The sequence below is a fragment of the Mastigoproctus giganteus genome, chromosome 14 (assembly GCF_048544385.1).
Source record: "Mastigoproctus giganteus isolate SK-2022 chromosome 14, ASM4854438v1, whole genome shotgun sequence".
In the NCBI taxonomy this organism is placed as follows: Eukaryota; Metazoa; Arthropoda; class Arachnida; order Uropygi; family Thelyphonidae; genus Mastigoproctus; species Mastigoproctus giganteus.
Window position 1 is genome coordinate 103,180,672 of NC_143588.1, and position 113,431 is coordinate 103,294,102.

At 36.7% G+C, this 113,431-nt stretch overlaps 2 protein-coding genes across 2 annotated transcripts; one reads left to right on the forward strand and one right to left on the reverse strand.

Annotated features, from left to right (window-relative positions):
• Positions 1-27,805: 27,805 nt before the first annotated feature.
• LOC150075461 (KRAB domain-containing protein 2-like) lies at positions 27,806-28,366 on the reverse strand. Its single transcript, XM_090388496.1, has one exon. The coding sequence runs from the start codon at positions 28,364-28,366 to the stop codon at positions 27,806-27,808; it is 561 nt and encodes a 186-aa protein (XP_090244622.1).
• Positions 28,367-38,608: 10,242 nt separating this feature from the next.
• On the forward strand, positions 38,609-102,870 carry LOC150075462 (solute carrier family 35 member D2-like protein). Its single transcript, XM_090388687.1, has 12 exons — positions 38,609-39,040; positions 41,744-41,777; positions 45,507-45,593; positions 55,340-55,407; positions 58,840-58,911; positions 63,803-63,871; positions 67,979-68,081; positions 70,986-71,078; positions 72,071-72,217; positions 88,945-89,027; positions 89,748-89,870; positions 102,738-102,870. The coding sequence occupies exons 1-11, from the start codon at positions 38,835-38,837 to the stop codon at positions 89,854-89,856; spliced, it is 1,071 nt and encodes a 356-aa protein (XP_090244813.1). The 5' UTR covers positions 38,609-38,834; the 3' UTR covers positions 89,857-89,870; positions 102,738-102,870.
• Positions 102,871-113,431: the final 10,561 nt, after the last annotated feature.

The window sequence follows — 113,431 nt, forward strand, 5'->3', positions numbered from 1 at the left end:
TAAAGTAAATGGTATTCAGCTACCAATGACATATTTAGGAGCTAAAGTGAAAAAGTTCTCTGCTGCTGTTATTCGTGTTTCTAAGTCTGACTGGGGTTTATCCCGCAAGACTCTCTCATTATATTATAAGGCAGTATTTCTCTCCATGACAACATATGTTGTCAACTCTGTACAAAGATCAATGCTTCTCAGCATGTTGAGAGTGTGTAGGACCGTATCTACTGCAGAAATTCAGGTGTTGGCCGGGTCTATTCCTTTGGTCTTGTTCCTGATACATCGAGTACTATGTTATCGTATTAAGAAGAAGATTCTCGCTACGTTTCATAACATTGCAATTGATACTCAGGCGGATATTAAAAGGGAAAAGAAGCGGTTTATAAATGAGATAATTAACCTATGGCAAACGAGATAGGACACTGTAACTGCGAGAAGGGTGACAAATTTATTTCTTCCTAAGGTGACGTTTCCCCTAGATAAAAGGGTAGCTGAATGGTTTACGCCTGGGTTGGAGTTGTTATGTATAATAACAAGCCATGGCTCATTGCCTGAGAAACTATTTTCTCTAGGATTAAAAAATACTGAATTGTGTTTTTGTGGAGCCAAGGAAAATTGTTTTCACATTTTGTGTGAATGTAATATTTATGATAGTGCGCTATCAATAACTAGTGATCTCCTGGTGAATGTGATTCCTGGACAGGCGTTTCATCTCTTGATGGAACGAGATAAACTTCAGCCGTTACAAACCTTTGCTAAAGCTGCATTTGATCTAAGAGTTTAACTCCACAGTTTAATTCCACAGTTTAAGAGTTTAATTCCACAGTTTAACTTTGGATAATTAACTGTAATTAACGTGGTGTTTGTAGTTACAATTGGCGAGTTTTTTTATTTATTTTATTTTATTATTATTATTTATTTATTTATTTTTATTTTATTATTATTATTATTTTTAACTCTGGGGCGGGTCCCCAGAGTTGTTTTTTTTTTTTATTTTGTCTCATAAACTGAGACCTAAGGCGTCCCATCTAGTGGAACTGGCCCACCTTCCCGTGGTATGGACGAGTATCTGGAAGCAGCCTTCCTGGCAATGCTCATATCTACTTCTTGCCATGGTGACTCATTTCGTGCCATAGTTAACTGGATGTTTCATGACCATTTATTAAAATCCAGCTTCTGATGTTCTGCTGGACATGCGTTATTGTTAGGATGGCTCCTAGAACTAACGTTCTAGGAGCCTTCCTAACAATAACACATGTCCACCTGTCTTGAACTCCATGTAATATACAGGGTGTTTCAGTTAAACGTTTCAGAACTTCTAAGAGGGGTAGGGTACATCCTGACAACTCGAAATCATATAGCAATGTGGGGTCGGAAATGCTTTCCTGAAGCGGTGTTGTACACAGAAGCACCATAAAGAAAAGAGACCGTAAGTGAGAAATCGTTTTAATAATACATGAAAAGAAGCAAAAGGTACATGGATTAAAGTAAGTGTTCGAAGTTTCTTCCACGGGCTACAATGCACGCCTCACATCTCCGACGCATGGACATCCGAACATTCTGGAATACTCCAGGCGAATTTCGAATTTCTTGAACAAGAACGCCAAGTTAGTAGGATGGATGATTACACGAACGCAGAGTTAGCCGATATGCATTTGACGTACGGGGCTGCAAATTGTAGTGGGCCAGCCGCACAGCGTTTGTACGCGAAACGATATCCGACGAGGCGTATTCCCAGTCATAATTTCTTTGCAAGACTGCACCAGAGGTTAGCTGAGAGAGGTTCATTTGAAAGAGCTGACAGGGACAGGGTAAGAACAGCAGACTCCAGCCGTCGAACAGAATATGCTGCAGCATGTACAGGGGAATCCAAGAACGAGTACACGAAGTCTAGCAAACGCAGTCGGGGTTTCCCATTGCAGCGTCTGGAGGATTCTCCGAGAACAAGACATGCATCCGTTTCACGTGCAGCGTGTCCAGACACAGCAACCGGAGGATTATGCACCTCGTATTGCTTTCGCACAGTGGTACCTTGGAAAATATGCTACAAATCCCTTTTTTCCTGCTGAAGTGTTGTTTTCCGATGAGGCATCCTTCACAAGAGAAGGAATTTTCAACACGCATAACGACCATATCTGGGCGGTCGAGAACCCGCATGCAATACGACGTCGTGCAGCACAGATTCGATTTTCGGTCAATGTATGGGCCGGTATTATGGGAGATCACCTCATCGGACCTTACCTGTTACCGTGTCGTCTAACCGGACCTATCTACTTGATCTTTCTGCAGCAAGTATTGCCACAACTTTTGAGAGATGAACAGATTTCTGCATCGACGCAACAGACAATGTGGTTCCAACACGATGGAGCCCCTGCCCATTATAGCGGAGATGTTCGTAACTACCTGGATGTCACATTTGGTCAACAGTGGATCGGACGTGGTGGTCCCGTGCGTTGGCCTGCTCGGTCACCCGACCTATCATGTCTTGATTTTTATTTCTGGGGTCATATGAAATCGCTAGTTTATGACACCCCTGTTGACAATGCTGAGGAGCTGGTTGCAAGAATCGCAGTAGCTGCCGAAGAAATTCGAAATTCGCCTGGAGTATTCCAGAATGTTCGGATGTCCATGCGTCGGAGATGTGAGGCGTGCATTGTAGCCCGTGGAAGAAACTTCGAACACTTACTTTAATCCATGTACCTTTTGCTTCTTTTCATGTATTATTAAAAACGATTTCTCACTTACGGTCTCTTTTCTTTATGGTGCTTCTGTGTACAACACCGCTTCAGGAAAGCATTTCCGACCCCACATTGCTATATGATTTCGAGTTGTCAGGATGTACCCTACCCCTCTTAGAAGTTCTGAAACGTTTAACTGAAACACCCTGTATAAAGGCCTTTCCTACAGATTAAGGCATTCAATTTCAACTCGAGAGAAAAACTCGCATCTGGTACGGACTGGCAAACAGCTGGCAAACTCGTTGGGAGACCAGTACTACAGGACAGGTCACACACTCATTTATCTCTCAAGTCACATTTGCAACAAAGGAAAATGTAAACTGCTGGTTCTCTCCATATCAACGATGATTTATAAAATTAATAAATAAACGCTGATTTATGCTCTTGTGGTGAAAAAGAAACATGGTCTCATATCACTGCAAGAATTACTCCTATTCAAGAAACAGTTTACGTAATTTGGTGATAGGTTATTTTGAAGGAAATGAATCAGTTTTTATTGAAAATGCTGCATACTTCCAAAGATTCTCTACTTCAAACCAATTCTCTACTGAAGTTTTCAGCAAACGGAAATTACTACTTCCTGGTACTTCTACAATACAAATTCTAGGTACAATCACAAGATCATCTTCTGGACCTTGAAATCTCAACTACTTCACTATATTATTATGATGCTCATATCTACTTCTTGCCATGGTGACTCTTATTTCGTGCCATAGTTAACTGGATGTTTCATGACTAAGCATGGCCATTTATTAAATTCCAGCTTCTGATGTTCTCTTAGAGCTTGGATAACTTTCTACTGATGACCTTAAATGTTGAATTTTGAATGGCTACTTCATTTGGCCCTATCAATCTATGGATGTGTTTCACTCCTTAGTCTGATTACCAGCTTATTTTGACGATGTCCAAAATCCTGGGAGTTTGTTTTCTTTAATTACTGGAATACTGTGTTCAAGTATGGAGACCGCACCTAAAGAAAGACATCGAGCTTCTTGAAAGGGTGCAAAAGACGGGTAACTCGCCTGGTGAGATCGGCAAAAGGGCGTCCTTATGAAGAAAGACTTCGAATATGTGGGTTGCAGAGTTTGGAAACTAGACACCTTAGAGGAGATTTGATTGAGGTGTTTAAGGCTCTGAGAGGCATCAGTAAAATGAATGAGGACAAAATTTTCAAGATTATAAATGATGCTAGAACTAGGGGACATAAATTCAAGTTACGGGGTGAAATGTTTAGATTGGACTGCAGGAAGTTTTATTTTAGCCAGCGAGTTATAAATTACTGGAATACGTTGCCTTCATGGATGGTAGAGGCCGACAGTTTGGGGAAATTCAAAGGTCATCTGGATAGTACTTTCGGGTAAGGGAAGCGCATAGGATGATAGGTTTAATTTCATTTTTTTGTATTAATTATCATTATTTAGTTATTTATTTATTTTTTATCTTTTTTTTTTTTTTTTTTTGTGGCTGGTGCAGCATAAGCCATAGGCTTTCTTGCACCATGCCGCCGTTACTAATACTATTGTATATACATTTTTTTTTTTTTTTGCTGGTGCCCTTCGTCTTAGCGGCTATGGGTGCGAGATTTCTGCTGGCACCCACTGTTATCTACCTCCAGTGGGTGCGGGTTTTCGCCCATTAGGGCAAATGACAGTGATTGTAGTACCTGAGGTCTCGAGGCCTCATTTTAGGAAGGATGTAGATTTACTTGAGCGTGTACAGAGAAGGGCAACAAGATTGGTGAGGGGAATGAAGGGATCCTCTTACCAAGCGAGGCTTAAGTTCTGCAAATTGCAGTGGCTGGAGACTAGGCACCTGCGCGGTGATCTGATTGAGGTATATAAGGCCTTGAATGGGTTGAGCACGCTGAATTCTGATGGGATCCTTCCACTTGTTCAGATTACGAACCTAAGGGGGCATAAATTCAAATTAAGAAGAGACAGATGTAGAATAGATGTGCGGAAATTTGCCTTTAGCCAGCGGATGGTTAATTGCTGGAACAAACTTCCATCTGTCGTTGTGGAAGTTGATAGGTTGAATAAATTTAAGGAGGAACTGGACAGGCATTTGGAAGGAATGGTGTGATTTTTTTTTTTTTTTTTTTTTTTGGCTGATGCTGCATAAGCTCATACATTTGCTTTCTTGCATCACATGCCACTACTACTACTACTACTACTACTACTACCACGTTTCAAGCTTAGTTGTGGCCTACCTTCTCATGATGTAGATGGACACTGGGCAGGCTTTCCAGTTGATAGCCTTTCTTGACTTCTAAGTGGCCAGGAACACACACGCACACTGCACAAACATAACACCACACACACATTTCTTGACTTTTACAGAAATCTGTATTCATCACGGTCTATCAAGGCGGATTTGAACTGGAGCCGCTGAATATAAGATACTATACATGTCTACCTATCCATTGTGGCTGATCAGGTATCCCCTTCATGCTTACTGTCTTCCTGGATGGCATAGGTGTATTCTAGCAGGATAATGCTCCCTACCACATTGCTGGTATTGTTCGAATGTAGTTCGCTGAACAGAAAGTGACTTTCAGGTATTTGCTACCTTGACCACCGAATTCGTCGGATATGAATCCCATAGAACACTTTTAGGATTACTGGGATCGACAGATCTAACGTTTGGATCCTCCTCTACAGACTGTCGCAGATCTGCAGGACGTAATCCAGGCGACGTGATTCAGCATATCTTCTGCAACGTTCAGAGGCCTTATAGAGTCCATGCCTCGCCGTGTGGCAGAGGTACTGGTGGCAAGAGGAAGACATACCTAATATTATGTAGGTGGTTATAATGTTTTGACTGAACAGTGTATAACGTATCAAAGATGTAGAATCTAGGGATCATCCATTGTTAGGGCACCATTGATTTACTGAATTGGGTATCTGACGCCCAAGGCACGTGTCCAAAAGCCCTTCTTTTTTCATTTTCTTCTAGGCGTAACCCCCCCTCCCCCCATTGAGAATTAAGTTTCGTGGAAGCAGTTCCAGGTTTAGAAACCTTTCCATTTTGGTCTACGAACGTCTAGATCAGCATGAACCAGAATTTCTTGGAGACGCTTGATAAATTTTCATGTTTGTCCCAGGCTTTCCATTGATATACATGTGAATCTTTCCCTAGATACAAACTTCTTCGTGGATCATTGTTTTTATAATTTTATGATTGATTATTCTTGTGCTTGTTTCTAGAAGGAGCGAGCACAAGAATTAGAATTACAGAAAATTAGATCAATACGTCTAGAATTACAAGAATTCTAGAAGTATTGATCTAATTTCATGAAAATGTAGATTTGCTTACATTGGAAGTCGAATACGTCACTTTCCTGGAATATCAAAGTATTCGTCTGAAATAATGGATATCACACCTAAAATCATTGACATCGAAATGTCCGATACGAGTTAAGTGTGTTGAATTCCTGTTTTCACTAATTCTGTAAATCTGAAATGTCACGTGCCCATGATAATAATATGCGATTATTCTTGTTTCTTAATTGGTTAATGATGTTATTATGATATTGACTGGTTCTTGCGAATTTCAGTGTTTTTTTTTTTTTTTTTTTTAATTATAAGTGTATAACAGTGCTTCTCAAACTGTTGTTGTTATTGCTGCTATTGGGTTTTAGCAGCGTTAGTGACTAAGGCCGTATTACTCTGTGTATACTATATGTAAATTGCGTGTGTTGTGTGGTCAATTTTCTGTTTGTTGGACGAAAAACTCAAGTTTCCTGGATAAAAAGCCCTAATACCCTCGCCTGAGGCCGACTAACCCAGCCACGTTGTGAAAAAGGCCCATAAAAATTACTCTGGTCTTGAAACCAACTAACTCAGCCATCTTGCGAAAAAGCGCCCATAAAATTTCCTCGCATCATTAAAAGGACCTGGGCATTTTCCATCCAATGTGAGGAGGCCAATGATTATATCACTGTGTTGCCTGCAAGGACCTTAGCAAATATCGCATGACATTTTGGTAACATTCCTTGTTAAATGCTTCTGACATTTAAATCAAGCAATTTTATGTTCACAACTTGTAACTTCCTCATACTATACTCCAACAGTGGGTATCTGCAGTTCCAAACGCACCCTGGTGTCACTTTTTGAAACTTCCTTTCGGTTTCTCATGACTAGACTGACTTAAATTTAATTTCCCAGCAATCCATGGTTTGCCATCTATAGGTTTGCATTTCATTAATAATGTGTAAAGAGGATGCGAAAAAGTATCTTGGCGAGCATCCTCCCATTATATGATTTATGTAGAGGGATCGCTGAAGAGATTACTGCACGTTTAACTTTGCCAGGTATTGTGCTGCCATCTGAAGGTGAAAGAGGATATTGTGAAAATCTCCTTATCGTTCATTATCGAAAAATATGATTCTAATTAAAACTACATTGATATTATTTACACTCTTGTTTTTCGAGTGTAACATATCATTTTAGGGGTGAATTTAGGCATAAAAAGAAGCCATGGTTTAGGGGCTTCTGTATGGATGGAAGCTACCTCTTTCCTTTTTTTTTTTTTTTTTTGAAGATAAAAATGCATTATTACATGTTTTGGTTTAGGGTTTCATCATGACTAAATCTGGTCCTGAGTTGCAGTAATATAATTAATCATTAATAACTGATTGCATTATTTAATCTAGTAAAATAATTTAAATGATAGTTAACATATAAATTTAACAGTTATAGTAATTATTTAATATTATTAAATTAATGTTCTTTATTTGTTTAATTGTTATTGATTTTTCAATAGCAATTAAACATGTGATAAGTTTCCGATGTGCTTTTTCTCTTATTTTTATTTTAGAGAAAATAAAAAAAAAAAAAAACGATTTTGTACAACTAATAAAATATTTATTTTACACCAACATATCATCGTTAAGATATAAAATACGCATCATTTTGTTCAAGTAATGCTTATTTTCGTAATATTCTCTGATAATAAATGAAGATAATCGTTGGTAAATATATATTATGTTCAAAAATGAAGAAAAATAAATAGAAAACAGAGATAAAATGGAGTAACAGGTGGGCTTCGAGATATATTGATGATCAAATTTCTGTGCTTATCTATCCTTCTTTCTTTCTCTCTCTCTGTCTCTCTCTCTCTCTCTCCATTTCTCAATTAGTTTGCATCTCACCTTGACATAGCCACCTGGATGACGTCATCAAGTGCTTGTAAAATGATGCCATTCTACCTCTAAAACACGTGACGCCGGGCCACAGCCGGGATCGTGTTACTTAACTTTGTACACGGTGACCGTCTGTTTTGTGCATTACTGGTCATTTGAAGTTAAGGATAAATTGGATACCTTGTTTAGCTCTCATTAGTTAACTCTGTACTAACTACTAGTACTTTAAAGTACTAGTAGTTTGCATTCGTTTAATTCTGTGGCCTTCACTACATCGTCATGGATGAAGAGAATCCATGCAGAGGATGTCCAATGAAGCAATATCGCAGTCGTTGCATGCGGTGTAATAATGATTATCTTCGTCAATCAGTTAATGTGTACAGAAGAGGGAAAAAAAGACAAAAATATATGTTGGAAAATGAGAGAAAAACCTTCGATATTTAGAGTAAAATTTATTTGATTTAAATACGTTTTTTTTTTTTTTTTATATATATATATATTTTTCAAATTCCAAAAGATTTAGCGATTTGGCTCATTGCCAAAGCGTGAAAAATGCTACCAAACGAACTTTTCTTATTTTTATTTTTTTTTTAATTTGTTTATCCATGTTTAAAAAATAAAATTCTAAAAAAAAAAAAGACAGAAACATACGTAGGAAAATGAACAAAATGAGAGAAAAATCTCTAATATTTAGAGCAGAATTTATTTGATTTAAATACGTTTGTTGGTTTATTTTTTTCAAATTCCAAATGATTTAGCCGTTTGGCTCATTGCCAAATCGTGAAATATGCTACCAAACGAATTTTTTTTGTTTATTCATGTTTTTTTTTAATTTGTTTACCATGTTTGAAAAAAAAAAAATTCTAAAAAAAGGCAAAAATATACGTAGGAAAATGAACAAAATGTGAAAAAAAATTTCGATGAAACCTTCGAGTATAATTTATTTGATTTAAATCCGTTTGTCGGTTTTTTTTTTTTTTTTTCAAATTCCAAACGTTTTAGCGATTTGGCTCATTGCCAAAGCGTGAAAAAAAAATACTACCAAACGAACTTTTTTGGATTTGTTTATCCTTGGTTTTTTAAATATGTTTATCCATGTTTATTTAAATTTGTTTATCGACGTTTTTTAATCTGTTTATCCATGTTTTTTAATCTCTTTATCTATGTTTTTTTTTTAAATTTGTTTATCAATTTTTGTCTCCAGATTAAATAATCTGGAGACAACGAAGAATGCGGTACCATTCCTACACCAAAAGATAAAAGGACACTTACGGTGGAGGTCATGTTCTCGTGTGGGACGGAATAACGATCAACGGCCGTGCCCCTCTTCATGTTTTTGAATAGTGTACTGTAACTGCGCAGAGATACCGAGAACAGATCCTCGAACCCTATGTGCGACTTTTTTGGGGGTGTTAGTGGCCCAGCTTTTCTTTCCATGCACGAAAACGCCATTGCATATAGAGCTCAAGTGGTGGAGGAATATCTTGAAACTGAAGATATCCAATGACTGCCGTGGCCAGCACGATCCGCTGACTTAAATCCGATTGAACATGGGTAGAACGCCCTAGGGCGTCGCATTGCACGCCGACAGCCAACTCCTCGGTCACTTGGTGAGCTAAGGTCTGCGCTGGTGGAAGAATGGGATTTGTTGCCACAGAATCTTATAGATACATTTATATCGAGTATAGTTCATGGGTGCCAGGCCTGTTTAGCCGTTGGAGGGAATCATACGCCCGACTGATATTTGCACATTATTATATGAATATAAAAATTATGAGCCAGTGCAAAACATAATAGTGAAATCTCCCTCCACACCTTTCTAAATCACATTTTTCTTTCTTTTTTTTTTTTTTTTTTTTAACCAAAATACATTTTGAATACCTGAAAATGAATTTCTAAAATATCACAAATGTCTGAGTATCAAAATTTTGGTGGCCATTAAAAAAATAGAATGATTTTGCAAGAATAAATTATATAATGTTCATGATCCATGAAAATCTCAGTGAGAGATAAACTATAACTTTGTTTTTCTTCAGTTACTTGCATAGGTGGTAGATGACTTTCATCAACCGGTGAAATACCACCACTTTGCTTATTGGAGGCTTGAAGTGGTGAAACCCATGTTTAGTCTCTAGAGCAAAGTTTCCGGCATCCCCCTACCCCCATATTTCTCCTTCAACCCATGCACGGTACAAAGTACTATAGGTTTTGATACCTTTCGTGGGGTTTTCATAAAAAAAATAAATAAAAAAAAATAACAGCACATATCAGGCTTTCTTTTTCACTTGCCCGGATCTCCAAAGCAGTAGCTCTCCTACGATTGGCTTCCAAGTATATATCTCTATTAAAAAGTCCTGTTGCCAGTGGAATGTTATCTCTTCCTGGACGAATTTTTGCCTTAAGAACTGCATAAACGGAAGTATAGAAGGCACTGAATTGTAATGGAGACAATGTATTGTGCCATTTCTCTTGCACCGATATAGCACTCGATCTGTATATGGAGGTACTCTTCTCTTCACAGTATCCAATGAAGTTGTCCCTGTATTAAACTTATATGATGATCCAAATAATGTGTCCTTCCTGGAAGCCATGAAAAGCTAAACCATCTTCCATGACTTGATGAAGCTGATCGTACCTTAAAAGCAAATGAAATGATGGAAGATCATTTATTTTCTCTTCCACATGATAATATTACAGGCCTTTCCGGAACAAGCCTGAGATTCAAGTCACCACACCAAAAAGCAAGATTAAACCTTTCTGTTACCAAATTTTGGGAAGGTCAATTATGCTGCGTATTAAGCCTTTCACGAAGTTTTCTTCATGAACTGAAGAAAACCAAATAAGGTCTCGTCTAAGAAAAATTGCTAAACATAGAACTCCTAATGATGTTGAGTAGAATAAAACATGGGAGGGTTCCAATGTTGTCTGCATGCGGACTTCCCGTTCTCTCCTATCTTGAATTCCTTCTTGAACTCCAATAGCATAAATATCTAGAAGGTAGTCAACCCTTTCAGGAAGGAGAAAATCGAAGGGAAGATAATTTATCAGGATATGAATGAGTGTGTGGGAGAACATTTGCTTTTGGACTGTCATCATTACTTGTTACACAATATTTTGGAAGAGTAACACATGCATCACTTTTATTAATGGACGGTAGAGAAAATTTTCTGTGTAATGGCAAAGTTACTGAGCATGAACTTATATGATTATTGGAGAAATCCTTTTCTTCACTCAGTTTTGAAGCGGAGCTTGCTTTTCCAAACTGCTTTATCAAATTCTTTGTAACCTGTGGTCTATTGCGAAAATAAGCACGCTTCTCCTCTGCACCCATAGTTGTTGGCACACCAAGGTTATTAGTCTTAGCACTAGTCCTTACACTTCCAAAGTTTGGTTGAATATCAAGACCCATGCTGCTTTTATTCATCTTTCCAAATTTTCATCCACAGTCAAGATTCAGCTGAATAATATGAAAAAAAAAAAAAAAAAAAAAAACATATAGGCACATGAAACATGGACAGCAGCACTTCCATGACTTCAGAACATTATGTGACCATATTTTTGAGCATCTTGTATCGACTCCTGTAATGGGACCTTTTTAGTAATTTTTATACAACCCCTATGAATGTCCCTTATACCTGTCCGAAGTTTCTCGCTGTCTCCTTTTCATCGTTATTCTGTGGTACATCACCACACAAATTTTGTCCCGCTTCATCGCAAGCTGCACGAGTTACCTCACGTTTTCTACGTGTTCTGTTAATTTTGTCAATCAGTGTATATTACGTATCAAATTGTTTCGCGTTTAGCTTACATAATTATTTATTTGTATAATTAAAAAAGACTCGCAAATTTTTAATTTATCGGATTCTGGATTTATGAGATTCTCATAAATTTTGCGTTTTTTTTAATTTTTTTTTTTTTTTAATACGAAGTGTGAGATATGAATATTCGGCCAGCTATTTTTCTCTCTGTCTTTGTATAGGTTGTTGAAATATTCAAAAAGTTACTGATTTTTGAATTTCTACTGTAATTAGTGTAATGTATAATGTAATGGGTATAATATATAATAATAAAGAATAAATTTAATAAATAATACACACAGTTTTACTGTTTTTTTTATTTTATTTTATAAACAGATACGAAATATATTTGCTTGGAGTGAGATCGGAATTTAAAAAAGTTAGGCCAAGGTGTAGTCTGACTTTTTCTTTTCCCTAGAAGAAGAAATATTTTCCTTTTTTTTTTCCTTTTTTTTTTATCTTCCAGCATGTCTTGTCAGTTCGTTGCTAAGATACTATTAAGTAATACTAGACGAACTTATAACGCGTCCCTGGTGTGGTCCTCGCAGCTGGCACTGTGGTGTTATCTCCGATACGGTTATATTTGGAGCATCCAATCGATAAGATAGTAGAAAAACAATTCTTCGTGTGATTTCGTCTAACACGCCTACTGGAAATATCGACGTTCTTCTTTTGTTTTGGGAAAGTTTGTGAATCGGTGCTATATCCGTGATAGTTTTGATGGTCTGTTTTTTTTTTGTTTTTTGTTCGCAAATTCTAGTTTGATGTCTCATCCAGACAATGCAATAGAAAGAGAAAGAAAAATCGCTCCATAATTGTATATACACGCCCTTATATTTTCCATAAATTGTTCAGAGATAATCGCAAAAAAGTTTTGTTTTCTTTGGATGAAAATATTTTCTTTTCGTTCGCCTTTTTTATGTTTGTGGAAATTGAAACACCCTTCGATCCCTATCCGCCTACTCCAAATGTAGTGCCAATAGAACAGTAAATGGACGATTTCTCAAGGGGTTGTGCTTATAATTTCAGTGCTACTTTTGTGAAATGTTTGAAAGTTTAAACGCAAAATTTTAAATACAAATAAAAATGGCGTTAGAGGCAGACAAAACAATGGACTGCGAGAATGCAGTTGTCTACTAATCATGTTCTCCTACACACGATGTCATTTACAATGTTAATATCGGTGATTATGACATATTTCCAGTCGCTATTCGACAGATCCTTCCCGTTCTGATGTTCCTGTACCAGTCAGGCATCACAATCTACAAGAACGGCGATTTGCTGTGTTGAGTAACCATCTTTTGACATCCCAATGATTCAATCCCTTCCAGAGTCCGTTATACGTTTTCATCATACGTCAGAGCTGTAGAATTCATGTTATTGGATTCTGTTTCCGGTCAGCCTAACATACTAATCGTTTACGCCCATATACGTCACAGTTATGTAATGCAAAATTTCGGAAAAATCCATCCACTCCTAGTTGAAGTAAAAGGAATGATAAATTAAAGCAGGTACATACTTAGGTCGAAGTTCGATGCGACCATATTTCCATGTCGACACTCAGTTGCTTTCGATCAGATGACTGGATTTCTGCACACTTGGAAACTTAGTTTTATCAGTCATGTGTATAAAAATGGCTGGTAAAGGAGGACTATGTTGTCTTTACATAGTCCTCCTTAGAAAAAAAAAGGGTTGTCTCATGTCCTTTTAAACTACAGAACAATTTTAGCTGCTAATGAACTTGAGGATGAGCAGAAATTTCAATCGTATGTCTATAGAAAATTTTCCAGAATTCGAAAAGTGAGTGCGCATATATAGAAACTGAAACTACTTCAGGCAGTGTGAAGTCAGTGAAAAGTCATAGATGAGAAAAGGTTAGTTCTGTGAGTTTTGGAGTTGGACAGCGAATGAATGTTGGCTGGTTGAGGAAATTCAGACTGGTTTTAAAGTTAATTGAGTGAATGAATTGATCCACATTAGAGATGTGTGATCTTGAATAGAAATCTAGTTTCTCTGACTGGAAGGTGGAATGCAATGTGCTATCATCAGAAAATTATGGACAGGAATTCTAGTCAATGGTCTGTAATATACAAAAGGAAAAGAACTGAACCTTTGGAAACACTGGCATTAGTTGAGAAGTTAAAATACAGAGCCATTACTAACATCATCCGCAGCGATCGATCAGAGGATATCCAATTAGCATATCCTCTGATTGATCTATTGGATAATAAGGTCCCGTCCTATTATCCAATAGGATGGGACATTGATATGTCACTAGTGGATCAATACTGACGTAATTCTTATTGGTACTCATTGCTCAAATAGTAGGTTTCAAGATCATGTAAGATTTGGCTTTTGATAAAATTCTCCATAACTTTGGAAAGAGATGAGCTACGTGCAATGGTACCGAAGGAAGGGATGTGCTATCCTTTTTAGGAATTTGTCACCGCTTATGGCTGGACGTGCGCAAATTTATATGCTGATGGAAAAACTCCAGTGGAACAAGTGTTAAAAGGAGACACAAAACAGTTGTATACTGGGATGCACAAATTTTGAGAACAATTGGAGAAATTACATCAGGACCTGGAGTTTTCTTGGCATCAAAGTTGTTCAGAATTCTGACATCCTTCTGCCGGAAGGCCACGGTAGGTGTTGAGTGGAATATGCTGAGTATGGTAGAAAGCGATTTGCGAAGTTCTGGATACAAGAGTTAGAAGAAAAGCATAATAAGTCAGCATTATCTTATACATATATGTTTTGTGTGTCACTTGGGCATACTAATTATAGCAACTGTAATAATTCCATTTTCCTGAAACCTCTGAACGGGTAAAAAAGTGACAGTGGTGTTTGGTAAAGACATCGAGTAGGGAATAAATCTGTGCTCATAGTTTTCAGTGAGAAAAAAGTACATATATTAATGTTACAAACCTCCATAATTCAGACTCAGAAGTATTAGCTGTTGAAAATCAACCGCTGAAAATCATAGAAACCTTACCCCACTATGAGATTGGCGACCTGATAATCTAACACAGCACACACACACACATAGTATTGATTCCCTCAGTGTCTGAGGGAACGTGATATCATTCTTGTTTCAATATATCTGCCACTTTTGATACGGTCAAAGGTAAAGGATTGGCAACCAGATACCACTCTCAACAAAATCCCGTAAATTCTCTATAGAGGTGAGATTAGGCAAGGCATTGCTCTAATTCTACAGGCACGATTTGGACTTTTCGCAAGGATAACTCTCCCACTAGTCCAACCTCGAGACTGATGCTACCTACAGAAATAAAAATTATCAGTATTGATGCAATAAGATTAAAGAAATTTAGTATTAAAAGGTCACAGAAAGAGCTTTATAAACATTAATACTGAGAAGACATGAGTGATAGATCAATACAGTAATTATCAGGGGACTACAACTGTCACATATCCAGGACATAGCGTTTCTTACATCCAAGCCAGTGCTGAAGGATTTTTAGTGTTAATAATAAAATTATGGATTTAGAAACAGCAGAGGCAAGGATTGTGGTTGTAATGCAAGGAGTGTAATTTTGCCAAAATAATTTAGATATATAAAATAGTATAATTCTATAGATAAAATAATTCAATTATTTTAAGTAGGTTAAACGCCTTAAATGTATACTGTGAAAAGTGAGAGGGCGTTGTAGGTATATATGCATATTACAAAAAATTAATGGTAATGAAGGCAAGAATAGAGTCAAGGAAAATATTGCAAACATATATTATAGAGACCATAGTCTACAGTATACTGCCAAAAAATAAAACTTTGTAAAAAAGTATCCTCCTTCTCTGGGAGGACACTTTCTACAAGCCATTAGCCGATATCAGATGAGAGGAGTGGGGGTTTCCTTCTCGTTACCCCCAGTTTTTCAGTCTGCACAACGTGCATCCAAACCGGAACACACTTTTACAGAAATTGATAAATGAGGAAACATGAGGTTTGGGGATATGGCTGCTCATTTCATACGGGCTATACTCACTCAAGGTATTCATTCTCTAAATCAAAAGAAATCAAAAGAAAGTCTGGCCCAGTTGCTCTTGCAAAAGTCAAACATAAACATCAGTTATATCATCTCCATACCTTGCAGCTATAAAAGTTTCTTACTGAAATAAATGGCGATATCTACCACCATTGACAGTGATTCTAGCCCATATCCCATTTCCATGATGTTAGCAGGGTCGAATCTAGTTTCCCGTTCTCCAACTGAAAAGTGCGTGGTGAATCCCATTGAAGATAGTAACTTGATTCATCACAAAAAGCGTCATGATCCATTTCTCCTGAGTTCATAGTGCGCAGATAGTGTTAGGGGACAGGTAGGGTCGGATTTAAACTTGTGGCCCTAAGCTATAACATGCATGAGGCCCTTCTCTCTTACAGTTCACCTGTGACAATATTAAAAAAGGATTTTTTTAAGATAAAGCGAGGTCCCTTGTAATGTGAAGCCCTAAGCTGTAGCTTGTTTAGCTTTAAGTAAATCTGAACATGGAGACAGACCCCTCCGGTCGTTTCCCACATCTGCGCCATATGAACTCTGTGGGGACAAACAGTATCACTGTGAAAACCAGAAAGTGTTGTGTATTGTATATTACATATTGTGTTGTGTTCTGTCTTTTGGCCGGAGGGGCCCAGTGGGACCCCACGTTGCCCGCACACACCGCTAGGAGTTAGCCAAGCTGTCTATAATTCTCTGGCTGGTCTCTGCCATGGTCACCTGAGCTTCCTGGGAAAGAGACAGGATGTACTGAAGAAGAGAATGAAGGAAAGGGGGTATAGTTAGAGCGATGGAAGATGTAATGGAAGTATCCTCCGCAGGTTGGATGGGATTTCTCCCACCTAGGCTGAAAACGGAAGAAGAGGGCACTCGAGAGGATGGGAAAGACAGTCACGTATTAAGGGATACAGGTGAGATCGTCAGGTGGATTGGAAAGGTGGTCCTACCCTAAGTTAGAGTTTGAAAATCCTATCCTGGAGTCAACGGGAAACTACTGGGGCTTCAGTAGCCATGCTGTCGGTACCAATTCAAATGGGTTTTTTGTGTATGTGGGGGACAGCCTTCGTGGGTAGCACCGTTGATACAATCGCCTTCCACTCCACTTCAGGTGGATAAGACCTTAGTTCGAATCCCGTCGATGATGTGAGGAATTTTTATGGACCTTATTCACAACATGGCTGAGTTAGTTAGTCTCAGGCGATGATAACATGGTTTTTTCCCATGGAAACTCGGGTTTTCCGTCCAGCAAACAGGCAAATCGACCACAGAACACACGCAATTTACACACATAATATATACGGCGCAATATGGCCGAAGTTCTTAATGTGTCTAAAATAACCCTTTTGTATGGGACTAAGGGAACACAAGCAGTTACTCTCCGCCTCAAAGAATTGTCCAAATTATATTTTCACAGTGAAGACTCTTAAAACCGACTAGCGAAAAACGGGAAATACAGTAGTTCAAAAAATAGAATGTTTTCATTTGGTTATCCTATTTGCATGCTGTAACAGGTTCTACTTTAAAGCAAGGTTGTAGTTTGCCGATCACGGGAAATAGGAATAGAGTTTACCTCCCGTCGATTATTTTGGGTTTTTGCTAAATGACAAAAAATACATGATCAGATTATGTGTTCGACTTTACGAGATCAGCGAGGTTCGACTTCGTACGTGACGAATCTTTGTTTATAGTTTTATTTGTATTTACAATAGGTTGGCTATTACGTATTAGTGGTGATTTTTTGTAATTGCTGGGACGTGCGTCATTGTTTTGCTTTCATACAATGTTTTATTTATGACATTGGGAAAGGTGTTTGTTGATGTTCAGAGTTCTGTTTGCTTGAAACTTATGTGCAGGGTGAGAAACATTATTCTTATGGAAAATTGGCATATCAGTTCAATCAGCGCTTAGGTTCTACAAATCAGCTATCCAAACAAATCGATTTTTTGAATTGATCAAACCTGAAATAGTTCTAATCAGTGTTCCACTGTAACCAAAATATGCCACTTAAAATAGGCGCATGTTGCTTAAAACAGTGAGATCTCTGATTTTTCCTTGCACGGAAACACCTGTGTATGAGTATATCAACATCCCCATGTACGAGTATATTAACATCCCCATGTACGAGTATGTAGGTGGTAGATGACTTTCATCAACTGGTGATATACCACCACTTTGCTTATTGGAGACTTGAAGCGGTGAAACCCATGTTTAGTCTCTAGAGAAAAGTTTCCGGCATCCCCCTACCCCCATACTTCTCCTTCAACCCATGCACGGTACTAAGTACTATAGGTTTTGATACCTTTCGTGTTTGGGGTTTTCATTAAAAAAATATTAACATCCCCATGTACGAGTATATTAACATCCACCTACATGACATACAATAACTGCCATCACATATATTTTTTTCAGCAAGACATTCTTAAGTAGATGTACCTGTATTTCATTTTGTTTCGACACTGCCCTGCTTTTCAATTTCTATTTTAAGTATGGCGTCATCACTCTGACAGTCGTTTTTATGGTGCTGCCCTTTCATCAGGTGGTTGGCAAACGCTAATGCAGTCAAGCACAAAGAAACATCTTTGATATAAAGCTGCAGTATAAAAGATGACAGGTGGTATTAAAAATATAAACTCTAAAATAAAATGCACTGCTTAGCTATTTTATTAGAACAATCGAGATTTCGACTATATGCAACAATCTATGCTGTTGCAGTTATAGTAGAGTTTTAGGAGCATCAGAGACTAAGGCCATATTGCTTCGTGTATATTGTCTGTAAATTGTGTATGTCCAGTGGTCAATTTGCTGTTTGCTTGACGAAAAACCCGAGTTTCCGCGAGAGAAAACCATGCTACCCTCTCCTGAGACCGACTTTTTTATGGGCCTTTTTTCACAACGTGACTGAAAAAGACCCATTAAAATCCTCACATCATCGACGGGACTCGAACTCAGGTCTTTTCCACCCAGTGTGGGGAGGACGGCAATCCTACAAACTGTGCTATCCACGAGGACAACAATATGCAAAAATATGCATGATGAGACTAGTCCTGAAGTGCCCAGATCAGTTCTCCGACAGTAGGGAACGGTAAGGATATTACTGACTTCCAAAGAGTTACTCTCAAAATAAGTGCAACCATCCATCTTCAAATTGATGGAAGAGTGATTTGATGAGCACAAGGAGACTACAAATCCTGCCCTGACTAACCCACTCCTCGAATATTCAATCCCATTGAGCAGCTGTGAGACGAACTGGACAGGTGTCTTCGTTAGCATAATCCGCTGTCCATATTGCTCCAGGAATTCAGGGCAGTTTTGTTATATGAATGGTCAAGTATTGATCGTGTTACTTTTCAACATTTTGAAATACGGGACTGTTGAGTCCACACCACATTGTATCAGCATAGAGATTTGGGCCACCTGTGGATTAACACGCCATTAGCTCATGGTCCTAATAATGTGAGCATTTGGATACCTCCAAATCCTTTCGGCTAAATCCATTACTGACTTTCGAAATTTTGTCTAAAATGGGAAAATATAAAAGATTAAAATTATGTTCTATGAGTCGACTGACCTGCATACTTTAAACTTTATAGAAGAAATTAGAAAATATAAATAAAAAAAAAATAATATACAGTAGTTAATATAAGAATTAACTTTATTCTTAACTGCATGCGTATTATGTTTATTCTTCACATCTCCTTTTGACATTACTGAATTTTTTTGACATATTTAGAGAAAATAATCCAATATACAGTGGTGTGCAAAAGTATGGAGTACCAAGTACCGTTTAGCTATAGATTGTACTGTATAACAATATAATAAAAGTTAGCTGATCGAAGGATTATTATACTTTTATATTTAAACACTTATCTTTATCCGCGATCTTACCCACGAGTTTTGCATTTACAAATATATTTCATATAATAATTTATGGTCACTATTAAACTGAAGGATCTTTCGTACTCAAATAGCAAAATCGCACCCTACCGAGTATAACTTAAATTACTGCATTAGTATGCTGCTCATTTCTGTAGCAAAACTTTGGACTATTCCTAGAAATGTTTGGAGTGGCATATGATGCAAGAAAGCAAGTTTATACAGCATCAGCGAAAAAAAAAAAAAAAAAACCTTCCCATTTCACTTATCCATTCGCTCCAAAAGTTTGTTCAGTTCTTCAATCTCTTTAAGCTATCAACTTCCACAAGAGATGAAAGTTTGTTCCAGCAGTCAAGCCCCGTTGGCTAAAGACAAATTTCCGCAAATCTATTCTACAAATGTCTCTCCTCAATTTGAATTTATATCCTCTGAATTGCGTAATCTGAGCAGGAGAATGAATCCCATCAGCATTGAGCTTGTTCAAGACATTCAGAGAATTCTACACCTCAGTCACATCATCTTGCAGGTGCCTAGTCTCCAGCCGCTGCAATTTGCAGAATTTAAGCCTTTCATGATATTAGTACCCCTTCGTTCCCCTCACCAATCTTGTTGTCCTTCTCTGTACACGCTCGAGCAATTCTACATCCTTCCTAAAATGAGGCCTCCAGACGTGTACGCAATACTCAAGGTGTGGCCTGAACATTGCCTTGTACAAGGGGATAATCATCTTCTTATCCCTGCTAACAAACTTTCTGTATATCATTGACAAGACCCCATGAAAACTTCATATCTGACTGCACAATTATCTCCAGATCTTTTTCATTCTCCACTTCCCTGAGTGTAGTACCACACAGTTGGTACGTTTCTCTTGAGTCACTGTGGAGCCGGCATCTCCCGCCTGGAGTTGTCGGCCATGACAATAGTGAGGTCGTCTGCGTAAGCTATTAATGTTGTTGATTGGCAGGTCTTATTTAACCAGGTGTCGAAAAGAAGGTTCCAACATAGTGGGCCCAAGGACTGAACCTTGTGGGCATCCCCTTGTGATTTTCCTTCTGATTTCCTGAACATCGCTCCGAACCATCACCGTCACAGACGCAAGGTCACAGAAGTAATCAGAAAGCAAGGAGAAAAGCGGAGCAGAAATGGCGGCTTCCCTGAACCTCGCGAGGGCACTCTGCCCCCAGAGTGTGTCAAAGGCCCTCACAAAGTCCACGAAGATGGCTAGGAGGTACTTGCTGTTAGAGTTATCTCTTGTGGCAGTCAATTTTGACATGGCGTCTTCTGTGCTGGGCCCGAGGGTTAATCGTACTGCTTTGATGAGTATAGGCCTTTTGTTTTATAGGTGTGAATCAGTCTGGCCTCAATGACCTTTTCCAGCCGATGACCGGCAGGAAGGCGATCGGACAGTATGAGGTAGGGTCTTTCTCAAGTTTTTCCGGACTTTTCAGGATGTTTTTGAGGTTTGCCAGCTTCCAGGTCCTGGGGAAGGTGCCAGAAAGGAGGCAAGAGTTGAGGGCACTTTGGATCGCGCAGGGGGCCACTTTCCTCACCCGACACCCTCTTCAGGACCTCCACCTCCAAGACATTATGCCTCCGGGCATTTCCCATTCTTCATACTACCTATGGCTTGGCCTATTTCCTCCAAGGTGAATGGCAGTTCCCCTGAGGGTCCTTGATATGCTCTGTTTTGTTGTCTCATTTCTTTTTGGTGTGAGGTCTCTTCATGTTCCAGGTCTTGATAGGTGATCGTATCCAGGATCACATTGATGGTTTCTGTCCAGTCATTTATGGATGTATTTCCCTGGACGTCCATGGTAGTGTAGACGTCACAGTGCGTAGCACATGGATGACTGGACCCAGGGTATCCCAGCAGAACATCGCCCAAAGCATGACACCGCCGCCACTGGTTTGTTTTCGTCCCACGGTGCATCCAGGTGCCATCACTTCCCCCGGTAAACAACCCACACGTACCCGGCCGTCCACATGGTGCAACAGGAAACGTGATTCATCGGACCAGACGACCTTCTTCCAATCATCCAAGGTCCAGTTTAGATGCTCGTGTGCCCATTGTAGGCGCTGCCGATGGTGAACCTCAGTTAGCATGGGCATTTGGAGCGGCCTGTGGCTATGCAGCCCCATTTTCAGCAGAGTTCGATGTACTGTGTTGTGACATATTCTCCCGTCACCAGCATTCCAATTACCGAGGTGCTGGGACAAAAAAAAATTATTATTTTAGGGTTACCCGTAATTAAATACATTAACCCTTATTTGTGTCTGTAAATTGCGTATGTTCTATGGTTGATTTGCCTGTTTTGCTGGACGAAAAAACCCCAGTTACTGGGGAGAAAAACCTTGCTATCTACGCCTGAGACCAATTAACTCAGCCACGGAGTGAAAAAGCCCATTAAAGTTCCTCGCGTCATCGACGGGATTCGAACCCAGGCCTTTTCCACCCGGTGTGGGGAGGACGGTGACGATACCACTGTGCTATCCGCGCAGACACCGAGGAGCTGGGACACAGTCGGCTTACTGTTACCACCTACCATCCGGGAGAGCCTTCGCTCACCTCGAGCATAGATGAACTGTGGTCGTCCAACACCTCGCCGGCGGTTCGTGGATCTTCCTCCTCGAACCACTTTCGGTAGGTACTAACCACGGCTGACCTTGAGCATCCCACCAGCCATGCCATTTGGGACCTGCTCTGACCCAGTCGTCTGGCCATTACAATTTGGCCTTTGTCAAACTTGTTTAAGTCCGCTGCCTTTCCCATCTGGTCATTTGGCCGTTGTACCCCTAATGGGACCCAACGTTGCCCACATTCCGCCCCATGGAGGCAGACCAGATACACCAGTATTATAGTTATTTACTCTGGCAGGTCCATGATATGGGTTACAATGGTCGTGCAGCTGTTCAGAAGCCACTGATCACCTAAAAAAATGCTAGACGCCGATTTCCATGTGTAAGGTGCGCCAATCCTGGACTGTAGAGCAGTGGAAAACAGTCCTATGGACAGACGAGTCGAGGTTCGCACTCTACCAGTCTGATGGCCGTTCCTGAGTGTGGCGAATGCCAGGAGGAAACAGTTCCTTCCTGATTGTATCCTCCCAACAATGAAGTTTGGTGCAGGCAGTGTCATGGTATGGGGCTCCTTTCATGGTTTGGCTTGGGCCCATTAGTCGTTATCAACAAAACAATGAATGCTGTGCAATACCAGAACAGCCTGGACAATTATGCATTTCCAACATTATGGCAGTACTTCGGGGAAGGCCCATGTATCAGCAAGACAACGCGCCATGCCATCTGCTCGGGTCTTAACAGATTAGTTTGAGGACATGGGTGTGGATGAATTGGAAGCCCAGAGTCCTGAACTGAATCCTCTCGAGCATCTTTGGGATGTTTTGGATCGTCGGAGGATTGTATACGTGCACGTCGAGATCGCCCAAAGAACAAGCCCGAACTGGTGGCTGCGTTAAAAGCCGAGTGGAGGAACATATCACCTGACATTTATAAAAAGCTGGTTGAGAGTATGTCGCGAAGATTGAAGGCCGTCATAACAGCAAAAGTTTTCAGCACAAAATATTAAATAACACAATAAAAGCCCTTTTTTTGTTTAAAAGCAGGCGTCCAGATATTAATGGTAGGGCAGTGTATGTGTCAGTGTACTCGTACTGTCTGTAAATTGTATATTTTGAGATGGTTCTTTTTGAAACACCTATGATTTCCTTTGTTTGCTCAGTTGGCTCCTGTTCTAGTAATAACGTCTTTCTGAAAACTGAAAGATCAGCTGTGTTTTCCGGGCCCTCATTGGCTAAGAAGGCGCTGGAAAGCATGCTGTGTTTATTTGATGGCAAGGAACTTGCTGCCTTCTGGACCTGACATTTGCATACCGTATGTTTAATTATCAGTTTGCCCACTGGGCTAGCCGGGTGGGTAAAGTGCCTGCCTGGCAACCCAAAGGTCGCGGTTTCGAATCCCGCACCGGGCTTGTATCAAAGTACTGCAAAAACCTTGGGAGGTGCATTATGGCCACAGAAACCGATGCGCCAACAACTACCAAAAAAAAAAAAAATATATCAGTTTACGCCAGTTGCAAAAGATTTCTAACTTTTTGGGTATTGAGTATAGGAAGAATTTTTTTCCGGCATTTTTTTTTTTTTTGAATGAAATATGATATAAAAATCTAAGCGCCGAAACAAAGTAGTTTCAGAATCAAATCGATGATTGAAAACACTTATCAGTTCAATCAGTCTTCCAGTATGTGCAAGAAAGATGTTTCTTGACTGAATGGACCCGCAACTGTTTTTAGGACGCCACATGGCACCAGGAACTCTGAATATGTCCAGACTTCTAGTGCTAGTGCTAGTGCTTGCATGTGGGAAGTGTTTCCTTGGCAGGGTAGGGTGTCCTCTCATCATCCTTGCTCTCATCAGGTATACCTCAGTATTTTTGTAGACCACTTCTTCCTGTATTTCCGTCACAGTCTGGAAGACTACCAGAGAACACTCGCACTTTACAGACATATTATTATATACACCGCAATATGGCCAGAGTTACTGATGGGCTTAAAAAAAAATTAACACAAACGCATACATACACACGCACTTGACTTAACGAAAACTCGAGCTTCTGTCCACCAAATAGACAAACCTCATGGTCTTATTTCCGTTGGTGCTTAACACATTAGCTGCAAGCCAGTGTTTAATTTCCTTTCTGCTTTGTTGGTGTACTGCGACAGTGGACAGAAAAAACAAAGGATTCATAATGATGATGGTGATTTAACCTTTTTGTCTCCATGGGTTACGCTTGGAATTTTAATGAGAGCCTACGGATCCATTTGTAACGATGCATCAGAGAGCGACAGTAGCTGCTGAGGAATTTAACAAGAGCGTATAGCTACAGAATAGGCTAATAGAGGAACACCTGTGTCAACCTGTGTTACGATGATAGCAACTGTAGGATCAATTATCGTCGCTGTTAAAAGAGGGCATGTAATAATAATACCTAATAATACATTTTAGGCCGATGTAATACTACGTGTATGTATTATTAAGCATTGGCATCTGGTATGGATGACTTCTCCGTCCACAAAGTGTGGAAGTGACTTGGGTTTCCAGTTTGAATGTTCATTGGCTTTCTTAATTGCCTGCCCTTGCTGGAACCAGTGTGATTATACGAGGGGTGTTTGAAAAGTTCGTGGCTTGATTGTGAAAGGGTAATGGTACAGTGTTAAAAATTTCTGTACTTAATGTCTAATACTTCAAATAGTGACCCAGCAAGTTTCATGCAGCTTCAATGACGATTTTGTTTAATTACAGGTCCTGAAGTCAACAAAGTTGTGTGAATGAGGAACGATGGACAAAATCAGTCATCGTGCAATAATCCAATATTTTGGAAAAAAAGGGACTAACGCCAAAAGCAATTCGTGAGGGTAAGGTTTCAACACCATATCCTCATGAATGAAATAAATGACGAATGATTGGAATGTCATCAAATACTTCTGTTGTCAAGCTATTCAACAACAACATAAAAGGGTTCTAGTTCAGAGGATTATAAACATTGTATATCTTTGAAGAGCCTGGTGATCCTTGGGCGTAACAAGCTATTCTTATTGAAGAATTTTTTGCTTGTTTGTTCTGTCATAATATTTTCTGAGCATTCTTTATATATTTAACATGATTTTGTCCCCTGCAGCAGGTTAAGAAGCACTAAGAACTGCTTGAAATAAATGTTCTAGAATGGCTGCGCAGTTCCCCCAATCAATCTGAACTCCATCGAGAATGTATTAAGATCCTACGAGGACTGTTTGAAATGTTCATCGCTTGACTATAAAAGGGAAGTGGTACTGTTAAAAATTGCTGTACTCAATGTGTACTCAATCTTCATATAATAATCCACCAAGTTTCATGAAGTTTCGCTAAGGCGTTCTTTTAATTACAAGACCTGAAATTAACAAAGCTGTGTGAATGAGAAAAGATAGACAAAATCATCCAACCGTGCAGTCATCCAGTATTTGGGGGGGGGACTAACGCTAAATGCAATTCATGAGTATATGATTACAACGCTGGGGGAAGATGCCTCTTCCTATTCCATGGTTAAGAAGTGCGCAGCAGAATTTAAACGAATAAGGGAAAGCCTGTAAGATGATCCACGCTCTGGAAAACCTGCATCGTCTATCAATCCAGAAGTTGTTGAGAGTGGCATGATCTGGTGATGACTGATCGACGAATGACAGTGCATTATATTGCCTTGCCAACATCTTGGGTATCTTCTCTGAATGTGCGTGCCATATACTAACAGTGGTTCTCGTTATAAAAGAGTCAGCACGATGGGTTCCAAAGTTCTTGATAGCAGATGAAAAACGCACATGACTTGTCAAGTCAAGTGAACGTTTGCATCGTTTTAAAGCAGATTATAGCAAATTTCTTTGCAAGGTTTCTGACTATGGATGCGATGTGGTCCATCACATGCAGCCAGAGACAAAGCAGCAGTCCAAACAGTGGAAGTACAGCTCTTTTCCCTCCACTGAAAAGGAAGCTAAGTCGATGGCATCAGTATTTTTGGGATGCTGATGGAGTGTTCCAAGCAGACACTGTATATGTAGTGGCGGACAAAAAAAATGCTTCACTTGTGAATTTTGCAAATAATGTGTTTTGCACTGCATTGTGGGTTGCAGACATGTTCGAAATCCATTTGTTAGATGGGATATACACTGATGTTCAAAGAAAGTGCATCACCTCTTAAAATTGTAATTGTCGTCCGAAAACCGTAAGTATATGGCAGTATTTCTTATCTTATCAGATTGCATCAGATAAGATTGACACGCGTGGGTGATGACGTAATATTGCATCAGCTATTACTTTCAGCTATATAAGCACGCTCTGCAAGAGTTGCAGCCATTCCTTGCTTGTAGCAGGATGGCGAGTTACGTGCAGTTGACGCCACGAAGAAAGAGTGCTATTTTTGCTTTACGTAAGGAAGGATGTTCTTCCCGTCATATTGCTTATAGAATGTCTTGTAATCATAGTGCATAGTGTGCATAGCCTGCATAGCGTTAGGGTCAGGCGTCACCTGTGATTTCTCACTCTGCATCATATGTACGCTGTGAAGAAATACAGTACTACTGTAAATGCCAGAAACGTGTTGTCTGTTGTATGTGACATATTGCGTTAGGTTCTGTTGGGTGTCTTGGCATTTGGCCGCAGGGCCCCTGGTGAGACCCCACGTTGCTCGCACACACCGCTAGGAGGTAGCCAGGCTGCCCTTTATTCTCTGCCTGGTCTCCGCCAGGGGAACTTTACAGTCTGTGTTATGCAGTCAGGATGGTATGCCTCCGATTTTCGTCTTCTGACATATCGCTTCCCGTCCGAGCCATGCAGGTTGAATTTGTCTGCGCGTAGCACAGTGGTATCGTCACCGTCCTCCCCACACTAGGTGGAAAAGGTCCATGTTCGAATCCCGTCGATGACGCGAGGAACTTGAATGGGTTTTTTTTTCACTCCAGGGCTGAGTTAGTCGGTCTCAGGCGTAGACAGCAAGGTTTTTCGTCCAGCAAAATAGACAAATCGACCATAGAACACACGCAATTAACAGACATAAGACACACAGCACGGCAGATGAATTTAATTATTCCAGTGGCCTAAAAATAATAGTTTGGGTTTTTTTTTTTTTTTTTTGCATGTTGAATTTCGATTCGTCACAAAAGATGACGATGTCCCATTGCTCTTTTGTGCATAAAACATCATCTCTCTCTACTGCGAACCTGGCCAAGATATCACTCCAACAATAGATTATCTATTGTTGGAGAGGATGTAAATTGTCGCGCTCCAACCTGGTACAGCCTGACCACTGATCGTTCTGGGTGCCACAATGGGCTGCTTCTTGAAGATTTCCTGGCCGCTTCTCCCTTCCTGGTTCTGAACAAGCCCAATAACCTGCCTACCTATTCCAGCACTCTGTGTTAATACACAATAGATATCTCCATAGCCATACGATCCATTTCCAGCAAAATTTCTGGGTGTCAGGTCAATGAGGCCTGCCAGATCAGATCACAGAGCTATTACTTTTCAACTCACAGGATCCATTGATCCAACTCCACCAGCTCACTACAATATTATTCGCTATGCCATTAACAAGGTCAGTTGGGAAATCTTTTGCTCCACACTGCAGACCATGATCCAGGACCACAACTTTTATCTTCCAGCACTGGACCCAACCAACATCAAAAGCTCACAACAGATATCATCATCCAGGCCTGCAAATGTTTTCTAGTTCTTCTTCTTTTAAATTAACAACTTCTTTGGGAAGCCATGAGGTTTTGAGGCCAATTTTAATGGGAGAACCAAACATAGCTTTATAGGGACTGCATTTAATTCCTTGGTGATATGCTCTATTTTTCATTAATTGAACAAATCGTAATCCTTCACTCCAGTTGCGTGTTTCATTAGTTTCTAGCCACGTACTCAATACATTCACTATGTCCTGGTTTGCACGTTCGACAGAACCTTGACTCTGGCTGTGCCGAGGTTTACCATTTACGATTTTGAGTTCTTCCCAAGAAGAACATAATTCTTCGATAACTTTATTCGCGAATTCGCGACCGTTATCGCTTTGAAGGATAGAAGGAGCTCCAAAAATAGTAAATATATCCAATAAAACATAAGCAACTTCTTCAGCACGTTTGCTTTTTAAGGGACGCAATTGTACAAATTTTGTTAGGTGGTCTTGATATACAAGAATAAATCTGTATCCCTTGTCTTGCTGACTTTGCATGTCAATCAAGTCTACCTGACACGTACTATTCATTTCGTTAAACTCCATTGGCTTAAACACTAAGACTTTTTTTAGGAACTTTACTTTTCTTCTGACAAGGCTCACATAAGTTTAAATATACCATTACAGACTCAGCGGTTATATTTTTATACTTTTTTTTGAATTTCGTTCATCATCCGATTTCTTCCCCCATGGCCAATAGCTATATGAATATTATGTATTGTATCAAAAATTTCCTCATTGCAGACATAATATTTTATGCTTTGGTTATTTTCTTGAACAGGGCAAATCAATTTATTACAATCACCTACTTTAATTATATCATAGAGCTTGAGTCTTTGGTAATCTGCTGGAATTTTCCCTGTGGTTTTCAATTTTAGTGCAAAAATGTCATTCATCAGCTGTATATATTTTTCTTTCTTAATAAAACCGTTGTTACTGCATTTTGTTTCTATTACTTTCGTTAAATTTGCAGTAAAACTTTCTTTCATTCTTTCAATGGTATCCATAACCGTTACAATTTTGCATACCACAAAAATTTTCATTACATGTTCATTTCTAATTGTTTTTCAAAGAAAACTTACATATGGACATAAACTAAATACGTTTAACTTTATCTATAAGTATAACGTTGCATTAAACGGTAAGAATGCAGACTCAGTGGTGGTTCTAGTTCAGCTGCACTAACTAAATGCTGATGTGTTGTTTTTTGTTGCACCAAACGGTAGAAATGTAGTAGTAGTAGTAGTGGCATGTGATGCAAGAAACCAAGTGTATGAGCTTATGCAGCATCAGCCAAAAAAAAAATAATAATAATAAATAAATAAAAAAAAATCACACCATTCCCTCCAAATGCCTGTCCAGTTCCTCCTTAAATTTATTCAACCTCTCAATTTCCACAACGACAGATGGAAGTTTGTTCCAGCAATTAACCACCCGCTGGCCAAAGGCACATTTCCGCACATCTATTCTACATCTGTCTTTTCTTAATTTGAATTTATGGCCCCTTAGGTTCGTAATCTGAACAAGTGGAAGGATCCCATCAGAATTCAGCGTGCTCAACCCATTCAAGGCCTTATACACCTCAATCAGATCACCGCGCAGGTGCTTAGTCTCCAGGCACTGCAATTTTCAGAACTTAAGCCTCTCTTGGTAAGAGGATCCCTTCATTGCCCTCACCAATCTTGTTGCCCTTCTCTGTACACGCTCAAGCAAATCTACATCCTTCCTAAAATGAGGCCTCCAGACCTGTTCGCAGTACTCAAGGCGTAGCCTGACCATTGCCTTATACAGAGGGACAATCATCTCCTTTTCCCTGCTAGCAAAATTCCTATATATCATTGACAAAACCCCATGACCTGCCCAGGCAGCCTGTCTGCTTGCTCAGAAAACTTCATATCTGACTGCACAATTACTCCCAGGTCTTGTTCAGTTTCTACCACCTTAAATGTAGTACCACACATTTGGTACTTTTCTCTCGGGTTACTTATACCCATATGCACTACTTTGCATTTGTCAAGGTTAAACTTCAGCTGCCACTTCTTAGCCCATCTGCCCAAATTATCTAGATGCTGTTGCAGTAGCACACTGCCATTAACAACCCTGCAACCTTTGTATCATCTGCAAACTTCGACATTAAAGCCTGATATACCTTCATCAATATCATTGATAAATATATAAAACAACAGTGGACCCAACACCGAACCCTGTGGAACTCCACTAATAACATTAGTCCACGAAGAGCAGCACCCATTGATTACCACCCTCTGTCTTCTCCCATTTAACCATCCTTTTATCCATTGTAGCAACTTACCCTTAATACCATTCTGCTCCAATTTGTACAATAGTCTTCCATGCGCAACAGTGTCAAAAGCTTTCCTGAAATCCAAATATATGATATCAAAATTATTTTTTGCATCCAGTTCCTTGGTGTAACCACATCATAATAACCAATCAAATTTGTCAGACAAGACTTTCCCTTAACAAACCCATGCTGGGTCTGAATTATTGCTGCAGTCTTGTCTAGATGATCCTGCAATGCATCTTTAACCAGTGACTCCACTATTTTACCCGGAACAGAAGTTAAACTAACCGGTCTGTAATTACTCGTGTCACCCTTCGATCCCCTTTGTGAATTGGGGATACATTTGCACATCTCCAGTCCGAGGGAACCTCCCCTGAGTCCAAGGATGCTCTCATAATTATGGCTAAGGGTTTGCTTAGTTGCTTTGCCGCCTCCTTTAATATAACTGGATAGATCCCATCCACCCCAGGTGCTTTTCTTATGTTTAACTTCAACAATTTCTCCTCCACTTTGCTCTCAGTTATTACAAAATCATTAAGTATCCTGCTACAATTTGATAACCTTCTGCCATTTTCAAACCTTAATAATTCCTCATGTGTGAATGTAGATGCAAAATACTCATTCAATTTGTTTGCTATCTATCAACAGTCGAACCATCGATGTCAAGTGGACCAATCAGATTCGTCCCCTTCCGTTTAGAGTTTATATAAGTAAAGAAATCATTGCTGTTTTTCTTAGCATCTTTTGCCAAGGATTTCTCGTAATCTGCCTTCGCCTGCCTAACCTCCTTTGTGACCTGATTACAGACTAGCTTATATCTGCCATAGGCTTCTAAGTCGCTTGATACTTTATATGCATCCCATGCATTTTTCTTCTCTGTTACGAGTCTCATTAATTCATTTGATAACCATTTAGGCCTAAACCTTGAACAATATTTCTTAATAGGTATGAAACTTTTAGTAGCATCCACGATTAATTCCTTGAATGCTTCCCACTTAGAATTTACTGTTGGTAACATCGTCAGTTGATCTCACTGTACAGAATTTAAAAACTGTCTGAGACCACTGTACTCACCTTTACGGAAGCAAAAACCCTTTCCTTTACACCTGATGGTAATTAAATCTTTAAGTAAATCCCACATCAGTACACTGTGATCCCTGCCACCTAGTGGTTCCTTTATCTGCAAATTCTTAATACACGAATGATCACTGCTGATAACCAGATCAAGAGGAGTATTACTCTCTCTGGTTGCCTCTCGAACATGCTGCTGTAGAAAACAATCATCCAATAAATCCACAAAAGTCTGACTAGTGTGTGAGTGACCAACCCACAAGTTCCAGTCAATATCTAGGAAGTTAAAATCCCCATTATGAGACATTCTGATTTACTAGCCTACTCTATTTCTCTGTACAATTGTTCATTGTACTCATTCGAGTCATTAGGCCTATAATACACTTCTAATCTTATTTTTGCTTTTACAGTGCTTATGTCACACCAAACTGACTGAACATTGCAATGGTCATCTATATCAACTGGATGCACTTCTTTTGATTTTATGTTTTTCTTAATTAACAGCATAACACCTCCTCCCTTCCTATCCTGTCTATCCTTTCTGTACACATTGTACTCCACAAATTCCAGTTCTGCATTCCTTATATCTGGGTGACACCACGTCTCTGCTGTCCCAACAATATCCGCCTTTGATGTCTTGAGCAACACTTTAAATTCATCAAATTTATTTACTATACTTGTAGCATTGGTATACATGCAAGCATACATGCACCTATTCCTATTCCTATTTACCCTAACACATCCCATATACCTACCTCTTTCACGATGACTGCCATCCGTCCCTGAAACCACCAACACCCCTCGCTCCAGGTCGCTACTTATTATAATAGAAGTTGTGCAAGAATCACCTTCACCCCTGCCTGCGGCTACTGTTAAACTATTAGTCATTGTATACCCCCAAGCTAGCAATTTTTCCGACCCACCTAACGCTGCCTCGATAGCATCTGCAAATTTTCTTGCACCCTTTCTATTTAAATGTATCCCATCTCTGTAGAAGCAGTCTCTCCTGTTAACAAGTACAGACCAGGCTGAAAAAAATTCTACCAATTGAGCCTTGCACAATCTTTCCAGGGCCGAATTGATCGACAAGGCTGTCATCATATACTCCCTCCTATCGTGTCTGGGCAGAATTGCAGACACTTTCAGATTCAACCCTAATTCACGGCTTTTGTTCAACAGTGACCTGTACTTGTTAAGTAATTCTGCCGGTCTCCTACTCTTAATATCATTAGTGCCAACATGTACAACTATATCACCTTTTGTGCCCTTGAAAGATGATATCCGCTCTACAACGTCATCAACTTTTTCTCCTGGCAGACATACCCTGGTCCTGTTCCACCTATCCTTTTTACAAAGATGTTCCCCGTTTCCCTGACCATAGAGTCACCAAGAACTACTAGTTCCTGTGGGACCAGCGCATTCTGCCTTGGGGGTTGCCACAGTTCTCGTTCAGCCCAACAGCTCTGCACTAACTAAATGGCGTTATATTATAGGTTTTAGAAGCGGCTAGTCGGCTCGACAGTGCGCAGAAGCACTTCCCTTCATTTCATTCATGATTTCTCTGTTCTATTTGTCAAATACACCAGCGAGCGCTGGAGAATATGTAAAATACCGTTTTTTTAATAAATTGCTCTATATTTATCAAATTCTCCAATATTATTGACGATTATACATATTAACCGGTAATTATTCATAATCACCGGATTAATCAAATTTACCGTAACATATATACTGTATATTCCAGTAATATCCCGACATCCATCCATGGATGGGGAAACAGGTTCTGTGCATGCAGCACGTCACAGAACCTTCTATAAATATGCACACTGGCTTCAAACAGACAACTGAAAAAGTGGTGAGCATGCAAGATGACACGTTCAACAGAATTACCTCAACATTCAACAGAAGTGATCACCTCAACGAATGCTAGACGCCGATCAACATGGTGTAAGGAGCACGAATCCTGGACTGTAGAGCTGGGTAAATCAGTCCTATGGACAGACGAGTCGAGGTTCGCATTCTACCAGTCTGATAGCCGTTTCTGGGTTTGGCGAATGCCAGAGGAACATGTCCTTCTTGATTGTATTCGCTCAACAATGAAGTTTGGTGGAGACAGGTTCATGGTATGGGGCTCCTTTCATGGTTTGGCTTCTGCCCATTAGTCGTTATCGACAAAACCATGAATGCTTTGCAATACTTGATGAACGTCGTGGCGAGATCCAATATTCCTTACATTTCGAGGGTACAGCTCTAAAACGGTATTCGCAGGCTGGCCACTAGTTAGTACACCGGACTGAACCTATTGGTAACTCTCTAGGAAGCTTCCGGATCAGCTAGTGTATAATCTTGCTACCTCTACTCTGCCAGATAGTGACTGGAGGGAGTCCGAGTAGTGTGTATGTGGGGAGCATTGTCGAGGCCACGTTATGTCAAGGATCTGGGTACATTCTTACCACGTGTACGCCATATCCAAAAATTTCATTACTTCATACAGTATGTCCCACCCACTTTTTCTTACTATTGAATACACCATGAATTGTCAAACTAATAGAGCAAGCTTATCTGCGAAAAGATCTAAACCTCCCAAGGACTTCCTAATTCATTTCACAAATATACGTGATCTCAATTCTAATCTCAACGATGTCCATTTCCACTTGCAGTCTGCCAAACCCCATGTACTTTTTCTGACAGAATCTCAGTTATCGGTTGATTCAACTACTGTTCATCTCAGATGCCCAAACTATTCGCTGTATGATTCCTTTCGCCTCAAAGGTGGTACTTGTGCATATGTCCGTTCTGATATTCCCTGTCAGAGACTTGGCAATTTGGAATCTCCTCTCTTTGATCTTCTCTGGCTTAAAATCTCTCTACCTCATTGTGTCAAATCATCTGTTGTCTCTACCGTTCTCCCAACTCCACTAATCACTTGGAGCTCTTTGACTTCCTCTCTTTGCAACTTGACTTTCTCCAGTCCAACTTTCCTAACAGTGAGGTAATTTTCCTTGGTGATTTTAATGTTCACAACTCCAGCTGGCTTCCGTTTTCTAGTCACACCGACCCAGCTGGTCGAGATGCTGAGGTTTTTGCAATTACTAATGACCTAGCACAGATTGTTCATTTACCTACAAGAATACCGGACAATCCTAATCATACAGCCAATACGCTTGATCTTTTTCTCACAAACAACCCTTCTAAGTACACGGTCGAAGTGAGAGGTCCTTTAGGCACTTCAGATCACAACTTGGTGATTGTCTCGTCTCCAATGGAACCTTTATCTCATGGCTATTCCCAACCTCGTGTTGTTTGGCATTACAAGAATGCAAAATGGGATGACCTGCGAAACTTCTTTTCTTCTTTTCCTTGGTCGGATTACTGTTTCAAAAGTTCTGATGTCAACGTTTGCTCAGATCATGTCAGTGAAATTATTCTTGCAGGAATGGAATCCTATATCACACACTCCACTTTAAAATCTCGTCCCTTATCTAAACCTTGGTTTTCCAATAAATGTTCTAAGGCTGTTAAAGAGAAGAATGTTGCATATCGTAATTGGCTTGTTTCTAATTCTTCAGTTTAATTTTCTGCCTACATCAAAGCTCGCAACAATTGTAAAGCAGTTATTAATCAGTCCAAACTAGAGTTTGAACAGGCTAAGAGTAGAAAACGTGCTTCTTGCCCTAATGGTAGCCGAGCATTCTGATCTCTTGCCAAAGCTATTGGCCGCAACTTTTGCCCATCTCTGCTCCCACCTCTGTCCAAACCAGATGGTTCTGTTGTCACTTCAGCCAAGGATAAAGCTGACCTGCTAGCATCCCATTTTTCTTCCAGCTTATGTATTAATGATCTTGGTAAAACACCTCCCACCATTCCCAACAGGCTCCATTCAATGCCTCCAGTGGTCTTCCGTCAAAAGGATATCAGGAGGATTCTGATGAATCTTGATGCTAAGAAAGCTCCAGGTCCTGATGGTATTTCTCCACTTGTTCTCAAAACCTGTGCTCCTGAACTTACTCCTATTCTTTGTCGCCTTTTTTCACTTTCTTATTCCAAAGGTGTTTTTCCTTCTGCTTGGAAATTTGCTCATATCCAGCCAGTTCCTAAAAAGGGTGACAAATCCCTCCCATCCAATTATCGTCCCATTGCAATTACTTCTACTCTTTCTAAAGTAATGGAGAAATCAATTAACCGCCAACGCTTAAACTACCTAGAAACTTTCCGTGTGATCAACGATCGCCAGTATGGATTCCGTCAGTGTCGATCCACTGGTGATATTCTGGCTTATGTTACCCATTTATGGACTAATTCAATGGAAAGGTTCGGTGAAACCCAAGTAGTTGCTCTTGACATCTCAAAGGCTTTCGATCGTGTTTGGCATAAAGGTCTTCTAAACAAGCTTCCATCTTATGGTTTGCCAACTGTTTTTAGTAATTGGTTATCCAGTTTTCTCTCTGATCGCTCACTGAGGGTGATGGTAGATGGCTCTCTGTCTTCTAACTTCTCCACTAATGCCGGTGTCCCCCAAGGTTCAGTTCTTTCCCCCACTCTTTTCCTTTTGTACATCAATGACCTTCTTCCATTGACTGGAAATCCTATCCATAGTTTTGCCGATGATAGCACATTGTATTCAACTTTCCATTTTGACAAACCTTGTCCTGCTCAATCAGCTTCAACTTCTCGAAAATCTGCTACCAATTCCTTATATGCCGATCTTCAGTGGGGCAAAGACAACTTAGTTGATTTCAACCCTTCTAAAACTCAGTCTTGTCTTATATCTCGCAAAAAGGATTCTTCTGCTCCTATGCTTATCTTTAGTGACACTCCGATTTCTAGGCAAAATGATATATCTCTTTTGGGGATTACCCTGACTTCTAATTTCTCTTGGCACAAGCACATTACAAATATTGCTTCCTCTGCATCTAAAAAACTTGGTTTTCTCTTTCGCTCTTGGCGTTACTTTTCTTCCAAACAGCTGCTCACTCTGTATAAATCGCAAATCCGCCCTGCCATGGAATATTGTTCCCACATCTGGAGTGGTGCCCCCAAAACCTCTCTCTCAGGCTTCTTGATTCCATTCAGAAGAGGGCAGTTAGGTTAATTAATGATTCATATCTAACAGAGTCTCTCCACTCGCTTTCTCATAGACGTACTGTTTCTGCTACATGCCTCTTCTACAGATACTTCCATGGGCACTGTTCTTCTGAATTGGCTTCTATAATTCCCGCTCTCTCTTTCAAAACAGTCCAAACACGCGCCGCCACCAGCCAACATCCATTTTCTGTCCAACTTCAAATCCACAGAACCAACTTTTCATCTTCCTCATTTATTCATTCAACTGCCGTTTTCTGGAACAACCTTCCTTCATACGTATTTCCTGAAAATTACAATCTACAGAAGTTCAAGTCCAGTGTCAACAAATATCTTCTTTCGTCTTCTTAATCTCCAACCCAAACACGGTACTAAGTACTATAGGTTCTAATACCTCTCGTTTTTGGAGTTCACATAAAAAAAAATAAAAAAAATACTAGGACAACCTACACAATTATGCACTTCCAACATTATGACAATACTTCGGGGAAGGCCCATATCCGTATCAGCAAGACAACTGGGCATGCCATACTGCTCGGGTCGTAACAGAGTGGTTTGAGGACATGGGTGTGGAAAAGTTTGATTGGCCAGCCCAGAGTCCTGAACTGAACCCTATCGAGCATCTTTGGGATGATTGGATCGTCGGGTACGTGCATGTCGAGATCGCCCAAAGAACAAGGCCGAACTGGTGGCTGCGTTAAAGTCCGAGTGGAGGAACATATCACCTGACATTTATAAAATGCTGGTTGAGAGTATTCCGCAAAGGTTGAAGACCATCATAAAAGCAAAAGGTTTCAGCACAAAATATTAAATGACACAATAAAATCCTTTTTTTGTCTAAAGGCAGGTGTCGGTATATTAATGGTGGGGCAGTATACATATACACTCTGCTGCCACTTTATTAGGTACACCCCTGCTGTGCACACAACTGGTTTGTCCCACAACGTTGCAAGTAACATGACCACAGTTGTGGATATAAATGCAGCAGAAGAACCTTTCTATTATCAGTTAAGGGTACAAACCATAGCAACAATGGGGAAAAGGAATGATCTAACAGACTTCGTACGTGGCTTTGTAGTAGGTGCAAGACGTGCTGGACGAAGTATCTCTGAAACGGCAGTTCTCCTGAACTTTTCATGCACCACAGTTTCAAGGGTGTATCAATAATGGTGCAACAAACAGAAAAGATCCTCTCAATGGCACTCCTCTGGAAGAAAATCGCTTGTTGATGAGAGAGGTCAGAGGAGAATGGTTAGAATTTTGAAAGCAAAGCAAACAGACGGCCACAATGTCGCACATCACGTCAGAATACAACCTTGGTGCGCAGAAGAAAATATTGCAACGGACCACTAGTAGTACTTTGTCGCGAATGGGCTATAACAGCCGACGGCCGCATCACGTACCTTTGTTACCAATGAAGAACAAGAGAGCACGCCTCCTGTGGGCACAGCAACACCAGCACTGGACTATCGAGGATTGGAAAACAGTTGTTTGGTCTGACGAGTCGAAGTTCCTGGTGCATCATGTTGATGAAAAGCTCAGAATTTGGCGAAAACAACATGAATCCATGGACCCGTCATGTCTGACGACAACTGTGCAAGGTGGTGGTGGGGGCAGTGTTATGGTGCGGGGATTGTTTTCTTGGCACAAGTTGGGTCCATTGATACCCATAGATTCTCGTCTGAATGTCACATTGTACCTAAACATCGTTGTTGACCAAGTGCATCCGTTCATGTTGACAGTTTATTCTCAGTCAGGTGGTTACTTCCAGCAAGATAATGCGCCTGTGAACAAAGCCCGAATCACATTTGAATGGTGACAATGTGATTCGATCTTTGAACGTGACAATGACTTTTCTTTGTTGCAGTGGCCCGCTCAGTCACGGATCTCAATCCCATTGAACATCTTTGGGATGAGCTGGAAAGGGCTGTTCGCTGCAGGCCTACACCTCCGTCGAATCTCAAGGAACTGGGCGACACACTCATGTCTGCATAGTACACCATTCCTGCACACCGTTTTCAGCATCTTGTTCAATCCATGCCTAGACGAATTCAGGCTGTTTTGAAGGCTAAAGGAGGCTCAACGCCCTACTAGGTAGGTGTACCTAATAAAGTGGTAGCACAGTGTATATACAGTATATGTGTGTGATTGAAAATCGATTAGCCGAACTTTGGATATTCCCCCCTTGTCAAATTCCAATTAATTCTAATTATCGAATCTTGTTATTCTAAGAGTTAATATTTCATATCCGCTAGGTGGCGTTAAAGTATGCATATTTTGTACATGAGTAAAAATATCTGTAGTGTTTGGTAAATGTGTACTTGTGTTCAATAGTTAATTATGCTTGTACGTATTCGTGAAGTAGATAGAAGGTCTCTTCCGTTACGGGATGACATTGACGATGCGCATTGGCAAAGATAAAAAATATAGGTGTAGGCCATTTAGAAGATAGTAGAGGGATCTACGAGTGGCATCAGTAATCCCAGAGATTTGATTTGCACGAGCGAGAATTTTGAACTTTTGTGTGTAGTTATAATTGTCGGTATGTCTGTGAAATGTGATAATGTAAATGGAAGTACAAATATATCAGTATTCAATTTAGGCAACGAAAATTTTACTTATAAAGATCCCCAACCAGCGCGAAATGACAACTATAGTCCTCTTGCTCATCGAGTACTGTCAGCTGTGTTTTACGGCGTGTCATCATTTCTCATCATAGTAGTGAATAAAGTAGTCCTCACAAATTATAAGTAAGTAATTGTTATTATTATTATTATTATTAGCCATATGGTACAAGAAAGCCTGAGGCTTATGCTGCACCAGCCAAAAAAAAAAAATTCCCGAGTTACCCCGTGTGTGTGTGTGTGTGTGTGAGAGAGAGAGAGAGAGAGAGAGAGGGGGGGGGGGTATCACCAAGAAAGAGAAGAATGATGATATCCAGCTCAGGACCCTGGGTTTGCCAAGCCCATACTCACCAGATGTGAGCCCCCGGGGTTAATATATTCATCTTCAAAAACGTGCTGTATTTCATAAAAGTGTAGATCAGAGTTTTCTAAATTATTTAACTATCATTTCCTAAAGTATCAAACTATTCCTCTGTTATAATGGAATTTTGATTTTAGAGATAGAGAAAATATTTTTAACTCATTGTTCTGGTTTTTTTTTTTTTTTTTTACCCCAGAAAGGGGAAGAAGAGAGAAGAGAACAGTATTAACTAACTTTTAGTATATTCTTTCTCTTGAGATTTTCAGGATTTCAAACTAAAGAATAATATATTCGCCGAAGTTGTTTGTTTGTCACTGGTTTACTGCTGATTTTTCATCCATTCTAATCATTCTTTCTTGCATTAAAAATTTATGTAAATAGCATCCTTTTTATAAACTGTCTTATATATTATTTAAATTATGCCACTTTATGAATTGCATTATTTTCCCTCTCTCTTAAGGGTAAAAAGTGTGATATGTTAAAATAAGTGATAATAATTGAGTGAGAATATATGATAGGATAGGGGGGGGATTGCAGACTCATTTCAATTATTGTAGAAAATTATACTGACAGAAACATGTCAGCAGAAGACAGTGACAATATTTCATTGTTTGTGTTCAGAAATTCCACCAAAATATTTTGGCATATTTATAGTTAAAAAAAAAAAGGAAAAAAAATTCTTAGGAAGCCTGTGATCAGTGTATTTGCAGACTTCTTCAGTTTGATTATAGATGTGGGCTGTATTATAAGCGTTTGCAATACAAATCTGCAACTTAACATAGTCTCAGAAAGTAAAATCTAACAGATTTAAATAGGGTGATCTTGAAACTTGCTCTACTGACCCACCTGTTGGTCTACTATTCATTAAATGGTTCATTTAACCAGTGACAAACCAGATTTGCATAATGTACTGGAGATGCTCAACATTTATGTCATGCATGGTGCCTATTTAAAAAAAAAAAAAAAGAAGAGGGCAGGGGATACAGTAACATTTATATTTTATAAGCAGCAACCAATTTGGCACTTCCAAGGCCCTAAGTTGGGAATACTTTTTGTGGCCCATATGGTATAAAAATGCATGTCATATGCTTGTCATATCTTGCACAAAATATGGGAACTTTTTTTTTTTTGCTTTTTTATTTTTAATGAATTTATTTTTTGAAACAGATGTAGCAATTTTGGAATGCCAAAATTCTGAGATTCTAAGCGGCCATTTACTTCTCTTATGTTTAAATCTGCCTCTGCCTACTCTAATCTATTAGTTTGCTTAGTATAAAAATGCAAAACTTGGAGGATAAACTTGCAAATCATTTAATATTATTCATGCAGATTTTATTTGTGATTGTGTTTAATTATAATTAAGTCTATAATTTTTAAATTATTTTCTTATTTGAAAAAACAAACTCATTATAGACTTGCCATTTTTATACAAAAAAAAAATATTATGAACAGCAAAATTTATTGTTTCTTTAATTTATCTTTTTGCTTGAATTTGTTTAACTGTCTTCCTGCACAGTATCATCTGCATGTTATGTGATCCCGTTTTTACATCTCTCAAGCTAAATGTGCCACTTATATTCTTTTTTTTAGTAGTTCATGAAATTCATAAAAGAAAAGGCATCTCTCTCTCTCTCTCACACACACACACACACACACACACACACACACACACACACACCTGAACCTTCACTGGGCTGTATACATGGATATATTTCATTATACAACTGAACTGCCCATCTTAAATTTTGCCCAGATAACTCTACTGGATGATACTTTCCAGCCAACTAAACTTTCTTCCAAACTACTTCTTTAGAAGTTAAAAGCTATTGCCACAACATCCTTGCACTGTCTTATTTTTACTCTCCAGTATTCATACTCTTAGTGTCTCTGATATTATATTCAACTTCTTTTTTTCTGCAAATTCCCTTCTTTGCCATTTAAGCTGCTCATTGTTAATGGTGTCTGCCTTGCTGGTTGTTCCAGTATCATATTTATTACTGTCTGTCTGTCTGAATTGTTTTGCCATGCCATGGTCAGAAGTTCTTATTTAATGTTATCACTAGTTTGGTTAGCTTAGTCCAATATTGGTGGCCCAACCATATTCATTCAGTTGCACTAGAAGAAGAGGTTGGAGACATCAGATCTGGACCATAGTTCATTTGCCACAAGTGTAACATAGGAGATATGAGATCCTCCAGTTCAGATAGCTTCTGATCCTTCTGTAATCTTCATGAATTTTTGTCTTTCACTTGCCTATGGCTCACCTTACTCTATAGTTTCTAAAATAAATAACACACCAAGTGGAAAATCATCAAGGATATTACTTAAGTAAGGGAGAATAGGATTAATGTTTGCTTAAGTGGGCCTAAATACAAATAGAATATTCAGACATTAATTTAAGATGCTGAGCTTTTTTGTAGATGTTTTTATATGTAAATTTTTTATTTATTTAATTTTTTTTTTCATAGATTTCCATCTGCTCATTGCTTAGGCATTGGACAAGTAAGTATATACAAACTTGTTATGTATGTTATTATGCCACATATTAAAGAAATCAGTGTAATAAAACTTTTCCAGCAGATGGTTATTATATTTTTACAATAAGGAATATGTAAATTTTCATATTGTTTTGTGTTCTTTTAATAAAAATTATGGTAAAGTTAATTACGATAACATTATGGTAAAGTTAATTACGATAACATTATGGTAAAGTTAATTACGATAACATTATGGTAATGTTATCGATTATTTTAATGTCATTTTACCTTTTTATTTTGTATTTTAATTACGGTTATATATAATTTTATAAATAACCTAGATTGATTGATTTTTTTCAAAATTTCAAACATATAGGAAAATTTTATTCGTTAGATATTACTAAGAAGTGTTCACAAAGCTTTGTCATCTCTTAAGATACCGATGATTTTTTTAGATTGAATTACAGTGGCATACCACTCACACTATTGAAGAATGCATAATGTGTAGGTTCATTGATGTATATGCGTGCAGACATTCTATAATAATCAACTACGCAGCTTCACTGTGTTTGCAGGCCTGCAAACACAGTGTTTGCAGATCTGCAAATGATAAATCAAAGACTAGCAAATTTCATCCAGGCTAAAATAAGCTTTTATGATTTAAATTAAAAATTGTACACATTCCATTCAGTGCTTTCCTTGGGAATACTTTGGTTTCTCTAGTTTCTTTGATCCTTTGGTGACTCTGTTCGTCATGATTTATTTCTTTCTTTCACTTGCTTATTGCTCACTTAGTTTCAGAGGTCAGCATTTGGCCATGAAGGCTTGGGCTCATACTCATGATAGAGACAATGATGTTATCCAAAAGTTGACCTAATTTCTAATATTGTTTTATACAAATAGCATCACCAAAAAAAGGATGGATCTGTTATCTGTTTGGAATTTTGGGTGCTGTCATGGCAATAAAATGTGCAAGTCTTTCATGAGACAATGGAAAGCCTCTATTAGCAAACATATTTCTTTTGAATAATATATCAAATCTAATCGAGTAACCAAGAGGTGTATAGAAGAAAAACTTCTAATTAAACACATAAGAGTTATGTTTACCATTAACTCCTAATACTAATACTGGGTAACATTTGTCCTACATGGCCAAGTAGTAAAGGTTTCAGAATTATATTTCAACGCAGGCATTGAAATAATTTGAAAATTGTATGCATTGAGAAGAAAAATTATGAATTTTAAATTATTTTACTGTTGAAATGTAACCCAACAACCTGTACTACTTTCTTTCAGAATTAAACTTATACAGCAATCTGCAAGTCATCATTAGAACTTGGTGCACCATGTTCAGTATTGCAGGAGCAGATAAAGGTAGATTTGCATCTTCATCGTCTGTAGTTTATTCAAGAGTTATGTTTAATGCAGATTGAAGATAGAATGCAATTGTCAGTCTACTTTAGCATCACACAGTACTGAAAAGCAAAAAAAAAAAAAAAAATAATAATAAAGTTATTTTGAAGATGAATGTTCTATATACCATATGTGAATTCATTCTTATTTTTCCTAGCTTGCAGTACTGTGCTTTAGTTAAAAGGAAATTACAGTTTATGAAGGAAATGGAACATATATTTATGAACTGAAATGAAAAGCAAATGATTCTTCAGACAATACTTTTGTTTGGTAACCAATATGATTTTATTCTGACTTTTAAAGTAGTAGAAGAGCTCAAAAAAAGTTTTCTGTCCAAAGTGACAATTATCTTCCCCCACAACAGACTGACTGTCCGTGGTATCAAGGACAATGTTTGGTTTCAACAGGAAAGAAGCTTGGCCCATTATGCCATCACATAAGAGGTATAAAGTGATTTCAGAAGATAAATGTCCAGGAAAATATTTCACAGAACACTATAAAGAATAATTCTTTGTTATGAGAATGGGGATAAACATTCAGATCCTTTGATTGCAAATTAATTAATTATAGCATGCAACTAAATATTTGAAAAAAATATTAATATAAGTAGTATAATATTATAGTGTAAACTGCATAGTAATTTTTAGATTGCACAGTAATTTTCAAATCAGAATACACAGCAATTTATCTGTTTTATGGCTTGTGTCAGATTTTTGGGAGAATGTTATTAAGAATGGTAATTTTTTCTTCTTTTTTTTGTGTATTGTTGAACTTCTTTAAAGGGACATAAAAAAAATATCCATTACAGATTACTTCTGTTATCACCAAGTGAAACACATCCATCTTTTTTTTGAAACTTGTCATAATAGCTGATTTTAAAATAATTGCTATAGGTGTTCGTTTAAAATTCTCCTTGTGTGCATACAAGGTGTTTTAAAAGTATGAGCAAAAAATTCTGTTTTTTTTTTATTTTTTTATTTCTCTTTTTTATCCCAGAATTATGATCACCTTCTGGTGATCATAATGCAAACTTCAAGAGCTGATTTGTTTACTTCTTCAGTCCTAAAGACAGAGACTCCATAAGGTGTAAACAGGTTTTCATAGCAATGCTTGACCCATACAGACTCAATGTCATCCACAGACTGAATGTTGGGAATCCCTTTCATGAACAGTTCATTCTACTTCAACTCATGAAACTGATAAAGTCACCTTCGTGGCAGTCCATTACAGTTACCTCTGGTTATGGTTACTTCTGTGCGCCTCCATAGCCAGGTGGGAAGGAGCAGCAGTGCGTAGCACACGCTTCTTGATTAGACCGGGGTTCGAGCCCGTCACCACCAAATACGGAGGATGCGGAAAGGTCAGGGAATGACCACCGCATATCCCAGAGCAATATGGCCTTAGTTGCTAATGCTCCTAAAAAAAAACCAAATAACAATGGTTACTTCTGCTAGAAGTAACCAGATGCATAAATTCTGAATATGAATGGCTATGGGCTGTAGCATTCAGACATTGATTCTCAGGTATCAGAGGACCCAATATGTGCCATGTAAATACTCCTTGCACCATCACACTTGCACATTCACTTTCCAGTTTTGACGCCTGGCACAACAGGTCTGTTGATTTATGTTGCTGTTGCTCTCTGGTACTTCTATCATCAAAACAACTGGAATCATCAAATGAGGTGACCTCTTTCCACTCCTCAGATGTCCAGTGTTCCTTTGTGTATATTAGTAAATGTATCCATAGTTGCTTGTTTTCAGCTGACAATAGTAGAATCTGGTGCCTTCTGCTATACCTTATCCATGTCAAGGTAGGATGCATCGTATGTTCCATTATATTCTGCACACTATTGTTAGACTGCATGATTCATTCCACCCACATCAGCTGCTCACATTAATTCATTCTCTGGCCACAGAATTTCTGTTGGCTGAATTCTTTTTGGTTGTTGCACTGTTCTTAGTGCATTGTACAAACTATCGTTTGTCAACACTAGGCAAGATGGTGGCATCCATAATACTTTAATATTTTACATTTTAAAAAAATAAATGAATTAATATTGAATATTTTCATTTTTTATATAAGTTAATATTTGGTGTGTACTGTATTGAAGAACTGGGTGATTCTGGGTTTTCTGTTTGCGATTTATTACGAACAATTTGTGTATAAGATATGGATCTCATTAATAGTATTTTTTTTTTTTTAATGCTGTGTTAATTTATAGTATAGGAGTGTTTAAACAGTTTTTAAATTCAAAATTCTGTGTTATTTTCATTTAGTTAACTAATTTTTAAGCATTTTCAGTTGTCGTCCTCTAAAAAAGTGTTTTTTATTACAACAGATGGTAATGACAATTCTAGTTCTTCATATAGGCAAGGTTTTAAAAATTGTGAAATATCCAGATCTTTCAAGAGATATACCAAAAAAGGTGAGTATTTCTGTTGTATTATTCAGTATAAAATCTCATTTCCCAATCACCAGTGTATCTAATTCTATATGAAATATATATATGCAGAGGGGAAATATGCAAAAATTCCAAATTTACACATTTAACACTGTGCATTGTGTTGAGATATGAAGATGGGATTTTTTGCAAATACATCAGAAACATACTGGAAATTTGCTGCCTACTTTAAGTATCCAACAGTGTTTTATATATGCTTTGTGATCCAACTACATTTTCACTGCTGTTATGGGAAAAACAGCAAAAATTGTCTGTCTATTTAAATTGAATATTTAAAAATTTAGTGGCACTACTAGTGAACTAATTTTTTATATATAGATTTACTCATTCTTAATAAGTTCTGATTAAGAATATCCCTTTCAGTCATTTTTAATTTATAATAACAGTAAACTCTTTACAATCTGAATCTCTCAGAGATTGACAGGTGCCTGATTTTAAAATTTTCTGAATTTTAGAGTAGTATGCCTAATGATTGAACAGTTTTGGAAAAGCACATTTCAGTGAATATTAAGCACTAACAGTTGAACTTATTTATATATGTAAATATTTGTAATCACTAAAGGTAATACAACTAGTTAAACATTTAAATAACCATTTAATTTTGTTAAATGTAAATAAATAACGATAAACAAAATCACAGCAAATGTCATTTGCTGTAATGTCAATTTTAAATGCATATGCATGTATAGCACAGTATCAGAGAAAATGTCAATAAATGTTCTTCAGAGAAAAAAAAAGTACTTCCATATTGGGATAAAAAAGGTATTCTTCTTAACAAATAATTATGAGTATGTGCAGTCTTTATCAGTTTACTTGATGTTTTGTTCTGTACTGTGGAGAAATTCAACTAATTTCTCATGCATAGTAATAACAAAGACAACTTCTAATGAACTAGTTATAATGCTGAAACATTAGTTGTTTGGAAAAAGTGTATTGTTTGTGCACATCAGTAAGTTGCTTTTTTGGAAAAGATTAAACATAGATTTAATCAAGCATTCATTTTCTATCTCTTTCTTTCTTCTAAAGTGATGTCAAGCTGGTTACCAGCTCTTCCAAGCACTGTGTGACTAGCCATACAGCTTTAATTTGCAAAAAGACTTTAAAGACATGCAATCATTAATACAAGTGCTAATTTCTTTCTTAATATTTTTAGATTATGAAACGGGGGTTTTTTTGTAAAACATGCCAGATTTTAAAGAATTTCAGTTGTAAAGTGCCAGCTTTTACAGTTGATCATTGTTTGTCTGATCATAGAATTATATTTGTTGGAAACTCATTCCATTAAATACGGTGCTTTCATTTATTAATTCAAATAAAATAGTTGTAAAACATAATTGAATAACTCCTGGTTTTATTTTTGTTTTCAGTATAGGTTAACACAAGATGACAGACATATTTATTGCATTGAAGAACAATCAGTTTTCAGAATTATTAAAAAGATAACAGGTTATTTGAAATGACTTTCAAATGTATTTCGACAAATAAAAAAAAAGTAAAAGGTAAAGCGCAGCCATTATCAACCCACTGCAGGATGGAAGCCTTCTCAACAATTCATGTTGAGGCAAGTGGACCATAATCTGCCACGCTGGTCCAGTGCGGTTTGGCAGATCGACCGTATTCAGCAGTCAGGGGCTTGAACCCCGGTCTACTCAAGGAGCGTGTGCTACTGCACTCCCGCTCCTGACCACTCGGCTACAGAGGCCGTATTTCGACAAATATGCTCCCTAAAATGGTTGGACTGAAATCAGAGAATAAACTGTTTGCTAGAAAGAAGGAAACAGTAAGAGCAGACCATGATTTGGGCAACATCAATAAGCCAGCAGCAGCTGTGTATAACCCTTGCTGAGCCATTTAGAAGTCACAAGTTACCCTTCAAGAGAGGTTCTCAGTATTGTAATAGAAATATATAGGCATTTCTGTGACAACTGAGTAATAATGAAAATGAATTTGTACATGCTGTAGTTTTTATAGTGCTATTCCAGTGTAAAAATGGCAAAATATTTTTTGCTGTATGTTCAAAGAATATTTATTTCTGGAAAATGATATGCCACATGTAATGATTTTGGCACTCTAGCAAATGCTGTTAGAAACTCTAATGACATAATGCCATTAGAAACTCCCATTTCTAATGGCATTATGACTCACATTAATTATTTTACTGCATTTCTGGTATAACCTGAATGTTTAGTTTGAGGTTTTCTTGGAAAATCTTCATTTCAACAAGATGAGGTATCTGCCAGTTATCCAATTTAAGTCTGTGAATATTTGAGCGGGATTTTCACAAAAACCAATGGCTAGGCAAATTTTCTCCCATCGTGTAATTGGTAAAGATGCCGGGTCTCTTATTCTGATAACTTGCTCTTCAGATTTGTTAAAAGGAGCTGAATTGTGTTGTATTTAGTGTTCACTAGTTCTCAAAAGCTAAGAAACAAAAATGTAAAAAATTATCCTAAAAATTTTTATTAGATTATGGTACAATGTTGGTGAGATTACAGCTTATTAATACATCTTTTTAATAAGGTCTGGGGATTAGGTATTTGGTTCACTAGGAGTGCTTTGTGATGATATGTATTATTAATAGGAATTCCAGAGCAGTTGTGCTTGCAAAAGGGTAAGCATAAGAATTAGTAATCTCATTGCAGATCTGTACAGCCATTGTTAGTGATTCTGGGTCACACCATTAAGCTGCCAAACCCCGGGGGCTCACATCTGGTGAGTATGGGCTTGGCAAACCCAGGGTCCTGAGCTGGATATCATCATTCTTCTCTTTCTTGGTGATTCCTTTGTACTTCTCTCTCTCTCTCTCTCTCTCTCTCTCTCTCTCTCTCTCTCTCTCTCTCTCTCTCTCTCTCTCTCTCTCTCTCTCTCTCTCTCTCTCAGGGGGTAACTCAGGATATTTTTTTTTTTTTTTTTTTTTTTTGGCTGGTGCAGCGTAAGCCTCAGGCTTCCTTGTACCATATGGCTAATAATAATAATAATAATAATAATTCTGCAACGTTAACAGGTTGAAATGTAGTTCTCCATTACCTTTAAACAAAAGTGCATTGAAAATCCAATTTAAAATTATATCTTGACTTCTCAGGGGAGAGAGCACCATGGCCCATTTCTTCTGGGTTCAATTGACACCAATTCAAATGGCCTTTTATGTATCGGGATCAGTGAAATGCAGAAATGCAGCTGGTTGTTGTGCATAAAAATCCTTCTCTTGAACCTCTGTTGATGATATGCCTGGATATATATGCTTCTTATAAATTCATGAAGCCCTGAAGCAAGTTGCCACGAAATCTCACCATTAGGGCCAGTTGACTTTCATCTTGTGTGGAGGTGATACAAGTATGGTCTCTGATAAATCTTCAAGAGACAATTTGCATGATTTGGAACTGACTCCACAGTCTTCTTACAGTATTGTGAGTTTTATCAGCCACCTGTGCATATACTGCCTTTAATTTTTTCTACTTACCCTGTTCTCCCTGTTGCTCTACACTTGAATCATCCAAACAGTGTATTTTTGACATTTTAAAAATGATCGCTGTAGTTTATAGTGAAGGCAATACATGCTAAAGATGTAAGTTTCAAAAAGAGGATATTTTTATCAGGTTGCCTGATTTGTATCTGGTAATAGATTCTGCTCAACTTTATTTATAGGTCAGACAGATTTCTTTTTGTTTCATAGATAATTATTTTTTAGTTCTATTTTAATTTGGATTTAAAAAATGTAATTGCGTTTTTATATTTTATGTGCATCTGTATATAAATGTGCTGCTGTCCATTCTGACAGTCTTCATAATTAATTAATGATTATTATACAGGGATAACTGACCTTTTGTGTATATCTAATATATTCTGGGAGACAAATTTTTAAGCTGAAACTATTGTTTATCTAGAAATGTTATTAAAAGATAAAGCATTGAGTTTGGTCTGATTGACTTTATATGTGTTTTGTCTCTGAAGAATTAAATTGTTTGTAGTGAGGATGAAAATGCCAGTTGCACATATTAAATTGTTAAAGACACCAAATCTTTTGATTACAAGTTTTTTGATATCTTAATTACAATTGTAAATTTCAGAATGTGTTGTTAATAAGAATTTAATTTTTCTTTTTTATCCTGCTTTGTGATAGTTACAGCAGGTAAGCATTTCCATTTATTCTGATATGGAATAGAATTTTTGTAAGTTGCTTTGTTGTTTAACTGCTAAAAATATTGGTATATCTTAGTTCAGTGATGACCAACTTACATACAAGGTTTGATTAAACAGTTTGAACATTGCAAAAAATTAATGTTATTCAATGCTAAATGTTTATCTTATTAATATTATTCAATATAATCTCATTCTGCAACACTTGATTGGATTATGCTTGATTGGATTTCTTGATTTGACTCAATGTTTTTGTTGGATAGTAATTGTATGCAATGTTCAAATTTTGTCATTTTCAGTATATGCAACAAATGAGAAAAACGTGTTCATTCAAAGCTTCTTTTTCCCAGGCTGATGTGTAACCACTTAAAATTTGGTGTGTGGATGCTCAAAATATGTAATTGTAAGCCCCACTCACAATCTTTTTTGCTACTGTTGTGTATTCAACAATTATGTGATCATTCACCAGACTTTCTGACCAAACCTTATACGTGTTTTGACCACTCTTTTCTCATTATGATTATTGGGGGTAAATCATAATATGAAATACAATATATATACGAGGTGTGACAGTAAAGTTCCTGGACTGGTGTAATAAAAAGAACATAAAGTGAAGGAGCTCAAAAATGGTTTTATTTTCATTCAAAATGATCACCACCTGATTGAATGCACTTATTACGCCGTTGTCATAGTTTCTGAAAAGAGTCGGTGAAGGTCTCCAAAAGACGATGTTTAGTTTGGTGATTACATTTTTCATTGGAAATCTCTTTTTTTTTTTTTTTTAATGGCAGTTTTCGCCTTCGGAAAGAAGTCTGCTTGTGCTAGATTGAGAGAATAGAGTGGGTGGTTAATCTGTACAATACCACATTTCATCAGAAATGTCTTCAGAAAAAGTGCGGGATGGGTGGAGGCATTGTCATGCAACAAGAACTAGCTGCCTTTCTCTCAGAATTGTAGCCTCGCCTGTGAAATATGCTTCAATAGTCTTTGAAGCACCCATACATAGAAAGCAGCATTGACTCTCTCTCCTTCAGCACAGATTCCTTGTGAATCATACTGTGTTTGTCAGAAAACATGATCAGCATTGTCTTGATCCTAGACTTCTGTAAACAAAACTTTTTGGGCTTTGGTGATGATTTTGAAGTCCACTGCATGCTCTGGTGTTTTGTGTATGGGTTGTAAATTAGGAAGTCAGGATGAAGCTTTTGCACGATGGCACTGTTGCTTCTGCTCATCTGTGAGGCTGTGTGGCACAGACTTTCCTTTTCCCTAAATCTTCAGCAGAATTTGACAAATGGTCTCCAACCCATCAGCCATCATTCTTGAGGGTCAAACAACAATCTTTTGCCAAAGTTTTCAGAACTTTTGCAACTCTCTCCTCATTTTGAGAGGTTGACAGATGCCTATTTCTTGGGTCATCACGAACATCGTCATGTTTGTTTTTGAATTACTTATACCATTCAAACACATTGGTATGACTTATTGTTTCATCACCATAAACAGTTTTTAACATTTCATAAATTTCTGTTGTAGATTTTCTCAGTTTAAAGCAAAATTTTATATTTGTTCATTGCTCCATTGCAAAATCATGACACAGAACATAATGCTTCTAGCAAAACTGATTATTACTTACAACCTGTCAGCCCACTGGACAAACCCTGTACCACCATATGTTGAAGGAAGCTTTAACTAAAACATACCACTTCCATTTATTTTCAAACTCATTGATCATGACCTCAACAGAATTCAGTCCAGGAACTTTATTGCCACCTTATAAATATAAAATAATTGAAAATAATGAAAATGATGTTTATTTAAAATTTGATAACAACACTCTACAAAAGTGAAAAGGTTTTAACCCTGATTTAAATAAAATTAAGTAGTCTGTAAAATGTGCAAAACAAGAAAAAATATTTTTAAATTAACTTTTTTATGCAGTGAACAAAAATGTAATGATTAAAATTAACAGTTTTATAATATTATGAAATTAACAAGACAGGATTTAGAAAAGTATACATATTCAGCATTAAGTGTAAATTTTGGGATGATTTTCATTTTGTTCCCCATTATTGAAGCTGACATCAATCTCAGTATATACGTAATATATACGTAATCCTATATACGTAATATGAGACAATGTTTTGTCTATTAGTTGGTACTTGTTCTTCAAATTTACACATTTCATTCATGCTTTCGCCATGTTACATTACAGTCAAGGCTATTTTTGAGCAAATTAGATGCCACAATCTAATGATTTTGACACACTGATAGAAACCAATTGCATTCCTCAGAGTTCTCATTGTAAAATTGATGGTTCTATTTGCACTTTAAAGTTATTAAAGCTGGCCAACTTGAGCATAATTTTCTAATAAATTTGATATTGTGGCAGAGCTTGATATAATTATTTTAGGTCTGATTGATGTGGCTATGGGCTGATGGTTTCTGTTCTGTTATAATTGAAGTGCAGATTTCCAGTTGCTCGTTCATTCAGCTTGGTAAATGATTTTTATTTAATGGAGGCTGTATGTTATGATTTATGTATATTTAATTTTTTTTATCACTTGATCAGTCTGTAGAAAGGGCTATTTAAAATCAAAATTATTATAGTCTACAGCAGGGGTGGCCAACACCTGCGGCTTTAATTTTGGTTGATTGCGGCTTTAATTTCGGTCAATCATGACGAATTTTAAATATATATAAAAAATAGATTAGTCAAAATCTAAATGTTATTATTATTATGTGCCCCACTGCGTATGCTGATTACAAATCCGTTGAACCATGTAACTACCCTTGCCACCACGCAGTCGCTAGGCTTGTCTAGTGAAAATTCACGCAGTTATGTTGTGGAGAGTATAGTGTGTGTGTCAAATTCTTATTTAGCTTACTTAATAACGGGACAGTACTTATATGTTAATTTAATACCCTTTGATTTAAAATGGATACTGCAAAAAAGAGTAAAACGTATCATTTTCATCAAGAGTCGGAACTAGAATACTTTTTTGTAATGATAAAAGAAAAATGTTGTTCTTTGATTTGAAATGCTTCCGTGGTTATACCCAAAAAAGGAAATTTAGAATGGCACTTCAACGCACTCCATGGTAAATACCAATAGGATTTTCCACCTAATAGTGACCTTAGAAAAAATAAAATTACAAGCTGACCTCAATTAACGCGATTAATTCGTCCCGCGAGCGCATTGCGCAAAACGGAAACGCGTTAATCGAATATAATAATCAATAGTAAAAATTGTAATTGGTCCTTGACCTTCAGGAATGTCCATAAAAAATTTTAAAAATACCTTTTAAATAACTTTTTAACTGTATACCATGTAAAAGATAATGAAAATAATTATGGAATTAAATGTTTATTGCATAAAACAGCAATAAACATTTAAACTGTGCGCTGTGGAATATTTAAAATTTTCGAAGGAAACACAGCGATACTCAACATCTGTCGGACACTGCGCAAACTATTAGCTCGAGGTAGTTCACAGTTTCAACATTTCTTATTAAGTTGTGTGGACCTAACTACTTTATAAATGGAACTGTTAGGTATTTCTTTTGGTTTAGGTGCGCCATGAAAAAATTATTGAGACACTAAGGGCGTTGTGAACCGAGAAAGTTTGGGAACCTCTGACATAAAATACAACGAAGAAAAAATTTGTTATGGAAATATTTGAACAGAGTCGTTTGAACAGTGCTGACTTTCTCTTTTCATCAATCAATTTCTGGTAGCAGACAACAATCTTTTCTGGGACCTGGCGAAATAAATATCGCAGAGAACCTCAAACCTTTTGTTTGAGGTTCTCTGCAATACGAAAGATTTCATATAGTTCTTTTATCTTTATCTCCTTCACTGTGTCATTTTCATCTGGCTCATTTAAAAATTAGAATTTTTAAATGAGCCATTTAAAAATTAGAATTTTTAAATGCAAGTCTGCATTAACTCTATTAGCAGGAGATAAATACGTCTTCTTCCAATGCTTGATGGAACACACTGAGGCGGGCAACAGGCAAATGGTTGTTTATTGCCTGTCTGACGAGCAGTGAGCTTAACGCGCAATTCAAACCTTTTCAACTATCACATAAAAAAAATTAAAAAAAGATTGCGTTAACTGGAAATTTGCATCGTGTAAAGTGAAAAGTGGTATAATTTTTTCAAATAGTGGTAACTGAAAAACGTGTTAATCGAACTCGTGTTATGCGAGGCCTGGCTGTACCACCATTTAAGCTTGTATCAATAACAGATGGAGCTAAAGCAGTGATGGGGCATCCTAACCTATTCATCGCATTCTGCCAAAAGGATGATGAATTCCCAGATTTTTTGAGTTACCACTGTATCATCCACCAACAAGTGTTAGGCTGACCAGGCTAGCCGGGTGGATAAAGTGCCTGCCTGGCAACCCAAAGGTCGCGGGTTCGAATCAGAGTAGAAAATGCAAAAACTTTGGGAGGTTCATTATGGCCACAGAAGCCGATGCGCCAACAACTAACAAAAAAAAACAAGTGTTAGCCAGCAAAAGATTAAATGCTAAAAGTGTTATGGACGTATCTTTCAAAATCGTGAATTCCATCAGAGGACAATCTCTTCAAAGGAGACTTTTCAAAATGCAACTCGATGAAAATGAACCAGATCTGATATTACACACAGATGTGAAGTGGATGAGTCGGAGTAAGTTTCTACAGAGATTTAGAAATTTGCTGAATGACGTTAAAAAAATTGCTGATCAAAGGGTGATGATTATGAACAACTACAAGATATGGAGTTGTTGTGTGATCTGGCTTTTTTGGCAGATTTTACCAGTAAATTAAGTGATCTGAATTTGGAATTACAAGAAAAAAATAAAAATGTGGGTGACATGATTAGTAGTATTTCTGCATATAGATATCAATTTTTGACAATGACTAAGGATTTCAAAGAAAAAAAAATATTGCAAGGTCATTTGCAAAAATATCCCGTTTTTAAATTTAATAGTGAGAAATATGTTTCTGAAATTGAGAAAGTTGTGGATGATTTTGAAACCGGATTCAGTGATTTTAAAACAATCGAAGACATTGTTCAATATATTTAATATCGACTTAGATACGAAACAAATTGCAGAAAATATTACTTGAAAATGAAGTTATTACATTGCTTCGATGAATAAACAAACTGAATAAATAAATAAAGACAAAGAATCGCTCTACTCTTACGGACTTGCATACAGAAGATTCTTTACGGTTGGCCTTATCACAGTATATCCCCGATTTTGAAAGCTTGAAAGATGACATGAAGTCACAAACTTCACATAAATTAAAAATTTAAATACATATGAATTTAAAATAAAAATTCTTAATTGTATTTAATTTTAAAATTTATAAACAACATATTTCAATATGTGTTGATTAACTTTTTTAACCATGTGCAATGAAATTCTTGAGATGGTAAATCGCGGCACATTTTGAAGAAAAAAAGTAGATTGCATCACAAATTAAGTTGGCCACCCCTGGTCTACAGAATTGAGTTAACATGCTTTTTAATATTGATAATATTAGTATCCTTTCATTAAAATTATATTTTGAATTTTTTTTCAGGTTTTCCCTTTGCCATTGTTTTTTATAGGAAACATAATATGTGGTTTAGGTGGGACAAAACATCTAAGGTATGAACCTGAAACTTTACTATTTATATATATATATATATATATATATATATATACACAAGGAGTTTCTGAAAAGTAAAGTAACACATTTTTTTTCTTAATAATCATAAAAGGGAATGAGATGAAACGCGGTGGACAGATAGACCTGTTAATAATATTCAAAAAGACCACCAGTGTTGTGGTACTGTTGCCTCACTGCAGATTCTAGTTGCAAAATGGCAGCTACCATGCGAGTGTGGTCCAAAACAGGTGTTCATGAAGTTATTCACTTTTTGCAAGCAAAAGAGTCTTCACCAAGTGACATTCACCATGAACTGGTTTCTGTGTATAGCAAAAAGGTGGTGCAATGAATTTAAAGCAGGCCTTGTTGACATTGAAGATCAACATCAGGCAGGCAGGCCTTCATTGAGCAAGACAGAAGACAACATTTCGTGCATTAAGGGCATCGTTCTTGAAAACAGGAGAGTGAAACTGTGTGAAATTGCACAAATAGTGAATGCGAGTAAGTCGACTGTTCACAAAATTGTTCACGATGTCCTTGGCTTTCAAAAGGTGTGCTGCTGCTGGGTACCCCAACAATTGTCAGAGGAGGACAAAGCAAAACGTATGGGGATGTGTCTGGAGAACCTGTTGCGATACAGGTATGAAGGAGAGGATTTTCTCGTTCACATAGTCACAGCAGACAAAACATGGGTTCATCACTTTACCCCGGAGAGCAAACAAGACTCCATGACATGACCTGGAAACATCCACAATCTCCTGTGCACAAAAAATTCAAAACTGTTTCCAGTGTCCGAAAAGTCATGGCCACAGTGTTCTGAGATCGCCAAGGTGTTCTGTTTTGTGTATTTCTTGCTAAAGGGAGAAACAATCAATGCACAGCTTTACTGTGCAACGTTGGAAAAACTGAAAGCCAACATTCAACGCAAACGACCAGGACTCCTGGCAAGTGACATGATTTTGTTGCACGACAACGCAACTCCACACACTGCCCACACCACTCATGAGGGGTTGTGTCATACTCTGGAGCACTCTGTCACATCCCTGCTACAGCCCAGACTTAGTGCCTTCAGACTTCCATTTGTTTGGCCCTCTGAAAAAACACCTTTCAGGAAAGCATTTCACCACAGATGAGGAAGTTCATCAGGCAGTGTGACTGCATCAGGTTACTGCATGTGGGCACGGACTTCTTCAGTACTGGTATTGATAAACTGATCCATCGTTGGGACAAGTGCATCAATAAAACTGGAGACTTTGTAGTGCATGTTCACTTATTTCTTGGTATGTAATTTCAACTTCGTATTATTAAACATCATCGAGAGAAAAAATGTGTTACCTTACTTTTCAGAAACCCCTCAAATATATATGCGTGTGTTGTGCATGTATGTTTTTTTTTTTTTTTTTTTTCTCTGTTTATTCACTAATTAACAGTTTATAAGTGAAGAGGGAAACAAATGATAAAACACTAGCAATAAAAGACATACAAGTTCTTGAGCAGCAGTATACATCAGTGAATTCCAAAGTTCTCTGTCTTGCACAAAGTTATGACCTTGACTACATTTTATTTATTTATTCAGTTTGTTTTTTTAAAATAAGGAAAAACTGAACAATATAAGTATTTAAGCCGTTTGAGATAGAAATTTTTTTTTAAATAAAAAGAAACAAGTTATTTAATGTATCAATGTGTCATATTTAATGTGCGTTTGATTTTTTTTCTTAAATTAAATGATTTTTTTCTTTGATTAATAGAAGTGAAAAGTAAATATAGACTCTCCTTATCAATTAATTACTAAGATTATAACTTGATAGAACACCTAATAAAACCTGTAGTTTTACATTCTCTAAACTTAACTGCTCAGTTTAATTACAACTGTATAATATATATTACTCTTTTCCCAATTACACTTTTTCTTAATCTTTTATCTCTATACATATGTATCTCTTCATATGCAATACTATGTTTACGAGTTTTGCATGACAATACATGCAAAGCATGCATGGACTGTCTAAAGCTATCAATACTGCATTACAACTACATTTAATCAATGAATTTCTTTTTTCCCCATACAATTTATATGGAAAAAAGAAATAATAATTCCCAGATTTCTATTTGTTGTATTTAGTGAAATTTGCTTTGGCTTGACAAACATTTTTAACAAATCCAAATACAAAATATGAAAATCCGTGTACTGGGAGTCCCTCTGTTACATGTGGACAGACAGTCATGGTGAAGACAATAGGCACTTTGCATATATATATATATATATAGGATCAAGGTAGTGCAACAAGCTTCATGGGAAGTGAAGTCTGGTTTAAAGTAAACCTGTGTAATAACAGGTTTTTTTCTTCATTCATGTGTTTTTCTCTGTTTCATCTTAATAGAAATTACTGGTGTAGTATACCTTAAACATTAACATTTTTATTATGAAAATTAAATTTTTAATAAATCTGATTAAGCATAAATAAACTTTTTACTCAATACATATAGCTTCCTTTATTTGCCTTTTTTAAAGTTTATTGCATATATGAGGTTGATTCAATACAAACCAAACTCAGAGTAGGAATTTTGAAAATATTGTGCATCTTATGTCACATATCAAACTTGTCGCACAACTAACTGCCCACACAGTTCAGTTAGTTGTATGACTTGTTTTGAGAGCAGCTTGAACACTTTATATATTGAAATAAAAAATTTTCATCTTTGCTAGTATATATCATAGCATGCTAGTACTTTTTTCAGAGTGGCAGAATAGTATGAATCAGAGCTGTAATACTCAATATGTTCTACGTTGATAATAATATTAGTAAAATAATAAGAGGAGTTTACCTCAATATAGTATGTAGAACACTTCCGTATGATACCCTCCAGAAATTAAAATGGAAAAAACGAATATATATGTATGATATATGATACCCTCCGTATGATATGTATTCCGTATGATACCCTCCGGAAATTAAAACGGAAAAAAATCGTTTTGAATTTTTTCGTTAGATTCTTTTAATTGCGTTAATTTGATTTTTAATTGTTTTAAATCGATTTTGAATTGTGTTAAATTGATTATTTAATTATTTATATTTTACTTTAATGTACCGGTAAGTTGTCGATTTTTTCGTTTTTTCCGTTTTAATTTCTGGAGGGTATCATACGGAAATGTTCTACGTACTATATTGAGGTAAACTCCTCTTATTATTTTACTAAGAGTGGCAGAATATAAGTTGAACTATCACTATGAGCTCATAGAATTCTACAATGGTGACTTATCAAATAATGGGATCTTATCATATATCAGAAAATTGTGTAATGGCCTAAAGTTGTCCAGCAGTTATTAATTTAATTTTTTATATGTAAATATCTGGATATTTTTGATACCAATTATTTTAATTTTGTTTTGCTTTATTGTAATACAAAGCACTGTATTTATTTTCTTTTAGTTTGCCTATGTTTACTGTGCTGCGCAGATTTACAATTTTGATGACACTGATTGGTGAATATGTTGTGCTCAGGTAGGACTCTTATTTCTTCTAACATGCAAATAATTATAGTTAGAATTTCTTATCTTATTATATGTGTAAAGTCATTGTTCTCTGTATTAACTATTTTATAATTGCAAATAATTAATTTTTTGAAAATTCTGCAAAAGTGATGGTACTTTTGCTAATACTGTATGAAATTTAAAGTTATTTCATAATTAAATAGAAATCTTTATTGCAACAATAAAGAGTAACGGATGATCAGTTACTCCACCTCTAAATTAGGGCCTGGAGCGAGGGGTGCTGGGGGTTTCAGAGACTGATGGCAGTCATTATGAAACAAATAAATACATGGGCTGTGTTAGGGTAACTAAGAATAAGAATAGGTGCATGTACACCAGTGCTAGAAGTATAATAAATAAATTTGATGAATTTGAAGTGCTGGTCAAGACATCAAAGGCGGATATTGTTGGGATATCAAACACATGGTGTCACACAGATATTACAAATGCAGAATTGGAATTTAGGGAGTACAATGTGTACAGAAAGGATAGGAAGGGAGGAGGGGTTATGCTGTTAATTAAGAAAAACATAAAATCTAAGGAAGTACATCCAGTTGACATAGATAGACAGTGCAATGTTGAGTCAGTTTGGTGTGACATAAGCACTGAGAAAGAAAAAATAAGAGTAGGAGTGTGTTATAGGCCTAATGACTGCAATGAGTACAACGAACAATTGTACAGAGAAATATTGTGCAAGTAAATCACAATGTCTTATAATGGTGATTTTAACTTCCCATATATTTACTGAAACTTGTGGTTGGTCACTCGCACACGAGCAAGACTTTTGTGGATTTATTGGATGATTGTTTTCTGCAGCAGCATGTTCAAGAGGCAACCAGAGAGGGTAATACTCTTGATCTGGTTATCAGCAGTGATCATGCGTGTATTAAGAATTTGCAGATAAAGGAACCGCTAGGTGGCAGTGATCACAGTGTACTAATGTGGGATTTACTTAAAGATATAATTACCGTCAGGGGTAAAGGAAAGGGTTTTTGCTTCCGTAAAGGTGACTACAGTGGTCTCAGACAGTTTTTAAATTCTGTATAGTGCGACCAACTGATGATGTTACCAACAACAAATTCTAATGGGAAGCATTCAAGGAATTAATCGTTGAAGCTACTAGACTTTTCATGCCGATTAAGAAATATTGTTCAAGGTTAAGGCCTAAGTGATTGTCAAATGAACTAATGAGACTCTTGGCAGAGAAGAAAAATGCATGGGATGCATATAAATTATCAGGTGACACAGAAGCCTATGGCAGATATAAGCTAGCTGTAATCAAGTCATAAAAGAGATTAGGCAAGCAAAGGCAGATTACTAGAAATCTTTGGCAAAGGATGCTAAGGAAAACAGCAAGGATTTCTTTACTTATATAAACTCTAAAAGGAAGGGGATGAATCAGATTGATCCACTAGATATTGATGGTTCGACTGTTGATGATCCTGCTCAGATAGGAAACAAACTGAATGATTATTTTGCATCTACATTCACACTCGAGGAGTTATTAAGGAAGGAAAATGCCAGAAGTTTATCAGATTTTAACAGGATGCTTAATGATTTTGTAATAACTGAGAGCAAAGTGGAGGAGAAATTGTTGGAATTAAACATAAGAAAGGCACGGGGGTGGATGGGATCTATCCAGTTATATTAAAGGAGGCAGCAAAGGAACTAAACAAACCCTTAGATATAATTATGAGCGCATCCTTGGACTCAGGGGAAATCCCCACGGACTGGAGATGTGCAAATGTATAATCAATTCACAAAGGGTGATATGATTAATTACAGACCAGTTAGTTTAACTTCTGTTCCGGGTAAAATAATGGAGTGACTGGTTAAAGATGCATTGCAGGATCATCTAGACAAGACTGCAGCAATAATTCAGACACAGCATGGGTTTGTTAAGGGAAAGTCTTGTCTGACAAATTTGATTGGATACTACGATGTGGTTACAAAGGAACTGGATGAAAAAAATAATTTTGATATCATATACTTGAATTTCAGGAAAGCTTTTGATACTGTTGCATATAGAAGGCTACTGTACAAATTAGAGCAGTATGGTATTAAGGGTAAGTTACTACAATGGATAAAATGGTGGTTGAGTGGGAGAAGACAGAGAGTGGTAATCAATGAACACTGCTCTTCGTGGACTAATGTTATTAGTGAAGTCCTACAGGGTTCGGTGTTGGGCCAACTGGTTGTTTTGTATATTTATCAATGATATTGATGAAGGTATATCAGGCTTAGTGTCGAAGTTTGCAGATGATACAAAGGTTGGCAGGGGTTGTTAATGACAGTACGCTGCTGCAACAGGATCTAGAAAAGTTGAGCAGATGGGCTGAGAGGTGGCAAATGAAGTTTAACACTGACAAATGTAAAGTACTACATATGGGTAGCAGAGTAATGTATCAAATCTGTGGTACTACACTGACAGTGGTAGAAAAAGACGTGGGAATAATTGTACAGTCAGATATGAAGTTTTGTGAGCAATGCAGATGGTCTTCAAGAGTAGTTCGTGGTGTCTTGTCAGTGATATACAGGAATTTTTCTAGCAGGGAAAAGGAGGTGATTATCCCTTTGTTTAAGGCAGTGGTCAGGCCAGACATAGAAGTGCTAATCAACAGAGAAAGATTAGATGAATGTAATCAGCCTTGATGGCCTTGGTGTCTGTGGAGCTCACTGTTTTTCACTAACAGATTCATAACATCACACAAGTCAAAGTAGTCTTTAAAACAGGTATGCTGGGAACATCAGTGGCCGTCACCAGTAGCATCTTATGTGATCAAAAAAATAGAATCAAGATTATATTGTACCCAGAGTAACAATGGGTACAAAATAAAAAAGTTAATTAACTTTTTGATAATTTGAATGCTCTAACTGTGATAAGTTTATGCTACAAAGGAATAGAAGTTACTTTTATTCCAGTAGATAAATCATACCTTGTACAAAGTTATCTGCCTGTCCCCCCCTCCCCACCATTGGATAAAAGTCTAGAAGTTAGTGTTTGAGAAACTAATGAAGGTCATTTGAGAAGTTTGATTATGCAGAATTATATAGAGCAAGGGTATGGGTATACAAACAGCTGTTGAAAACACCATGTGGCAGTGAAAAATAAAAGATAATGTTACCATTCATTCAAAGCATGGTTGGCATTAATGACCCCCCTGAGTTGTTAAGTCGAAAGTTTTGAAATCAACTGCAAAGGTACCTTTGCCAACTTTACTTTTGCCAAGAGAAGCATTCAAGCAAATGTACCTATCAGTTGAACTAACTACAATTAGAATGACCACATAGGAGGGATACACCATGGTCACAGAGCTGCACAAAATTACAAATTACCTTCACCTCTCCACCCATTTGCCAAAGATAACATTGAATGATGAATTGTACCACACAGTCCACACATCAGATGAGCATACTGAATATGGATTGCGTAGCATGCTTAGCCCCACCATGTCATTCTGTAAAATTTGTGCTACCTGCATTGTGCAATTCTACACAGAAGGGTTCCACTAGTATTAGTATGGCACAGTCTTGTTTAACACATTGGTGAATAATGCAGTGACATGAAAACAGTATCACAGAAAAACCTTTCCTGGCCATTTCAGCATTCTGATCTTAATCCACCTGATTCAAAACAATGAACAGAGATGTTCATTATTTTGAATTAAATAGTGGCCACCTCAAGGGATGAGCAGTACAGAAATCTTGTTGAAGTGCCAACAAGCATTGAAATGGTTATCTTAGGGGTAACGCCACATTAATAATAAGTAACATTATACTTCTCTTGTTTTTTTGGTTGGGGGAGGAAGAGTTGCTTATAAGTAGTGCATCGTAAAGCAAATCAAAACCTTTTGATTTACTTTAAATTAATATTAATTACAGGCATTTACAGTTACTGTATTAGTTGCAGGTTTTTGAGGTGCCAACAAGCATTGAAACGGCTGTCTTGGGGGTCGTCTCTTATTTTTTTGGGGGGGGGGTTGCTTATTAGTAGTACATTGTAAGGCAAATCAAGGTAGTTACTTTTATTTTGAGTGATTAATGCCCTCTTTTTCTCTTGTACTATAAAATATGATTGAAGTCCTTTTATTGTTAAACTGTATTAGTTACAGAAGGCTTAGAACAGTTTATTGGATCATTTTGGAACCCTTAGTTTTCACAGCTTTTGATGCCTTTCATCTTTTGAATTTAATCATCACTGGATTGTGAATTACTGCGCTGATGAGATGTCAACAAACACCAAAACAACCATCTGATAAATAACATTATACTTCTTATTTAAAGGTGTATTGCTTATTAGTAATGCAGAATAAGATAGCCCATAGTGGTAACCTTTCCCCCCCCCCCCAATTGTGCTATGAAATTTGAATATTAGTCCTATTATAGTTGAGAATGCACCTGTGTTTGGTGTTATCAAATATTAAATTGTGCTTTTCTCAAATTGTAGTTTATTTTTCTCAGTATCTCAATACATGCTGTTGGATATGTGTTAGCATCTTTGGCTATATATAGAAGTATAGCTATATCTTAATAAAAAAAAATTCCATATATCATATCTAAATATAAAAATTTTGGTTGTGATTCAGTGTGCGTGTGTTTTACCAACTTTAAGAAACTATAGTGGTCTTAAATTTCGTTCCCTTATCATAAATATCAGAGGTAGATTAGCACCACATTAATACTAGAGCCCTGCTTCTGGCCTTCCCAATTGAGCCTTCATGATAAATGTAATTTTCCTTTGGAACTCCTTTAGAATTTACACTGTTATGGTTTTCTTATTCCTTTTGTTAAAGTTTTGAAATTTATATTATAATATTGAAATTATTTTTATAATTTATTAATTCTTTTTATATGCTTTACAGGATACAGCAAAGTACCACTATTATTTTTTCTGTTTTGGCTACTGTGGGAGGAGCAGTTATTGCTGCCATGTATGTATTAAATTTTCTCATTGTAAGACTTTGATTAGATTCTAAATTTCTTAATTAAATATTTTTAATATATTGTAAGAATAACATGTGTTTTGTCTTAACAGAATTGTTAATTATCAAACTGCATGAATTGCTTTTAAAGTAGAATTTGTGATATTTGAATCTTGGTTATATTCACACAATACTCATTTTTTTTTTTTTTTTCATTCAGCCCTGATGAAGATTGCACAAAGGAATCTAGAAATTATAATCTAGAAAAAGTGGCAAATTTTTAAGTAGTATTTGATGTTTAGAGTAATGGTACTTCAATGCACAGTAATCAAATTTTTTGTAATCCAGTTTTTTAACATACTAAATTCTACCTGAAAGTAATTCACATGGTTTGTTAGTATTTCTTCTTTTTAACATTACTTTTTTTAAATATTTTATTTTTAAAATTTGAAAATTTTAGAACCTTTGACATCCAACAACAGTTTCCCCAGAAAGTGAAAGTTTCTTAATTCAAACTTAATTACAGAAATGCAGTGCAAATTGGATAATAAGATATTATACTTCTTATACAAAAAGAAAATAAAATAAAGTCCATTTGGCTATTCTTAACAAAATGGCTATCTCAAAATGGTTTGAAAATGTTACACTGATGTTAAAGTTTTGAAAACCTTGAAGATTTCTAATTTTGCCATTTTTATTTGATGATAGAATATCGCACTGTATATGTAGAATGGAAGAATGGAAACTGCTATTGTGGGTGGAGGGAAAGAGCATCACTGAGCATATTGAATTCTTATAATGTATGAACGTGCATGATAATGTTTGATACTACATATCTATCCTTTTTAAGTAATTATAGTAGACATTTTCAAAATATTTCTCATTAAAGTTTTTTTTTTTTACTCTAGTCAATGCAGCTTGAAGAAAGCAGCGTATTCATAATCATCAAGTATTTATTTATTTAATCTTTATTTAAATTTAATGGATTTCACTATACAGGATGTTATAATAATGATGCCTAATGTACAGACTTTGATTTTTCTTAAAAAATTCAACTCTGTAGTAATGATGCAATTATACTAAACAGTGTCATAGGTTGAATTTGACATAGTTCAAGGCTTTCTACCTAAAAATGTTATTAACCTGAATGGACTGATTTTTATCAACCTTTGGAAGCTTACCTAACAATATATGGATATCTCATTATTTTTTTCCCTGTCAATAATACAATGAGCACTGTAAAAATAAAATATAATAGAACTAAATAACCTAAGCAGTTGCTTTTAGCAAGTGCATAGCATCACATCTTTAGAAGATTGTAATGCAGCTATGAATGAATATTTGTTATTAATTTTTTATGGTAAAATATGAAAAAATGGAAGAAAGATACTGCAATATTATTATTTGTGAAAATACATGCTAATCAAAATAAACAGCTGTCAAAAAATTCTGAATTATCTAAAATAAGGATCAAACTTCATGTAGTTAAATACATGAATTAAACCTAAGATTATCACATGAACTTTAGAACTTTCTTTTCACATTCTTTGCTTCTGCAATAACTCTATGAGAAGTATCAATTTCCATGGTAAAAATGAGAAGACTAAAAAAAACTGTCCCAGGTTATAAATCAGTTAGGACATGCATTTGACTCAAAGTAATAGGGATTATGTGTCATTTCCAGAACTTTGCTGGTAACTAGCAGATATAGATGAAAGTTTTTGAATGATTAACTGATATGACTTATCCTGATTTCTCTGTTAACCCCTTAGGTTGTGATTTAAAATCCATTTCATGTGTGATTTTTTAAGACTATTTTTCACATTTAAATGCACATGTAATAATGAGTGAAAAGATTGAATGCAGTGATTTTGTGTGCTGCCATCTTCCAGCAATAATGACCACTTTTAAATGCATTAACATAGCTTGGATATGTCTCAAGATATAATATGTTGAATATTATATCTTGATTTACTCTCTTCCAGGATATATTGAGTTGAAACACAGTGAATCGTGGAACTTTTCTAAGCATATTGCCAAAGGGGTAAAAGCAAAATGATTATTATTTTTTTTTTTTTTTTAATGATCATTAGAAGCCATAGAAATGTCATGGAAGCATTACTAGGCCTGGCGCCTCCGTAGCCAGGTGGGAAGGAGCAGCAGTGCGTAGCACATGCTTCTTGATTAAACCGGGGTTCGAGACCGTCACCACCAAATACGGAGGATGCGGAAAGGTCAGGGAATGACCACTGCATTTCCCGGAGCAATATGGCCTTAGTTGCTAATGCTCCTAAAAATCAAATAACAAACAAACAACAAACATTACTAGGCCTAACCAGCAGTTGGTATGATTGGGTTTTTGGGTATTATGAATACCCAGTGGCCTTTTGACCTTGGTTGCACTGCAGTCATCGCATGCCCTAATATTTTATTGCTGCCAACTCATTCCCCCTTGGTAGCTCTCAAAAGTCTTCGAAGTTACGGCAGGAATAGACAACTCCAGCTTTGAAAAATAATGAACACCCTACTGGGACTGATGTAGGTAGCATGAAGCAATTAGCTTTTCTTTTTAAGGTATATCTACAAAAAGAGGAAAAAGAATTTTAAAAAGCTGAAAAGCTCTAGCGTGATGCAGCTTTAGTCAAATCAAATTATTCAATTGAGCATTCAACTGCACTGCAGAAGAATAGCATGTTTAGATGGTCATATTCTTGTTAAGGAAATGAAAACTGAAGCCAATTCTTCATACTTCTGAAAACCTTTGAAAATCTTGAAATACCTTGCTTGAATGAGATAGCTATTGGATTTTCATACTGTTTTATTGCTCTATGCATATTTTTGACAATTCCAGTCATAGTAGCTTCAGAGGAAAGCAGCTTTTCCAAATTAAAATCATATCTGAGGTCAGATCAAACATGCTCCAAGATAGACTCAGTAGCCTTACAATATTATCACTAGAATATGATGAAGTAAGAATTTTAAATTTTTATAAAATTTTAGATGTTGCTGAACAAAAAAACAAGAAAAATTTCTTTATAATTACAGTTTTGTTGGTTAAAATCCATTACACGAGTGATATTATTTAACAGTGATTGATTTTTGTCTTCATCGTTATTGGGTTAGGTATGAGTTGGGTCTAAGGTTTTGAAATGCCATGTCGAGTTAATTGTAATATAATTTTCTGATGTGTTTAGTTTGATCAAAACAAAGAAATATAAACTTCTTTTACTTTCCTTCTTTGATATTGCATTCCATTTTGTGTCAAAATATAACTAATAAATATAGATATTATTTTATTTTTAATTTGACGTAATAGCATATATTCCTTATACCTATTATCTTAAGTCCAGGGGCCCACCAAAATGGTTCAAACTGGGCCCTGCATTTGCTAAGGCCAGCTCTGACTGATTGTTATAGGTTGAGACAGAATGCTAGAGATGTTTCTTATCATTTATGTTCTATAAGGTTATATAGATCTGTGGTGTTATTATATATGGATAGCTGCTATGTTATTTAATTATGCACTGCAGAACGGTTCACAAAAGAACTGCCCTTGCATAGGCTGGCTTACTGAAATTGTTGTTTTATTTATTTATATATTTATTTTTTGATCAGTGCCAAATGTTGGGAGTAACTGATATTTTAAGCTGGCTTAAAAAATTTTTTTAACAGATTTGGTACTTTTTCCTACTTAGGCGATGACACTCTCATTACTTATTTTTAAAAACTACTTATAAATTTAGCTCTAATGATCTCCAAACCTTAAATTATATACCTAGTTATATAGTTAGCTATATAGATAAAAAACGAGATGTAATAGTAGTTAATAGTATGTAAACGAGATGTAATAATAGCACAAAATGAGATGTAATAGTAGTAGTGGTACTACTACTACTACATCTCACATTGTGAAGCACCTAACCATGATGCCTTATTATATGTCTGAAGTGAAGTAATGCATTTGTATTATTATTTTTAAGAATTAATATATCTCAAAAACATTTATCATGTAAAATATCTAATGGTATTTTCTTTTAAAATAATTTGTAATATTGATTCTAATATTTTTTCTATTTTAATTATTGGAAATTCTTATATTATGCATTGCTTTTTTAGAGATGATCTCACCTTTGATGCCAAAGGATATGCATTTGTTCTTAGTAATGACTTCTTTACTGCTGCCAACAATATCTGTGTAAAGAAGAAATTAGATTCTAGGGTAAGTTTAATTGGTAATATTATGAGATTTAGTGAATCCAAATTAGATATCATTTTCACTTTGAAATCTCGTTGCTTCATCTTAAAATTTTTTTCAGTTGCGTATCAGAGTAAAGTAAACTGAATGAGAAAAATGACAATATACAGGTTATTCAAAATGAAGTCCGGGGTTTCAGAATTGTCTGCTCGTGTGTACAGGAATTGTTTGAAATCCCGGACTTCACTTTGAATAACCCTGTATATTCCATACAGCAAAAAAAGAAACTCAGCTATATAGGTAGAAAACTTAGATTTAAAATTAAAGAATAATAAAGGAAGAAGATACTGCTAGGTGAAAATCGATCTTTACATTTAAATACTCCATTTATATCATTTATACAAAAACAGATTTGGTTTTCAGAACAGATAACAATAAGAATATTGAAGCAGAGTAACTGTGGAGATATTCAATTACATTTGGAAATAGAATGGTGAATACTTTAGAACATACAGTCAGTTCTGCTATAACATGCATTTTTGCAATGTGAATTTGCTCCAATGCAACTGATATTTAGGGAATAATGAGAGTATAACACTTGGCACCTCCGTAGCCAGGTGAGCAGGAGGAGCAGTGCGTAGCACACGCTTCTTGAATAGACTGAGGTTCGGGCCCGTGACCACCAAATACGGAGGATGCGAAAAAGTTGGGGAATGACCACCGCATATCTCCGGAGCAATATGGCCTTAGTTGCTAATACTCCTAAAAACCAAATAACAAACAAACAAGTGAGTATAACACAATTTTTGTGTTGGCTCATGCGCGATTTCATCTGCAAGTAACACCAGTTGAATGCGAAACCCGACGCTAAGCTGAACTTAGCGAATTCCACAGCAATACATACAAGTTTATGAAGCTTAAAAAATGCCAAACGTCAAATGTGTGAGAGCTATTTCCCATTTACTATAATTGTATTGATCATTTGTTGTCACTTGCTGTATCCACAAGGTAACATGTGATATTGTAGGCCAACTCATGTTTTCAGGAGCTCACATTTTTCTGTTCGAACAGAAATTTCATGAAGCGTGATAGTGTGAGCAGAGGAGCACATTTCACTGCCATAAAACAATAAAAACAATTTGCAGTTTCCAGTTTATTGGGCTTTTCTGTTAGTGCAATCTGTTATAAATTGGTAGTAAACTCGATCTTATTGCATTTGATTTGCGACAATACCAATAGCTAGAATTCTGTGGGTTTTTACTTTATTATGGTGAAATGTGTTTCCATGAAATCTTCAATCATATAAATAAATTTTCAGAATCTTCTCTTCATTCTTATTTTTTTAAGCTTCGTAAACTTGTTGCTCCTTATCTCACTTATGCAATTTGTGCGTGCCGTATTCATCACTATTGATTGCTTACCTTTTTTACCGTTTTAAATTTTACAATCCAAAAAAAAAAAAGAATGTCAGTGAATAGAAATATCAATCAAGCAAACTTTGTATATTGTCAAGGTAAAGTAATATTTATTTACTGTAATATTTATTTATTAGAGATTTAAGATGTTTAAATCTGTGTTAGCAATTTTATTGGGTTTCTGACTTTTGTTAAGTGTTTTACTTACCAGACTGAACATTATTTTTTGAGTGCTCTACCCATCCCTATTTTTCCCATAAGCCCTGTTGTTTTTAATGCGTGAAATACCATAATGTGGATATAGTTAGGAACACGTACCGTATTATAGCAGAACTGACTGTATCTTCAAAATCAACATTCTGATAAGAGTTAACTTATTTATGCAGATATATTTGCATTGCATTTATAAATTTATTTTTAATATGCAGCCAAGATAATGTGTTCTAACTTTTAGTATATAAAAATCTGCAAACTTTCCATGGTTATCTAATTGTTCTAAAAAATTACTAGTGTGAAAAAGAGTGTTTCAGAACTGCATACTGTTAATTAAGCAGTGGGTTCCTGACAACTTAAGGGATTGAAAATGTTTTCAGAAGATGTTTCATAAACAGTGTAGCTTTTAAGGAAAACAGTGCTAAAGTTTTGTGATTTCACTTCTGGCATCAGAGCAATGGATGCACAATGACATGATTACACTGGAATACAATATATGTAGAAGCCAACATGAATTCAGAAAATAGTTTATTAAAAAACATGAAATGCCTGTTGATTTACAAGATACCACTTCCCATATTATAATATGAAGGAAGACAGTACAGGTTCTTTTGAGTTGAAACTGTCATTCATTCATTTGAATGACAGCAAATCTTTTATTGCACAGAATGATGTAATGACACATGAACACAAATTGCATTAACTTAATTATAAAGTGCTTATGGGAGGATAAATTGTAAATAAGGTTTAAATATTTGGCTGTTGCCTTAATTCATACAGTTTGGTTTTTTTTTTTTCCTAACTAGGATGAATTATTACAGTACACCAAATAACAGAATTTTTACCTTCCTTTGCAAATGCTTCCAATGCTGCATTGCACTGTGTTCTAATGAATAATAATTGCATTATCACATAGCTTAAGTTTTTACTGAGACCTGCTCTACCATTATCCTACAGACTAAATGCATGAAGTGACACACTATAAATCAGTAGGTATTTCATGTTTTTTAATAAATTTTGTTTAAATTCATGTTTAATGTACCTTAAATTCATGTACCTTATTGCCATAATTCACAAAATTCACAAAAAAGTGATTTCACAAAACCTTAACATGGTTTTTCTTAAAAACTGTGCCATTTTTTAAACAACTTCTAATAGCAATTTCAGTTCCTTCTGTTTTCAGGAACCCACTGTGCAGTTCTGGTTTTGATAAATGCATTTCTATATATATATATTTTTTTATTTTTTTTTTATTTATTTTTTTTATTTATTTATTTTTATTATTTTTTTTTTTTTGAAGGATTTGGGAAAATATGGACTTCTTTTCTACAATGCCCTTTTTATGATAGTTCCACTTTCTGTTTTGTCATGGTATACTGGAGATATTAGAAAGGCAAGTATTACAATGTTGTATATAATTATATATATATAAACATGCACAATAAAATCGTTATGTTATCAGACATTATGCCAGTATGTATAGGTGGTGCTGCTGCTCCCTCATGTTGTTTTCAGCTGTTTTTTGCTCTCCAATCTTAATGTAGTTTTATATTTTTTCATTAGTCATATTCCTTTTCTTTGCTTATATGCTTGCCTGTTGACTGTGATTGAGTCAGAGCACACCTTCACAATAACTCCACAGATCTTTATGTAAGAGCTTTTGTTCATTGTTTTCTGTGACCAAAAGTTTTCTTTACTCTCCATTTCTGTTAACTAGCACCTTGCATCGCAAATTAGTTGATAGTAACTAAATGTACCAGCATGTTAGAGGAAATACTAGGAGTAAGAATATTCTTGACCTCATCATGCTCACGAATCAGATGACTTCACAGGGCTTAAAGTACAGGAACCATTGGCAGGTAGTGATCACACAGTCATTAGTTGGAAGATGAAGAAAGTTGTTGCAGTAGTTAAAGGTAAAGGCATGGGTTTTAATTTCAGAAAAGGGGGGCTATGGCAGTTTAAGGCACTAAAACTTATAGATAACTACATGGTATCTGTTAATTAGGTAGATTGTGGGGGGAAGGTGAATGCATTAACTTGTTTTGTGGTAATTTGTTTTCCTTTTGCATAATAGTCTCAAAGAAATAACCACATTTGTCAAATTATAATAAAGTTAATTATTTAGTATGAGACTTAAAGCACTAGCTTTAACTAGAATGTTTTGATGTTTTCAGTAATGTCTTCTCATAAGCATTTTGGAAGAGATTAGCTTCAAAAATGAAAAAATGGATATTATCATATTTAAAGGAGCTTGAGGTTTCCTCAAAAAGAATATTTTTGTTTGAAAGTAAATTTATTGCTTATTACTCTATTTATTCTGAAACATTAGCATTTTAGATGACTTGAATAAATTTTTTGTTTTTAATAATGATATATTTTCAGGCAATACTATACACAGGATGGACTGATGTAGTATTTGTTGGTGCCTTTCTACTTTCTTCTTTGATGGGATTTATTTTGATGTATTCTACAGTATTGTGTACAGCACATAATTCTCCCTTGACAACTACTGTTGTAGGTTGTTTAAAGGTAGGCTGGTTTTCATTGATGTGTAGTCTCTCCTTTAATTAATATTTATAATACTTTCCACCAGAAAAAAAAAATGAATCCAGCCAAAATATACCAATTCTGAACTCCTTCATTAGAGTGTGTAGAACAGGGGTTTTCAAAGTTATGTCCATTGGGCATGCAACGTATTCTGGAAGGGGCTGGTATGCAAGATTATAAAAACCATAAAATTGAATATTTTTTAATTATTTAGTATGAGACTTAAAGCACTAGCTTTAACTAGAATGTTTGATGTTTTCAGTAATGTCTTCTCATAAGCATTTTGGAAGAGATTAGCTTCAAAAATGAAAAAATGGATTTTATCATATTTAAAGGAGCTTGAGGTTTCCCTAAAATTGAATATTTTTTGAAACTGTGTATGTGTATAGCCAGAAGGGATAGTGTATAGTCATGAAAGTCAGAGTGGAAAACTGGATAATATAAATTATGAAATGGAAGTGCTTGCCATAGCAAAATTGAAATTCTAAATTGAGTTTTGTTATGGCAATTTCTGCTAAGTCTCTGAGAGTTCCAACACATTATGGCCTTAGTTGTTTGTGCACTCTATAAATCACAATAACAATGCTGTCACTTTTTTTTAAGAAGACCATGTTGAATCCTGTTAGTGACTGAAGTACTAAAGATCTATTCAATCAGGAGTGTAATTAATCTGTCTAGGGTGGAGGGAGTAGAGTTGCCCTTTGAGATATTCTATTGAACATGCTTGTAATATTCCATAACAGAGACCACATAAAGTGATGCACCATTACCAAAGTCCAAGAAATACCCTTATAACAACAAAAGCCACGAAAGGGGGGGAGGAATATTGCAATATGCATTATAGAAGAACACAGCAGCAGTATTCGTGTGGAGGTGAGTAATTTTGTAAACGAGATCATACATTTTAAAGTTCCTCCAGTATTGGTACTGTAGACTTACTAAGTCTACAAGTACCACTTTCCACCTTCAAAGCATGTTTTTTTTTTTTTTTTGTTATGTACTTTAGTGTTTGTATAAGCATATGTTTATAGGCCAATTTTTAGATTTTGTGAAATTTGAAACCTGGAACTCCACACTTTGTCTGAGACCAGCTAACTGCAATTCCTAGCAAACTGGTCTCCAAAAAATATTTTTGTCATGGAATATTGATTAAAAATTGATAATTTGATTTTAATTTTATTATTAGAGCATTGTAAGGGTGTGGTACACCCTTACAATGCTCTCCTGCAGCTCAGTCTTACTTGTTGGCTTCTTCTGAGCAATTTTAGACGACATTATGTACCAGCAATTTTCAATAGGGTTCAAATCTGTACTGTTGCCGGGCCAGTCCAATATTGTAATGCCAGCATTTCTGAGGTATGACTACACCTTAAGGGAGAAAAACAAGGGAAAACATTAGTGTAAGTATGTTTTAAGCCTTTTGAGACAAGAAGACAAACTCATCATTAAATCTAAATAGTATAAAACTTACTAGTTTTGCTGTGTGGCAAGGTGCTGAGTGCTGTTGAAAAATGCACTTTTAGACATCTGTGTGGTAATCCTTAATAACAGGTTTCAGGCACTGCTCCAAGCTAGCAATGTAGGTTTCTGCATTCACCGTTCCGTTAATAAACTTAATTCTCCACACCTTTGCTTGTTATGCATCCCTAGACCATCTGACCAGCAAGGAACTTTACAGTTGGTGTTATGCAGTCAGGATGGTATGCCTCTGATTTTTGTCTTCTGACATATTGCTTCCCATCCTAGCCTTGTAGGTTGAATATCGATTTGTCAGAAAAGATGACAGTGTCCCCATGCTCTTTTGTCCATGAAACATGCATTTTAGCCCAAGCAGGTCGCTTCTTCCTCATTTGTTGGGTCAATAAAGACTTCTTCTTGGGCTGATAGGTATACAGACCACATTCCAAAAGGCATCTTTGGATAGTTCGTGCACTTGTTTCAACACCAGAGGCCATCTCAAAGTCCAGTTTTAGATCAGGAGCACTGGCATGGTGATTACAAAGGATAGCCATTTCAAATATTGATCTTGGGAAGGCATAGTCACCCTCTTACGGTCTGAATCCAGGTCTTCTCTTCATTTCAATTTCAGCATCCGGGATACTGTTGACTGGTGGTGACAGCCTATTTTATCAGCAATAGCATGTGTAAAAAGTCCTTCCTGGGACAGAGCAACAGCTACGCTTTTTTCTTTTTTTTTTTTTTTTTTTTTTTTTCTTGGTGTCACTGAAGATATGGAGCCATGCTTACACCTCTGCAAAACAGGATACTGATGAGTGTGTATACCCTTCCAATGCCATATTGGAAGGGTGTACACGCTCTTCAGTATTATTTGCGACGAAGAAAATTACTGTAATCAAACAGTATCTTATACGTTTCACCACAAATGTTACTTTTTTGAAGGTGACTCAGTTTTTTTGTCTGCCAGTGTGTGTGTGTGTGTGTGTGTGTGTGTGTGTGTGTGTGTGTGTGTGCATATATATATATATATTAGAATGATAAATAAAAATAATATTTTTATGCAGTTCCTGATATTTTTTTTTATAAATTTATAAAAAAAGTTTATTTTTTTGTGATGTTTGCTTTAATTTTTTTATTTTTTATTATGAAAGATTCAGTTTCAACTATTTTAAACATTATTCAAATATATATATATAATTAATGTGTGGCTTGTAGAATAAATAAGGTGTCTGTGAAAATGGAAATGAAAAGTACACAAGATGCCAGAACTAAGAGAAGTTTAAGGGATATTAGAAAGTGGAAGTGAAGTAGTGATTAATGTTACCCCTCTCTTTGTGGGTGCTTGCTTACTTAGGCTTCCCTGTTTGTCCGCACTCTTTTCGCCTTCACAAGCTCTAGGGTGTGGCTGTAACAGAAATAGCCAGACTAGGCATAATTTATACTTTTTTATGCCTAGTGTAGTTAGGTCGTTTTTGCCTTTTTTCTTTTGGTTGGTTATCTTATTATACTTAACATATTCACCTGTCTGGTATCTAGTTCTGATTTCGTCTAGTGGGTTTCTATAGGACAAGGGGTAGAATTTTTTTCAGCCTGGACTGTACTTGTTAACAGGAGAGATTGCTTCTACAGGGATGGGATACACTTAAATAGAAAGGGTGCAAGAATATTTGCTGATGCTATCGAGGCAGTGTTAGGTGTGTCGGAAAACTGCTAGCTTGGGGGAAGACAAAGACGAATAGATTAACAGTAGTCACTTGGCACAGGTGAAAGAGATTCTTGCACTGCTTCTATTGGAATGAGCAGAAGCCTGAAAAACAAGATGCAGGATATTTCAGAGACTGCCGGGAGTCATTGCAGTACAAGTAAACACATGGGTTGTGTTAGGGTAGCTAAGAATAGAAATAGGTGCATGTATACTTGCATGTACACCAATGCTAGGAGTTTAGTAAATAAATTTGAGGTAGTGCTCAAAACATCAAAGGCAGATATTGTTGGGATATCAGAGACGTGGTGTCACACAGATATAAGGAATGCAGAACTGGAATTTGGGGAGTACAACATCTACAGAAAGGATAGAATGGATAGGAAGGGAGGAGGGGTTATGCTTATTAGTTAAGAAATACATAAAATCCAAGGAAGTGAAGCCAGTGGACATCGCTGGACAGTGCAGTGTCGAGTCAGTTTGGTGTGACATAAGCATTGGGAGATAAAAATTGAGAGTAGGAGTGTGCTATAGGCCTAATGACTCTGATGAGTATAATAAGATGAGTATAGGGAAATAGAGTGGGCCAGTAAATCAGCGAGTCTTATAATGGGAGATTTTAATTTCCCAGATATTGACTGGAATTTGGGGGCTGGTCACTCACACACTAGCAAGGCTTTTGTGGATTTATTGGATGATTGTTTTCTACATCAGCGTGTTCAGGAGGCAACTAGAGGGAAGAATACTCTTGATTTGATTATCAGCAGTGATTCTTCATGCATTAAGAATCTGCAGATAAATGAACCACTAGGTGGCAGCGATCACAGTGTGCTGAAGTGGGATTTACTCAAAGAGGTAACTACCATTAGGGGTAAAGGGAAGGGTTATTGCTTTCGTAAAGGCGACTACGATGGACTGAGACAGTATTTAAATTCTATACAGTGGGACTAACTGATGTTACCAACAGCAAGTGCAAAATGGGAAGCATTCAAAGAACTTATCTTGGAAGCTACTAGGCTATACATACCAACTAAGAAATATTGTTCAAGGTTTAGGCCTAAATGGATGTCAGATGAACTGATGAGGCATATGGCAGAGAAGAAACATGTATGGGATACATACAAATTAACACATGACACAGAAGCCTATGATAGATACAAGTTGATCTGTAACCAAGTTACAAAGGAGGTTAGGCAGGCGAAGGCAGATTACGAGAAATCTTTGGCAAGGGATGCAAAGAAAAACAGCAAAGAGTTCTTTACTTATGTAAACTCTAGAAGGAAGGGGATGAATCAGATTGGTCCACTTGATATCGATGGGTCAACTGTTGATGATCCTGATCAGGTAGCTAACAAACTAAATGAATATTTTGCATCGACATTCACACATGAGGAGTTATTTAGCGAGGGGAAAGCCAGAGGTGTATTCAACTCTAGCAGTAAGCTAGAGAATCTTGTAATAACTGAGAGTAAAGTGGAGGAGAAATTGTTGAAGATAAGCACAAGAAAGGCACCCGGGGTGGATGGGATCTATCCAGTTATATTAAAGGAGGCAGCAAAGGAAGTAAGCAAACCCTTAGCCATAATTATGAGAACTTCCTTGGACTCAGGGGAGGTACCAACAGACTGGAGATGCAAATGTCACCCCAATTCACAAAGAAGGATCAAAGGTTGACACAAATAATTATAGACCTGTGAGTTTAACTTCTGTTCCAGGAAAATTAATGGAGGCACTAGTTAAAGCAGCACTGCAGGATCATTTAGACAAGACTTCAGCTATAGCTCGGACACAGCATGGTTTTGTTAAGGGGAAGTCTTGCCTGACCAATTTGATTGGATACTATGATGCAGTCACAAAGGAACTGGATGCAGGGAATAACTTTGATATTATATACTTGGATCTTAGAAAGGCTTTTGATACTGTTGCACATGGAAGACTGCTACACAAATTGGAGCAGTGAAGCATTGGAGGCAAATTGCTGCTGTGGATAAAGGGGTGGCTGAGGGGGAGAAGACAGAGAGTGGTAATCAATGGACACTGCCCGTCATGGACTAATGTTATTAGTGGAGTCCCTCAGGGCTCAGTGTTGGGTCCATTATTGTTTTCTGTATTCATGAATGATATTGATGAGGGTATATCAAGCTTAATGTCGAAGTTTGCAGACGATACAAAGGTAGGCAGGGTTGTCAAGGACACTACTGACACTATGCTGCTGCAACAGGATCTGGAAAGGTTGAGCAGATGGGCTGAGAGGTGGCAAATGAAGTTTAACATTGACAAATGTAAAGTACTACACATGGGAAACAGCAACCCCAGAGCAACGTATCTACTCTGTGGTACTACACTGACAGTGGTAGAGAATGAAATATTTGCCTGCACAACCACCTGGGGGTGGTTTTGCAGGCAAATATGAAGTTCTCTGAGCAGTGCAGACAGGCTGCAAGAGTAGCTCATGGTGTATTGTCAATGATATATAGGAATTTTTCTAGCAGGGATAAGGTTGTTGTTGTTGTTGTTGTTATTTGGTTTTTAGGAGCATTACAACTAAGGCCATATTGCTCCGGGATATGCGGTGGTCATTCCCTGACCTTTCCGCATCCTCTGTATTTGGTGGTGACGGGCTCGAACCCCGGTCTAATCAAGAAGCGTGTGCTACGCACTGCTGCTCCTTCCCACCTGGCTACGGAGGCGCCTCAGGGATAAGGAGGTGATTATTTCCTTGTATAAGGCAATGGTCAGGCCACACCTAGAGTACTGTATACAGGTCTGGAGGCCTCATTTCAAGAAGGATAGAGCTGCTGGAACGAGTATAGAGAAGAGCAACAAGATTAGTGAATGGAACAAAGGGGTGCTCTTATGAAGAAAGGCTTAAGTTTTGCAAATTACAGTGTCTGGAGACTAGGCACCAATGAGGTGATCTGATAGAGGTGTATAAAGCCTTGAATGGTTTGAGCATGCTCAATGCTGATGGGATTCTTCCTCTCACTCAGAGTAATCACCTGAGAGGGCATAAATTCAAATTGAGGAAAGACAGATGTAGGATAGACGTGCGGAAATTTGCCTTTAACCAGCGGGTGGTTGGTTGGTGGAACAGAAAGACTTCCATCCCTTGTCGTGGAAGTTGATAGCCTAAATAAGTTTAAGGCTCAGCTGGACAGATATTTTGAACGAACAGAGGGGTGAAGTGGAAGTGGTTTTTTTTTTTTTTTTTTTGGCTGATGCTGCATAAGCTTGCTTTCTTGCATCAAATGCCTCTACTAATGCTAATGCTAAAGCCTCGTATACCCTCAGAATAAAGAGGGAGAAGGTTAATTCCCCTCTCCATCCCGCAGTTTGGGCTTTTGTGTTGTGATCATCATCGGGTAATTGTGTAATTAATTACTCGATGCCGCGGTTAACTTCTAATCACTGTAAGCTCTACTATTTTAGTGATTGAATGTGAGGTTTTGGCAGAGAAAAAAGAAACTTCTATAATACAAAACATAACAAAGTTTTTAATACAAGAGAAAACTTACTTGCTTCATTCTTTCCATTAATATAAACACAATAATACAAATAATATTAAATTTTATATTCTTAAGCATACAAGTTACAAAGTTATAAGAAGCTAGAAAGAATCCATCTTTATATCATCATGCTTACTAACGTTTCGTACTATACCATCTCAACTTACCAATCTAAGATATTGCCTGGGTTTGAATAGCCGACGGTCCTCGACTCTCTGTTACTTCGGGCGATGCCTTAACGAGGAGTGGTAGCTTCTTACTTAGCTCTCGCGATGACTTGGTGCTCCTCAATGGTATGTTCTCCAAATGGTAGCATAGACTCCAGCTCTCTTTATGGCTTACAAGGACCCGCTTTTATATCCTAAGTTCTCCATAATTGTGTATTCAAGCCTTTTCTCTTATTGGAGGACTCCATGTCCTCCGATGTTCGGACTCTACATCATGGAAAACTTAGTCAAAGGGGTAACCATCATCCCCTCATCACGCCATGTATCGAATATTCCGGCAACATGTGTGGCCACTCTTCGTTATCTCCTTATTAGGTAATGATGAAGCTGTTGCTTGCATCTACGCCGAGTTTACGAGGCTGAGAGGAATCTTCGATATCCGTTCACACGAGTATCTCTTTCTCACCCCCCCTCTAATTTGCATCGCAATCTAAGCGCATCTTTCCGATGTTTATAGAATTCTAACTTGTAAGTGGCTACCCGATATAGCTGTTGCTGGCCAGCAACTGTAGGCTTTTACATAGGCTTTCTTTTTAACACACAGTTGCTGTGGCTAATTTTGCCATTTTTCTTAGAGAAGAAAACAAGCTCTAGTTTAAAGATATTTAAGGATATTTAATCTGCTTAATACTCAGTTTTGTAACTCTAAAATTATTGTTAAACCGAAGTTTTGGATGATAACTAGGTAGGAAGAGTACAGAAAATTAAAATTATTATTCTTACAGTAAGTTTAGAGGAAAGGGCGAAATTAGTGCTGCAACATTAAACAGATAAAAGAATTTGAAAAACAGTGCAAAAATGAACTGGGACTGAGGAAAAAAAAAAAAAAGAAAGAAAAAAAATATACAAGTAAATAAATAAATAACACTATATTCAGGTATGGGAGGACAATTTTAGCAAGAGGTTGAATCAGAGGATGGCAAATATGCATAATCTGAATATAGTAGATGAAAAAATGTTTATCAGGGGACTACTCCTGACCATGTATCAAGCACTACATTTCCAAACTTGTCTGTAGTATTAGAAAAAAAGGGGAGGGAGGACAAATATGCAGCCTTTTATTGTAATACTAGTAGACAAGGTAGTCCTACGCAGTGTAAAATGTAAATTAAAATAAATACAAATATATACAAATTTACAAAAGTGTAATGTGGAAAAAAAAAATATATATATAGATGTATGTGAAGTGTATAAAAAGTATAGACAAGTAAATGGTATAGGGAATGGTAAATTCTAAGGGAGATAAATAATAATATCGATAGAATGAGGATAGTTGGATCGTTCGTATCAACTATCCTCACTCTATCGCTATTTTTCGTCTTTATTTAAGCACTCCTTTATCCCTTCCCCATTTTCAGTTTAATACCTCACCCTGTACCATATGCTTGTTTTAAATAATTTTAATTCCTCTAATTTCCACAAATTCCAACACCAATATATTTTTCCAAATTTACTTAAAAATCTACATATAATTCAAAAACCTTTTTTTCCACTCTGAAAACACTTTATTATATTTTATTTTTACCTTAATAATTTTCATATCATTGACACTGCGTTGGGACTACCTTGTCCATACTGAAAGAGAATGTGCTAATTCTATTCTTTTTGTCTTTATTTCACCTCTGTCTTCCATTGTTATGGACAAGTATAGAAATGCAGTTCCTGATACATGGTCAAGTATAATCCCCTGAGGAAATACCTGACCATGTATCAATATTTACTTCAGCTGACATCAGATTTTGCATTTTTGCTATCCCTGTTTTCGACTTATAACTAAATTTGCCCACCCATATCTGATGACAGCTCTACCGCCTTTTATTTTACTTTATTTTGTTTAATCATTTGGTATTAATCATTTTACTTTACAGCTCCCTCACCTCTAATTGGCTTTGCAATTCAGCTCATAATTTTCTTAATTCATCATAACTTTTAGGATATTAGCATTCTTTTGCCTTTTACAAACCTACTATACTTCTTTTTTCTACTATCCTTACCCTTGTAGTCCTTGGCACTTTGTGTATTTTTCACCACCATCTATGCAAATTTTATCAGGCTTATCTATTCTTATATACATATATATACTTTTGCATCCTTTACTGCTGCTTTGTACATTTTGGTGCATGTGTCATACCTTGCTTATTTATTTTTATCCATCAAATGAAACTTTGATTTTTATATTACATTTAATATATATACATATATATGTACGGTAGAATCCCGTTAATCCGGACTTGATGAGACCACACTCGTTCTGGATTAGTGAAAGTCCAGATTTACTGGAAAGTATCTTTAACATACCAGCAGTGTTTATTTAAAGTTACTAAATGACAAAATTTTAACTAAATTGGTTTTTATATTAAATTAATAAAACAACATTTAAAGTAAATTATAAAAAGTAAAAGAACATGGCAAGTAAACAAAATACTGTACAAAGCAATAAAGTTTTAATGTAGAACATTATATTATACAAAATTACAACACAAAACAAATAACTATTTTTGAGAAGTTTACTTGAAATAGTCCTCAATGTTTTTTTTGCTTTAATTTTGAAACTCACTTTCAGAATTAACATGTATACGCGTAGACAATGCTAGCTACCGCTGTCAACTGAATAGGCCAGCACTTGAGATTACCCTACGATTGTCTCTGACCATACCACGTGGACCAATCGCATTTCTGGAGGTCACAACCATAAAAAAATAAAAACAATTAACGGCCCCCTGTTTATTAGGCTTTTCTGTTAGTGCAATCTATTATAAACAGATAGTAAACACTATCTTATTGAATTTGCGATAATACCGACAGCTGGAATTCTGTGGGTTTTTATGTTGTCATGGTGAAATGCGTTTCTCCTTACATGAAATCATCGATCATATCAAAAACATAAATAAATTTTCAGAATGTTCTCTTTATTCCTATTTTTTAAGTTTCGTAATTTATTATTCCGTTCTCACTTGCAAGTATCATGTTAGTTGCAATTTGTGTGTTCAGTGTTCTTTGTTATGTTATTGATTGCTTATCTTTTTTATTTTTTTTTAATTTTAAACCCCCTCCCAAATGTCAGTGAACAGAAATATATTTTTTTGTCGATAGTTAGAATTTTTCCCCTGACTGAAAATCCAGTCCGGATTAACAGGATTCTACTGTATATATATAAACTGTAGTGTGAGGGGGAAATTTTTTTTTTTTTTTTTTTATATTTATATATGTACATGCATCCTCCTGCTTGGCACCCTAAAAACTGAGTGCTAAGTGTATCTGAATTAAGTGTGGAAGATTTATCCTAGGAAATCATGTAAATTTTTAGTGTGTGACCAGTTTTTCTGCTAATTTTAAGGTACATTTCTCTATATAACAATATTAAATGTAGATTAAATGTTTCATTTAAATTGTAAACTTTAAATGCATAAATTTTAAACTTTAAATGCATAAATTATGCAATAAAACGTGTATATATATATATATATATAGTATACTTAAAATTACAGAACCCTTATGTATACTGTAGTTACATTTACAGTAATGGCCTGTGATATGTTGATTTTAACGTTAACATTAAACTGAATAAATAAATACAGTAAACCCCCGCTATTCGCGGTATCTGTATTCGCGGTTTCGCGTATTCGCGATCGCCGATTTAATATAAAATGAAACCTAAAAAAATGTGAATTTTAAAACGCCGTGAATATTTTCCGCCATAAAAAACATGGGCGTGGCTAAAATTATCTTTCCCGGTCAAAACAGCGCTCAGTGGGTGGGGGGAGAGGGGTGAAAAAATCGCGAGCGTGGATGTTTCTCGCTAATCTTTGTTCAGTATGTGTTAGTCATGGAAGGTTTCGTCGTTTGATTTTAATTTATATGTTTATAAATTGAATAAATTTATCAATTTATAAATCGATATGCTTACAAAAATGATAACTCTACCGTTTTGCAGTGTAAAATAGGCTTTTTCGAGTGCGTTAACGGAAGAAAGTGACTTTATTGTGGTCAAGTTCTTTCTAACCCCTACAAAAATATGGCTACGAATAAAAAGAGAAATGTGAAAATATCAAAGAAGGTGAGGACACTAGCGAATAAAATTGAGTTATTAGACGAAATTTCTAAAGGTGAAAGTGTCTCCTCAGTGGCAAAACATTATAAAATCAATGAGTCAACGGTACGATCAATCAAGAAATCGGAAGAAAAAATCGGCCGTAGTGTCCGTGAAACCGCGCTAATTGTTTCAAAAATTTGCTCTGTAACTCTTGATGTTAAATTTAAAAAAATGGAAAAGCTTTAAATCTCTGGATAGAAGACCGAATTCAAAATAAAATTCCGTTAAGTTCACTCATCATTCGTGAAAAGGCAAAACTTCTTCATCAACACTTTAGCGAAACTGGTGATAGCACTGGCGGGATGTTTTTTTTTTTGCTAGCAAAGGCGCTGATTTGAAAGATTTGTTTGAAATTTCTAATAAATATTACATTTAATATTAAATTGTTTCTTATTTTCATTTCGATGCCATATGCTTGCATTTCGCTATGTACTGTCATGTACAGTCATATTATGAAGGTACATATAATACATACATAGACAAAATTTTAGACTAGTTTTTCTTATATATTTCATACTTCGGAAGGAACCCCTTTATTACTATGGGAGCCATAACTCAGTATTCGCGTTTTCGGTATTCGCGACATTTCTCAGGAACGTAACCCCCGCGAATAGCGAGGGTTTACTGTAATTTTCAGATTACTGAAATCCACTAAATATACTTAAATCTACCTATCTTCAGAATCTTATTATTATTATTTTTTTAGACTGTTCGATTTAGTTCTAATGAAAATCTTTTCTGATGGTTTTTCTTCCTCTTTACTTTATTAGCACTGGCTTATTCACTGGATCTCTTTAAGGTTGTTAAAAAAGGAGGGCAGAGGGGGGGGTTAAAACTATTCATGTAGTAAACTAAAATCAATCACACAGACACAAGTGCACATAAACAGTTGTATACAGGTACTGACTAAAAACGACATTTCTGAGTAGTGCAATGCTGTTTTCAGTTCAAAAGTAAAAGCAGTAGTTGGTTTCAGGTAAAAGAAACTTCCTTTCAGGAAACAGTTCCTGAAGAGATTTATAAATAAGACTTCAGTAAACTCCAGTTTATTAGAACCCCTGAACACCACCAGACAGGAGGATGTATGAAGTGTATATCTTTGTAAAAAATGGTGCGTGTAACCATACAGTTTTACAGCCGTGGACATAGGAAACTCTTGTGCCAGTACAAATAGCTAAAAACATTAACATAGAAATGTAAATTACTCATGGACATGAAAAATAACTTTTGGAGCAATAAACAGACAACTTTGTAATTTTTTCTTTGTCATACATGTAAATACTTTGCAGCATTTTAAGTTTGGCTAGCAGTTCAACCATTTTCCCTTCAGTTATGGTATCAGTTTAAATTAAGGAACACCACTTTTGAAGGCAAGCACTGTGAACTGCAGTTGATTGAAAAATCAAATTGAAGATAATTAAGCATAAAGAGCAGAAAGTATGACCTTCATAAATAACTCTACATATATTTGTCAAACTTCTTCTTCTTCTTTAATGCTGCCGAATGGCGTTTGCGACTTCGTTTTGATATTGTTCTCTGTCTAGCGCTGCGTGTAGAATTTGTGCTGTTGTCATGTGAAGCCAGGTGTTGATGTTATCTAGCCATGCCATTTTCGGTCTGCCTGGGCGTTTCTTGCCTTCGATCTTTCCCTCCAGGATGAGTGGTAGTAGGTGATATTTTTGTTGGTTCCTAGCGATGTGACCTAGGTATTTGCATTTCCTGCTGATGATGGTTTTGAGCAGGTCCCGTTCCGTGTGCATGTCCTGCAGGACCTGTGCGTTGGTTATCTTGGCTGTCCACGGAATTTTCAGCATTCTTCGGTAGAGCCACATTTCGAAGGCCTGGAGCTTTTTTGTAGTGGCTGATGTTAGAGTCCAGGTTTCTACACCGTAGAGCAGTATTGGCCAGATGTAGCATTTCAATGTGCGTAATTTGAGCACGATGTTCAAGCTTCTGTCGGTGAGGAGGGTTCTCCATTTGGTGAATGCCTGCCTGGCTTGTTCAATTCTGCTTTTGATTTCGGCCTCATGGTTCAGCTGGTCATCAATGAGCACTCCGAGATACTTGAAGCGGTGTATTTGCTCTAATTTTTCGTTGTTTAGTTTGATCGTGATTTTGCTTGCAGTCCTGCTGACCTTCATCACCTTTGATTTCTTTTTGTTGATTCGTAGCCCCCATGCTTGGCTTTCTATGTCCACTTCGTTCAAGATGGTCTGTAAATCTTGTTCTGAATCCGCTATTAGTGCTGTGTCATCGGCATATCTTAAGTTATTGATGTAGTGTCCGTTAACTTTTATGCCGATGTTCTTGTCAGCCAGTGTTTGGTCGAAGATCATTTCCGAATAGATGTTAAAAAGAATGGGAGATAATGGACAGCCTTGCTGGACGCCTTTTTTTATTGGAATTGGGTCTGTCAGATCGTTGTCATAGCGAAGCCGGGCTGTTTGATTCCAGTAGAGAGTTGTAATAAAGTTGATATCATTGTTCTCAAGCCCAAGTTTTCTCAGTCGGTCAATTAGGCGGTCGTGGTCTACTGAATCGAAGGCTTTCTCGTAGTCAATAAAACATATATACACGTCTTTTTGATGTTCATAGCACCTTTGTAGCAATATTTGTAAACAGAAAATTGCTTCTCTGGTGCCTAGTCCCCTGCAGAATCCGAACTGTGTGTTTCCTAGTGCACTTTCGCACTTACATCTTATCCTTTGCTGAATCACCTTGAGGAAGACTTTTAGCACCTGGCTCATTAGACTGATCAGCCTGAAGTCTTCGCATTTCCGGCTGGTAGCCTTTTTTGGTAGGGCCACAAAGATGGATTGGAGCCATTCGGATGGAATGTCGTTGTTGTTGTAGATTTGATTGAACCATTTCGTTAGTTGTTGGATGTTGCTGTAGTCTAGTTGTTTCAGCAGTTCCACATGAATCTGATCAGGTCCACAGGCCTTGCCTGGCTTTGTTATTCGGATGGCATGTTCCACTTCAGATGTTAATATGTGGAGATTGTCTTCCTGTGTTTGTTGTTGCGTTTCTGCCGGTTTTCTGTTGGTGCCGAACAGATTGTATATATAGCTCTTCCAGGTGTCGAGTTTGGCTTGTTTGCTTAGTATAGGTTGATTGTTGTCCGTATATAAACTTGGGATAGGAGCCGGTTTGTAGATGTTTCCAGCTTCTTTAAGCTTCTTGTGCAGGTTATAGTTGTCATTTTTCTTGATTAGGTCTTCGATTTCTGCACACTGATCTTCCATCCATTTTTCCTTCGCCTTCCGGATTTCCTGTTTGATCTTTTGTTGTATTTCTTTGTATTTTTCCCGGTTGTTGTTGTTTTTGAATATTCTCCGTTCATCCATTAGGTCTAGTATGTGCTGGGTCATCCACCGTTGTTTCTTTTTCGACGCCTGATGTCCTAGCAGGGTTTCTGCTGTTTCATTGATGCACTGTTTGAGTGAACGCCCGAATGCTTGCACGTCTGTTGTTACTGCTTCGATCGATCGGATTGTAGTGTTGAGATGAAGCTGTACTTGTCGTCTGTTGGCGGTGTTCTTCAGTTTCTCCAGGTCGATTCTTTTTGTTGTGCTTGTGCGTTTGACTGCTCGTAATTTGAGACGTAGTGTTGCTGTTACTGGGTTATGGTCTGATGATATGTCAGCTCCGGGGTAAGTTTTTGCATTGAGGACACTTGACTTATATCTGATGTTGATTAAGATGTAGTCAATTTGATTCCTGACGATATTGTTGTCAGAGTCTTGTGGTGAGGTCCAGGTGTATAGTCGTCGAGGTGGTAGTTTGAACCAAGTGTTGGCAATGCTAAATTTTTCTTCTTGGCAGAACTGGACGAGTCTGTCGCCTCGTTCATTCCGTGTCCCCAAGCCATGTTCTCCGACTATGTTTTGTAGCTTTCCTTGACCGATTTTGGCATTAAAGTCACCGAGGATGACCGTCATGTCGTGCTTCTTCAGCGACTTTAAAGTGTTGCTTAGCTTGTCGTAGAACAATTCAATTTCTTGATCGTCTTTGTCCGCTGTTGGTGCGTAGACCTGGAGCACATTCAGGTTGATCTTGTTGCCTGCTAGCTGTAGTAGTGCGATTCGTTCCGATATTGGGGTGAAACTGGTGACTTTGTTGGCCAGTTGTTTGTGGACAACGAAAGCGACGCCGTACGTCTGCTTGGTGTTCTCTTCTCCTCCGGAACAGAAGACGTGGTGGTCGTTTGATATAAACTTCTTTGTTCCAGGCCATTTGGTTTCACTTAACCCAAGTATGTTGATGTTAATGCGTTCCATTTCTTGTAAAGCATTGGCTAGTTTTCCTGGTTGTAGTAGGCTTCTAACGTTCCATGTAGCTAGTTTCAGAAAATTCTTCGACGCAAGCTCGGAGATTCTTAGCACCCCTGCCCCATTCAAGGGATGCCGAGACTCGGGGCCGTGGTTTATTTTGCTTGCTATCATTGAAGTTTTCAAGGGAAGGATAATCCAAGTAGTTTCCCGTTGCTTTCTTGGATCACAATTTAGTTGAAAAGGTCGTGTGTGGACCTTTTGAAACGGGTTTCGTCTGACGTCTCCACTGAAACCTTTCCGCCATGGAAGGCCCTTCTGGGAGCATATATCTTTCGGTGCTTTAGTAGTTTAACAAATTAACAAATTAAACTACTAAACCTGCCGCAGCCATATAAATGGAGTAGCTCTTATTCAGTGATGAAGCTGCCTCGTGATGTCATAATTTTACGCAATTTATGCCGAATTTCTAGTCATCACTGACCAAGCAGGTGGCACTGCTGTAGTTTTATCTCCTGGAACATCCAAATGGCTGACTCGGTAAAATTACCGTGACCTTGAAAATACCAATAATGTATAACTCAGCAAAACGTGAGTATTTTTAAATACAATTTGGTATCCTGAAAACTTCTACATCAAAGCTATCATGTAGCACAACTATTCTACTAAGAATTCCCAGTGACTGATTATAGTTCCTTAAAAATTTAATGACCTTGAAATTTCCTATGTCCGAACATAACAATGATAACCATTTTAAAAAGTTCAGTCCGAAAAATAAAACCACGTTTAGGTCTCAAATCTTAACCTATCACTCACCCACACTTATTTTATCTAAAATATAACTTCTTTTTGAGTAACACTCCCGAAAACCTTCTTTATTTATTAATTTTTAAGAGCGCACTAATTTAGCTAGCATACAGCTGGTGCCACCAGCGCCATTGTCAAACTTATGTGATTTAAATATAATTTTTGAAGGGACATGTTGTGCTACTTAATGCGATAACTTGACATGTTTTATCTTAGCTATTTTATTATAATTATGGTTCATCAGATAAATGAATCACAGCCATAGAGAAAGCTATTTCTATTCAAGGCCATTTAAGGATTGGCTTTAAAATCATTAAGTTATATATGAATGGGGAAGAAAAATCTGTTAGTTGTTCTATAGTTTAGAACTCCATAGAGATGCATACTTATGTAGAGGGGTCACCACAAATAAAGTAGTAGTCTACTAAAATAGAATTGAAATAGTTTAGTATTATGTTTTTTTTTTTTTTTTTTTCCCCTCAGGAAATTTCTTATAAACAGATTAAAGGGGAAGACTAAATGCTTTTTATATAAGAGTAGTTTGATTTTTTTTTTTTTTTTTTTTTTCATTTTTAAATTAATTATTAATTACTTATGTGTTAGCTGGTTAAGAAAACATTGCCTATGTTTTTTTTATACTTCCAGAACATCCTTGTTACTTATATTGGGATGTATATTGGTGGTGACTATGTTTTCAGCCTTACCAACTTTATTGGTCTCAATATCAGGTGAGTAAGGTAACTGATATTGTAAAACCTTAATTCCATAATCATGCTTTTAAGTGAGCTTAATGGAAATATCTTCATGAGTTATTTCCATTAAGAGAAAATTAATTAGCCACATGGTTACATCATGATACATCATACCATCACATACACATGCATAAAAACATGCTTGTTTCTACACACAAGAGATAAAGAACAAAAACATCTGAAAAATGTCTGAATAATCCAACCCAGATATCTTTGATATTGAAGATTGAATTATTCAGACACCAGTTGTAGGAGCTTACATGTGCAGTTCCTGTAGGCTAAAGGTTCAATTCAAAGAGATAATAGGCTTAGTTTGTATGACATCAGTTCTCTCAGAGTTGTCTTGGTAGCTGCATTTTGTATTAAGTTTTATTATATGTCTCTTGCATGTAAACAAAGAATTGATCTGTTATTTACATGCAGTGATTCCAAGTATTATATACAGCTAATTAATTTCCTCTTAGTCCTTAATTCAATATTTTAATACTTGTAATAAAATTTTACCCATTTTTAATTCGAACAGTCTGAATCCTCTCACTTTATTTAGATAAATTAATGATTAATTATATATTTATTTGCAAAATTTAATATTTTATTACATATTTATTTGCAAAATGTAATATTTTATTATATATTTATTTGCAATTTAGTAAGTTTAATATGACATAACCTGATTGTACGGTGTTTCATTTTCAGTATGGCAGGCAGTATTGTCTATTCGTATTACACCTTCACAGAAAAGGTAGATGACAAAAAAGTTAAATTACCACACCATAATAAAGAGTCTCCTAATGGATGTAGGTGAACTGTAGATTACATGTGAGTATATTTTAATTGCTTCTATTTTGTACTCATTTCTTTTAGCTACAAATACAGGGCAGCCACAAATACAGCTATAAATAAAATTAACCTATTCCATTACATCTGTAGAGAAAGTTAATTAACAGAATACATTCATATTTCTGTTAATTAGTTAATTAGTCATAAGCATACTATAGATGAGTATAGACGAATATAAGACAGTATAGACGAGAATTACGCAGAAAATTTATTTCCAGAATTCAACACCAGTGAGGTGCATAATGGAGATGTTGGATTAGACTAGTGATAAATCCAGATACACTATACCAGGAGTGGCCAGCAAGTCGATTGCGGCTTTAATTTCGGTTGATCATGATGAATTTTAAATATATTTAAAAAATAGATTAGTCAAAATCTAAATGTTAATATTATTATGCACCCCACTAGGCTTCTCTTGTGAAAATTCATGCAGTTACGTTGTGGAGAGCATAGTGCATGGGTCGAATTCATATTTAGCTTACTTAACATTAATAACTGGGCAGTATTTATATGTTAATTTCATACCCTTTGATTTAAAATGAATACTACGAAAAAGAGTAAAATGTATAATTTTCATCAAGAGTGGGAACTAGAATACTTTTTTGTAATGATAAAAGAAAAATGTTATTGTTTGATTTGCAATGCTTCCATGGCTATACCCAAAATATTAAATTTAGGAAGGCACTTCAACACTCCATGGTAATTACCAATCAGATTTGCTGCCTAATAGTGACCTTAGAAAAAATAAATTAAAAGAACTTAAATCCAGATTTGCACAACAAAATTTCTTCATGACACTTAATTTACAATCTAAAGCAGTAACTGTAGCATCATTTAAAGTGAGTTATCTTCTTATAAAAAAAATGCAAACCATTTTCTGATGGTCATTTCATCAAAGACGCATTTTTAGGAATAACAATAACACATTCTCTTTTCAAAAATGTTAAGAACAAAAATGAAATTAAAAGTGCTCTTCAAGATCTGTAATTATCTTTTTATCATCGTAATTATTATCGAAAATATTAGTAAACTGTGAGAAAACAATTGTGTGCTCATATTGCTAATTGTGTGTCCTTTTCTTTACAACTGAATGAATCTACATATATCAGTGATACAGCTCAATTGCTCGTTTTTCTTTGTATGGTTTTCGATGATTCTGCCACTAGAGAAGAACTGCTGGGTATGGTTTCGTTAAAAGAAAGAATTAAAGGTCTTGATATATTTAACGCATTTAAAAATTTTATTGAAAAAATTAAATTGCCACTATTTAAGCTCGTATCAATAACAACAGATGGAGCTAAAGCAATGACGGGGCATCTTAATGCATTCATCGCATTGTGCCAAAAGGATGATGAATTCCCAGATTTTTTTTTTGAGTTACCACTGTATCATGCACCAAGAAGTGTTAGCCAGCAAAAGATTAAATACTAAAAGTGTTATGGACATTGCTTTCAAAATCATGAATTCCATCAAAGGATAATCTCTTCAAAGGAGACTTTTCAAAATGCAACTCAATACAAATGAACTAGATCTGATATTACACACAGATGTGAGGTGGCTGAGTTAGAGTAAGTTTCTACAGAGATTTTGAAATTTGCTGAATGAAATTAAAAAATTTGTTGATCAAAGGGGAGATGATTATTAGCAGCTACAAGGTATGGAGTGTTTGTGTGATCTGGCTCTTTTGGCAGATTTTACCAGTAAATGAAGTGATCTGAATTTGGAATTGCAAGGAAAAAATAAAAATGTAGTGACCTGATTAGTAGTATTTCTGCATATAAATATCAATTTTCGGCAAAATGTAAGGATCTCAAAGGAAAATAATTCAATCATTTTGCAAAGATGCAAGATCATTATCAGCAGCTACATTATTCAATATAATTCTTATCCATGTAATGTCGACTTAGATATGAAACAAATTGCAGAAAAAATTTCTGAGATTTTTTACATGAAGAAAATATTACTTGAAAATTAAATTATTGCTTTGCAAAACGATATATTACTAAAAGCCAGATCATCAGAAAAAGACTTGGAAATATCTTTGCCGAGAAAAGTATCCAAATGTAAAAAATGCAGTGAACTTTTAAATTTCTGTTTTCGTTCCACATATCTATGTGAATCTGGCCTTTTTGTATTTTAAACAAAGAATCACTCTACTCTTACAGACTTGCATACAGAAGATTCTTTATGGTTCGCCTTATTATTATTGTTGTTGTTGCTCTTATATTATTTCTCCCTAATTGAGGGATTCCACTCCGTGACGGGTACTGCTAACAAGTACACAGGGCGGTTGTAATGTATGGTTTTACTGTTGGTCAAGGAACTCTCTGACTGTCCTACAGGTGTTCAGATTTGCGACTTTCTGGAGTTCCTTGTAGGTGTTCTCTGAGAGACCTATTACTGCTAGGCTGCTATGTAGGGTCTTCGGCACCATACCGGTGGTTGACATGATGATCGGGATGGTCATTACTTCTTGCATATGCCATATTTCCTTGACCTCGTGTCTCAGGTTTGTGAACTTCCTAATTTTTTCCTCATGGGTTTTCTGGACATTGCTAATGTTGGGCACCGCTGTGCAATCACGTAGGTAGCCTTTTCCATCTTGTCCACAAGGGTTATGTCCATTTTGTTGTGCGGGATGGTCTTATCTGTTATTATGGCGCGGTCCTAATACAGCTTGTGGGTTAGGGTCTCTAGTACTGCCTGGGGCTTACATTTGTAGTACGGTACACTTTCTTTGGTCAACTGGTATTTCCTCGCTAGTTTCTGATGTAATAAGATGCAGGATATTTCAGAGACTGCTGGGAATCATTGGGGTACAAGTAAACACATGGGTTGTGTTAGGGTAGCTAAGAAAAAGAACAGGTGCATGTATACTTGTGTGTACACCAATGCTAGGAGTTTAGTAAATAAATTTGATGAATTTGAGGTATTGCTCAAAACATCAAAGGCAGATATTGTGGGGATTTCAGAGACGTGGTGTCACACAGATATAAGAAATGCAGAACTGGAATTTGGGGAGTACAATGTCTACAGAAAGGATAGACAGGATAGGAAGGGAGGAGGGGTTATGCTATTAGTTAAAAAACACATAAAATCCAAGGAAGTGAAGCCAGTGGACATCGCTGGACAGTGCAGTGTCGAGTCAGTTTGGTGTGACATAAGCATTGGGAGATCAAAATTGAGAGTAGGAGTGTGCTATAGGCCTAATGACTCTGATGAGTATAATAAGAAACTGTTCGGAGAAATAGAGTGGGCCAGTAAATCAGAGAGTCTTATAATGGGGGATTTTAATTTCCCAGATATTGACTGGAATTTGGGGGCTGGTCACTCACACAGTAGCAAGGCTTTTGTGGATTTATTGGATGATTGTTTTCTACATCAGCATGTTCGGGAGGCAACTAGAGGGAGTAATACTCTTGATTTGATTATCAGTAGTGATTCTTCATGCATTAAGAATCTGCAGATAAATGAACCTCTTGGTGGCAGTGATCACAGTGTGCTGAAGTGGGAGTTACTCAAAGAGGTAACTACCATTAGGGGTAAAGGGAAGGGGTATTGCTTTCGTAAAGGCGACTACAATGGACTGAGACAGTATTTAAATTCTATACAGTGGGATCAACTGATGATATTGCCAACAGCAAATTCAAAATGGGAAGCATTCAAAGAACTTATCGTGGAAGCTACTAGGCTTTACATACCAACTAAGAAATATTGTCCAAGGTTTAGGCCTAAATGGTTGTCAGATGAACTAATGAGGCATATGGCAGAGAAGAAAAATGCATGGGATACATACAAATTAACACGTGACACGGACGCCTATGATAGATACAAGTTGATCTGTAACCAAGTTACAAAGGAGGTTAGGCAGGCGAAGGCAGATTACGAGAGATCCTTGGCAAGGGATGCGAAGAAAAACAGCAAAGAGTTCTTTACTTATGTAAACTCTAGAAGGAAGGGGATGAATCAGATTGGTCCACTTGAGATCGATGGGTCAACTGTTGATGACCCTGCTCGGGTAGCTAACAAACTAAATGAATATTTTGCATCGACATTCACACATGAGGAGTTATTCAGCGAGGGGAATGCCAGAGGTGTATTCAACTCTAGCAGTAAGCTAGAGAATCTTGTAATAACTGAGAGTAAAGTGGAGGAGAAATTGTTGAAGATAAACACAAGAAAGGCACCTGGGGTGGATGGGATCTATCCAGTTATATTAAAGGAGGCAGCAAAGGAGGTAAGCAAACCCTTAGCCATAATTATGAGAGCTTCCTTGGACTCAGGGGAGGTACCCATTGACTGGAGATGTGCAAATGTGACCCCAATTCACAAAGGGGGATCAAAGGCTGACACAAGTAATTATAGACCTGTGAGTTTAACTTCTGTTCCCGGAAAATTAATGGAGGCACTGGTGAAAGAAGCACTGCAGGATCATCTAGACAAGACTTCAGTTATAGCTAGGACACAGCATGGTTTTGTTAAGGGGAAGTCTTGCCTGACCAATTTGATTGGATACTATGATGCAGTCACAAAAGAACTGGATGCAGGGAATAACTTTGATATTATATACTTGGATCTTAGAAAGGCTTTTGATACTGTTGCACATGGAAGACTGCTGCACAAATTGGAGCAGTGTGGCATTGGAGGCAAGTTGCTGCTATGGATAAAGGGGTGGTTGAGGGGGAGAAGACAGAGAGTGGTAATCAATGGACACTGCTCATCGTGGACTAATGTTATTAGTGGAGTCCCTCAGTGTTCAGTATTGGGGCCTTTATTGTTTTCTGTATTTATAAATGACATTGATGATGGTATATCAGGCTTAATGTCCAAGTTTGCAGACGATACGAAGGTTGGCAGGGTTGTCAAGGACACTACTGACACTATGCTGCTGCAACAGGATTTGGAAAGGTTGAGCAGATGGGCTTCGAGGTGGCAAATGAAGTTTAACATTGACAAATGTAAAGTACTACATATGGGAAACAGCAACCCCAGAGCAACGTATCAACTCTGTGGTACTACACTGACAGTGGTAGAGAATGAAAGGGACCTGGGGGTGGTGGTGCAGGCAGATATGAAGTTCTCTGAGCAGTGCAGACGAGCTGCAAGAGTAGCTCATGGTGTATTGTCAATGATATATAGGCATTTTTCTAGCAGGGATAAGGAGGTGATTATTCCCTTGTATAAGGCAATGGTCAGGCCACACCTAGAGTACTGTATACAGGCCTGGAGGCCTCATTTCAGGAAGGATGTAGAGCTGCTGGAACGAGTACAGAGAAGGGCAACTAGATTGGTGAATGGGACAAAGGGGTTCTCTTACGAAGAAAGGCTTAAGTTTTGCAAATTACAGTGTCTGGAAACTAGGCACCAGCGGGGTGATCTGATAGAGGTGTACAAAGCCTTGAATGGTTTGAGCATGCTCAATGCTGATGGGATTCTTCCTCTAGCTCAGAAAAATCACCTGAGAGGGCATAAATTCAAATTGAGGAAAGACAGATGTAGGATAGATGTGCGGAAATTTGCCTTTAGCCAGCGGGTGGTTGGTGGGTGGAACAGACTTCCATCCCTTGTCGTGGAAGTTGATAGCCTAAATAAGTTTAAGGCTCAGCTGGACAGGTATTTCGAACGAACAGAGGGGTGAAGTGGAAGTGGTTATTTTGATTTATTTATGTTACTTTTTTTTTTTTGGCTGATGCTGCATAAGCTTGCTTTCTTGCATCAAATGCCTCTACTAATGCTAATGCTAATGCTAACTCCTTGGCAAAGGATGCAAAGAAAAACAGAAAGGAGTTCTTTACATACTTGAACTCGAGAAGGAAAGGGATGAATCAGATTGGTCCACTGGATATTGATGGTTCAACAGTTGAGGATCCTGCTCAGGTGGCTAACAATCTAAACGAGTATTTTGCATCTACATTCACGCATGAGGAGTTATTCAGGAAGGAGAATGATGTAGGTAAAGTAAACATTGGCAGTGAGCTGGATGATTTTGTAATAACTGAGAGGAAAGTGGAGGAGAGATTGTTGAGGATAAACATAAAAAAGGCACCTGGGGTGGATGGGATCTATCCAGTTATATTAAAGGAGGCAGCAAAGGAAGTATGCAAACCCCTAGCCATAATTATGAGAGCTTCTTTGGACTCAGGGGAGGTACCCATAGACTGGAGATGTGCAAATGTAACCCCAATTCACAAAGGAGGATCAAAGGCTGACACAAGTAATTATAGACCTGTTAGTTTAACTTCTGTTCCAGGTAAATTAATGGAGGCACTGGTTAAAGTAGCACTGCAGGATCATCTAGACAAGAATTCAGTTATAGCTCAGACGCAGCATGGTTTTGTTAAGGGCAGGTCTTGCCTGACCAATTTGATTGGATACTATGATGTAGTCACAAAAGAACTGGATGCAGGGAATAACTTTGATATTATATACTTGGATCTTAGAAAGGCTTTTGATACTGTTGCACATGGAAGACTGCTGCACAAATTGGAGCAGTGTGGCATTGGAGGCAAATTGCTGCTATGGATAAGGGGATGGTTGAGTGGCAGAAGACAGAGAGTGGTAATCAATGGACACTGCTCAACGTGGACTAATGTTATTAGTGGAGTTCCTCAAGGTTCAGTGTTGGGTCCATTGTTGTTTTCGGTGTTTATGAATGATATTGATGATGGGATATCAAGTTTAATGTCTAAGTTTGCAGATGATACAAAGGTTGGCAGGGTCGTTAAGGACACTACTGACGCTATGCTGCTGCAACAGGATCTGGAAAGGTTGAACAGATGGGCTGAGAGGTGGCAAATGAAGTTTAACATTGACAAATGTAAAGTACTACATATGGGTAACAGTAACCCCAGAGCAATGTATCAACTCTGCGGTACTACACTGACAGTGGTGGAGAATGAAAAGGACCTGGGGGTAATTGTGCAGGCAGATATGAAGTTCTCTGAGCAGTGCAGACGAGCTGCAAGAGTAGCTCATGGTGTCTTGTCAATGATATACAGGAATTTTTCTAGCAGGGATAAGGAGGTGATTATTCCCTTGTATAAGGCAATGGTTAGGCCACATCTTGAGTACTGTATACAGGTCTGGAGGCCTCATTTCAAGAAGGATGTAGAGATGCTGGAACGAGTACAGAGAAGGGCAAGATTAGTGAATGGAACAAAGGGGTGCTCTTACGAAGAAAGGCTTAAGTTTTGCAAATTACAGAGTCTGGAGACTAGGCACCGGCGAGGTGATCTGATAGAGGTGTATAAGGCTTTGAATGGTTTGAGCATGCTCAATGCCAGTGGGATTCTTCATCTTTCTCAGAATAATCACCTCAGAGGGCATAAATTCAAATTGAGGAAAGACGGATGTCGGATAGATGTGCGGAAATTTGCCTTTGGCCAGCGGGTGGTTGGTTGGTGGAACCGACTTCCATCACTTGTTGTTGAAGTTGATAGCCTAAACAAATTTAAAGCTCAACTGGACAGGTATTTCGAACGAACGGAGGGGTGAAATGGGAGAGGGTTTTTTTTTTTTTTTTTTGGCTGAGCTGAATAAGCTTGCTTTCTTGCATCATATGCCTCTACTAATGCTAATGCTAATGCTAATTATCCTGGCTACATAGTCATGTGTACAAGCGTACTCAGTCTGGGTGATCACCTTGCATCCCCCTGTGATGTGTTGGATTATTTCTGAGGCCAGACGGCATTGTCGACATGTGTCATCTGACATCCCGGGCTCCTTTACGATGTATTTTCTATAGTTTCTGGTGTTGATTACCTGGTCTTGGATGGCCAGCATGAATCCTTCAGTCTCAGGGAAGAGCATCCTGCTTGTGAGCCATGCATTGGAAGCAATGTTATCGATGTGATCTTGATGGAGGTCATTGTAGTGTCTGCCCTGGAGTGTCTTCTTTGCCCATCTTTCTAGCTTTGTTTCTTGTGCCATCTGGGCGCGAGGGGGCTCCTCGCTTAGGTTGAGTGGGGTATACCACATCTATCTTCCTTATGGCCTGGTGGAGTGGTGCTGTGTTGTTCTCGAAATAATCCTTCAGGTTACCTATCACTGTTTTCTGTTGCTCTATCAGGCCCCTTCCTCCCTCTTTCCAAGCTATTGTTAGTCTCTCCACTGCTGACTTCGGGTGGTGTTGGCAGCTCTTGGTCATCATTGTTCTTGTCTTTCGCATGATATCCTCTAGCTCGGTGTTAGTCCAATCTATGACCCCAAAGGAGTATGTTAGTACTGGAGCTGCATAGATGTTTATGGCTTTTATTATTATTATTAGCCATATGGTGCAAGGAAGCCTGAGGCTTATGCTGCACCAGCCAAAATAAAAATTCCAAAGTTACCCTGAGAGAGAGAGAGAGTGAGATTGAGTGAGTGAGTCAGAACTAGAAAGGAATCACCAAGAAAGAGAAGAATGATGATATCTAGCTCAGGACCCTGGGTTTGCCAAGCCCATACTCACCAGATGTGAGCCCCTGGGGTTATCACAGTATATATCCCTGATTTTGAAAGCTTGGCAGATGACATGAAGACACAAACTTCACATAAATTAAAATTTTAAATACGTATGAATTTAAAATAAGAATTCTGAATTGCATTTAATTTTAAAATTTACAAACAACATTTTTCAATATGTGTTGATTAACTTTTTTAACCATGTGTAATGAAATTCTTGAGTGGTAGATCGCGGCACATTTTGAAGAAAAAAGTAGATCACATCACAAATTCAGTTGGTCACCCCTGCACTATACCAAGATTAAGAAAGAAATTGTTCAGTGCATTTTTTTTTAGTTTATAATCAACAACATCTTCAAACTGAAGAACTCTCTTTTCATAAATAGCATAAAAGACTTTGGCAAGACATTGGTAATTTGGTATGATGCTCATTTTCAAGTCCACCAAGGTGTCCCTTTTACTAATCTAGACACTTCAAAAAATTCAAGTATGGTATTCATATCAACAGCTGAATTGATCATGGTATAGGGAAATTGCAACTGATAATCCTCTCCTTAGTAAAATGTCCAGAGCAGTTGCACCATATGGGTGGAGGAATAGTATTTTGTATATTAGTTGTCTGAAGACAGTCATGGTGTTGGAAAATTGAGATTACAGTGTTAACCAAAATAAAATGATTGATTGGCATTTCTTGATACATTTGTTTCAGCTCTACATGTCGCATCAGCTAGTGAACTCTGATGAGAACTATGGGATTGTATTTTGCTAAAATTTGTGGTTGTGATGTTAACACTACTGTCAAAGAGGCACTTGGCTGCATCTGTTAGTAAAATGTTCCATGGCCATTCACTGTCAACTTTCATATGTGTAATTGAAAATATTTTACGAAACTGCCAGGCTGAAGTTGCCAGTCTTAGACAAATAATAGTGTAGAATTTGTGATAACATTTTAAACCATATCATGTGACAAGCCAAAATGACATTCAGACCTGTCCATATTTCTAATGTCTTGGTCATTTGTTGATGCATCTTCTTTTTATTCAGCAATGTCTTCTACTTGGTGTTTAGAGACACATTTCTGTCAATGATCGCAGCTTTTGCTTTGTAGATAGTTCAGTTTTTTGCTATCATTTCCCTGACACCATTTGCTACAATTTTTACAACCTTTCAACTGGTAGAACTTTTTTAGTGTCACTAGTACATTGCTGTTTAAGAAGTTTTATGAGCAGAGATGTGATGTTTCAAATAACAATGTTGTTTGGGTGAGTTTATGCACAAATAATTGTGACAGCTACATGTGGTTATCAACCATATTATATTGCTATCATTAATGGTGATTTTTTGTGTAAAACATTTTTGGGAACTAAATATTTTATGCATAATCCCTAATTGCATTGTCTTATGTGTGTTTTCACGTATGAATTCTTTCCATCAATTAGTTTTTTTTGCAAATATGTGGAGTAGGTGAACTTCGATTATAGCTTCCTTGTATGTAATTAGGAAATGAAAAATCAATTGAATGTACTTTAAAATGTGGCAGATAATCACAGATCCATATCCTACAACCAATTGACCTATTGTTAGATCAATCAGTTGGCTGCAGGACTTGGATCCATGATTTTTCCACATTTGCAAACATTGTAATGGGTTCAAGCCAAGATAGATCTAGCCTTGACTTGACCTCTACAAGCATAATTAACAGATGACTGACAGAAGTCAAGCTGTTTTCATTATTCATTGCCAATGTGCTCTTACAACATGCTGTTATGTGCTATCACATTTCAAATTTACTCAACTAGCAATTCCTTGGGTTGACAGGTTCAGTTAAAATTAGACTTATTACTGGTGTCATTTTTTTTTTTTTTTTATGCTTCCCAAAATCAAAGAAATAAACTTTCTTTAAAACAAATAAAATTTATTTCTAACAAACAGCAATGCAACAATAAATGAAGTGTCACTAGCTCCATTTAAATTAAGCTGTAAGAGAAAACAAGTATACTTAGAGAAGATTTTTTTTTTTTTTTTTTTTTTCAAAGGTCAATCTGTCCAAATGTATGATCAAAATGATAAAATAAAACTCTCAGTCATCAAGAAAGGTGGTTATCACATTTTGTAATACATACTTGGACTATCAATATGCACATTGACTCACTGTCAATGTGCCAGTGAGTTATAAATTACTGGAATAAGTTACCTACATGGGTGGAGGCTGACAGTTTGGGGAAATTCAAAGGTCAGCTGAATAATTACCTGTGGGAGGGAACTGCATAGGTTGCCTATTTCCTTTTCTCTTATTTTTTTTATTATTATTTCATTTTTAATCGTATTATTTTATTTTATTTTTTATTTTTATTTTTTGGCTGGTGTGGCATAAGCCATAGGCTTCCTTGCACCATGTGGCCATTCCAAATACTAAATACATAAAGACATCCTTTATGAGATAAGCCACTACTGTTTTTTTTTTTTTTTTTTATTTAAACAAAAGATAGTTTCAAAGAAGCTAAATACATTGTCTAAAGATTTATCTTCTTGCCTTTAATTTTAAAGTCCATTTAATTTTACTTCCTTTTAAGAAGAGCAAAATGACTTACCTCTAGCTTTCTGAAACAGTGGTAAAAATTTACTTGGAGAAGTGTGTGTAAGTGACATAGTACCTTTATTAGATTATTTTCTGACATTTGATTGACTGTACTACCATCTGGAAATTTAACATCTGGAATATATCTTAAAACATTCAGCAGAAAGTCTTTCTAATGCACACTAGAAATGAAATGAAATGAAAACCAGCACACTTATGCATATTCATTTCTTATAACTTTCCTTAATAAATTCACATCACAAATAAACCAGATATAACCACTACAACTCTATCTACATTCTCATAGTGTTTCTTTCTTTCTTTCTCTCTCAAATTACATTTCAAACTACTTCAAATTGCTTAGTCTACATGCATGAGGGGACATAAATTAAAATTGAGTAAGGATGGTTGCAGGGTAGATGTGCAGAAATTTGCCTTTGAATTTAATTGAACACCTGCTGGCTGGAGTCTTCAGCCAAGCAGGTGTTCGATTGTTAGAACAAACTCCCATCAAGTGTTGTAGATTGAATAAATTCATACAAGAACTAGACAAGCTGTAGTCGTTAGAAAGGATGGACAGGTGATTGGGAAGTGTTGGTCACCCCCCCTTTTTTTTTTGGCTGATGCCATATAATTTTGTTTTCTTGCATTGCATCAATAATAATACTAATACCCTTGTATCAGAACATGCCCCCAATGTTGCTAATGCCCCAATGCATTAGCTGCCTGTAATCACTGTTTTGTATAGTCAAGGTGTAATCATGTCAGCTCCATTTGTCCATTTGCACTGATAGTGAATAGCACTATCAGTACAAAAAAAAATAATTTGCCGTGATGAGATTTTTGTGGTCGAAGGGATCAGACCCTTCGAGACTCAAAAAGAAAGCTAACATAATGTGGAGGAAAGTGTATTAGTCAATGAAAGGGGTGTGAATGGCATTTTGTAAGAAAAACTTAAATTTGCTATTTGCAATCAATGTAGAGGGGGTATTTCAGCTGTCAGTTTGTGTGTAAAACCTCTGATATCTTGAAGATCTCACTTAAGTCATATTCTCGAGATATAAAATTGAATGCCTCTGGTTGAAATATTATGTGATAAACGTTTTACTGTGTTATAAAAAGCAACTAAAAACTAGTTTTAGTCTGTTAATACATAATAAAATATACTTTTTTTCCACATTTCCTGTTTTATGAAGTATTTGTGAATGCTTTTTAATGAAAGTTTGCTTGAAATACCTTAAAATTTAATATTGGAACTTTATTATTTTTGCTAAATAACTGAAGTGACGATATTGTTAATATAAAAATGATAACCATTTGAAAATGGTTATTTTTATGTTAATGTGGTCATTTTAAAAATAAATTACTAAAATACTTTTAAATGAAAAGTGATTAAAAAAACACATTTAATTTTTAACTATATTTTGTTAACAATTTTAAAACTCATTAATTTTTTGAGGATGTTTTTGCAATACCAGATATATTTAGTTGCATTCAGTAGTGTAATACTTTGGTACATTTGCATTTGTTTTTATTGAAATATTTGTTTATAACTTGCTGTGAACTGTGACTTACTCCCAACACAAAGCCAGTTCATTGCTTTGTGCTCTTGGCATATTAGATCATAATTCAGATATATTCGATAGCTGATTAGCCCAGCAATGTCACAATAGTATTAATGTGGATGGTCCTAGTCACCATATAAAAAATAAGTTACATCTTGTGAAAATATAGCTTCAATAAAATTGAACTTATGAAATTTATTTAGATGTTTATAAGTTAAGCTTATTTTAATTGCGATTAATGAATTTGTTTGTGTTTTTCAGATGTGCCATAAAATGGTGCCATTACTTCATATACATCATGGCTGGACCATTATATATTTTAGATCTATATGAGATCATTTGTATTTGGACCACTTTGGTTTCTGAAGTATCGCTGGGAATTCCTATGTGGATTATGTGCATTTTTTTTTTGTTTAATAGAGAAAACTGTTTGGGTGCTAGCAGCATTTTACCATCATTTATACATTTATTTGGTGTTTATAGACAAGTCGTAAGGTAGAGAGAATGTTGAATTTTTATTATTATTATATTCTTTGCCATTATTGCAATTATGTAGGATTCTTAATTATTTACATGTATTTTATGTCCACCTCACCACTATTATTATTTAAATTATCTTCTTTATATATACTGTTTATGTATATATTATCTTTTTGAGAGAGAGAACTTGGGGGGGATTTGATTACATAGGTTTTTATCTTTTTTATGTTGCAGTTATATTTAATAATTAGAATTTTGAACTTAACTTTGTTAGACATTGCACGATAATCAAAAAAAGGCAAAATTTGCTCAATTAAATATTGTTCTATTTTGTAATTGCACATTGTTAGTTTTGCATTGTTACAGGCTTCTACTTCTTAATCATGTGCATTTTATCTTAATCATGTGCATGATGAATTTTATTTAATTTGTAATATGATAAATAATAATCCAAAATTTGTTTAAAAATATTAATAGATCCAGAATCTAAAGCTAAGAGGTAAATAGATATCTCTTCTTTATTTGATAAGGATAGGGTATAGTTTGTGTTTAAAAATAAAGTCGAGGTTATTGAGGATTTGACCTGCATGCACAAAGTTTATTTTTATTATTAAAGTGCCTAATTTTACCTGTATATTTTTATTATTATTTTCTTGGCTGTGCCATTTACACACACATACATTTATGACTGCATTTTGCCTGTAGCATTTTTGAATTTCCTGTTTGTTTAATTGTGACTCTTAACTGCAGTTGGTCTTTGAACTAATTGCTTGCAATTTTCAAACTTTTTTGTTAAATCCCCAGTACTTGTACAGTAAAGCCAACTTTTAACATCATTTTTAATGACATAAATCGTGTAACAGAGAATTTCATATGTAAAATTACTTTCAGTCAAAGCCAACTGCTTTATCTTTCCCTAAGATATTGGATGCTTGTTTTAATGTAATATTGATGAGAGAAAAAAAAAATGTGGGTAAACCGCAGCCATTATCAACCCACTGCAAGATGGAAGCCTCCTCAACAATTCATGCCGAGAGAAATGGACCATAATCTGCCATGCTGGTCCAGTGCAGGTTGGCAGATCGACCATATTTAGCAGTCAGGGGCTTGAAACCCGGTCTACTCAAAGAGCGTGTGCTACTGCACTCCCAGTCCTGTCCACTTGGCTATGGAGGCAGTTAGTTTTTATGGCAAACATATAAATATCACTTTTAGCAGTATTCTTAATTAATTATCTAAACATCAAGTACATTCATATGTTGTTAAAAGTAGGCACTACTGTAGTAATAAGTTGAATTTTGAACTGTTGATTGTGTCATATGAGTGATTGAAAAATTTGTACAGTAGAAAAGTAATAAGCAGACACAGACTAGTGTAATAACATAAATGAACAAATAAAAAACCAGTTTTTGGGGAAAACAAAATTCCCTTCATGAATATTTGGATCAATTTATCAAATAAATTAAGTTTAGAAAATTAACAACAGAGAATGTTATCCAAAAATAAGTTTTTAATGTCTGGTGGATGTGAGAATTATTATCACATGGAGTCTTTCAGCTTTGGGATGGGGCTTCTCAGCCAGTTCATTTGCCAATTACATAAGCTGAAACTAATACAGAGTACTAGTTGTTTTCAACATTGATAGCAATGATTCCCAACCTGTGGGTCCCAACATGGGTTACCGTTGGATTTGCTGAAGGTTGTGAAAATATTTTTTTCTTATATCTATATTTATTTCATATTGAATAAAATACCAAAAAATAGGAGATAATATTTAATAAAATATTTCTGAATATTCACTATAAATTGCAGCAATTAATAAATGCCACATAAAACTTTTGCTACTTGTTGAAACATTCATGTCTGGCTCTACTCTTTGGTGGCTAAATCGTAATCATAATGTGTGCACGTTTTTCATTAGTAAAGCAATGATATTAGGTTTGCTTCACCCAGTCTTTCTAATGCACATGTTTTCGTTGTTAATAGTAGTATATTGTAAATTTTATTTTGCCCTTTTTAGAAATGAAATCAGCAAAAAGGTTGGCAAAAATGTCAAATGTGGATTTACTCCAATAATTTTGGAAAACAGAGAAAAGGGCATTCTTTCCAGTAAATTGCCAAAGCCAAATATGGTCAGTTCTGCTATAACGTGGTACTTGTGTTCCTAAATCTTCACATATTTCACACATTAAAAACAACAGGGGTAATGGGAAAAATAGGGATAGGGGTAAAGCACTCAAAAAATGTTCAGTCTGGTAAAAAAAAAGTTAGAAACCCAATAAAATTGCTAACACAGGTTTAAACATCTTAAATTTCTAATAAATAAATAAATATTAGAGTGAATATAACACTGTAATATATACATACTAATTGATATTTATGTTCACTGACTTTTTTTTTTTTTTTTTTTGGATTATAAAATTTTAGAACAGTAATAAAGATAAGCAATCAATAACGACAAACACGGCATGCACAAGTGAAATACAGAGTAAAAAGTATGAAGCTTAAAAAATATGAATGAAGAGAAGATTCTGAAAATTTATTTATGCTTTTTATATGATTGGAGATTTCATGGAAAGGGAAACACATTCACCATAATAACGTAAAAATCTACAGAATTCCAGCTATTGGTATTATCGCAAATGCAATACGAATGAGTTACTACCTGCTTATAATTAGATTTGCACTAACGGAAAAGCCCAATAAACCGTGAACTGCAAATTACCATTATTGTTTTATGGTAGTGACCTACAGAAATGTGCTCCTCTGCTCATGCTATCCCATCTCACAAAATTTCTGTTCAAACAAAAAAATGTGAGCTCCTGAAAACATGAGTCAGCCTACAATATCAACTATTATCTTGTGAATACAGCAAATGACAAAGAGTATGTCTCCAACTAATAGAACTACAGTAAATGGGAAATATAGCTCTCGCACATTTTGACGTTTGACATTTTTTAAGCTTTGTAAACTTGTATGTATTGCTACGCAACTCGCTATGTTCAGCTTGGTGCTGGGTTTTGCATTCACCTGGTGTTACTTGCAGTCAAAATTGCGCATGAGCCAATGCAAAAATCACGTTATACTTGCGTTGTTCCCTAATATATCAGTCACGGAGCAAATTTGCCTTGCCAAAATGAACATTATGTTACTGAGTTGTGTACTGCATGTTGTTATACTGATACAGGTTAAACCCCCCTCCTCACCTTCTATGTGGAATTTTCACAATGCCACCAAGTCAGAATTCTCTGGGGTGCCATGGTAAACATCAGGCCTGATTCTAAACATATGAGTTTGGTTCAAACTCGTGTATGGAATCATGTCTGCATCTTGGTTCAAACTCGTGTATGGAATCATGTCTGCATCTTGGTTCAAACTTGTGTATGGAATCATGTCTGCATCTTGGTTCAAACCACAAGAAGTAGGCCTTACCATCTTGGCTGGACTTAGCTGTGAATACAGCACTGTCTACATGAAACCATTCCTTGAGCATATGCTACACATTTGCAGTCTATCTGATGTGTGGACTGTGTGACATGATTTGTTACCCTGTACTGCTGCTGAAGTTGCTTGAGGTGACAGTTTGGAATTATGAATATCTGCATGGCCATGGTTCAAAATCAACACCTTAGCACTGGCTAAAGATCTTTAAAGTAACAGCACATTTTTGCATTCATTTCTCTTCTTCTGAATCACATGTGATGAACCAGAGAAAGAAAATCTCCACATCCAATATATAAAACTTGATCGGGTAAAGAAAGATTTTCCTCATTCAGCTTTTGGTTTATCTTTATTATTGGCCAAAGCTTGATTGTATTAGCCAAATAATGCAAGGAAACCACAGGCTTTTGCTGCACTAGGCAAAAAATAAATAAATGACTGAATAAAAAATGTATAAAAATAAATATATAAAAACCTATGAATATATACAGACATATCACTTTTTTTTATAAAACTGCTTTTATTTTTTTATAATTTCAGATTATTTTTTGGAAGCATATTTGAATACAAAACAGAACATCTAAATGCTTAACTCTGTTAGATGTGATATTTATTGAGAACCTAAATGCTTTCAAGATTATATTTATATTAACTTAATGTAACAATAGAGAAAACCCACAATCAAAAGCCAAAAGTGTGGCTTTTTTCACCGATATAGTCTTATTTATGGCGTCTTGAGCAGTTTTTCCAAGCATGGGGCAAAATATACTGCCACTAATACTAATTGGGGGGGGGACGGGCTGTCCTTGCCCATGACGGCAGCCAGCCATGAAAGAAATGGTTCAAGCTCAGTTGGGTTATTGTAACAGTCGTGCTTTATGCCAAACACTGGTACGATCTCGTGATAGTGTTTCACGAGACTGCGCTAGTCTCGTGAAAGCAGTTGCTGTTTATGTGATAACCTTTTACTAGTGTTTACAGAAACTTGATATTCTGCTATTACATTTGCCGAGAACATTAATAGCACAAATACTCTGCAACTGTTTTTTCATTTGTTTGTTATTTTATAAAATGTTCTGTGCAAGGACATCCTGCAAAAGAATATGAATATTTTGATGCTAGTGAAGAAAATATTTATACACAGTTTCATTATAAATATTGTGGGAGCTGATTACGTGCTTTACAAAAATGAAATATTTTATTGAGAATGGTATTATATTCATAAAAGTATAATTTTTATAAGAAAATGATCAGAAGACTAAATAAGAAAGCACTGAATTATGGAATGAAGATAAACGTAATGAAAATAAAGGTAATAATGAGTGGTAAAAAGGCAATTTCCTTCCGAATTGAGATCGATGGAGTAAGAATAGAACAGGTAGATCATTTTAGTTTATTATAATTATATAATTATTTTAGGTATCTGTCAAACTGAGATTCAAAGAATTGCAATGGCAAAACAATCTTTCTAGAATAAACTCGTTGATTACATGGTGTCACAGGAAATTAGGAAGAAGATAACGTATATCTGGTTAATGGCACTATATGCAGCAGAGACATGGATTCTTACAAAGAGATTTGAGGCCTTTTAGATGTGCTGGTGCAGGATGGAAAAAATTAAATGGACTGAAAAAGTGTCAAATGTGGGAGTATTAAGAACAAAGGAAAATTCTAGATAAGATCAACTAGACTCAAATGAGTGGGCCACGTGATTCGACATAGTGTTTGCTTCTGGATGCCATGGAGGAAAAACATCCTAGGGGAAGACCAAAAAATTCCTTCATCAGGAAGTTGGTGGATGAAGCAGGACTTCAAAATTTTGAGGAACTAAAACAAACGGCACAGGAGAGACAAAGATGAAGCCAGCTCATCAGAGGAACTGACCAGTCACAAGATTGAATTACTGATGACGATAATAAGAAAATGAATACACTTATGGATGTAATATTTGATATGCATAAAGCAAGTATGACTGATCAGTAAAAAGATATTCAGTGTAAAATATCTTCTAATCTTCAACTGTGCTGAAAGCATCTAAAACTTCAGTTGTGAAACCCACTGAAGCAGTCCACTTAGTTTGCAGATTTTTTTTATGAATAACCTCTAATTGTGAAAATCTTTTTAGTCTGTATGGTATTATTTACTGATAAAAAAAATCAGGAGGTAATATTCAAAAATAGTTGCACTGAATGTTTAAATCCGGGAGCTTTTTTGTCATGAAATATTTTACGAAAACACTGGCACTCATATTAACAATTGCATTTATTTTTAAGAATCCACACAAAAGAGGGTGACATTTCACCCTTAGCACTATTGCATATTCAGTAAACTTCCTGATTGGGTATTGAACTGCCCTTGCAAATTACAGCTATGTGGCTGGTCGTACAGTGCATGTATTAGTCAGTGCCAAGTTTGGTGTCACTTTAAAACATGGCGCCTCCGTGGGCAGGAGCAGCAGTGCGTAGCACACACTTCTTGATTAGACCGGGGTTCGAGCCCGTGACCACCAAATATGGAGGATGTGGAAAGGTCAGGGACCCTTTTTATGGAGCTTTTTTTTAACACTGTGGCTGAGTTAGTTGGTCCCAGGAGAGTGTTTCATGATTTTTCTCCCAAAAACTCCAGTTTTTTTGTCTGCAAAACAAGCAAATTGACCAAAGAATACATGCAATTTAAAGACTATGTACTGTAACCTCATAGCCTTGGTTGCTTTGGTGCTTGACATGTACATGCCTCCCACTATAAGATTTTTATTTGCTTGCCCACTCAAGTTGCTGGTATATCATCACACGTGATGCATTTATTAGGTATGTAGCAAACTCCTACTCTTAGTTTTGCTGTTCCATTACTCATGTCACACCAGGTTGACTCAGTATTATGTAATCTAACGTTCCTCATTTAATGGATGTACTGTTCTTGAAATATGTTTTTCTGATTAGCACTCTGACATCTCTTTCTGTCAGTCTTTTAATCAGTTTCAGATTCATCAAATTTATTAAGCTGGCTCAAGTGTTTCTTCAGAAAAAGCAAACAAATCACAATATTTGCTATTTTAGATGCTCAATATACCAACATCCCCCCCCCCCCAAACAATATCAACAAGACATCAGAAAACTATGCAAAAAAAAAAAAAAAAAAAAGAATTGAATCTGTTGAAAAGCTCCCCACAGGCCCTGAGGAATTTGACAAGGATGGGGAACAGCTTTCAGATTGACTTTTTTTCTTATTACCTTAGGCTAAGATCCAAGTACTCAAACCACTTATAATAACCTAAAGAAGTACGAATAACCATATATTTTTGTCTTTAAGTCAGACTTAAAAACAAAAATATAAACATCTTATTGATGATGACCTACTCATTACTTCAAACAAGTCTGGATTTGAATACTGGATATTCTTAAATCTATTTTGCATAGATTTTAAGAAATCTCTTAAACGCCTTTTTCATGATGGTAGTTAACCAATTTTGGGTGGTATCCATACATTGGGTGGCATGCTGTTCTATAGTTAATCCCACAGATCACTAATGGGTGTTAAGATTGGGGATCCAATAGTTGCATATTCTCTTCAGTCCTAGTCATTGCAAATTGTGCATTATAGTATTGTCATGTTAATATGGGTACATCCCTTCACGCTGGTTTGCCTTCCATTAGCAAGTGACCAAATACCTCAATGCCACCTTATTCCTGTCTTCACACATCTTGGCATAGACTCCACAGGGTCTTGCAGTGTGTCCTGTGGTAATGTTGTACATGTGGTATATAAAATCTTTTTTTCTCCCCATCTGGTACAGTCAAGCCAGAGAAGTTAACGTAAATTTATGGATAATTATAATGTATAAAACAAATGTGACTTTAACAAAATAAAAATGTAACAAGCTTAATGAAACTGGAGATAAAGTTTGATGTGGCTGAAACTAAAATACTGTTTCTGTACACCTTGTGAATCCAGACATCTGGTCAAGATTGAAGGTGGTGGCTAACTTGATGGAGTTGCTGATGAATGAAGAATCAAATCTGTTTATTCTAGAGAGCTGAGGCTAAAGGGATGGAGTAGTCTTGGATAGAATTCACCATTGAAAAAAAGTGCCGGATGTTAAGAAAATTACCTTAGTCTTTGATCAAGACTACAAAACACTGGATCACATTGTAATGCTGCATATTGTCAGATAGATAGTCTTAGCATCAAATGTCCTTTTCCAGTAGGTCCCAAATATGCTCATTTGAATTGGGTGACCATGGGAAAACAGAGTTCATTGTTGTGCTCCTGAAGCTAGTTAGCGACCTGCTGAGTCCTGTAGCATGGTATGTTGTCTTGTTGATAGATACCAGATTTATCTGGATGTACTGTCATCATGAAGTGACGTGCTTGGCTGGTGACAATAGAAAGGCATTGAGCCATTGATTTAACGGTGATCACTGGAACCAAGACACCACAAAAACAATCTCCAAACCATAACACCACTGCCTCCAGTCAGCTAAACACCAACAGTACATCCAGGTGCCATGGCATATTGCTTCTCTAAATGCTGATACGCTCATCAGCTTGATAATGTTGAAAACGGGATTCAACAGAGCAGGCAACAGATATCTACACATCTGTGGTCCAGTGTTGGTACTGCACCCATCCAAGATGCAGTTCCTTTTATCTCACAGTGTGCATTGGTATCCATAATGACTATAACATATATCAGCTAGTCTGGTCCATAATCTATGTGGGTATTGGTCTTGCTGTTTCCATGTGGCACTGAGTGGTTAACTGGGTCACTACTGCATTGCTATTTTTATGGAGAGTGCTCCCCATAGGCCCTGACTACATACACCGATGAGCCAAAACATTATGACCACCTACCTAATATATGTTGGTCCTCCATGTGCAGCCAAAACAGCTCGTACCTGGCGAGGCATGGATGCTACAAGATTTCTAAATGTGTCTTGTGGTCTGGTACCAACACGTAACCAGCAGATCCTTTAACTCCTGTAAGGTCCATGGCTGAGATGCTGCAGATTGGAGTTGCTGTTCCAACACAAACTACAGATGCTCGATGGGATTGATGTCTGGGGAATTTGGAGGCCAGGACAATACCTTGAAGTCTTCCTCATGTTCCGTGAACCAGTCTTGAACAATCTTGGCGATGTGGCATGGTGCATTATCCTGCTGGAAGACAGCACCACCAGAGGGGAAGACCGTTGCCATGAAAAGGTGTACCTGGCCAGCAATGATGTTTAGGTAGGTAATAGATGTCAGAGAGTCCGGCATATAGATGACTGAACCCAGGGTATACAGGCAGAACATCGCCCAAAGCATTACACCGGGTTGTGTTCACCCCACAGTGCATCCAGGTGCCATCACTTCCCCAGGTAAGCGCACACGTACCCAGCCGTCCACTTGGTGCAACAGGAAACATGATTCATCAGACCAAACGACCTTCCAATCACTCAAAGTCCAGTTTTCGATGCTCGCGTGCCCATTGTAGGCGGTGTCGTTGGTGAACCGTGGTTAGCATGGGCACTCGGAGTGGCCTGCGGCTATGCAACTCAATTTTCCGCAAGGGTTCGTTGTACTGAGTGTTGTGACACTCCCGTCACCAGCAAGATTCCAATTACCGGCGCCTTGCGCCACAGTCGTCCTTCTGTTGCCACGTGCCATCTGGGAGAGCCTTTGCTCACCTCGAGCATCGACGAGCCATGGTCATCCTACACATCACCGGCGGAACGTGGGTTTCCCCTCCTTGGACCACTTTCGGTAGGTACTAACCACAGCTGACTGTGAGCATCCCACCAGACGTGCCATTTCGGATATGCTCTGCGCGGGTAGCCATGGCCGGATTTCTCATTAGGCACTGTGCCTAGTGCAGGTTGAAATTTTATAGTTGCAAAATAATGCAACTATAAAATTTCAACATTATGCTTGAAATTAAAAGGAAACAAAATCTACAATATCGTCAATATCTAGATTACTTGTAACATTTCTTAAGATAACAAAAGTTTCTTGCTTCGACTTCTCGTAGCAAAATCTTTAATAACGTCCTCAAATTCCATATGACTCGTAATATCGTTCTCGATACATAGAAGTGCCAATGACGATAAGCGATCTTGGCTCATAGTTGAGCATACACAATCTGATCTGCTTAAGTTTAGAAAATCGGTGCTCTCCTTCAGCATTCGATCCAATTATGACAGATAAATTCTTAAAGCTATGTGCACGTTTGGGAAACTAGTAATCAGTTTATCTTTTATTTGTGCCTTTATTAATTCTGCCACAGACGTTTTATCCTTGTATAGCGCCGAAAACAATAGGAATTCATCAACGAAGTCTACTTCTAAGTCGGAAGAGTAGGTGTTAGCTAATACTATGGCTTTGGATCGAATTTCTTCTTTTGACATAGATTTGTCTATAAGAAAACTGAAGGTAGCATGCAATGTACTGTATACAGCCGTCGTGTCAACGAAACAAGTCAATTTAACAAGATAAGCATGAGACAACAGTTTATACAATTTATTATAAGAAATATTTTACTCCTCTTTTCCCACTTTTCAGAATAAAAGTGCCTAAGGTCGACAAACATTAAAATCCGGCCCTGCGGATGCCGATGACGATGCTCCACAGTGACATCGTCACCGTCCTCCCCACACCGGGTGTAAAAGGTCCGGATTCGAATCCCATCAATAACGTGAGGAACTTTTATGGGTTTTTTTCACTCCAAAGAATAGGGTTCAGTAAATTTCAGCGTCTTTAGACTATGCCCCTGCTAAGAGACCTGATTTGAATGTTTAAATGGATTGATTAAACTAAATGTGGATACTGTCCTCACTCCTTGGGTGGCACATGATGGACATAAATTTAAATTGAAGAAGGATGGTTGTTGTATAGATGCGCGAAATTTTGCTTTCAGTTAGAATGTAATTGATTGTTGGAGCAAACTTCCATCTGCTATTATAGAAGTGGGTGGTTTGAAAACATTTAAAGGATTGGACATTATTAAAGGGATGAGATGAGTAGTTTTACTTTTGGCTGACTCTATAAATTTCCTT

Excerpts from the sequence above, each read along its gene's own strand:
- LOC150075461 (XM_090388496.1), bottom strand. The coding sequence starts at position 28,366 with ATGAATAGTACGTGTCAGGTAGACTTGATTGACATGCAAAGTCAGCAA.
- LOC150075462 (XM_090388687.1), top strand. The coding sequence starts at position 38,835 with ATGTCTGTGAAATGTGATAATGTAAATGGAAGTACAAATATATCAGTA. Across the intron at positions 45,594-55,339 it reads CAAGAGATATACCAAAAAAG|GTTTTCCCTTTGCCATTGTT; the intron begins GTGAGTATTTCT and ends ATTTTTTTTCAG. Across the intron at positions 72,218-88,944 it reads CTGTTGTAGGTTGTTTAAAG|AACATCCTTGTTACTTATAT; the intron begins GTAGGCTGGTTT and ends TTATACTTCCAG.